The sequence below is a fragment of the Heptranchias perlo genome, chromosome 19 (assembly GCF_035084215.1).
Source record: "Heptranchias perlo isolate sHepPer1 chromosome 19, sHepPer1.hap1, whole genome shotgun sequence".
Lineage (NCBI taxonomy): Eukaryota > Metazoa > Chordata > Chondrichthyes > Hexanchiformes > Hexanchidae > Heptranchias > Heptranchias perlo.
This window is the reverse complement of record NC_090343.1, coordinates 30781372-30925550: the sequence shown is the minus strand read 5'-3', so window position 1 is coordinate 30925550 and position 144179 is coordinate 30781372. Positions and strand designations below refer to the sequence as shown.

Genomic DNA, 144179 nt, shown 5'->3' with positions numbered 1-144179 from the left:
AATGGCCATGGCTGATATCTGTGTGGCTGGATGACAATGCATCTTCATCCTTCTACCATCACCATTCAATACCTGCACATGTGCTGTGAAGTGTCTATGGACAGGTTTTCTCTGGCAAAGTGGTGCACCTTGCAGTTGGGCTACTTTAGACTCCCATTCACAGAAGTTGGGGAACACCATTATCTTGAGTCTTTGGCAGAAATGCAGCTGCCAGCCATCTCTCACGCTCCAGTCACTGGGAAAACATGCACAAGAAGCATTAGATTAGGTAGCAGAACACATCAGACACACGGGAGGGAGGCACTGGGGTGGCATACGCTAGACCTGCAGATCCTATTTTGGGAAATAAAAATATGATGGCTTTTCAAAAGAAATAGTCTGGTACTTGTCAAATCTGTAGATGACAGCACTTTTGTTGAGGGAAGAGTGAAGATGCAAGGAGGACTGTCATACAAAGGGTCTGAGGTGTAATTACGTGAAGTGCTCCTGAATCAGATCCTAATAAACCGTTGTGTCAGCTGGCAAATGTCGAGTTAGCAACAACATCCTCAGTCTTGTATATGCCCTCGCTCACAGAAGTCTCAGGGCCTTTCTCCCTGAGAGCAATATGTTTTTTCTATGTGGCACAAAAAAGTTGTACAGTATACAGCAAGCCACGATGATGCATGACATTTTGGCTAGTCTGTATTGTAGGAAACCTCCAGATCTGTCAAAGCTTCCAAAACGCTGCTTCACCATGTCTTTAGTATGGCTGCTGATAGATCTTGTTAATGCATGGACCTAATTATATTTATGTTCAGCAGATGCATGGATGCTGCTCAACTATCAACCAGGCTTGTCGTGAGCAGCCTTGGTTTCCAAGGAGCCAAACTTGCACTTTTTTCCCACCAGGGTTAAGCAATGCATAAAATAAAGGTATTATGACTGCTGTCAGAACAGAGAGCATTCACTTGAATGATACTGTGCAGATTGTTACAGACTAGTATTGATCTAATAGAAGTCCTTGCAGTCTTGAAGGTTCCACTATTTTAAGCAAGAACACACGGCTACATGTGTGCAAATGACAACTGGGCTATCTAGGCAAAATCCAGGGCCCTCTCCTGTTTCCGATTGCCCACTGGGAAATTTTTTTGAAGTTGTTTGCCACAGCAGTCACCTGATTTGGACTGCCGATTTGACTGTTGTCGATGGCTACTGTAACAGTTTGGAATGAATGAGCTCAAGGCAAAAAGGGTTACAGCGATCTTTTCAGCAACAGGCAATGAGGGGTGCCTGCATATCATCTTTCAATGTGTGACACAACTTGGTCACTGCCTCCCTGGTGAAGTGTAGCTTTAGTATGCATTGTTTTTTTCTGATCAGGCCAGGAGTTTTTGTTATGAGGTACAACTTTTTTGTGCATACTTGGTTGGGAGGGTAAAGGCAAGGGGGAGCAGTCCTTCTAATATGTTCATAGGTTTATCAGCATCCATGCATTCTAGCCCCATTCTTCATCAAGAAAGCCAAATAAAGAGGGATTTCTAAAGAAGCACCCATTGTTCAAAGGGCAAGGTGGCTTTCAAAAATAGAATCACCTAATCCCTCTGGGAAACTCTTCACACACAGGATGTAGAACAATGACAAAAAATCTTCAAAATGCCTTGAGAATTACTTTGTCCTCAAAATGCAGTAAGTAGTCCGAGTAACCTATGGTGGAACCATGAATACTTATACTTATATGAAGAGGTATTCTCACAAAAACCAGGGAAACGTAAGCCATCAAGGCGACAGGCCCAGAGTTAACTCATTACGAGATGATAAGAAGTGTGGCACTTCTTATCAAAGAGTATAGAAGAGCTCATTGTTAAGAAGAGACGGGAGTGCAATCGCTTTGATCATCATCATTCGGGTACTAACATGACTGAAAAGATTGACACCAAAAGGAGTGAACTCTTCTAACATGTGTCACTTAGATTGGTGAACTGAGTTGAAGTTTCTTTGAAAATCTAGACTATATAAGATGGTGTTTTGACGCTTAAGAACTAAACTGAACTGTTTTAAGTAGTCTCTGTGCAGAAGGCTGTCTCTGTAAAAGAGGTAAAGTGCATCTCAGACAGAATGAGAGCAAGAGAGAGATTACAGCAGTTAAGGCTGTATCAGTCAGATACAGCCAGATAAGTGTGTCACTTAGATGTATAAGTTTCCTTGAGATCAAGGGAGGTGAGATTTAAGCCAGCTAGTCCAGATACAGCTACCAGCAGGTAAAGTGGATTTACCCAGGAGCAGAGAATCCAAGAGGAACAGGTAGCATCTCTACTGATGGAGGTTCATTACTCTGGCATCTCAATGAAGGTTAATGCCATCATCCCAGAGGAAGGCGAGGCAACCAGTTCATCTTTGCTAGATCACCAGGACAAGGTTGTATAAGTTCTGCCAACATTGCTAACCACAAGCACGTAGACTTTAACCTATCCAATAGACCGGCTAAGGTGTTAAATTGTCAGCTATTTAAGGAGTCTAATCCTAAATTAATCTCAATTTCTATCAATTTCAGACACTGATCTCCACTGTAAATTGATAACCAGCAAACAGTTAATGCTGAATGACTGTGACACAACTGAACTGCCTTTGTAAACTCTGTTATTTATTTTGTCAATTAACCCCATCTACTAATTATTTGCATACTCAATGTTTATGTGTAAGTGCTGCTAATTATGATTTTGAGGTAAATAAACAGTTGTTAGTTCATGACTTGTTGTCTGGCTTCTTTAGCAAGAAAAGGTTAATTCATTCACTTGGCAGCTTGTGTGTACACTATTTGGAGTTTGTTAGTGTAAATGCAAATACAATCTGAACTGGTTGATGTGAGTCGAATTTAGGCCTGCACTGGGCGGTAAACCCCAGATGGTTCTTTGACGAGAAATTATGATAAATATTCTTGTCAGGGTATATATCCCATTGTTCTCGAGGACAAAAAGAAACTAATTCAAAACACACCTACAAATAGTGCAAGGGGAGTCGGTGTCTCTGTCGGCAGCAGCTCGAGCCCCGGGTGAGCAGGATGCAGCCAATTGCTGAGGCCATGCTCCACATCGTGGTGGTGGGATTCCATAAGAAGGGCTGCCAGGTGAGCGGCTGGAGTCGAGGGTTGGGAGAGTGAGAAAGGCCTTGGCTGTAAGATTAGAGGAAGGGATGGAGGTTTACGATATGCATACTGGAAAGAACAAGTTGAAGAAAAGAAACTAGCTTTGCCAATGTGATTATTGGCCGCCTCTCCGCCCATCTGTTTACTGGGTCCCTCTTACTAAGAACATAAGAAATAGGAGCAGGAGTAAGCCATAAGGCCCCTCTGGCCTGCTCCGCCATTCAATGAGATCATAGTTGATCATCTACCTCAACTCCACTTACCTGCCCTATCCCCATACCCCTTGATTCCCTTAGTGTCCAAAAATCTATCGATCTCAGTCTTTAATGTACTCATGACTCAGAATCCACAGCCCTCTGGGGTAGAGTATTCCAAAGATTCACCACCCTCTGAGTGAAGAAATTTTTCCTCATCTCAGTCCTAAATGGCTGACCCCTAACCTTGAGACTATAGGGCCGATTTTCGGATGGCTGGGCGGGGGGGGGCTCTGAAAATTGCAGAATCCCAGAGCAGGTTCAGAGCCTGGCTCCAACCCGCTCGCTTCCGAGTTCCCCAATGACTCGTTTGGGTGTGCGCGCAGCTCCCGCATGCGGGACTCCCACCGGCAATTAAAGCAGGAGGGATGATAATTTAGATAGTTATTTAGCTAGTTGAGGTACTTGACGGACCTCATTGAGTGGAGATTTTGGCAGGGGTGCAATTTTGAAGGATCCTCAGCGTGTTTCCCATGCTGTGGGAAACTCCCTGTTGGAGCAGATGTGTGGGAGATGCAAAAGATTATTTGACAGTTAGGGGGAAAACCTCATGTATTGCAGCAGGGCACTCCGTCACTTCAGACAAAGTTTTGGCTGCAACACCTTTGTCTTTCCACTCAAAATTATTAAATTATACCCTAAACTCTGCCATGCAAACACATTTACCTACTTTGCGGACCCCCTCAAACTCACACTGTCAGGATGGGGGGGCGCCATATCTGCATTCATCACTTCATCCGAGGACGAGCAATATCACCAGCCTCGTCAGGCACGCCGTCCACTTCCGCCACGTGGAGCTCCACAACACAGTGCTGAGCCACAGGCACCTGCACAAAATAGTCCTGCAACTACACATACACCCACTGTAGGGTGACCCAATGGGTGGCATGAAGTGTGGGTGTTCATGGTGAACCTCATGAAAGGGATTTATTACACAATCCAGTCAAGAATGGCCAAGACATGGCAGTAGTGGTGACAATAATAATATTTAATGTGCCATTAACAAAAATCAAATATAAATAAAAAACATGACAAACCGTGAAACACCCTTGTGCATCCCCTTTGCGCTCACAAAACCTTCGCCTTACGCTGACGAGTACTCCTACGTGGTATTTCCCCTGTGGCTGCAGCAGAGGTAGTGGCAGGTTGTTCTTGTTCATGCTCTGACAGATTAGATGCTTTGGGCCTATGCCCTCTGGGTTTTGGTGCCAGTGAGGGCCACTCCAAAGACTATTCCACCTGCACCTGTGCAGGGGCAGACTCAACCACCTGGAGAGGAGGCAGCATTGCGGGTACTGGATGAGAAGGGGGCAATGGGTGAGACGTGGGTGCGCTTTGAGTGGCATCCCCACTTCCATGTCCCCTTTCACCATTATCCCTCTCCTGGGCCAGGCCCACATCACTCCTACCACCCTGCTGGATGACAGTTTGGAGGATATGTGTGAAGCCTTGTAAAGCCAGTGCTAGTGTATCTGCCTGCCTGTTTAAGGCGGCAGAATGTTGCTCACCCTGAGTCCGAAGGGCCATTGTCAGGGCCTCAATGGACTCATTGTTGAGCCGTGCTTGAAGCTCGATGGAGGCTAGCCTTCCCTCCATCGCAGACATTCCCGCACTTACCCGCGACAGTATCTCAGAGATGCCCCCATGTCCCTGTGACAGTATCTGAGATTCCCTCCTGTACCTGTGCCACCATTCCACTCATGCAGGAGTTGGACTCTTCCATCCTCTGCGCGATTGTGGAGAGTGCATGTGGCACCTGTTTCAGCACCTCGCAAATGTGCTACTGCCCCTCAATCATTCTCCTTTTCATGGATGGCCCCCAGGGTTCAGCAACGTGTCCAGCTGAGCAGAGCCTGGAGAGGAGTGCTCCCACTGACACGGACTTTCCACAGCTGCCCCTGCCACCAGTGCCTGCTCGTGCTCACGTGTGTGGTGACTCATCATGTGCAACCCCAACTAAGTGAGAACAGGAACCCACCGAGGTGTGTGTATCTGCATTGGTGGATGGCTCGCTCAGATGTGACGGTGCCCCCTCAGAGGCCGGCAGTCCTCTGAGGAATCGCCCTCCACTGTCACAGCAGTCACTGAAGGCCCTGTAAGAGAACAGAAGGCAATATTAAGCATGATGACAGATGTTGAGGTGCTGAAGATGGCAAGGCATGTTAACATCATTTGCTATTGTGAGTGCTGAATGTTAAAGTTCTGTCACCAGCCGTTTGTCGGGTGCCAGTCTCAGCATCCCCAACGGACAGGCACTCGAGGATGTGGCTCACTTCAAGAGCCTCCTGCTCCGCGTCCGTGAGGACGACCTGATGTTGCGGCCCCCCTCCAGTGTTTGCCCTCTCCCGTGCATTCTGGGCTCTCTTCTCCTATAAGGGGAGAAAGTAGAGAAGCATGAGTGAGGGATGGTGACGTGGCCAACCGCTGAATGCATTGGTTTGGGTGAGGCTGACTGTGAAAGATGCATCAGAGGGTGAGTGTGAGACAGAGCCATGACATTGTATGAGGATTGGGTTGAGTTATAGTGGTGGGATGAGTACTGGGGAGGTGAGTAAGTGCAGATAAGTTGAGGATGAGGTTTGAGTGGGTGTGAGGAGTGATATGATAGAGTAGTGTTGGCATGTACAGAATGAGTTGTGGGGTGGAGGTGGTGATGTGGAAGACAGAGTGTAGGAGAATGAGTAAGTGTACTCACTTTGGCTGACCTAGTTAGGTCATTGAAGTGCTTCCTGCACTGTATCCATGTGCGGGAGACGTTGCTTTTGCTGGTGACCTCCTCTGCCACCTCGAGCCAGGCCTTCTTGGTGGCAGAGACAGGCCACTTCCTCCCATCCGCTGGGTAGAAAATATCCCTCCTCCTCCTCACCCCATCCAGTAAGACCTGGAGTGAGGCATCAGTAAATCTGGGAGCAGCCTTTCCCCTGGGCTGCTCCATTCTATAATTTTGGTTCTTTTCTGCAGGGGCAGCCATTGGAGGACTGCCCCTTTAAGTAGAGCTCCTCCGGGTGCGCAGTCCGCCTGCTGTGCAAGTTTCCGACGGGAAACCCGGAAGCCACGTTAAGTGACTTCAATTTACCCACGATCACGTGGGGAACGGACCAATTTCACTGGGCGGGTTACCCACGCGCCCAGTCGCCCACCCGCTGCCATCCTGCCTCCCTGGTAATATCGGGGCCGATGACTCCTAGTTCTAGACTCTCCAGCCAGGGGAAACAGCCTCTCAGCATCTACCCTGTCAAGCCCTCTAAGAACTTTATGTGTTTCAATGAGATCACCTCTCATTCTTCTAAACTCCAGTGAATATAGGCCCTTTCTACTTAATCTCCCCTCATAGGACAACCCTCTCATCCCAGGAATCAATCTAGTGAACCTTTGTTGCACTCCCCTTAGGCAAGTATATCCTTTCTTAGGTAAGAAGACCAAAACTATACAGTGTGGTCTCACAGAGCCTTATATAATTGCAGGAAGACCTCCTTACTCTTATACTCCAATTCCCTTGCAATAAAGGCTAACATACTATTTGGCTTCCTAATTGCTTGGTGTACCTGCATGTTAACTTTCTGTGATTTGAGTACAAGGACATCCAAATCCCTCTGACTACCAGCATTTCTTAGTCTCTCACCTTTTAAAAAATATTCTGCTTTTCTATTCTTCCTACCAAAGTGGATAATTTCATATTTCCCCACATTATACTCCATCTGCCACCTTCTTGCCCACTCATTTAACCTGTCAATATCCATTTGCAGCCTCTTTGCATCCTCCTCAAAGCTTACTTTCCAACCCAGCTTTGTATCATCAGCAAACTTGGATATATTACACTCGGTCCCCTCATCTAAGTCATTGATATATACTGTAAACATTTGAGGCCCAAGCACTGATCCTTGCGGCACCCCACTAGTTACAACCTGCTAACCAGAAAATGACCTGTTTATTCCTATGCTCTGTTTTCTGTCTGTTAATCAATGCTCAATCCATGCTAATATATTACATCCAATCCCATGAGCCCAAATCTTGTGTAACAACCTCTTGTGTAGTACCTTATTGAATGCATTTTGAAAATCCAAATATACAACATCAACTGGTTCCCTCTTATCTACCCTGCTAATTACACCCTCAAAAACCTCTAATAGATTTATCAAAAATAATTTCCCATTCATAAAACTCTGTTGACTCCACCTAATCATTTTATGATTTTCTAAGTGCCCTGTTACTACGTCCTTAATAATAGATTCTAGCATTTTCCCTACTACTAATGTCAGGCTAACTGGCCTACAGTTCCCTGTTTTCTCTCTCCCTCCTTTCTTGAATGGCAGGGTTACATTTGCTATCTTCCAATCCACGGGGACCGTTCTAGAATCTAGAGAATTCTGGAAGTTCAAAACCAATGCATCCACTATCTCTGCAGCCACCTCTTTTAAAACCCTAGGATGTAGGCCATCAGGTCCAAGGGATTTATTGGCTTTTAGTCCCATTAATTTCTCCAGTACTTTTTCTTTACTAATCTTAATTACTTTAAGTACCTCACTCTCATTAGACCTTTGGTTCCCCACTATTTCCGGTATGTTTTTCGTGTCTTTTACTGTGAAGACTGATACAAAATATCTGTTTGACGTCTTTGCCATTTCCTTATTCCCCATTATAATTTTTCCTGTCTCTGCCTCTAAGGGACCCACATTTACTTTTGCTAATCTCTTATTTTACATACTTGTAGAAGCTCTTACAATCTGTTTTTATATTTCTTGCTAGTTTACGGTCATTCTATTTTCTCCCCCTTTATCAATTGCTTTGTCATCCTTTGCTGATTTCTAAAACCCTCCCAATCCTCAGATTTACTACTCTTTTGGCAACATTGTAAGTCTCTTCTTTTAATCTAATACTATCCTTAACTTCTCTAGTTAGCCACGATTGGATCACTTTTCCCACAGATTTTTTATTCGATAAGGGAATGTATATTCGTTGAAAATTATCGATTATTTCTTTAAACATTTGCCATTGCTTATCTACCGTCATATCTTCTAATCTAATTTCATAATCTGTCTTAGCCAACTCGCTCCTCATACCTACGTAATTGGCTTTGTTTAAATTTAAGACCCTAGTTTTGGACTTAACTACATCACTCTCAAACTCAATATGAAATTCTATCATATTATGATCACTCCTCCCCAGAGGATCCTTAACTATAAGATTACTAATTAACCATGTCTCATTATCCAATACTAGATCTAAAATAGCCTGTTCCCTGGTTGGCTCCTCGACATATTGTCCTAGAAAATTATTTCAAATGCATTCCATGAACTCGTCCTCCAAACTACTTTCACCAATTCAGTTTACCTAGTCTATGTGAAGATTAAAGACCCCCACAATTATTGCATTACCCTTGTCACATGCTCCTCTAATTTCCTGATTTATACTTTATCCAACACTATAACTACTGTTGGGGGTTATAACCCAGTGTTTTCTGCCCCTTGTTATTTCTTAGCTCCACCCATACTGATTCTAAATCCTGATTATCCCACTAATGTCTTTTTCTCATCCTTTATTATCAGGCTACCCCCCCACCCCTTTTCAATTTTGCCTATCTTTTCTAAAAGTCAAGTATCCTGGAATATTTAGTCCCCAACCTTGGTCACCCTGCAGCCACATCTCAGTAATGGCTACTTGATCAAACCCATTTATCTCTATTTGTGCCATTAATTCATCGATCTTGTTATGAAGGTTTGGAATGCTTTATACTCTTTTCTTTGACCTTACTTCTTTATAATAAAAGATAGCTATGGACAAGAAAATAAAACTCGATGTCCATGTGCGAAGGTCCTATTGTAACACACTGGCTTGGTTAGACATGTATAGCTGTGTCTCACCTGTCGAAAGGGTCACCAACTGCCACTGCTATTTAATGTTTCTCACTTAAGCATATTACAATTTCACCTGAGAATATCGTATCGTACTGTTATACAGTCAGCTATTTGCTAACATTATTTTTCTTTTAAAGTTGGAGACATCGGATTGCCTGGGAACTTTTTACACCAGTTGCAGTTATACTACAGTGCAAAGCCAACGTCATTTGGAACTACCATCTCAAGGTGATCTCGCGGTGCTTGCGAGAATGCAATGTGTTGTCAAAAGCAGCTCTTGTGTTGATGCAACATGAAAATCACGTCACATCAAAACAGGAACCACAATATCATTAAACAGTGTAATACCAAATTATGTTAGGAGTGCTCTTTAGAGACAGATGGCGCTATGGATCCATATGTTAATGAGTAGCTAATTTAAATCGTTTTCATTTCCGTGACCAAGCACAGACCAGGGGAGTTTAACTTACTTATAATTACAAATTTTTAAGTTAATTTTTAACATTAAAATACCATAGGGTCTCTTAAGGATATGGCTTCCCACTGGACTGAAGTTATATTGTTAACTAAAACCACTGTGGAATGATCACCTGGTGGGTGTCTCCTACCACATGATTTTAGTGCACTCGGAAGTCAGACTGGGATTGGACATTCAAATCATACTGCCATTTTCACTTTGATTTGCATCCAGGTCCACTTTGCATCAACACAGACGTATCAGTATAACTATAGCCCAAGGACACGTGAGGCATCAGGAGGACTCCTGATGGCCAGCTTTGCATATGGCTGCCTCAGAATGTGTGTAGAGCCCCAGTACGCAAACACCAAGTGTCACTACGTGCTGAGTTTCTACCTGTCCAACACACTAAGAAGGCTGGGTCTGGCCACACTGGCCGAGCAGACGCAGGATGTCCCATTCAGCTGGACTGAACCCCACCACCTATCCCAGGTGGAGAAGTACCTGAGGAGGAACCCCTTCAACCACAAGACCGTCAGATGGTGATCAACACGGCATGTTCTGAGATTCCTGCAAGGAAAGGAAAGGGTAGATCCGATCGGGCAGTTCCCCGACCAAATGCTTGTCACCAGAACTGACCAACAGGCACCAGGATGTATCCTGGATGGTGGTGAGAAGGGCCCTCCCAGTGCGATCCTTCCACCACGCACGGAATCTCAGCACCACCGAGAGTTGCCCTCGAGGCTACGGTGAGGGGGAGACTGTCGTCCACCTGATGGACTGCCCCTTCGCGCAGAGGATGTGGAGGGAGATGTGTTGGTATCTGTCCCGGTTCATCCCCAATAGTTTGGTAACACAGGACTGTGCTCTACGGACTGTTCCCCAGGACGCACACTGAGATTGATATCAACTGTGGCTGGAAGGCCATCAACTTGGTGAAAGGGGCTCTTTGGAACGCCCAAAACCTGCAGGTCTTCCAGCTGAAGGAGTTGTCCATGACCGAGTGTTGCCGACTGGCACACTCCAAGGTCCAGGAGTACGTGCTGCGAGATGCACTGAAGCGAGGTGCGACCTACGCAAAGGCTCAATGGGGAAAGGCCACCGTGTATGGCCATCCCACCTTGTATTGAACAGCATGTGTTGTAAGATATATACTGTGTTTAAATTGTAATATTGGAATCGTATTGTGTACAATCCGTGTTGTATTGTTTTGAATTGTATTGCATTGGATTTGTGCTTTCTTTAAATTTTATGAAATAAAGTATATTTTGAAATATAAAAAGACAGGCTGCCACAAGACAGGCTGCCATAGAATAACCAGCTGCTACACAATGAACAACAGACAACATCTGGATCAGAGACTTGACTTGTCCCTTAGAAGTGAGGACTACCAAAGTATGAAGCTTTGTTATCCATAACAACTGTGTGATCATTTTTACAGTACTGTAATTGCAAATGATCAGGTTTCCATTCCATTGATAACTTCTTGCCAAACGGATAAAAGAATAGAGTGGTTAAGTGAATAAAATTACTTGGTAAAATCATTATTCATTTATCCATTTTAATTCCAATCAATATGATTCACAGATGAGTTTGATATGCAGTATTAATGGAAACTCTTATAATTGTATTTTCCTTAGGTGACTGTCCCACAAATAGCATAAAACTCTGATATAAATTTTCATTAGAATAAACTGAAATAATCATTTTTTCATTTTTACAATATTGCATACTGTCCTTAATATAAGGACAATCAAATCATACTGCAAGTCAAGAAATATTAGCAAAAAGAACATTTTGTGCAGCCAGAGGAAACCTGCATTGCCACACAAAATTCATTTTACTGCCAGACTTTGATTCTCGAGTCCACTATCGCATCCTTTGGAAACTTTTCAGCAGCACAAATCTTTATAGTAAGTTCGAATCATAGACTGGTTAAAGCACAGAAGGAAGCCATTCGGCCCATCGAGCCCGTGCCGGCTCTTTGTAAGAGCAATCGAGTTAGTCCCATTCCCCCGCCCTTTCCCTGTAGCCCTGCAAATTTTTTCCCTTCAAGTATTTATCCAATTGCTTTTTGAAAGCCACGATTGAATCTGCTTCCACCACCCTTTCAGGCAGCGCATTCCAGACCATAACTACAAGCTGCGTAAAAAAGTTTCTCCTCATGTCACCTTTGGTTCTTTTGCCAATCAATCTATGTCCTCTGGTTCTTGATCCTTCCACCAATGGGAATAGTTTCTCTTTATTTACTTTATCTAAACCCTTCATGATTTTGAACACTTCTATCAAATCTGCTCTTAACCTTCTCTGTTCCAAGGAGAACAACCCCAGCTTCTCAAGTCTATCCATGTAACTGAAATCCCTCATTCCTGGAAACATTCTAGTAAATCTTTTCTGCACCCTCTCTAAGGACTTCACATCCTTTCTAAAGTTCGATGTCCAGAATTGGACATATTACCCCAGCTGTGGCCGAACCAGTGTTTTATAAAGGTTCAACACAACTTCCTTGTTTTTGTACTCTATGCCTCTATTTATAAAGCTCAGGATCCCGTATGCTTTTTAACCTCTCAACCTGTCCTGCCACCTTCAAAGATTTGTGCACATATACCCCCAGATCTCTCTGTTCCTGCATCCCCTTTAGAATTGCACCATTTAGATTATATTGCCTCTCCTCATTCTTCCTTCCAAAATGTATCACTTTGCACTTCTCTGTGTTAAATTTCATCTGCCATGTGTCCACCCATGTGTCTTCCTCACTGCTTACTACACTTCCAAGTTTTGTGCACTCTGCAGATTTTGAAATTGTGCCATGTACATCCAAGTCCAAGTCATTAATACATATCAAAAAAAGCAGTGGTCCTTGTATCGACCCCTGGGAAACACCACTATACACCTTCCTCCAGTCTGAAAAGCAGCCGTTCACCACTACTTTCTGTTTCCTGTCACGTAGCCAATTTCGTATCCATGCTGCCACTGCCCCTTTTATTCCATGGGCTTCAATATCGCTGACAAGCCTATTATGTGACACTTTATCAAACGCCTTTTGAAAGTCCATGTACACAACATCAATCGCATTGGTTAAAAAACCATACAGGATCCTGGGCTTTATAAATAGATGGTAGCCATGATGTGGAGATGCCGGTGATGGACTGGGGTTGACAATTGTAAACAATTTTACAACACCAAGTTATAGTCCAACAAATTTATTTTAAATTCCACAAGCTTTTGGAATTTAAAATAAATTTGTTGGACTATAACTTGGTGTTATAAAATTGTTTACAATTTATAAATAGAGGCATAGAGTACAAAAGCAAGGAAGTTATGATGAACCTTTATAAAACACTGCTTTGGTCACAACTGGAGTATTGTGTCTAGTTCTGGGCACTGTACTTTAGGAAGGATGTGAAGGCTTTAGAGAGGTTGCAAGAAGATTTACTAGAATGATTCCAGGGATGAGGGACTTCAGTTATGTGGATAGACTGGAAAAGCTGGGGTTGTTCTCCTTGGAACAGAGAAGGTTGAGAGGAGATTTGATGGAGGTGTTCAAAATCATGAGGGGTCTAGACAGAGTAGATAGAGAGAAACTGTTCCCATTGACAGAAGGATCGAGAATCAGAGGCCACAGGTTTAACGTAATTGGCAAAAGAACCAAAGGCGACATGATGAAAAGCTTTTTTACTCAGCAAGTGGATATGATCTCGAATGCACTGCCTGAAAGGGTGGTGGAGGCAGATTCAACCGTGGCTTTCAGAAGGGATTGGATAAGTACTTGAAGGGAAAAAATTTGCAGGACTACGGGGAAAGGGCGGGGGAGTGGGACTAGCTGGATTGCTCTTGCAGAGATCCGGCATGGGCTCGACAGGCCGAATGGCCTCCTTCTGTGCTGTATCCATTCTATGATTCTATGATTCTATTGCCCTCATCAACCCTCTCTGTTACCTCATCAAAAAACTCAATCAATTTAGTTAAACACGATTTGCCTTTAATAAATCCATGCAAGCTTTCCTTTATTAATCCACACTTGTCCAAGTGACTATTAATTTTGTCTCAGATTATCGTTTCTAAAAGCTTCACCACCACCAAGTTTAAATAACTTTTGTAGTTGCTGGGTTTATCCTTACACCCTTTTGAACAAGGGTTTAATATTTGTAATTCTCCATCCTCTGGCACCACCCCCATATCTAAGGAGGATTGGAAGATTATGGCCAGCACCTCTTCAATTTCCACCCTTACTTCCCTCAGCAATCTAGGATGCATCCCATCCGGACTGGGTGACTTATCTAATTTAAGTACAGCCAGCCTTTCTAGTACCTCCTCTTTATCAATTTTTAGCCCATCCAGTATCGCAACTACCTCCTCTTTTATGTGATTTTGACAGAATCTTCTTTCTTGGTAAAGACAGATGCAAAGTACTCATTTAGTACCTTGGCCATGCCCTCTGCCTCCATGCCTATATCTCCTTTTTGGTCCTTAATTGGCCCCACCCCTCCTTTTACTACCTGTTTACTATTTATACGCCTGTAGAAGATTTTTGGATTCCCTTTTATGTTGGCTGCCAGTCTATTCTCATACTCTCTCTTCGCCCTCTTATTTCCTTTTTCACTTCTCATTTGTACTTTCTACATTCAGCCTGGTTCTCACTTGTATTATCAACCTGACATCTGTCATACACGCCCTTTTTCCGCTTCATTTTACTCTCCATCTCTTTTGTCATCCAGGGAGCTCTGGGTTTGGTTGCCCTACCTTTCCCCCTCGTGGGAATGTACCTAGACTGTACCCGAACCATCTCTTCTTTAAAGGCCACCCATTGTTCGATTACAGTTTTGCCTGCCAATCTTTGATTCCAATTGTGTCTGTTCTGTATGTTGGGGTACATAATATTGCAACAATCAAGTCATGGAACTAGTCAATCTCTTACACCTCATTGGTTAAGTCTTTAAGTCTAAGTACTTTTTGCCTTTCTAATTAGTTATTTTCTAAATTTGTTATTTACCAATTATATTTAACCCTAATTTCAATTTTGTCCACAATCATATTCCACCCAAAACAAAATTCTACACAATCACATTCGAACAAAAACTAATTCTCTGAGATACTGTTCACATGACAGTTCCTCACCCTCTCCACTATATACACCGAAAAATAAAATTGATCACATAACAGCATAACCATAACCTTGCCTCCAACATCTTCCCCCTTCCATAACCAGCAGGTTCCAACCCACCAGGTTCTGATCATCTTTCCATCACCAGTTGATTTCCCATTTTCAAGTGTCCAGTGAAAGAGCCCCAGTGTAAACAAACAAAACGCACACTTGCAGGAGACCATCATTAGCCCATTTGCTTGGGAGAAAAAAAGAAATTGAAATGAATTAAGGGGAAAGACAGACCTATATAAAAAAAATAAAAGTGAAAGTGCAAGAGAGAAACAGAAGTGAGAAGGAGAGAGCAAAGGAGAGGAATTGCAATAACCAGAGAGAAAATACAGAAATTATTTGCAGGTATTTAAATGGAACAGTGTTAGATAAAGTTATGTTGTACAAAATTTATGTCTAATATTCTGTTTTGATTAATAAATTTAATGCTTTTGGTCTATTCTTAGGCAGTTTTTTAATGACCACTGGGCTGAAAAGAAGCTGATTTCAGTAGTTCTACAACCTTGAAATGGAGATAAATAATTTCTTTCACACACACACACATATACACATTTACATCGTTGGAAAGGGACCATGAGACAGACTCTTAAAGGGGAGAAAGGAGAGGGAAAGACCTTCTTGGAACCTGTTAGGGAAGCTAAGAGAAAGAGAAACACCTTGTCGAGCAGGAAAGGTGCAAAATAGGGATAAAATCCAGTTGCGAGGGGCAACTTTGATTCTGCTGGGACAGGGAGGATCATTTGCAGTCACGGTATAGAGGGCCCATGGTAGAAAACAATGCATCCTCCAACTCACCGTAAAGAATGCCATGGGAGATCCATTAGTTTTTTTTAAAATTGTAACTTTAACACTTCTTGAATAGCGTATACTGGTATTTCACATGGTGTTACTTTTACATCTTGGATTTATATGCAAAAGCAAGAAATTTCTAAGAGATTTTACATAGGATTCAATTAGCCTTTTCCCATTAAAGCATTTAAGGAAGGGCAGATTAAGTTTTTTGATAATAGCTGTACATCATAAACATAACTCCATAATCACAACAGTTCACTGCAATAACATCAGGAACATAGAACAGGAGTAGGCCGATCAGCCCATTGAGCCTATTCCACCATTCAATTAGATCATGGGTAATCTGTACCTCAATTCTATTTACCCGCATTTGTTTTATATCCTTTCATATCCTTACCCAACAAAAATCTAGCGATCTCAGTCTTGAAAATTACAATTGACCCAACCCGCAGCCTTTTGGGGAGGGAGTTCCAGATTTCCACTACCCTTTGTGTGAAAAAATGCTTCCTGATTTCACTCCTAAATGGCCCAGCTCTAATTTTAAGATTATGCCCTCTTGTTCTGGATTTCCTCACCAGAGGAAATAGTTTCTCTGTATCTACCCTATTGAATCCCTTTATCATTTTAAACATCTTGATTAGATCACGTCTCAACCTTCTGAACTCAAGGGAATACAAGCCAAGTTCATGCAACCTTTCCTCATAATTTTCACTGCCAAATAAATTTCACAATATTTAACTCCTTCACAAATCTAAGGATAAATTCACTGATTCCACACTCCCTTCGGGAAGCCGTTCTCAGAGAGTGTGGGGGTGGAGATAGGATTATAACACTGTAACACCACCTCTTTGACCTACATTCTCTTCAAGTGTGACTCCTGCTATGAGCACAAGATTGCGAAGTTTACACAATAGTGGAATTTGACAGTAAATATTTCCTTATTTATAGTAATATTAAGTGTTATTTATTCCGTAGGTTTATTTGTTCATCTACATTTATAAATTTCTTCTTTCCTTTGTCTGTCTCACACTTGACAGCAAACTACATTTGTAAACAGGCATTATTACCTTTCTGTCTGAAAGCTGTACACTGGTTCTGATCCTTAAGATGTTTTCCCCACAAAACAGGAATTCACCTATAATCAGCTGTAGTTTCTGATCATTGGGTTTCCTACCAAGCACTTGGCGCTCTTTTTCTACCTAACAGTATGAACAGTTTTATCCTTATTGAGTAACTTTATATAACTTCAGTTGCCTTTCCCCATACTTTCTCAGCTTTCTGAAGTATGAGGTCTGGCTCTCGCAGACTTTTAGTATATTTGACTTGAAGGCAGATACAATTTTACAACCATGTGGGACTAAATAAAAGATCTTGTGCCTGAGAGTGCAAACAGAAAGGATATTGTCTAATACATTTCTGAACTGCGTTGCTGTTCCCATGACTACAAAGAAGTCTTTTCAAAGTATAAGACTATTTGTCACAATATAGTTTTATCACAAAATTTATCATTTTGCTATCATGTTAGAATTCAAAACACATGGCACAGATTTCTTCTCCACTTTTAGCACTAATACTTACTTATAATTGCAGACTTTGAGAATAAAGCAGAGTGGAGAGTATTTAAATAGGAACTAGCAATTGTAAGTGAAAAAATAGTTTCAAATTAATAATCATTTTAAATAGCTTCCAACTGATGGATTCCAGGTTTCAATGCCCATTGCACTAATATAATCTTTTATCTATTTTTCCTTGTTCAGTCATCTCTCCCCCCTCCCCACATCCTTGCCCCTCGGAGTTTATTTTACTCTGTGTGTAAAATTAAAGAAACTTATTTTTAACTAAACTCAATTTATTACAGTTTAATTTTTTAAAAACTCCTTTACTTTACTTCTGTGCTGTTACCATTCTATGATTCTATGATTCTATTCTAGGTAGCAAGCTATTTGTGCTGAAGACACTGTCTTATGTTGAGCCTGGTTCCATGGGTACCAGCTATCTTTGGAACCTAACCCTAGTGCCAATTCTTCATTTTTGAGCCTAGTGAGTGAGTGTGAAAAATGTATTTTTTGTCTACATTCAATTTTTAACTTGTATTTTATATTGCTAGACACAGCATGTAAAGGGGTTAAATACCAAACCACACAAATACATTTCTACTGAAATCCATCAACTAAATCCGGACAGTTTGACTGAGTTCGAGGTGTGAGTTTGTTATGGCCCACACAATGATTATCTGAAGCTAATCAGTGCAGGAGCCTGTTATTCGTAATCCCAAACATTTTATGGTCAGTGGTTAGATGCACTGCATTATGTGATACTATGCTATATAGTGTAAGAAATTTGATCCTGGCATTGTACTGGGTTAACTGATCTCAGCTGGGCAGTATTAGAATTGATTTCAGTGCCCTTCAGCTAGAAAGGTAAAAAAAATCAGTGTTCCTACTCCTGATTACCATCCAGTGACTCCTACTGGAAAATGTGCATGTGTGGACTTCAGGTAATGACATATAGGACTCGTTTGTAATAGCATGTAACAGTTGAATAGCATGTCAACACTGTCTACACTCACACATAAAGAATGGTTATTTGTGCAAGGAATGATGGTGAAAACTTAACTCAGTCTAAAGGTAAGCAGAAAAATTTGGAAAAGCTTGGTAAAGTTGCAACTAAGGAGATGTCATCGCAAAGGTACTTTTATAACTTTTCTGTTTTATAGAAAAATAAGACATTTTAGTATTTTTTTTCAGAAGTTTTCTTTTTTAAATGACTTTATTTAGTCACAGCAAGATTTGGTGCATCTAAGTCTAACAACACTAAGTTAGGTAGCACAGTAAATATTGTAGATGGGAGCAGAAAGTTGCAAAGGGACTTTGATGGATTAAGTGAGTGGGCAAAACTGTGGCAGATGGAGTTCATTGTGGGGAGGTGCGAGGGCATCCACTTTGGAACTAAGCAAGATAGATCAGAATATTTTCTAAATGGTGAGAAGCTAGGAACTGTGGAGGAGCAGATAGATTTAGAGCTCCATGTACAGAAATCATTAAAAACCCGTGGACAGGTACAAAAAATTATTAAAATGGCTAATGGCCTTTATTGCAAGGGGGCTGGAATACAAAGGGGCGGAAGTTATGCTACAGTTGTATAAAGCTCTGGTTAGACCGCATTTAGAGTACTGCATTCAGTTCTGAGCGCTGCACCTCAGGAAGGATATATTGGTCTTGGAGGGGGCGCAGCAGAGATTCACCAGAATGATACCGGAGCCAAAAGGGTTAAATTATGAGGATAGGTTGCATTAACTAGGGTTGTATTCCTCGAGTATAGAAGATTAAGGGATGATCTAATGAGGTGTTTAACATGATTAAAGGATTTGATAGGGTAAATAGAAAGAAACTATTCCCTTTGGTGCGGGAGTCCAGAACAAAGGGACATAACCTTAAAATTAGAGCTATGCCATTCAGGGGTGATGTCAGGATGCACTTCTTCACATGAAGAGTAGTGGAAATCTGGAAATCTCTTCCCCCAAAAAACTGTTGAGGTTAGGTCAATTGAAAATTTCAAAATCAAGATTGATAGATTTTTGTTAGACAAGGGTATCAAGGGTTACGGAACTAAGGCGGGTAGATGGAGTTAAGGTACAGGTCAGCCATGATCTAATTGAATGACACAAAAGGCTTCAGGGGCTGAATGGCCTACTCCTGTTCCTAGATTTGTTCATTTAGCATTGATATTTTGTTACATTTTGCTCTCTGTGTGAGGCTTTGTTGCTGTGGAGTGTGTTTTTTTGTTTTTTTGGCAATACTTCCCTATCTTATTATTGCTTACCACTGCAGTTTGACTTGCAACAAACAAAATGTTTAAGGAGCTCCTTTGGCCGTTCTGATAGAGCTGTGTGTTCTCGATGAGGAACTAAATTAATGAGGGAACAACAAATGCAGGTGCAATGCCATCTGAGGTGTTATATCCACATCCATCCTAGGATTCACATTCATAGACCATGCCACACCTTTTTCATGCAACTTTCTTAACTTTTACAAATATTTTATATAATTCCACATTCTACCCACCATTTGTTAAAAGACATCTTTTCCAGCCTCGCCTTTAATTCTTTAAAATTTCTACCCTCTTGTTACCACCTTGCCGACCAGAGAAACAATCTGTCAATTTTATTACCCCTGTGCTCGCTGACCTACATTGGCTCCTGGTCCAGCAACGCCTCGATTTTAAAATTCTCATCCTTGTTTTCAAATCCCTCCATGGCCTCACCCCTTCCTATCTCTGTAACCTCCTCCAGCCCTACAACCCTCCAAGATGTCTGTGTTCCTCCAATTCTGACCTCTTGTGCATCCCCGATTTTCTTCGCTCCACTATTGGCGGCCATGCCTTCACCTGTCTAGGCCCTAAGCTCTGGAATTCCCTCCCTAAACCTCTCCGCCTCTTATCCTCACTCTCCTCCTTTAAGACGCTCCTTAAAACCTACCTCTTTGACCAAGCTTTTGGTCACTTGTCCTAATATCTCTTTATGAGGCTCAGTGTCAAATTTTGGTTGCTAATGCTCCTGTGAAGCACCTTGGGACTTTTTACTACATTAAAGGTGTAACTGCAAGTTGTTGTTGTTTGAGGAAGAAATGTTGGCCAGAATACCAGGAGTGCAGCGGTTCAAGAAGGCAGCTCACCACCACCTTCTCAAGGGCAATTGTAAACAATTTTACAACACCAAGTTATAGTCCAGCAATTTTATTTTAAATTCACAAGCTTTCGGAGGCTACCTCCTTCCTCAGGTGAACGATGTGAAAAACAAGGGCAATTAGGGATGGGCAATAAATGCTGGCCTCGCCAGTGACACCCACATCCCATGAATGAATAAAAAAAAAGAAACCCAAGCTCTTGTTTGAATAGTTGCATGGAATCTTTTATGACCTTATGAACAGACAGATGGGACCTTGATTTAATATCTCAATTGAAAGACAGCACCTGACAATGCAGTACTCCCTCAGCACTGCACTGAAGTGTCAGCCTAGACTACTGCCCTGAAATTACTTTCTTTCTTTCTCTGGGGGTTCTGGTGATCTCCAGTTGAAGTTATGGTGGAGGACTGGGAGAACCCCAGTGGAATTTTGAGACCTAGGTTGTCAAGTCTTGGAGTAGATACAGGGTTCAGTAACTGCCTTGATTGCATTGCAAAGAGGTTGCGAGTCTCTCAATTTCCAGCTCTGTTGAAGAGTCTACAGCTAAAATGTTAACCTATGCCACTTTTCAGATGCTGACAGATGCTGTGTATTTCCAGCATTTTCTGTATTTTTTGCATCGCCTTAGCAACATTCCTCCCTCATCCAACATTGCCAAAAATAAATTAATTGATCATTCCATTTGTGAGATTATGTAGCTTTTTTGCCTACATAATAGCAATCACTGCACTTCAAAGTAATACATTACTTTTGAAATGGTTTGGGCATTTCTGAGAGATGTGATGAAGAGATATAGAAATCTAAGACTTTCTTTATCGTGCTACATGGTATAAGCAGTAAGTTGCCTGCGGAGTAGCAAGTGGTGCATTGCATTTAAAAAAGATCATTAACTTCTAGACCAAGTGCTTATGATGATAAACTGTTTTAGTCTTACATGCTTTATAGTGTGAGGAAAATTAATGAATAGCAAAATTAAGTGCTTATGATAATAAATATTTTAGCTGTACAGCTGTGTTTTGCATTTTATTTAAAGGGTCATGTTGACATGAAACGTAAGCAGTCTTCATTACACCAATGGACCAAAGTGAACCTAAAATCACATGGAAAAAGAAACAACTTTCATTTATGTAGCACCTTCCTTATTCTCAGGATGTCCTAATGTGCTTCACAGCCAATTAATTACTTTTTGGAGTACGCCCAATTTGTGCAGAACAAAGTCCCACAAACAACAAATGAGATTAATGACTAGTTAATCAGTTTTGGTGGTGTTGGTTGAGTGATGAATATTGCAAAAAAGTGCAATAGGCAGGCAGGCCACAGTTTAACATCTCATCCAAAAACAAACTCTTTTCATGTGAGTTGGTAGGTTGTTTGCCCCAGGCTGGAGAAGATACACAATCTTCTCCAGCACCAGGACAAAGAGCAATCTAGAGTAAAAATAGTTAATTGGAGGAGGATCAATTTCAGTGGGTTGAGAATGGATCTGGCCCGAGTAAATTGGATTCAAAGGTTGGCAGGCAAAACTGTAATTGAACAATAGATGGCCTTTAAAGAAGAGATGGGTACAGTCTAGATACATTCCCACAAGGGGGAAAGGTAGGACAACCAAAGCCAGACCTCCCTGGATGACGAAAGAGATAGAGAGCAAGATGAAGCAGATAAAGGTGGCGTATGACAGATGTCAGGTTGTTAATACATGTGAGAACTAGGCTGAGTATAGGAAGTTCAGAGGGGAAGTAAAAAAGGAAATAAGAGGGGCAAAGAGAGAGTATGAGAATAGACTGGCAGCTAACATAAAAGGGAAACCAAAAGTCTTCTGTAGGTATATAAATAGTAAACGGGTAGTAAGAGGAGGGGTGGGGCTGAGTAGGGACCAAAAAGGAGATATACGCGTGGAGGCAGAGGGCATGGCAGAGGTACTAAATGAGTACATTGCATCCATTTTTACCAAGGAAGAAGATACGGCCAAAGACCAAAGCCACAATAAAAGAGGAGGTAGCTGAGATACTGTATAGGATAAAAATTGATAAAGAGGAGGTACCAGAAAGGCAGGTTGTACTTAAAATAGATAAATCGCCTGGTCCAGATGGGATGCATCCTAGGTTGCTGAGGGAAGTAAGGGTGGAAATTGCAGAGGTGCTGGCCATAATCTTCCAATCCTCCTTAGATATGGGAGTGGTGCCAGAGGACTGGAGAATTAAAAATGTTACACCCTTTTTCAAAAGAGAGTGTAAGAATAAACCCAGCAACTACAGGCCAGTCAGTTTAAACTTGATGGTGGGGAAACTTTTAGAAATGTGACAAAATTAATCGTCACTTGGACAAGTGTGGATTAGTAAGGGAAAGCGAGCACAGATTTGTTAAAGGCAAATCATGTTTGACTAATTTGATTGAGTTTTTTGATAAGGTAACAGAGAGGGTTGATGAGGGCAATACGGTTGATGTTGTGTATATGGACTTCCAAAAGGCGTTGGATGAAGTGCCTCATAATAAGCTTATCAATAAAATTGAAGCCCACGGAATAACAGGGGCAGTGGCAACATGGAAATTGTCTAAGTAATAGGAAACAGAAGGTAGTGGTGAACGGCTGCTTTTCAGACTGGAGGAAGGTATGCAGTGGTGTTCCCCTGGTGTTGGTACTAGGATCACTGCTTTCCTTGATGTATATTAATGACTTGGACTTGGGTGTACAGGGCACAATTTCAAAATTTGCAGATGACACAAAACTTGGAAGTGTAGTAGACAGTGAGGAGGATAATGATAGACTTCAAGAGGACATAGACAGTCTGGTAGAACGGGCGGACATGTGGCAGATGAAATTTAACGCGGGGAAGTGTGAAGTCATACATTTTGATAGGAAGAATGAGGAGAGGCAGTATAAACTGAAGGGTACAACTCTAAAGGGGGTACAGGATCAGAGGGACCTGGGGGTTTCTAGACACAGGTCAGTGAAGGTGGCAAGACAGGTTGAGAAAGCGGTTAAGAAATCATATTGGATCCTGGGCTTTATAAATAGAGGCATAGAGTACAAAAGCAAGGCTGTTAAGTTGAACCTTTATAAAACACTGATTCAGCCACAATTGGATTATTGTGTCCAATTCTGGGCACCACACTTTAGGAAGAATTTGAAGGCCTTAGAGAGGTTGCAGAAAATATTTACTAGAATGATTCCAGGGATGAGGGACCTCAGTTACGTGGATAGACTGGAAAAGCTGGGATTGTTCTCCTTCGAGCAGAAAAGGTTGAGAGGAAATTTGATAAAGGTGTTCAAAATAATGAAGGGTCTAGAAAAAGTAAATGAAGAAAAACTGCTCCCACTGGCGGAAGGGTCGCAAACCAGAGAACACAAGTTCAAGGTGATTGGCAAAAGAACCAAAGGTGACATGAGGACAAACTTTTTTACGCAGCGAGTGGTTAGGACCTGGAATACACTGCCTGAAAGGGTGGTCAATTGTAAACAATTTTACAACACCAAGTTATAGTCCAACGATTTTATTTGAAATCTACAAGCTTTCGGAGGCTTCCTCCTTCCTCAGGTAACACATTTACCTGAGGAAGGAGGAAGCCTCCGAAAGCTTGTAGATTTCAAATAAAATCGTTGGATTATAACTTGGTGTTGTAAGATTGTTTACAATTGTCAACCCCAGTCCATCACCGGCATCTCCACAGAAAGGGTGGTGGAAGCAGGGTCAATTGTGGCTTTCAAAAAGGAATTCGATAGGTACCCGAAGGAGAAAAATTTGCAGGGCTACGGGGAAAAAGCAGGGGAGCAGGACTAGCTGGATTGCTCTTGCAGAGAGCCGGCGCAGGCTTGATGGGCCGAATGGCCTCCTTCTGTGCCGTAACCATTCTATGATTCTATGATTCTATTGTATCTGGAATGTAAAAAGGTCTCTTCAAAGTCATTATTCCTAAACAAATACAGTTTAATTGCAAAACAAGTAGAACTCACTTAACATGGATTGCTGGTTTTGTCCTGAAATCTTTCAGAATACGATAAAGTGCTTATTAAGTGCAAATGGGCTGGAGTGTCATATCTCAGGTTTGGGGGAAGGGATGTTCAGGAAACTATTGCATTAATTTCATAAACTTGACTCAATTATGGAAGGCAGATTTCATTTTCCTATATGCCAGTTTTAACAAAAGATGTAAGAGGTAAACTCTGGCCAACAAGCATCCTTGTATTTTAATTTCTGTGGAAACTGGACTGCATTATGCAATTATAAGAGATAGATATTTCTGGTTTCCTTTCTTCTGGAAATAGAAGTAAGACTTGAACTCTATAACCTGGTTATCCTGGCAGGGGGTTTAACCATGTCCGGGCAGAGTTAGATCATGAGCTGGTTCTATCTTCTACCACTGTACCACAGCTCATTTAGATATGGTTTTGTGAAGCTCCATAAGCCCTTCGGAATAGCCACGTATAGGAGTTACACTGCAGACACTATTCCAGGTGTAGTATTAGCAGCAGACTAAGCTCAATGTCATGTTATTTAAAATCATTTTTGTGTCTGAGGAGAGAGTAGGGGGGGGGGATAAAAGATTGGATAAGGCCTATTATTGGGCGCGAGTAGCGCAGTCTGCTATTAACCCACGCCCGATGGCTCCTACGCAGGCAGCACATGAACTTCGAGCTGCCTGCTAATTAGTGTGATAGCTTTGTACAGCCAGTGTTACCCACGCTGCTGAGAGACTGCACGGAGAATGAGGAAGCCCGAAATGGGGTATGCTCGGTGCACGTCATTGGCAGCCTGCACCTCTTAAAGATGCAGGTGCACATTTTAAATGGCACATGCACAGTCCACTGGGAGGAGGGAAAGATGGTTGGAAGGATGGCGGGATCGGTGTGAGAGCGGGTCCCACGCTTCTCCAATGATGAACTGGACGCCCTGGTGGAGGGGGTGGATGAAAGGAGGGCCAACTTGTACCCGTAGGGTGGCAGGAGACCCTACAGACTCCAGCTCTGCAGGCAGTGGGAGGCTTGGCCCAGGAAGTGAACGCCAGGAGCATTGTACCATGCACGTAGGTCCATTACTGAAAGAAGTTCAACGATTTGACATGAGTGGTCAAGCTGAGTGAATGCAAGTGTCAAGAGGCACATCCTACCAACTGGACCACTGCTCCATGCATCACAAACCCCATCACCCACCCACCAACAAACACTGCCCATCCACATGTAATGCTGCATTCGACATGCTACTTTTCACCCACACATAGTACCACACTTTCAGGCCACACAAACACCACTTACAGGTCACACACACTGGCAGCTATTTGACTATGACAGGCACATCACCAAGACATATTGCAGGATACTCACTGACACACTGCCCTCTGTCTTGCAGGAGAAGGTGGCGCATAACAGCCGACAGCAGGAGAGACCTGAGAGAGGACAGGCATGCCTACACGTCCTCACCCCTTTGGAAGAGACTGTACTTCAGATCATTGGGCGGGCCGTCGCTGCAGCTGTAACCACATGCCGCACTGGAGGTCCCAATGAAGGGGATCTCTGCATATCTAATGCTCCTTCTCATTCCCACATCTCTCTCCTCCCATGATCTTTTCTGACTCACGTGCTGCAGATGCTGTCGGCACGCATGTCCTATTTGCTCCTCTCCCCGCTCCACAACTCAACCTGTTGCCCTTTGTCATTGCAGATACCCAAGAACGTGTGGAGGCACTGTCTGAGGAGGAGAAGGAGGAGGAGGAAGGGGACACTGAAGGCACACTGTCTCTCAATCTGACACTTGCATCCACCAGCTCAGAGACATGATACTGCGCGTCCTTTAGAGGCTAGGTAAGAGGAGGGATCTGCATGTGATGAGACAACGAGCATAAGGGAGCCGGGGCAAGCGGAACAGATACTATAGGTGCCAGCTCGCCGGAGGGTGAGGTCGCACAATGGTTCTGTCGCAGAAGAGTCAGATGAGGAGTTTGATGGGCCAGGCTACAGAAGACGGCTGATGGGCGGACACCACCAAATGCTTGGGGCACTGGAAAGCTTGCCAGAAAACCTGCGCACAATGGCAAGGGGCATGGAGGAGTCAAGCTCCAACTTGGTATAGGGCTTTGCGCAGAGCTTGGAGCCCATCCTTTCCAACATGGAATGGGTAGTCACCTCCATCAGCGCACCTGTGGAACCTACCATGATACAGAGCCTGATGGCCAATGTTGCAGCTTTCATTGCAGCACAAACCAATGTCATCAAAGGTCTGTAAGCTATGGTTGTTGCTCAGACTGCTGCAATGGAAGCTCAGACTACTGTAATTGAAGCTCAGACTGCTGCAATGGAAGCTCAGACTGTTGCTATCATGGCTCTGGGGACCACTGTAGAACGGGACTTCCAGGGTGTTACTGCACTCCAGCAATCTGTTTTCCAGCTGATCACCAGGATTGCTGAGGCGCTGCCCCGGAAGAGCGGCAGTGACACCATGGCAGTTGGACCTGCTGTCCTCTCTCCGGACGACAGCATTCCTTCTCCCACCCCTGCCACTCCACCAGTGCCTTTGTTGGGGTCTACCAGCCAGGCAGGCCAGACTGACACAATCCATACTGAGGTGGTGAAGTCTGAAGCTGGGTCCTCCTGGCCCAGAGCTGCTCGATGTCATCCTCCCAGGCCATCTGTACGCTCCTCTGTTGAAGGCCAGCAGCCTCCCACCACCTATACTCCAGCCACTTGGGATGCACCTCATAGGAGTACTAGGATAGGTAAAGGCATATAAACAATAGGCACTAAGGCAATGCGCAAGGGTGAATAGTTCTGTTCTGTTTCAATAATTTTATTTGTTAATTGATAAATGTGGCTTTGAATTTGCATTTGGTGGTGGTTTTTATTTGTGCAATGAGCTGAGGGGGAAACCAATGTTTAATCAGATGGAGGGTGATTTGATGGTCATGTGGGAGCGGACAGGTGGGGAATGTAGGACTGTTGGTGAGGTCGGGGATGTAGTTGACATTATTGAAAGCGGGCACAGATCAGGCAAGCACGCAGAACCCTTGCAGACAGGGCATGTGTTCTCTGTTGCACACTTGCGTCTCCCTCCACTTCCTCCTCCGGCTCCTCCCCCTCCTCCTCCTCCTCCTCCACAGCCGCCTCCTCCTCAGCCTCTTCCTCCTCCTCCTCCTCCACCTCTGGCTCAGGGACTTCTCCGATCATCAGTGGCAAGGGCTGGTCCCTAATGATGGCGATGTTGTGCAGCATGCAGCATACCACCACGAATCTGCCCACCCGCTCAGCAGATTACTGGAGGGCTCCTCCAGAATGGTCCAGGCAGCGGAAGCATTCTTTCAGGAGGCCTACGGTGTGCTCCATGACATTGCAGCATGGCTGTCATTGTAGGCCTGCTCTGCACGTGTGCGTGGGTTCCGAACCACAGTCGTAAGCCACGGCGTGAGGGGATAGCCCTTGTTGCCCAGTAGCCAGCCATTGACTTGCCAAACCAGGTGAAAGATAGCTGGCACGTTGGATTGCTGCATAACAAAAGTATTGTGACTGCTTCCAGGGTAGCGGGCATCGACCTCCATGATCCCATGCATGTGGTCGCACACCAGCTGCACGTTCAGGGAGTGGAAGCCCTTTCGGTTGACGAAGATGGCCAAGTTGATATGTGGGGCATGCAGGGCAATGTGCGTTCAGTCAATAGCACCCTGCACCAGGGTGAAGCCAGCAATACAAACAAACCCCCGTGCTCACTCATTCTGCTTGTCTCTGTCAAGAGGGAAGGTAGTGAACCTGTTCCTCATCTTGTACAGTGTCTATGACCTCCCTTATTCAGCAGTGCACTGCATGCTGCAAGATGTTGCACGTGTCGCCAGCAGAGGCCTGAAATGATCCTGAGCTGTAGAAGGTCAGCGCCACGGTTACCTTCACAGCCACAGGCAATGCTGTCCTTGCCCTGCTCTCAAGCTGCAGTTGTGGCCACAGCAGGTGACAGATCTCTGTCATGGCCTCCTTGGTGAACCTCTGCCATCGGATGCAATGCTCCTCGCTCATGTTGAGGTAAGTGAATTGGTCCTGGAAGTCCATCATTGGACATGGCCTCCTGCTCAGAGGCCTGTGCCTCCTCCTCCTCCCCCCTCTCCTCACAGCTTGACCAGCAGTGCGTGGCCTCTCTGCATGCTCCCAGTCATGCTCAATGCTCAGCTGGAGCCCTAGCAGACAGCCCATGGTTGCCAGGAATGTTGTTCAACCATGGTTGTAACTTTCCAAACCATAAAGCAGTCCCTGCCAAACCACTTTCAAATGTACTCTAGCAACTCTCTGTAACTTTAAGGACCTTCCAAAACACTTCCTATTTCACCAGCAGCCAGAAGCAATAATCCAGCAACTAACTTGCAACACCTGCATGGTCCCATTAAATAGCGCTGTTTAATGGGACATGTTAGGGTGTGCGTGGTTAAGACTGTGCATTGAGATGAGCAGTAAGGTCCAAAATAGTATCCATCACTTTAAATCAGCGTTGCACACTGATTGTATGCATTTTCTCCTTACTTTACATGCAGCCAGCGTTCGGTATTTGCGCATGCGCTAATAACTATACGCAGATGGCGTCCGGCGCACATCAAGCCGGAAACGTACGTGCACAACCAAGACGCCATCTTGGCACTTCAGAAGTCCGTGTAGCACTGAAACAACGGGTGCTACAAGGTTAGTTTATAAGTTATTAGTTTATAACCTACATTAGTTTATAACCTACACCACTGTCTGACTGAGTCTTTATTTTTCCACTGTACAAGGCCTAGGAGATCACAAGAGGGCTCATGTCATTTTCCCGGTGAGCTCCTGTTCGGTCACGAGGCAAAGCCACATTACCATATATTGTGTAAAATATGGTTCATAGGGAATGAAAGCTCAGTTATGGGAGCAGTTTGTGGTGAACAGCACAAAACTTTTATACTACAGGAAGCCTCCATGTAACAACTGACAATATCAGGAGAGTGAGTTGATCTGCAGTGTCAACCTGTATTTAACAGGCAACTAAGACACTATTTAGAAGGCCCACTATTACATCACATGCTTTACAGACCAGCAGTATTAGTATGAGAGGGAGCAGCAGTTCTTCTGTCTGTTGTGATTTCCTGAAGTGCAGGATACAATTAACCAAACCCACATGGCACTTAGGGCATCGAATGAATGAACTTGCATTTAGATAGCACATTTCACGACCTCAGGATGTCCCAAAGCGATTTACAGCCAATGAAGTACTACTGAAGTGTAATCACTGTTGTAATGTAGGAAATGCGGCAGCCAATTTGCGCACAGCAAGGTCCCAAAAACAGCAATGAGATAATGACCAGATAATCAGTTTTGGTAATGTTGGTTGAGGGATAAATAGTGGCCACATCACCACAGAAAAATTCCCCTGCTCTTCTTCGAAATAGTGCTATGGGATATTTTACGTCCACCTGAAAGGGCAGACAGGGCCTCGGTTTAATATCTCATCCTAAAGACGGCATCTCCGACAATGCAGCAGTCCCTCAATACTGCACTGAAGTGCCCGCCTAAATTTTATGCGCAAGTCTCAGTAGTGGGACTTGAACCCACAAACTACATGAACAGAAAGGGTGTCCAATCACTCAATGTGCTGATGATCTATGTCTGGTGTCTGCACATAGATTAATTTCTGAATTTTCTGCCCCATGCTTATATGGCTCCTGCTGGAGGAACTCTCATCCTTGTCCCACCAGCATTATTGAAATTATCAGATCCCAGGATAGGGTCAGCCTCCTCTGACTTTGGCATGCATAAGTCCCACCATGCCACACTTAAGCCATCGCATCAGGGACCCAAAAATCTCCAGGCCATGGTGTTTGTACTGCCCGACATATTCATATGATTTCTGTTTGCCTTTCAGATGCTTATAGTACTTGATGAAATCAAATTCTTTGCATCTCGTACTCATTTAGTAACAAATTGCTTAGTGGGTACAAAGTTATTCATTATGCATTATTTCTCCAACAAAACACAAGGAAAATAGGAACAGGAGTAGGCCATTGAGCCCCTCGAGCCTGTTCTGCCATCGTAGCTGATTGGTACCGCAACTCCATTACCTGTTTTTGATCCATGTCCTTTGATACCCTTATCTAACAAAAATCTATCAATCACAGTCTTGAAAATTTCAATTGACCCAGCATCCACAGCCTTTTGGGATAGAGAGTACCAGATTTCCAGTACCCTTTACGTGAAAAAGTGCTTCCTGATTTCACTCGTGAATGGATGCTGGTAATTTTAAGAGTGTGCCCCATTGTTCTGGATTCCCCCACCAGAGGAAATTGTCTCTCTGTATCTACCCTATCGAATCCTTTTGTCATTTGAAACACCTAAATTAGATCACCCCTTAAACCTTCTATAATCAAGGTAATACAAGCCAAGTTAATGCAACTGGTCCTCAGAATTTAACCCCAGTATCATTCCGGCGAATATGCGCTGTACCACTTCCAAGGGCAATATATCCTTCCCGAGGTGCAGTGACCAGAATTCCTAACATATACTGCCCATCATTTGACTCCTGATGGGGTTGATGGTTACCTATGTATAGATGTCAGTACTGCTTTAAAGAAAACAGAGGTTGCATTTAGGCAAACACACTTAATTTAGGCTTGCTTTGGACAAAAATCCATTGTAAAACAAATGTTTGTTGCACTGAGTTTATACCAAAGTCACTATTAACTCAGAATTCACAAAGTTTTATATTGCAAGCCAGTGTCACAAAACAGGAAAAAAAACACAACCTTGGCCTGAAGTGCCTTGTCCTCCCACACAGCTGTCTGGCTTTGAGTGAGTGATACTTATTTCTTATAAATCCTCTTTACAATATTTGAACATTACCACCTTATAAGTTTTTACAATTTGACATTTTGATATTTAAAGGAAAACAAAACATAATTAGGCTCGTAGTAGGGAAGAAGATCATTATCCAATCCTGTGCTGATAGCAGCAGAACGCTCACAATGAAAGGTGTGGAAGATATGGGTTTCTGCTCTATTTCTGTCCTTCCAAGGTTCATTGTTGCCCTCATATCACCTTACATTAGTTGTTTTCTTGATGTAATGAAACTTCTTTCTCACCTCCTGCAATGTAGGTGAGGTAGTGGAGACTAACTGATCCATTCTGCACCTGTTTTCAAGCCCATCTGTGACAGGCCAGAGAGAGCAGAAAAGCTGCCCAGGATTGCATCCACCCATTACTCTGTAGACCTTTCTGTAAAATGGGCTTAAGGAAACAGCTGCTCTGTCTTTCTGAATCTTCCCTGTTTCCACTGTGCATAGCTAGCTACCTGTATGACTTCTGCCAGTACTTAAAGCTCTAGAGTGGCTCATCAAGTCATTTGATTAGTGTTGACATTATTGCAGGTACTTCAGGTTGGACCTTTTTCTGGTTTAAGTAACCACAAACTCTTGCTCCTTAAGTGCACCAAAGGAAAACAGTTATGAGTCTTCAGTTTCATTCCTGGTCATTTAAAAATGAAAAAAGATGAAAATTTTACTCCATGCATTGCAACAGTAGAAAACAACCTCAGTGTGATTTCGATAATAAACTTAAAAATTGGAATATGGCTTATGGGCACTTTCCAAATATCTGGTTCTGGTGGTCATGGGTTTGGCAGACATGGATCTGGCGGGCATGAGTCTGGCAGGCATGGGTCTGGTGGGCATGGGTTTGGCAGACATGGGTCTGGTGGGCATGGGTTTGGTGGGCATGGGTCTGGCAGACATGGGTCTGGCAGGCATGGGTCTGGTGGGCATGGGTTTGGCAGACATGGGTCTGGTGGGCATGGGTTTGGCGGGCATGGGTCTGGCGGGCATGGGTCTGGCTGGCATGGGTTTGGAGGGCACCGGTCTCGCAGGCACAGTAAGCCAATGAACACTGCTGAGTGGCAGGATGACAGATATGCAAAATATATCATATTATTTAGTGGCTTAATTTCTCCCTCTCTCCTCCAATTTGGGTGCTAATGCTACTTCTCTCTCCATGGTGCATGTATATGTCAGACTTATCTGTGAACAAGGCTGTTTTATTCCTCTTGAAAAGTGCCTTTGTTTACCACTACAGGCTGCAGTCCATGTAAGGATACAAATCTGACAAATGTTTATTATTACAAATCTAACAAATGTTTATTAATTTATCTGAAATGTAGAGTAAGGAGCTGTATATTCTTCTCCTGCATAGGTGTGGGACCAGTTACTGTAGTAAGAGCTAGCAATCCCCAGACTATTGAAATTAGGATTTGCAATACAAATGGTATTGTGGATGCACAGGGGTAAAAGTGATCTAATTTTTTGGCAATTCAGACCATTCAGGCTAGATTTTCCTTGCTGACACAATCATTGGCAAACATGTGGCAGGGGGACTTTCTATCCACCTGAGATGGTCATCCCATCGAATTTTCCATGGCAGGTTACATTTGAAAATTTTCAGTGGGTTCCTGACAGTATTACCACCTACACTTGGGAAATGGTCTCTACTGTAGGAGTCGACGCATACAGCAGCCAGAAGGGCAAGGCAGCATCCAACAATACACCCATGTTGCTGCTTTTAATGAACATCCTGTAATGAAGCATCACAGAAATGGCAATCGATCTTCCCTCTATTAACTTCAACCCTGTTGTGGCCATTTAAATTTCTTTATGTGCACTGCATCGTTGAGCAACACTGAATGCCTGTCTTACACAGAGTTCCTAACATCCAGCCTTACTGAGGCAGCAATGATGGAAAATGTGATCACTGCCCCCTTTCACTGCCCATACTTGAGTAGGGGTGTCCCCGCCTGCCTGAAGACCACCCAAAATTGGAGACTAAAACCAAGGAGAATCCTGCCCAATGCTAATGAACCTTCTTGGTCAAGCAAATACAACAGACTTTGTCTTCTGTAGAGGTTAGGTTCTAATTTTAGCCTATAAACCTTATGCAGTCAACTCTGCACATAATGACCAGCAACTTAACATACTTTTTATTCATACTCAATGGGTGCTTGGTAAATGTGGAAATACCTCAGAGTAAGCCAGAATTCTTGTACAATTGGGGGTAAATTTAACCTAGCTCACTGGGCAGGAAAATGGTGGGTTCCAGCCATGCAGACAAGGGTGTGCAGCATGTTTTATACCCTGCACGCTTGGTTGGGGTGTAAAATAGTCGGCCGACCCAATCCTGTCAGCTTCCCACTGGCAGGATAGGTTAAAATCACCCCTTGGTCAGAACAATTTATAACACAATTGCAAAATGATATAAGGTAGGAGAAAAAAGAACTGTACTTTCAGTGACCTTCACTAGAAGTGATAAACTTTGTAAAGTTCAACGTTTAAAACAATTGATAATTAGTTACAGTTTATTAAAAAGTTAAAAGTATTAAAAATAATAGTTAAATAGTTGGTAAAAAAACAGCAGATCTTTATTTATCAATTACACAAAGATAGAAAAGAAACACTTGCATTTCATGACCTCAGGATATAAAAAGATTTACTAGGATGATACCGGGACTTGATGGTTTGACTTATAGGGAGAGGTTAGACAGACTGGGACTTTTTTCCCTGGAGAGTAGGAGGTTAAGGGGTGATCTTATAGAAGTCTATAAAATAATGAGGGGCATAGATAAGGTAGATAGTCAAAATCTTTTCCCAAAGGTAGGGGAGTCTATAACGAGGGGGCATAGATTTAAGGTGAGAGGGGAGAGATACAAAAGGGTCCAGAGGGGCAATTTTTTCACTCAAAGGGTGGTGAGTGTCTGGAACGAGCTGCCAGAGGCAGTAGTAGAGGCGGGTACAATTTTGTCTTTTAAAAAGCATTTGGACAGTTACATGGGTAAGATGGGTATAGAGGGATATGGGCCAAGTGCAGGAAATTGGGACTAGCTTAGTGGTATAAACTGGGCGACATGGACATGTTGGGCCGAAGGGCCTGTTTCCATGTTGTAACTTCTATGATTCTATGATTCTATGATACCAAAGCGCTTTAGAGCTAATGAAGTACTTTTTGAAGTGTAGTAACTGTTGTAGTATAGGAAATGTGGCAGCCAATTTGCGCACAGCAAGGCCCCACAAACAGCAATGTGATAATGACCAGATGATCTGTTTTAGTGATGTGGGTTGAGGGATAAATATTAACTCTGATATTATGGCTATATCTTCCTTTTTTAAATGATAGTCATAAATGAAGTTGTTCAATGTGTAAAATGTTGAGAGGTCTCCAATCTCTTTTGTTTTCACCAACCTACAAGTTTCTTCACGATACTTTTCAACATTTCCATGTGTTGTTGGTGGTAACAGAGTAGACTCCTCATCTTTATCATTGTCTTCTGTTTCAGATTGACAGATGTTAACATCAGTCACAGGTTCAGTGTACTCAGCAGTGTTGCCGATTTCAGCTAGCTGCTTTTATTCCTCTGGGGTGATTCCCAAATGTGGCTAGATATTGTCCACCGCAGCAGTAACTGGAAGGAAGAGCAGTTGCCGACCAAGATATATCAGTCAGTGTATCAGGTCTTTTATACGTGATGCTGTGCTTGTGTTGGTACTGATATGGACAGCCATTGTGGACTATTTCAGTGCCATGAGCAAGTAACATTCATTTTGCAAAAGTACATGTCCTTAACATCTCTTTTTCCTGCTGGGGCCATTGTCTCATCACTGCTCCCATCGTTTTCCTTATTTTGGCAAAGGTATAGATTGTATAAGGGTTGAAAGTTCAGATTCTTGTGTTATGTCTTGGCATTTCTTTGTCAAGTTATGCTTCAGTAATGATTTCTGACTAAGGATCTCTATGTGCACGATTAATCAACCTTTTGTCTTTACAATGCAGTATTATTTCAGCATTTTCTGTTGTGCTTTCTCTTTCAGCTACATATGTAGTGCAGTTTGAATTTAATATTCTGGCAGCAACTCCTAAGAACCATGGGGGAAAAAAATTGGATGGGGCCTATTATTGGGCGGGGATAGCGCGATCCGCTATTACCCCGCACCCAATGGCCCCTGCGCAGGCAGGACGAGACTTTCATCAGGCCTTAAGACTTACCTGCAAACAGCGTTCCGAATCAGCATTAAACGAGGATTCGGTGTAATTCACACTATCCACCAGCAGGGGGAGCTCCAATCTCTTAAAGGCAGGCTGACTCTCAAAAACCTCTTAAAGATAGCTAGTACCTGTTGTTTGCTGAAAATAAGTCTGCTGTCTGCACGGAGTCTGAACAGAGAACAGACATCGCACATGCAAAACACAGATGCAGCTTCCGTCCCTATGTTTACAAACTGATGAGTTATGTTAAAACATTGAATAAAGGTTGCACACTACTAAATCCCACATCATCCAATCTGCATGCCAGAACTCACCAATCTGCCGATCTGAGTTTGCACCAGGCCTGCGAGAGCGCGTGCACCAAGGTTCTCTGCTGATGCACTAGAGGCCTTGGTGCAAGAGGTGGACAGAAGGAGGGACATCCTATATCATATATGGGGGGGACGGGGCAAGAGATCCTCCAGACATATGCCCAAAAGGCAGTGGGAGGTAGCGGGGGATGAAGTCAATGCCAGGAGCACAGAATCATGAACATGGATGCAGTGCAGCAAGAGGTTCAGTGCTTTGACATGAGTGGTCAAGGTGAGTGAGGTCAACTGTCAAGTGACATCTCCTACCAACTACACCACTAGCCGCATCCACTGCTCCACGCACTACACCCCCCATCATCCACATACCAACAAACTCTTTCCATCAGTACTCAACTCTTCCAATCAGATGCTTCCTCTCACCCTTACATATTACCACTGTTTCAAGCTGCCCACCCACAACTCACAGGCCACACACACTGGCAGCTATTCAACATGACAGGCAGACACACGTCCCACCTTCTTGTCGGAGAAGGTGGCGCATATCAGGAGTGGCAGTGGCATTTAGCCCCATGAGCCTGTTCTACCATTCAATGAGATCATGGTGGATCTGTGACCTAACTCCATATACCCACCTTAGCCCCATATCCCTTAATACTCTTGGTTTACATAAATCTATCAATCTCAGATTTAGAATTCACAATTGAGCTAGCATCAACTGCCGTTTGCAGAAGAGCGTTCCAAACTTCTTCCACTCTTTGCGCGTAGAAGCATTTCCTAACTTCACTCCTGCTGTCCTGGCTCTAAATTTTAGGCTATGTCCCCTAATCCTAGTATTCAAGTATAGGAGACCTCCAAAAACAGTTACAAATGTCTCAGCAGCCAGAAGCAATAATCCAGCCACTAACCTGTAAATCCTACATGGTCTCGTTAAATAATGCTGCTGTCGGTCCTCCAGGCATTCTAAGACACGTTAAGGTGGTCAGGGTTAAGACTGTGTGTTGAGTTGAGCGTTAAGTGCCAAAATGGTGTCTATCACTTTACTGATTGCATCCATTTTCTCCTCACTTTACATGTTTCTGGCGTTTGGTGTTTACGCATGCACTAACTCCTATACTAAGATGGCATCCGGCACATGTCATGCTGGAAACGTACGTGTGCAGCCAAGACACCATCTTGGATGTTGGCGAGGCCGCATAGCACCGAAACAACGGGCGCTACACGGCCCTATTTAGCGTACCATGAGTCTACACTGCTGCTGGAACAGTTGTCAACTTTATATTAACAGCAGTCAATGGTAAAAGAATTGAATGTTTCGGCTTCGGTTTTAAATGTAACAGCACCTTTTGTTGCCCGCTGTGATCCTAGTACAGTTGAATAAGCTGACATTTGTAAGAGTTATTGGGAAAGTACAATAGTCCTTTGACAATACATTATCACCTTCATAAAACCTTTTTGTCCAAATCACAAAATAATTAGATGGTGGACAGAAATTTGACTTGTGCCCAAAATGGGTTGCGGGTGCCAAATGGGTGCCCTGCTGCAGCTTGCCAGTCAGGGAGGCAGACTCCCATGCCAGGGAGTGGGGAAAGCGATGAGGGCAGGAGTTTTTTTGTAGCCCAGGAGGACCATCACCTGGGCCCATGAAAATAAAACTTTAAAGTTTCCTGGGCCTTTTCTGGGTTACCTCCAGCAGTCACTTTAAGGACCCCTGGTTAGGCCGCTTATCACCTGGCACAGTGCATGCACTGCTCATTTGCACCTGAATTTTGCAATTAGAGTCCTATAATCAATGAAGGTCCTGATTTATTTATTTAGTGAGCGTTACACCTGTTTCAGGTGGGCCAGCTGCTCGCTCATTTACAGGCCCGCCTGAATATGGCCGAAGTGCCTCCTTGATTTTCAACTGCTGGCCACCCGTTTTTCAGGCACAAAACGGACAGCCATGAGTTGGATTTCTCCCTATGAATTAATTGTCCACCTACATAGAGTTTAACCTATAAACATGGTCTGGTTCATGAGATGCAAGTGACATTTACAATGAGCTATCCACATTCATTTCAGATATATGGTTGAAGGCAATGATTCATTAAAAGTGGGCCGATAGTCGGCAGGAATGTTTGTATTATCGAGATGCTAATCTTTTACATGTATTTACTAATTCAGGGGAAAACAGTACAGAATCAATGATCTATATCAAAACTTAAGAAAAGGTGAATAAAATATGAGCATAAAGAAAATAAAACAAATCAAACGTGTAATGTGAGAGGCAAATGGTGTACAGCACATCTTGTAGTGCCCATTGATTGCAGAAGGGTTAGGTTTGGTTAGGTATAGATCTCTGAAATTAACTAGAAAAGAAAATCTGTTCCTTTTACAGTACTATTGATTGCAGATCACAAACAGTATTAAGCAGCATACAGACATAACACTGTATTTTATCCCGCATTAGAATTACACAGAAATGTTATGGTGCAGTGTTGTTGAAGAGTTTGGAAAAAGGGGATTTGCATTAGTCTGCAGCCGGTGAACTTAAATTACTAAGGCCCATTACCAATAAGCATTCACATCCCCAACCTTGGTGAATCCTGTCAACTTTATGTTTGGTTTGCAGCCGGATGCCTGAGACCCGTGCATCGGGAGCTGAAGCTACAAACATGGGCCTTAACATAATAAAAAAGCAGTCTTTGTAAGGCAATTGCTAGTTGGTAATTTAGTGTGAAAGCACTCCAGAACTGCACTGCAATTGCTTAACAAATATTCATTTAGTGCTGCTAACTGCTAATCAGCTGGCTGCTGAATAAAATAGATTGCAAGCATAATGACACCCAGAACTGTGCTTAGCATTACTAGGCACTTATGCAAATAGCACAAACATTTCTCCCTCAACTAAAGGATGTCCCAGAGCATGGTACATTGGCGAGGCCATGCAGACGCTGCGACAACGGATGTACGGACACCGCGCAACAATCGCCAAACAGGAGGGTTCCCTCCCAGTCGGGGAACACTTCAGCAGTCATGGACATTCATCCACCGACCTTCGGGTAAGCGTACTCCAAGGCGGCCTTCGAGACACACGACAACGCAAAATCGTCGAGCAGAAATTGATAGCCAAGTTCTGCACCCATGAGGACGGCCTCAACCGGGATCTTGGGTTCATGTCACGCTACACGTTACCCCACCAGCGAACAAATGTTATCTGTTTTTAATATAACGGGTCAGTTGCTGTCTTTTCTATGTTTCTACCTCTCTATCTCTGTTTTTTTTTTGTTTGTTGTTTTTTTTGGTGATTTGTATATTCTGAGACCTTGCAGGTAACACCTGTCTGTCTGCACACTGATTGCCTTGGCAACGGGCAGTTGAAAAAACTGTCTGTAATCACCAAGCATTGTTCTGTGAATTATAAATGCGATTTCATTTCGAGGATTTCATTTCCACATCGTTCACCTGAGGAAGGAGAAAGCCTCCGAAAGCTTGTGAATTTAAAATAAAATTGCTGGACTATAACTTGGTGTTGTAAAATTGTTTACAAACCTCAACTAAACACAGTGGGACCAATAATGGGGTCCTGATAAGCACTGCCAGGATAGCCATTCATCAGGCATTGTATGCGCTGCGCCTCACAGAGTCAGTTAATGTGAAAAATTTTGGTTGTGCTCCTGGCACTTATAGTATAGCAGGCTGGGAGTAACATGGAGGTCCGAGACTGGATTATTGGGTACCAGCAGCTATTAAAGGGATATTGATTGCCTTTAAAGCTGCAACACTATTTGGGAGTAAAAACTGCTCTTGGACATAATAAAGACACTGTTTGATTGGCATGTGTAAGCCAAGCATCAGGAATGCCAAAAATAAAGTGTGGGTCTATTTGGAGGAGAGATCCATCCAGGGGGAAATGCTACAACTTACTCACAGACCTCCCTTAAAATGCCCATTTGAAGCAGGCACTGAATGATTGGAGTGCTGTTCAGGTGCTCCGGCTACACCGAGGGGTTTTGCCTTAATTAGAATAAATTATGGCATCTTAATAAGCCTTGCACACAGTCAGTTTGCTTAAAGTGCTTGCATTCTTTTGCCTTGTGAAATCAGTTGCTGAACAGTCTTCAGTAGACTATCACCCAGAGTTATTCTCACTCACCCGAGTATCAGCCATATTGACAGATTTCTATTGTCCTTTTGGCAATAGCATGCTGAAAATCTTGGCAAAACACCAGTTTCAAAGTGGCATAACAGTATGATAGAGGAACAAATAAAGCTGAAACATGCTGAGAGACAATGTAGGTTGTTTGTGTTGGAGTCACTCATTTCCAGAGGATAAGTTAGTCCCTATTTTATAGCTGTTGTTGTAGCTTTACAGTCTTCCCTTGGAGAATAGTGTGAAGTGGTGGAAGGATTTGCAGGCTGATTAACAGTGTGACAGGCCATGGCTGTAACCATCTTTATACCAGTCAATAGGATGGTTAGTGCTATACAGCAGGAGGGTCTTATGGGCTCCCATAACTCATAAGCTGAGAGGGGTTCACCCACAGCCACCGGACACAAGTTTCCCCGTTGGATGTCAACCCAGAACTCAGAGCCGAGCCCACTCCACTCGCTGGGACTGTCTGGAGTGAGGGTTTGAACCCTGCAGTTTCTGAGTCAGAGGCAGGAATATTACCACTAAGCCAAAAGCTCTCTCCATTTTATGGTTGCCACTACAGTAAAAACCTTATTAGTCAGCCATATCACTGCATAAGCTGCTCTGCTGTATTTGGGGGTCATAAAACTGCATGAATTTGCAATAAGACTAAATATATCAATACTTGACCCATGAGTTGGGCAACGATATGGTAGAGTTTATGAATTTGCACTCCCGGTGCAGAGCTTCCCATTCTGAGAATACATGTCGTGAGTTTGGGCACAGAGAGCAGCGAGCGGCACAGGATTTTCATTCCAATCCTGCAGGGCCTGAATTCCCTGTTATGTGCTCCCAACAAGCAAAGTTCTCCACTAAGATTGCAAATCCATTAAATCTATCCTTATACACCCCCCAAAAATGGCAAAATATAACAATTCACAGACCCTGTTTTCTACTCTTGTGCCACCAGTGCAGATTGACTGTGCTGAAAGAAGGGAAATTTGAACGCTGCACAAAACAAGTTATTTTCTCCCTTGGCACATTGCAGAGCAAGTTAAAAATCAAATTTTATTGCTATGCCAGGTTTTCAAAGCTTTGCACTCATGTAGTTTGGGCATTGGTACAGCAGTATGCACAAATTAGAGGGATCAAACAGAAAACAATTGATTTGTTCATTGGATAGGAACAATAAAATCACTTTTGCGCTCCCCCACCCCACCCCCATTTTCTGCTTATATTGTAAGCATAGCATTAACTATGGGATGAAGTCTCAAAAAATGTCTTGTGCCATATGGAGGGAAGTGAGACAGGCACGGAATACCAACTTTCTCACCCCCAGGAATGCAGATCAATGACACGAGTTTGATGTTCAGTCTGCAACTAAACCAACCGTCCTTAAAGGGCCTCTGGAGGCCGCTGACGAAAACAGAGGTCAATTTTTTGTGACTTGTGTGCAGCCAGGAGAAGCAGGATTGCTGTTTGTGGTTCCACAACAATACTGTGAGCTGCTGCTGGGTCACGCTCACTCCCTCGCTTCCGTACACCTCGCCCTGCTTCCCTTCACCTCGCCTGCTCCCGTTCACCTCGCCCTGCTCTTGTTCACTTCGCTCTACTCCCTTCACCTCGCTCTACTCCCCTTCACCTCGCTCTACTCCCTTCACCTCACCCTACTCCCCTTCCCCTCGCTCTACTCCCCTTCACCTCGCCCTACTCCCTTCACCTCGCTCTACTCCCTTTACCTCACCCTACTCCCTTCACCTCACCCTACTCCCCTTCCCCTCGCTCTACTCCCCTTCACCTCGCCCTACTCCCTTCACCTCGCCCTACTCCCTTCACCTCGCTCTACTCCCCTTCACCTCGCTCTACTCCCCTTCACCTCGCCCTACTCCCTTCACCTCGCTCTACTCCCCTTCACCTCGCTCTACTCCCTTCACCTCACCCTACTCCCCTTCCCCTCGCTCTACTCCCCTTCACCTCGCTCTACTCCCCTTCACCTCGCTCTACTCCCCTTCACCTCACCCTACTCCCCTTCCCCTCGCTCTACTCCCCTTCACCTCGCCCTACTCCCCTTCACCTCGCCCTACTCCCCTTCACCTCGCTCTACTCCCCTTCACCTCGCCCTACTCCCCTTCACCTCGCTCTACTCCCCTTCACCTCGCCCTACTCCCCTTCACCTCGCCCTACTCCCCTTCCCCTCGCTCTACTCCCCTTCACCTCGCCCTACTCCCCTTCCCCTCGCTCTACTCCCCTTCACCTCGCCCTACTCCCCTTCACCTCGCCCTACTCCCTTCACCTCACCCTACTCCCCTTCACCTCGCCCTACTCCCCTTCCCCTCGCTCTACTCCCCTTCACCTCGCCCTACTCCCCTTCACCTCACCCTACTCCCCTTCACCTCACCCTGCTCCCCTTCCCCTCGCTCTACTCCCCTTCACCTCGCCTTACTCCCCTTCACCTCACCCTACTCCCCTTCACCTCGCTCTACTCCCCTTCACCTCGCTCTACTCCCCTTCACCTCGCCCTACTCCCCTTCCCCTCGCTCTACTCCCCTTCACCTCGCCCTACTCCCCTTCCCCTCGCTCTACTCCCCTTCACCTCGCCCTACTCCCCTTCACCTCGCCCTACTCCCTTCACCTCGCTCTACTCCCTTCACCTCACCCTGCTCCCCTTCCCCTCGCTCTACTCCCCTTCACCTCGCCTTACTCCCCTTCACCTCACCCTACTCCCCTTCACCTCGCTCTACTCCCCTTCACCTCGCCCTACTCCCCTTCCCCTCGCTCTACTCCCCTTCACCTCGCCCTACTCCCCTTCCCCTCGCTCTACTCCCCTTCACCTCGCCCTACTCCCCTTCACCTCGCCCTACTCCCCTTCCCCTCGCTCTACTCCCCTTCACCTCGCCCTACTCCCCTTCCCCTCGCTCTACTCCCCTTCACCTCGCCCTACTCCCCTTCACCTCGCCCTACTCCCTTCACCTCACCCTACTCCCCTTCACCTCGCCCTACTCCCCTTCCCCTCGCTCTACTCCCCTTCACCTCGCCCTACTCCCCTTCACCTCACCCTACTCCCCTTCACCTCACCCTGCTCCCCTTCCCCTCGCTCTACTCCCCTTCACCTCGCCTTACTCCCCTTCACCTCACCCTGCTCCCCTTCCCCTCGCTCTACTCCCCTTCACCTCGCTCTACTCCCCTTCACCTCACCCTACTCCCCTTCACCTCGCTCTACTCCCCTTCACCTCGCTCTACTCCCCTTCACCTCGCCTTACTCCCCTTCACCTCACCCTACTCCCCTTCCCCTCGCTCTACTCCCCTTCACCTCGCCTTACTCCCCTTCACCTCACCCTACTCCCCTTCACCTCACCCTACTCCCCTTCCCCTCGCTCTACTCCCCTTCACCTCGCCTTACTCCCCTTCACCTCACTCTACTCCCTTCACCTCGCCTGCTCCCGTTCACCTCGCCCTACTCCCCTTCACCTCGCTCTACTCCCCTTCACCTCACCCTACTCCCCTTCACCTCGCCCTGCTTCCCTTCACCTCGCCTGCTCCCGTTCACCTCGCCCTACTCCCCTTCACCTCGCTCTACTCCCCTTCACCTCGCTCTACTCCCCTTCACCTCGCTCTACTCCCCTTCACCTCGCCTTACTCCCCTTCACCTCGCTCTACTCCCCTTCACCTCGCTCTACTCCCCTTCACCTCGCTCTACTCCCCTTCACCTCGCCTTACTCCCCTTCACCTCGCTCTACTCCCCTTCACCTCGCCTTACTCCCCTTCACCTCGCTCTACTCCCTTCACCTCGCTCTACTCCCCTTCACCTCGCTCTACTCCCCTTCACCTCGCTCTACTCCCCTTCACCTCGCTCTACTCCCCTTCACCTCGCTCTACTCCCCTTCACCTCACCCTACTCCCCTTCACCTCGCCCTGCACCCCTTCACCTCGCTCTACTCCCTTCACCTCGCCCTACTCCCTTCACCTCGCTCTACTCCCCTTCACCTCGCTCTACTCCCTTCACCTCGCCCTACTCCCCTTCACCTCGCTCTACTCCCCTTCACCTCGCTCTACTCCCCTTCACCTCACCCTACTCCCTTCACCTCGCTCTGCTCCCCTTCACCTCACTCTACTCCCCTTCACCTCGCCCTACTCCCCTTCACCTCGCTCTACTCCCCTTCACCTCGCTCTACTCCCCTTCACCTCGCTCTACTCCCCTTCACCTCACCCTACTCCCCTTCACCTCGCTCTACTCCCCTTCACCTCGCCCTACTCCCCTTCACCTCACCCTACTCCCCTTCACCTCGCTCTACTCCCCTTCACCTCGCTCTACTCCCCTTCACCTCGCTCTACTCCCCTTCACCTCGCCCTACTCCCCTTCACCTCGCTCTACTCCCCTTCACCTCACCCTACTCCCCTTCACCTCACCCTACTCCCCTTCACCTCGCTCTACTCCCCTTCACCTCGCTCTACTCCCCTTCACCTCACCCTACTCCCCTTCACCTCACCCTACTCCCCTTCACCTCGCTCTACTCCCCTTCACCTCGCTCTACTCCCCTTCACCTCGCCCTACTCCCCTTCACCTCACCCTACTCCCCTTCACCTCGCTCTACTCCCCTTCACCTCGCTCTACTCCCCTTCACCTCGCTCTACTCCCCTTCACCTCACCCTACTCCCCTTCACCTCGCTCTACTCCCCTTCACCTCGCTCTACTCCCTTCACCTCGCCCTACTCCCTTCACCTCCCTCTACTCCCTTCACCTCGCCTTACTCCCCTTCACCTCGCCCTACTCCCCTTCACCTCGCTCTACTCCCCTTCACCTCGCCTTACTCCCCTTCACCTCGCTCTACTCCCCTTCACCTCGCCTTACTCCCCTTCACCTCGCCCTACTCCCTTCACCTCCCTCTACTCCCTTCACCTCGCCTTACTCCCCTTCACCTCGCTCTACTCCCCTTCACCTCGCCTTACTCCCCTTCACCTCGCCTTACTCCCCTTCACCTCGCTCTACTCCCCTTCACCTCGCTCTACTCCCCTTCACCTCGCCTTACTCCCCTTCACCTCGCCTTACTCCCCTTCACCTCGCTCTACTCCCCTTCACCTCGCTCTACTCCCCTTCACCTCGCTCTACTCCCCTTCACCTCGCTCTACTCCCCTTCACCTCGCTCTACTCCCCTTCACCTCGCTCTACTCCCCTTCACCTCGCTCTACTCCCCTTCACCTCGCTCTACTCCCCTTCACCTCGCTCTACTCCCCTTCACCTCGCCCTACTCCCCTTCACCTCGCCTTACTCCCCTTCACCTCGCCTTACTCCCCTTCACCTCGCTCTACTCCCCTTCACCTCGCTCTACTCCCTTCACCTCGCCTTACTCCCCTTCACCTCGCCTTACTCCCCTTCACCTCGCTCTACTCCCCTTCACCTCGCTCTACTCCCTTCACCTCGCCCTACTCCCCTTCACCTCGCTCTACTCCCTTCACCTCGCCCTACTCCCCTTCACCTCGCTCTACTCCCTTCACCTCGCTCTACTCCCTTCACCTCACCCTACTCCCCTTCACCTCGCCCTACTCCCCTTCACCTCGCTCTACTCCCTTCACCTCGCTCTACTCCCTTCACCTCGCTCTACTCCCCTTCACCTCACCCTACTCCCCTTCACCTCGCTCTACTCCCTTCACCTCGCTCTACTCCCTTCACCTCGCCTTACTCCCCTTCACCTCGCTCTACTCCCCTTCACCTCGCCTTACTCCCCTTCACCTCGCTCTACTCCCCTTCACCTCACCCTGCTCCCCTTCACCTCACCCTGCTCCCCTTCACCTCGCCCTACTCACTTCACCTCGCCCTACTCCCCTTCACCTCGCTCTACTCCCTTCACCTCGCTCTACTCCCCTTCACCTCGCCTTACTCCCCTTCACCTCGCTCTACTCCCCTTCACCTCGCCCTACTCCCTTCACCTCGCTCTACTCCCCTTCACCTCGCTCTACTCCCCTTCACCTCGCCTTACTCCCCTTCACCTCGCTCTACTCCCCTTCACCTCGCTCTACTCCCCTTCACCTCGCTCTACTCCCCTTCACCTCACCCTGCTCCCCTTCACCTCGCCTTACTCCCCTTCACCTCGCTCTACTCCCCTTCACCTCACCCTACTCCCTTCACCTCGCCTTACTCCCCTTCACCTCGCTCAACTCCCCTTCACCTCACCCTGCTCCCCTTCACCTCACCCTGCTCCCCTTCACCTCGCCCTACTCACTTCACCTCGCCTTACTCCCCTTCACCTCGCTCTACTCCCCTTCACCTCGCCTTACTCCCCTTCACCTCGCTCTACTCCCCTTCACCTCGCCTTACTCCCCTTCACCTCGCCTTACTCCCCTTCACCTCGCCTTACTCCCCTTCACCTCGCTCTACTCCCCTTCACCTCGCCTTACTCCCCTTCACCTCGCTCTACTCCCCTTCACCTCACCCTGCTCCCCTTCACCTCGCCTTACTCCCCTTCACCTCGCCTTACTCCCCTTCACCTCGCTCTACTCCCCTTCACCTCGCCTTACTCCCCTTCACCTCGCTCTACTCCCCTTCAACTCGCCCTACTCCCCTTCACCTCGCCTTACTCCCCTTCACCTCGCTCTACTCCCCTTCACCTCGCTCTACTCCCCTTCACCTCGCCTTACTCCCCTTCACCTCGCTCTACTCCCCTTCACCTCGCTCTACTCCCCTTCACCTCGCTCTACTCCCCTTCACCTCGCCTTACTCCCCTTCAACTCGCCCTACTCCCCTTCACCTCGCCTTACTCCCCTTCACCTCGCTCTACTCCCCTTCACCTCGCTCTACTCCCCTTCACCTCGCCTTACTCCCCTTCACCTCGCCTTACTCCCCTTCACCTCGCTCTACTCCCCTTCACCTCGCTCTACTCCCCTTCACCTCGCCTTACTCCCCTTCACCTCGCTCTACTCCCCTTCACCTCACCCTGCTCCCCTTCACCTCACCCTGCTCCCCTTCACCTCGCCCTACTCACTTCACCTCGCCTTACTCCCCTTCACCTCGCTCTACTCCCTTCACCTCGCCTTACTCCCCTTCACCTCACCCTGCTCCCCTTCACCTCGCCTTACTCCCCTTCACCTCGCCCTACTCCCTTCACCTCGCTCTACTCCCTTCACCTCGCCCTACTCCCCTTCACCTCGCTCTACTCCCTTCACCTCGCCCTACTCCCCTTCACCTCGCCCTACTCCCCTTCACCTCACCCTACTCCCCTTCACCTCACCCTACTCCCCTTCACCTCACCCTACTCCCCTTCACCTCACCCTGCTCCTGTTCACCTCGCCCTACTCCCCTTCACCTCGCTCTACTCCCTTCACCTCACCCTACTCCCCTTCACCTCGCTCTACTCCCCTTCACCTCACCCTACTCCCCTTCACCTCGCTCTACTCCCCTTCACCTCACCCTACTCCCCTTCACCTCGCTCTACTCCCCTTCACCTCGCTCTACTCCCCTTCACCTCGCTCTACTCCCTTCACCTCGCCCTACTCCCTTCACCTCCCTCTACTCCCTTCACCTCGCCTTACTCCCCTTCACCTCGCCCTACTCCCCTTCACCTCGCTCTACTCCCCTTCACCTCGCCTTACTCCCCTTCACCTCGCTCTACTCCCCTTCACCTCGCCTTACTCCCCTTCACCTCGCCCTACTCCCTTCACCTCCCTCTACTCCCTTCACCTCGCCTTACTCCCCTTCACCTCGCTCTACTCCCCTTCACCTCGCTCTACTCCCTTCACCTCGCCTTACTCCCCTTCACCTCGCTCTACTCCCCTTCACCTCGCCTTACTCCCCTTCACCTCGCTCTACTCCCCTTCACCTCGCTCTACTCCCCTTCACCTCGCTCTACTCCCCTTCACCTTGCCCTACTCCCCTTCACCTCGCTCTACTCCCCTTCACCTCGCCCTACTCCCCTTCACCTCACCCTACTCCCCTTCACCTCGCTCTACTCCCCTTCACCTCGCCCTACTCCCCTTCACCTCGCTCTACTCCCTTCACCTCGCCTTACTCCCCTTCACCTCGCTCTACTCCCCTTCACCTCGCTCTACTCCCTTCACCTCGCCCTACTCCCCTTCACCTCGCTCTACTCCCGTTCACCTCGCCTTACTCCCCTTCACCTCGCCCTACTCCCTTCACCTCACCCTACTCCCCTTCACCTCGCTCTACTCCCCTTCACCTCACCCTACTCCCCTTCACCTCGCTCTACTCCCTTCACCTCGCCTTACTCCCCTTCACCTCGCTCTACTCCCCTTCACCTCGCCTTACTCCCCTTCACCTCGCTCTACTCCCCTTCACCTCACCCTGCTCCCCTTCACCTCGCCCTACTCACTTCACCTCGCCCTACTCCCCTTCACCTCGCTCTACTCCCCTTCACCTCGCCTTACTCCCCTTCACCTCGCTCTACTCCCCTTCACCTCACCCTGCTCCCCTTCACCTCGCTCTACTCCCCTTCACCTCGCTCTACTCCCCTTCACCTCGCCCTACTCCCCTTCACCTCACTCTACTCCCCTTCACCTCACCCTACTCCCCTTCACCTCACCCTGCTCCTGTTCACCTCGCCCTACTCCCCTTCACCTCACCCTACTCCCCTTCACCTCGCCCTACTCCCCTTCACCTCGCCCTACTCCCCTTCACCTCGCCCTACTCACTTCACCTCACCCTACTCCCCTTCACCTCGCTCTACTCCCTTCACCTCGCTCTACTCCCCTTCACCTCGCTCTACTCCCCTTCACCTCGCCCTACTCCCCTTCACCTCGCCCTACTCACTTCACCTCACCCTACTCCCTTCACCTCGCCCTACTCCCCTTCACCTCACTCTACTCCCCTTCACCTCGCTGTACTCCCCTTCACCTCGCCTTACTCCCCTTCACCTCGCTCTACTCCCCTTCACCTCGCCCTACTCCCTTCACCTCGCTCTACTCCCCTTCACCTCGCCTTACTCCCCTTCACCTCGCTCTACTCCCCTTCACCTCGCTCTACTCCCCTTCACCTCACCCTGCTCCCCTTCACCTCGCCTTACTCCCCTTCACCTCGCCCTACTCCCTTCACCTCGCTCTACTCCCCTTCACCTCGCTCTACTCCCCTTCACCTCGCTCTACTCCCCTTCACCTCACCCTGCTCCCCTTCACCTCGCCTTACTCCCCTTCACCTCGCCCTACTCCCCTTCACCTCGCCCTACTCCCCTTCACCTCGCTCTACTCCCCTTCACCTCACCCTGCTCCCCTTCACCTCGCCTTACTCCCCTTCACCTCGCCCTACTCCCCTTCACCTCGCTCTACTCCCCTTCACCTCGCTCTACTCCCTTCACCTCGCCTTACTCCCCTTCACCTCGCTCAACTCCCCTTCACCTCACCCTGCTCCCCTTCACCTCACCCTGCTCCCCTTCACCTCGCCCTACTCCCCTTCACCTCGCCTTACTCCCCTTCACCTCGCTCTACTCCCCTTCACCTCGCCTTACTCCCCTTCACCTCGCTCTACTCCCCTTCACCTCGCCTTACTCCCCTTCACCTCGCCTTACTCCCCTTCACCTCGCCTTACTCCCCTTCACCTCGCTCTACTCCCCTTCACCTCGCCTTACTCCCCTTCACCTCGCTCTACTCCCCTTCACCTCACCCTGCTCCCCTTCACCTCGCCTTACTCCCCTTCACCTCGCCCTACTCCCTTCACCTCGCTCTACTCCCCTTCACCTCGCCCTACTCCCCTTCACCTCGCCTTACTCCCCTTCACCTCGCTCTACTCCCCTTCACCTCGCTCTACTCGCCTTCACCTCGCCTTACTCCCCTTCACCTCGCTCTACTCCCCTTCACCTCGCTCTACTCCCCTTCACCTCGCTCTACTCCCCTTCACCTCGCTCTACTCCCCTTCACCTCACCCTGCTCCCCTTCACCTCACCCTGCTCCCCTTCACCTCGCCCTACTCACTTCACCTCGCCTTACTCCCCTTCACCTCGCTCTACTCCCTTCACCTCGCCTTACTCCCCTTCACCTCGCCCTACTCCCTTCACCTCGCTCTACTCCCCTTCACCTCGCCTTACTCCCCTTCACCTCGCCTTACTCCCCTTCACCTCGCTCTACTCCCTTCACCTCGCCCTACTCCCCTTCACCTCGCCTTACTCCCCTTCACATCGCCTTACTCCCCTTCACCTCGCCTTACTCCCCTTCACCTCGCTCTACTCCCCTTCACCTCGCCTTACTCCCCTTCACCTCGCCTTACTCCCCTTCACCTCGCTCTACTCCCCTTCACCTCACCCTACTCCCTTCACCTCGCTCTACTCCCTTCACCTCGCTCTACTCCCTTCACCTCGCTCTACTCCCCTTCACCTCGCCCTACTCCCCTTCACCTCGCCTTACTCCCCTTCACCTCGCTCTACTCCCCTTCACCTCGCCCTACTCCCCTTCACCTCGCTCTACTCCCTTCACCTCGCCCTACTCCCTTCACCTCACTCTACTCCCCTTCACCTCGCCCTACTCCCCTTCACCTCGCTCTACTCCCTTCACCTCGCCCTACTCCCCTTCACCTCGCTCTACTCCCTTCACCTCGCCCTACTCCCTTCACCTCGCTCTACTCCCTTCACCTCGCTCTACTCCCTTCACCTCGCTCTACTCCCTTCACCTCGCCCTACTCCCCTTCACCTCGCTCTACTCCCCTTCACCTCGCTCTACTCCCTTCACCTCGCCCTACTCCCCTTCACCTCACTCTACTCCCCTTCACCTCGCTCTACTCCCCTTCACCTCGCCTTACTCCCCTTCACCTCGCCTTACTCCCCTTCACCTCACGCTACTCCCCTTCACCTCGCCCTACTCCCTTCACCTCGCTCTACTCCCTTCACCTCACTCTACTCCCCTTCACCTCGCTCTACTCCCCTTCACCTCGCCTTACTCCCCTTCACCTCGCCTTACTCCCCTTCACCTCGCCCTACTCCCTTCACCTCGCTCTACTCCCTTCACCTCACTCTACTCCCTTCACCTCGCTCTACTCCCTTCACCTCGCTCTACTCCCCTTCACCTCGCCCTACTCCCTTCACCTCGCCCTACTCCCCTTCACCTCGCCCTACTCCCCTTCACCTCGCCTTACTCCCCTTCACCTCGCTCTACTCCCCTTCACCTCGCCTTACTCCCCTTCACCTCGCTCTACTCCCCTTCACCTCGCCTTACTCCCCTTCACCTCGCTCTACTCCCCTTCACCTCGCCTTACTCCCTTCACCTCACCCTACTCCCTTCACCTCACCCTACTCCCTTCACCTCACCCTACTCCCCTTCACCTCGCCTTACTCCCTTCACCTCACCCTACTCCCTTCACCTCACCCTACTCCCTTCTCCTCGCCCTACTCCCTTCACCTCGCTCTACTCCCCTTCACCTCACCCTACTCCCTTCACCTCACCCTACTCCCTTCACCTCACCCTACTCCCTTCACCTCACTCTACTCCCCTTCACCTCGCCTTACTCCCCTTCACCTCGCTCTACTCCCCTTCACCTCGCCTTACTCCCCTTCACCTCGCCCTACTCCCTTCACCTCACCCTACTCCCCTTCACCTCACCCTACTCCCTTCACCTCGCTCTACTCCCTTTCACCTCGCTCTACTCCCTTCACCTCGCTCTACTCCCTTTCACCTCGCTCTACTCCCCTTCACCTCGCCCTACTCCCTTCACCTCACCCTACTCCCTTCACCTCGCCCTACTCCCCTTCACCTCGCCCTACTCCCCTTCACCTCGCCCTACTCCCTTCACCTCGCCCTACTCCCCTTCACCTCGCCCTACTCCCTTCACCTCGCCCTACTCCCCTTCACCTCGCCCTACTCCCCTTCACCTCGCTCTACTCCCTTTCACCTCGCTCTACTCCCCTTCACCTCGCCCTACTCCCTTCACCTCGCCCTACTCCCCTTCACCTCGCCCTACTCCCCTTCACCTCGCCCTACTCCCTTCACCTCGCCCTACTCCCCTTCACCTCGCCCTACTCCCTTCACCTCGCCCTACTCCCCTTCACCTCGCCCTACTCCCCTTCACCTCGCTCTACTCCCTTTCACCTCGCCCTACTCCCCTTCACCTCGCCTTACTCCCCTTCACCTCACCCTACTCCCCTTCACCTCGCTCTACTCCTTTCACCTCGCCCTACTCCCCTTCACCTCGCCCTACTCCCCTTCACCTCGCCTTACTCCCCTTCACCTCGCCCTACTCCCTTCACCTCGCCTTACTCCCCTTCACCTCACCCTACTCCCCTTCACCTCGCTCTACTCCTTTCACCTCGCCCTACTCCCCTTCACCTCGCCCTACTCCCCTTCACCTCGCCTTACTCCCCTTCACCTCGCCCTACTCCCCTTCACCTCGCCTTACTCCCCTTCACCTCGCTCTACTCCCCTTCACCTCGCTCTACTCCCCTTCACCTCGCCTTACTCCCCTTCACCTCGCTCTACTCCCCTTCACCTCGCTCTACTCCCCTTCACCTCGCTCTACTCCCCTTCACCTCACCCTGCTCCCCTTCACCTCGCCCTACTCACTTCACCTCGCCTTACTCCCCTTCACCTCGCTCTACTCCCTTCACCTCGCCTTACTCCCCTTCACCTCACCCTGCTCCCCTTCACCTCGCCTTACTCCCCTTCACCTCGCCCTACTCCCTTCACCTCGCTCTACTCCCCTTCACCTCGCCTTACTCCCCTTCACCTCGCCTTACTCCCCTTCACCTCGCTCTACTCCCTTCACCTCGCCCTACTCCCCTTCACCTCGCCTTACTCCCCTTCACATCGCCTTACTCCCCTTCACCTCGCCTTACTCCCCTTCACCTCGCTCTACTCCCCTTCACCTCACCCTACTCCCTTCACCTCGCTCTACTCCCTTCACCTCGCTCTACTCCCTTCACCTCGCTCTACTCCCTTCACCTCGCTCTACTCCCCTTCACCTCGCCCTACTCCCCTTCACCTCGCCTTACTCCCCTTCACCTCGCTCTACTCCCCTTCACCTCGCCCTACTCCCCTTCACCTCGCCTTACTCCCCTTCACCTCGCTCTACTCCCTTCACCTCGCCCTACTCCCTTCACCTCGCCCTACTCCCTTCACCTCGCTCTACTCCCTTCACCTCGCTCTACTCCCCTTCACCTCGCTCTACTCCCCTTCACCTCGCCCTACTCCCCTTCACCTCGCTCTACTCCCTTCACCTCGCCCTACTCCCTTCACCTCGCTCTACTCCCCTTCACCTCGCCCTACTCCCTTCACCTCGCCCTACTCCCCTTCACCTCACCCTACTCCCTTCACCTCGCTCTACTCCCCTTCACCTCGCCTTACTCCCCTTCACCTCGCTCTACTCCCCTTCACCTCGCTCTACTCCCCTTCACCTCGCCTTACTCCCCTTCACCTCGCTCTACTCCCCTTCACCTCGCCTTACTCCCCTTCACCTCGCCCTACTCCCCTTCACCTCGCCTTACTCCCCTTCACCTCGCTCTACTCCCCTTCACCTCGCTCTACTCCCCTTCACCTCGCCTTACTCCCCTTCACCTCGCTCTACTCCCCTTCACCTCGCCTTACTCCCCTTCACCTCGCCCTACTCCCCTTCACCTCGCCTTACTCCCCTTCACCTCGCTCTACTCCCCTTCACCTCGCTCTACTCCCTTCACCTCGCCCTACTCCCTTCACCTCGCTCTACTCCCTTCACCTCGCTCTACTCCCTTCACCTCGCCCTACTCCCTTCACCTCGCCCTACTCCCCTTCACCTCGCTCTACTCCCCTTCACCTCGCTCTACTCCCTTCACCTCGCCCTACTCCCCTTCACCTCACTCTACTCCCCTTCACCTCGCTCTACTCCCCTTCACCTCGCCTTACTCCCCTTCACCTCACCCTACTCCCCTTCACCTCGCCCTACTCCCTTCACCTCGCTCTACTCCCTTCACCTCACTCTACTCCCTTCACCTCGCTCTACTCCCTTCACCTCGCTCTACTCCCCTTCACCTCGCCTTACTCCCCTTCACCTCGCTCTACTCCCTTCACCTCGCTCTACTCCCTTCACCTCGCTCTACTCCCCTTCACCTCGCTCTACTCCCCTTCACCTCGCCTTACTCCCCTTCACCTCGCTCTACTCCCCTTCACCTCGCCTTACTCCCCTTCACCTCGCTCTACTCCCCTTCACCTCGCCTTACTCCCCTTCACCTCGCTCTACTCCCCTTCACCTCGCCCTGCTCCCCTTCACCTCGCTCTACTCCCCTTCACCTCGCCCTACTCCCTTCACCTCGCTCTACTCCCCTTCACCTCGCTCTACTCCCTTCACCTCGCTCTACTCCCCTTCACCTCACTCTACTCCCTTCACCTCACTCTACTCCCCTTCACCTCGCTCTACTCCCCTTCACCTCACTCTACTCCCTTCACCTCACTCTACTCCCCTTCACCTCGCTCTACTCCCCTTCACCTCGCTCTACTCCCCTTCACCTCGCCTTACTCCCCTTCACCTCGCTCTACTCCCCTTCACCTCGCCTTACTCCCCTTCACCTCGCTCTACTCCCCTTCACCTCGCCTTACTCCCCTTCACCTCGCTCTACTCCCCTTCACCTCGCCCTGCTCCCCTTCACCTCGCTCTACTCCCCTTCACCTCGCCCTACTCCCTTCACCTCGCTCTACTCCCCTTCACCTCGCTCTACTCCCTTCACCTCACCCTACTCCCTTCACCTCACCCTACTCCCTTCACCTCACTCTACTCCCCTTCACCTCGCCTTACTCCCCTTCACCTCGCTCTACTCCCCTTCACCTCGCCTTACTCCCCTTCACCTCGCTCTACTCCCTTCACCTCGCTCTACTCCCCTTCACCTCACCCTACTCCCTTTCACCTCACCCTACTCCCCTTCACCTCACCCTACTCCCTTCACCTCGCCCTACTCCCTTCACCTCGCTCTACTCCCCTTCACCTCACCCTACTCCCTTCACCTCGCTCTACTCCCTTCACCTCGCTCTACTCCCTTTCACCTCACCCTACTCCCCTTCACCTCACCCTACTCCCTTCACCTCGCCCTACTCCCTTCACCTCGCTCTACTCCCCTTCACCTCGCTCTACTCCCCTTCACCTCGCTCTACTCCCCTTCACCTCGCCTTACTCCCCTTCACCTCGCCTTACTCCCCTTCACCTCACCCTACTCCCCTTCACCTCGCCCTACTCCCTTCACCTCGCTCTACTCCCTTTCACCTCGCTCTACTCCCTTCACCTCGCTCTACTCCCTTTCACCTCGCTCTACTCCCCTTCACCTCGCCCTACTCCCTTCACCTCACCCTACTCCCTTCACCTCGCCCTACTCCCCTTCACCTCGCCCTACTCCCCTTCACCTCGCCCTACTCCCTTCACCTCGCCCTACTCCCCTTCACCTCGCCCTACTCCCTTCACCTCGCCCTACTCCCCTTCACCTCGCCCTACTCCCCTTCACCTCGCTCTACTCCCTTTCACCTCGCTCTACTCCCCTTCACCTCGCCCTACTCCCTTCACCTCGCCCTACTCCCCTTCACCTCGCCCTACTCCCCTTCACCTCGCCCTACTCCCTTCACCTCGCCCTACTCCCCTTCACCTCGCCCTACTCCCTTCACCTCGCCCTACTCCCCTTCACCTCGCCCTACTCCCCTTCACCTCGCTCTACTCCCTTTCACCTCGCCCTACTCCCCTTCACCTCGCCTTACTCCCCTTCACCTCACCCTACTCCCCTTCACCTCGCTCTACTCCTTTCACCTCGCCCTACTCCCCTTCACCTCGCCCTACTCCCCTTCACCTCGCCCTACTCCCCTTCACCTCGCCCTACTCCCCTTCACCTCGCCCTACTCCCTTCACCTCACTCTACTCCCTTCACCTCGCTCTACTCCCCTTCACCTCGCCCTACTCCCCTTCACCTCGCCTTACTCCCCTTCACCTCGCCCTACTCCCTTTCACCTCGCCCTACTCCTTTCACCTCGCTCTACTCCCCTTCACCTCGCCCTACTCCCCTTCACCTCGCCCTACTCCCCTTCACCTCGCCCTACTCCCCTTCACCTCGCCCTACTCCCTTTCACCTCGCCCTACTCCTGTTCACCTCGCTCTACTCCCTTCACCTCGCCCTACTCCCCTTCACCTCGCCCTACTCCCCTTCACCTCGCCCTACTCCCCTTCACCTCGCCCTACTCCCTTTCACCTCGCTCTACTCCCTTCACCTCCCTCTACTCCCTTCACCTCGCTCTACTCCCCTTCACCTCGCTCTACTCCCCTTCACCTCGCCTTACTCCCCTTCACCTCGCCCTACTCCCCTTCACCTCGCTCTACTCCCCTTCACCTCGCTCTACTCCCTTCACCTCGCCTTACTCCCCTTCACCTCGCCCTACTCCCCTTCACCTCGCCCTACTCCCTTTCACCTCGCTCTACTCCCTTCACCTCCCTCTACTCCCTTCACCTCGCTCTACTCCCCTTCACCTCGCTCTACTCCCCTTCACCTCGCCTTACTCCCCTTCACCTCGCCCTACTCCCCTTCACCTCGCTCTACTCCCCTTCACCTCGCTCTACTCCCTTCACCTCGCCCTACTCCCCTTCACCTCGCCCTACTCCCTTCACCTCACCCTACTCCCTTCACCTCGCCCTACTCCCTTTCACCTCGCCCTACTCCTGTTCACCTCGCCCTACTCCCTTCACCTCACCCTACTCACTTCACCTCGCCTTACTCCCCTTCACCTCGCTCTACTCCCTTCACCTCGCCTTACTCCCCTTCACCTCACCCTGCTCCCCTTCACCTCGCCCTACTCCCTTCACCTCGCTCTACTCCCCTTCACCTCGCCCTACTCCCCTTCACCTCGCCTTACTCCCCTTCACCTCGCTCTACTCCCCTTCACCTCGCTCTACTCGCCTTCACCTCGCCTTACTCCCCTTCACCTCGCTCTACTCCTTTCACCTCGCCCTACTCCCCTTCACCTCGCCCTACTCCCCTTCACCTCGCCCTACTCCCCTTCACCTCGCCCTACTCCCCTTCACCTCGCCCTACTCCCTTCACCTCACTCTACTCCCTTCACCTCGCTCTACTCCCCTTCACCTCGCCCTACTCCCCTTCACCTCGCCTTACTCCCCTTCACCTCGCCCTACTCCCTTTCACCTCGCCCTACTCCTTTCACCTCGCTCTACTCCCCTTCACCTCGCCCTACTCCCCTTCACCTCGCCCTACTCCCCTTCACCTCGCCCTACTCCCCTTCACCTCGCCCTACTCCCTTTCACCTCGCCCTACTCCTGTTCACCTCGCTCTACTCCCTTCACCTCGCCCTACTCCCCTTCACCTCGCCCTACTCCCCTTCACCTCGCCCTACTCCCCTTCACCTCGCCCTACTCCCTTCACCTCACCCTACTCCCTTCACCTCGCCCTACTCCCTTTCACCTCGCCCTACTCCTGTTCACCTCGCCCTACTCCCTTCACCTCACCCTACACCCCTTCACCTCGCTCTACTCCCTTCACCTCGCTCTACTCCCCTTCACCTCGCTCTACTCCCCTTCACCTCGCCTTACTCCCCTTCACCTCGCTCTACTCCCCTTCACCTCGCTCTACTCCCTTCACCTCGCCCTACTCCCCTTCACCTCGCCCTACTCCCTTCACCTCACCCTACTCCCTTCACCTCGCCCTACTCCCTTTCACCTCGCCCTACTCCTGTTCACCTCGCCCTACTCCCTTCACCTCACCCTACTCCCTTCACCTCGCTCTACTCCCTTCACCTCGCTCTACTCCCCTTCACCTCGCCTTACTCCCCTTCACCTCGCCCTACTCCCCTTCACCTCGCTCTACTCCCTTCACCTCGCTCTACTCCCCTTCACCTCGCTCTACTCCCCTTCACCTCGCCTTACTCCCCTTCACCTCGCCCTACTCCCCTTCACCTCGCTCTACTCCCTTCACCTCGCTCTACTCCCTTCACCTCACTCTACTCCCCTTCACCTCACTCTACTCCCTTCACCTCGCTCTACTCCCTTCACCTCACTCTACTCCCCTTCACCTCGCTCTACTCCCCTTCACCTCCCTCTACTCCCTTCACCTCGCTCTACTCCCCTTCACCTCGCCCTACTCCCCTTCACCTCGCTCTACTCCCCTTCACCTCGCTCTACTCCCCTTCACCTCGCTCTACTCCCCTTCACCTCGCCCTACTCCCCTTCACCTCACCCTACTCCCTTCACCTCGCCCTACTTCCCTTCACCTCGCCCTACTCCCTTCACCTCGCCCTACTTCCCTTCACCTCGCTCTACTCCCCTTCACCTCGCCTTACTCCCCTTCACCTCGCTCTACTCCCCTTCACCTCGCTCTACTCCCCTTCACCTCGCCTTACTCCCCTTCACCTCGCCCTACTCCCCTTCACCTCGCTCTACTCCCCTTCACCTCGCTCTACTCCCTTCACCTCGCCCTACTCCCTTCACCTCGCCCTACTTCCCTTCACCTCGCCCTACTCCCTTCACCTCGCCCTACTTCCCTTCACCTCGCCCTACTCCCCTTCACCTCGCTCTACTCCCCTTCACCTCGCCCTACTCCCCTTCACCTCGCTCTACTCCCTTCACCTCGCCCTACTCCCCTTCACCTCGCTCTACTCCCTTCACCTCGCCCTACTTCCCTTCACCTCGCCCTACTCCCTTCACCTCGCCCTACTTCCCTTCACCTCGCCCTACTCCCCTTCACCTCGCTCTACTCCCCTTCACCTCGCCCTACTCCCCTTCACCTCGCCCTACTCCCCTTCACCTCGCTCTACTCCCCTTCACCTCGCTCTACTCCCCTTCACCTCGCTCTACTCCCCTTCACCTCGCCCTACTCCCCTTCACCTCGCTCTACTCCCTTCACCTCGCCCTACTCCCTTCACCTCGCCCTACTTCCCTTCACCTCGCCCTACTCCCTTCACCTCGCCCTACTCCCTTCACCTCGCCCTACTTCCCTTCACCTCGCCCTACTCCCCTTCACCTCGCTCTACTCCCCTTCACCTCGCTCTACTCCCTTCACCTCACCCTGCTCCTGTTCACCTCGCTCTACTCCCCTTCACCTCGCTCTACTCCCTTCACCTCACCCTGCTCCTGTTCACCTCGCTCTACTCCCTTCACCTCGCTCTGCTCCCCTTCACCTCACCCTGCACCCGTTCTTTAGGGTAGAGGGCAAGAGCCATTAAATGACAAAAGGGATGATGATGCAAGGCAAGGAGGGTGGTAATGGGACAAGTTAAGAAACAAAAGGTCGGCCTAGAGGAGCTGTAAATGGCAACAGGGATGGTCAATAAATGCTGGCCTTGCCAGGGATGCCCACATCCCATGAACGAATAAAAAAACCCAGCAGAACCATAACCAGCAAATAAATAAATGGATGGGAGCAGTGTTTATAACCCTCCTTGCCTTGCACCATCAGCCCTTTTGTCATTTAATCACTCTTGCCCTCTACCCCATCATAGACCTTCCCTTTTGTTCTTTCCTCCCCTCTCCTCTCCCTGGCTCTGTACTTGCTTAAAGACTTTAACTCTTTAACATCTTCCAGTTCTGACGAAAGGTCTTTGACCTGAAACATTAACTCTGTATCTTTCTCCACAGATGCTGCCTGACTTGCTGAGCTTCTCCAGCATTTTCGGTTTTTATTTCAGATTTCCAGCATCCGCAGTATTTTGCTTTTGAAAAATATACATAAGATAATTAGCTTTGAATTGGTGAACGACAAACGGAGACAGCCCGTCCAGGAAACAAAGATCAGTCAAATACAGGGAAGTCACACGTCACTCTAAACAGGACACAGTTTGACGGGAGCTTTGATCGGAGAAAACTCACACCTAATTGAGGTGAACAAAGACACAAAATCTTTGTAAGAAAATAGCTGTTTCAAAGCCAGTTGTCTTTAAGTGGCATTTGAATGGCAGACAGAGACGAATCAATCTATATGTGTTAAATAAGTTTCGGTAGGCATGTCCAGAGCATGAGGAAAGCGTAGCATAAAGGAACCACACTTTGGCTGCGTCAGTGGTGCAGTCTGAAGAGCTTGTGCCTCGGCTTGACTGTATCCTGCTTATCACATTGTAAATTGGAAATAAAGGCAAGACAAGAAACAAGGAATGAGTCTGCCTATTATTTTACCTGACGGATTTAACTCCATTGAACTTCATTTAACTTCATACCCCAAAGCTGACCATAAAAAGCACTTGCCCTGACTTAGCTGAATGTGTCATGGAATTTCAGAGCCTTATTGTGTAAAATCATCCGCTTAAATATCGGCACACCTGCCATTTTGTTAAAGGGGCCCTAAAAATCAATTAATAAAAGGTTAGTTAACCCCTTTTGTGAAAAGATATAGTCCATAGCAATTATTTGATCGGGGGAACCCAGAGGACTGGAAAATAACTTCTAAAGATGATAGGAAGAAAATTACGCTTTTCATTAGGAATGTCTGAAGTAATAGGACTTTCAAAGTCAGCTTTTTCAAAGGTAATAAGAGCATAGGCAGTCTTTTATGAGAAGCTAGGCTAGTTTAGGTCACACTTAAGAAACTGATTCTTTAGCTGGCAGCTTCAGTGAGGTTTCTCAGTCTTGACAATGTCATAATTGATTACTCTCATTACTGTAAAGGCCCTGTAAACAACTGCATTTGAATGCTTTTACAGTATTGCTCAGCAAGGATCTAAAAAGTCTATTGCAGACAGTACTTCAATAAACATTACCAAATGTTCCTTGTGAAAATTCCTTATGTAGATGCAAGTGGTATTTTACAGAGAGTGATACGATAGCAGTTTATTATGAACCGAGATAGATTGTGTAATCAGACAGTCTAGAACTGAACTCCATAAAGGTTAATTGAATGGTTTGCTTTATCAGTTTTATCTCATGTATCTGTTATGTTCAGGTGCAAACAAATGACTTAAGTTGAAGATTTAATGCAATAATATTGACAGTAATAATAGGTAGCCTTCCACCCACATTGTTTCTAAATATAAATCATGTTTGTGTAATACATTATTCTTTGATAATAACTTATTAATTTCACATAATTTGACTAAATGCTTAGAGGATAAAAATGCCATACATTTAAAAGCCTTCATATTCTGCATTATTTGTGGAGATACTCCAGGATAAGTTGTCCAATCGGGACTCCAATTGGGCATTTGTCAGACTATCCACTATTAGCACCCGTCCAATTGTTCATGCACTAACCCAGGCCAGGCCAATTCCATTTACATTATATGGGCTAACTCCTGACCTATACTGGGACTAGCACAGGGAGCTTGCTGAGGAGGGGGGAGTACTGGAAATCACATGTAAGAATCCCTTAAAGAGATGATGGATAAAATGAAATAGATGTTGCCACTTAAGGGTGTGTAGCTACGTATGTGGAGAAAATTGTAGATTTGGATAAAGGCTTCTGATATTTTTATTACACAGTTCAGCCTTTACAAAGATTATTTTAATAAGAAAACCAATGCCTGCACAATTAATGTGGGCAACTGAGTCTTTGGTCAAGGGTTGGAGTGATGCAATGCTCAAATCCCCCTGTTTGATAGCTGGCAACATGGAGGCGATGCTGAGTGAGATGCTGGCAAGGAGGGGCCTCTTTGCTATTCCAGGACACCCTCCCCACAGGACAGCATTGGAGCATACCTGAATGAGGTGGAGGCAGAGAATTTGAGGGTAAGGCTGAACATTACTGCCACTGGCAGTGCCAGACCAATGGTGCATCCCTGGTGATTTGGAGTATCTATTGTTCAATATCTGTGCCATTGTGCTTCATGGCATGTTGTGCACACATGTATGGGAATAATGTGCTTGAGACAAAGGGCAAAATTTTCCTTTTAATTTCCACCACCTTAGCAGCAATAATGAGTGAGTGAGAATGGAAACCGTGTGGGGTTCTTTTATACCAAATCCCCACCCACTTCAATATGCGTAGCGATTTTCCAATGTCTGGCCACTGGATCAGGTGGTAATGACTGTGTCGCTTCATATGTCATATTTTCTGCCATTACCATTTTAGTAATGTTATTTTTATCTGTACACAACAGGCATCCATGTAAAGCATTAAAAAGTTTCAATGGCCCAGCAATCAGTGAGATCAATCAACAGCCCCACAGCAACAGATTTTTGCATAATTATCAAAGACACTAACATATTTTAATTCTGGGAGGCTGTTGGGTCCTTCAATTTGTTGCAAGTATCCAAGTCCTGCTTAGCAGCCATTTCCCACCCCGCACCCTTGGTGGCGAGCTCTCAATCAGAGGAAGGAATATTGTTGGGAACCTGCCAAAAGTATTCAAATGAGGCTGATCCCAGAAAATCTGCCGGAATCAGTCAGGTGAACATTGATCATCTCCCCTCACACTATCCGCCCCCCACACACCTCCCCTCAGCCCTCCATTATTCCGCCGGTGATTATGTCAGAGAAGATCTGGTCTAAAGAATGGCTACACAGTCCTGCTAACTCATTGGTGCATACAAAAAGGGCTGGTATGAAGTGGTGAAACACTTCAACCCAAATTAGAAACATGTATTAAAATTCATAATTGGGCATCATTACTCCAGTTACTCTAATCATTTAGCCAGACTGGATTCAGACATTTTCTTTAAATCCAAAATCTTAAAAACAAAAATACAAAAGCCATGCCAGTTCTGTTTATTACACAGGTCACAGAAATACTTGTGACTTTTCAATCCCAAACAAATTTAACATTTATTTGAATGATGTTTCCAAAGAGATTTGTTCAAACAAGTTTTCAAAATTGTTTACTCATGATCTTGTAATTTAACTTAAGACATTGAGATCTTGGTCTTCCAATCAATAAAATGTATTCATTTGAGCACTGACATTCTTACTGTTAGAATATGCCCAACATATAAGAAAATGATCTACCCTCATTTAGCAAATTATATGCAGCTGGAAATGTTACAAACAATCATAGTATGTGAATCTATTGCTAAAACATCACTTAATTTCCCTTTAGTGTCATGTTAACCTCTTGCAGCCAGTGACTTTACACCTGATTTTCCTCTGTCAGTTCATTAGAATAACTTCAGGTGTAAATTTGGACAGATTTAAAGAAAAGATTCGTGGTGGGCACAGAATATTCTGCGTAAGTCCAATTTAAAGGGATTGGGACAATTAAAGGTGAATGTCACAACAGGGAGACAAAAATTCAGAAAGTTTTTGGAAAGCTTCAGAAGGCATCTCAAGCCTCAGAAGGCATCTCATCACATTTGCCAAGCCTGAAAGGCCAGGGAAGTGAGAAGAGACAGGCAAGAATGAAGGGAAAGGGAACCCTATGTGCAGACATTAGTGTGCAGGCAAGTGACAGGACAGCCCAACACTGACCCACTGTTTGATGGCTGCTAAACTCAAGTTGAGGTACTTGTGAAAAGGGTGGATCTCCACATCATTCAACAATGCCATCCCCATAGGTCAGCATTCCAGCTTGCCTGTAAGAAGGTGCAGCAAAATTTCATACCACTGGTGACATTACTGTCACTGCATAGTAACTGTAGGTGTTCTTATAGCAGATGGCACAACTCTGCTTTGTCCCTCTATTGACCCAGAACTAACCAAACAGTTCCCCACTGTAGCTGCCAAGTGTGCGTGCTACAGCCTGCAGAAATGATTGGTGACATCTTCACAGGTGTGACCAATAAAGCAATGCTTGCTGTTTATCATCTTTGCAGTGCCACTGAAAACATGACATACTGTGATTAGGGTGTTTCTGAGGAAGCATCCAACAGACATTCACATATCTTAGTGATGCTATTGGGAGTCTTCCTTTCCAAAGAAGATCCTCCACTAGCATTATGTCTGACAAAAAAGACCATTGCGCCAATGCTTGCTGACACAGATATGTGGGTACCAGGGAGTGGGCACAAAGCATCTTTTGTGCAGCTTGACATGCCTGGTAAACCCCATAGATCCTACTTTTCCAGACATATCCAAAAGGGGCTTCTCACTGGGAAACCCATTGGTGCCAGCAACACATCTCAGGGGAAAAAAATTAATAATTTGCAGAGTCATGAGAACCTAAGTTAACAGTTAAAAAATGTATTTTCCTTTGATTTCTGTGTTCTTTGAACAACTTGCTGTATATGTCTGTCTAGCAACCCTGAATACCCATTTACAATGGCTGCTCTTCATGCCAGGCATTCTGCATTGCAGAACAGGGAAAACTGGGGTGGAGGCCTGACATGCTCCCCAATTTGAATTCAAATGAAACGCTGACCCATTTGAAACAAGCATTTCCAACACTGCTGATCCCATCCACTGGAAAAAATGGTTGAGACACAAACCCATCGCGTGTCTGGCAAAGCATTTGCCCACCATAACTTTGGCGGGGGTTCGTCAGAAACTCCTGATAGATACATAAATGGGGTTTCCACTGATCTTTCATCCCACTGACCCAAGTAATACCAGAAAACTGGAATAACACAGGTGGAAAATCCTGTCTGGCAACTCTTGTACTGTGAATATTAATATTTATCTATTCATGCGTCTTTTTTATTTCCCTTCTCAAAATAATTACAGGGCATCTCTTTTACTTGCTTAGTTGAATAACAAGATGGGCATTATGCTCTGGTGGCATCATCCGAGAGGATCCCACTGGAGTGCACGTGGTTTCCATTAGTTTTGTCAGTGTGCTCAATCCGTTCTCAGACCAATTGCATAACTTTGGGTTATTACTCTCCAATGGATGAGTTTCTAAATGTAAAAAAAACATTGGAGCAATGTGAGGGAAGAACAGTCCTTCGATATGGTCTCCAGTACAGGAACAAATCTAGTCATATTATAAATTATTTTAAACTCAAATTTTAATCTCAATTCAACTCAAGGAATTGATATGATTATTTTATTTGTATATTTAGTTTTCAGTATAGCGTATTATACAATAAAACACCAATTCATTATGGCATTTCAATCATTGAAAACATAATGCCAATGGCCAATTTTCATTATCCCATAGAGAAGAGAGATCCACTTTGTTTCCACAGTTTATATTGTACTAAATCAAGTCTTAGAGCGATGAAGTAGATTTTGATTTTGTGTGATAGTGTAAAATGGGTGATAGCGTGTCAACAACCCATTTTACATCTTTCTCAATTTTTATTTCCATTGATTTTAATGGAAATAAAAATCAGGAGAGGTGTAAAACGGGCTGCCAACTTGCTATCACCCATTTTACACAATTTCACAAAGTCAATATCTACTCCAGTGAGTTTATTTGGAGCCATACAGGTCCCATGTTTAGGCCCCAGTCTGTGCTGAGTTAACTGATCTTGGTTGCAGCAGCAGTAAAGACACTACAATTGGCTTCAGCGACTCTGGATTAGGGAGACGGAAATAAGCAAGGGTTCTCACCCTGACCTAATGATCTCTGCTGAAAGTGGCCAGGTGAGACTTGAGCTGGCTGTGATGCTTCCTGCCATTAAATAAGATGCCAGGAATTGCATTGGGGCCCTTCCCGATTGCCTGCCATAACTTTGGCAAAGGATCGTCAGAAACCTGATAGATGCATAAACGGGGTTTCCGATGATCTTCCTTGAAGTTACAAAAGCTGATCGTGAGAACCCCTGAGGAAATTCCCAGCATAACTGTCAAATTTCACATATGAGAAACGGAGAAGATACTGAAGGGCATCCAAGAAAATGTATCACTAATGCCAGTAGTTTAGTATCAGGTATTTTAGTGAGACATTTGTCTTTTTCATTAATCTGTTTTATCTTTCCATAGACTGGGATAAATCTCTGGGTTCTAACTCTCAATGTAACCTCCTAAGAATATCTTTCATAGGGGTGACTTTGTGATCCACCGGGGAGTTGCGCTCACTGGGAGCAGCATCCCAGAAATTGCGGTTGTGCAGCTTGTAATTTTCTATTATGGACTGTGTACCCACAATTTTTTGAGATGTGCTCCCTACAAGCATCACTCCCTGCTGTGAGCTCCAGGTCATGGAATCGTCCTTAGTGTCTCATCGCTCTCCTGGGTGCTCTGCAGCCTTATGGTTTAAACATTGATTTTTGTAATTTCAGTCCTCTGCTATATCTCCCATTTACTTTACAGCAGTGGGTGGGTCTGTTGGCATCAGATTGAGGGGAGGAAGTTTGGTGCTTCAGATACAGACTCTTCATCAGAATACAGCTGTGGTGGTGGGTGTGGCGGAGGGGAGGAGCGGGCGGTGGCGGTGGGGGGAGCGGTGTCTGCACTACGTGTATTATCTCATTCTTTTCTATTTTTGGGATAGGTGGATCTACTGTTTCCAGCGTTTTTTTTCATTTCAGATCTCCTGCAACTTTTGTCCATTTTTTTGCAGGGGTGCAGGTGAAAGAATTGCCTCCTCTCTCCTTATTGAATTTGGAGCACCTGCTCTCCACCATCCCTGGCCACCAGAATTTTGGCCCCTTAACCTATCTTCCCCTTTCAGACGCTGATTTACTAGCCATTGAATTTCCAGCATTTCCTGTTTTTATACTTGGGCTTATTGTTGATTTCAAGGATCAAATTCTTTTATTGAATTTAATGAATATCATAACATTTTTACAAGGATCAATTGAAAAGTTTAGTTTCATATAACAGAGGCTTGTGTCAACAACGTTTATAATAGAGGTTTCTTCTGACTTCTATTTCCAGTGAAATCATAAACATCTCATTTCATTATGGCTTTTACAATTTAGCAAGAAACAGCAGACACAGAAAGCATTCTTGTCATGCTTATGATGTTGCTAATACACAGTGACTAGAGGGAATATTTCCCCATGATTTGCAAACCGCACTGTCACTTCATTGCCGATCTTGACATTTATTTTTCTGTTGTACAATGGGCCATTCAGCCAAGTCAACTTACTTCATCCTGTTCTCATAACATTACATACTGTCTTGTGAACAGTGATGGATTGTTTAAGATATTTAAAAATTGTATCATATGCAGATTTTGGTACAAGTTCAATTTGTATAAATATATCTATGGGAAGAATATCAAACAATGGCTCCTAAGATTAATAGTCTCTGATATTACAACCTCTGACTTAACACATAATTATCCAGTTGTGAGTAAATACACTGTCTGGTTTTTGTCAGCTGGAAAACTGAGGGCTGTATTTTCCACTGCCATACTGTCCAAAATCAGGCGGTATATTGGCACAAAATGGAAAGAAATGGACATGGAGGCTTACCACTGAAACTCTGCCATGCCCCTGGTGCCAGGGATCAGTTGCCTCTTGACTACCCCGCTGCATTTAAATGACAGTGGGCAGGTTGGGCTCAGGAACCCGGCCAATTTCCCTGCCTCCCGCCTTTACTACTGCCAACCTCAGGAATCGCCAGGAGAAGGGTGGCAGTAGACGCTGGGATAGTGGCGAAGTTCTGAATGAAGGCCTTGTTGGAGGGAGAGGACCCAATAGTGAGCACTATTCCCTCTCTTCTGCCCCCTTTTTTTAGGTGTCAGCTCAATCCGAGGTGGAGTCTGGGTGGGAGGTGAAAATCCTACCCTAACCCTCCTATGGTGGCGAATCAGCTCTGGAGCAAAATCCAGCCAGTTGGGCAGGAATTAGGGTTTTGGGTGAATTTCCTATACTACGAAACCTTTTGTCCTGTGGTCAAAATGAGTGCAGGAATCTTTCTACACAATTAACCTATAATTAGTGAATGAATCCTGTTCACTCTAGACCTGACCTGATTGTGCAGTACTACTGTATTTCTTCATGCACAGATCAAATGAAGCAATATTTATAAAAGGGCATTGACTTCAATATAGAATGGAAAAAGATTTGTTACAATCATAATTGTACATTTCTATCCATTACAAAAACAAGTGCGGTGATAACCTGACTTGCAGGCATTAAGACATTTTAGACAGTTACACAATGGAAAATGCTTTCATTCATCACCTAGGAGGGAATGCAATAAATTCTGATATATAAGTACGTAGAAACATGAGAAGATGGGAACGAGAAAAGGCCATTCAGCCCATCGAAGTTCATCCTTCAATATTTTAGCTCTCCCGTTTAATGGTATTTTGAATAATCCCAATATTTTTGCTTCTGTTTGCATTGGATGGTAGGTTTTCAAATATTTTTCTTGGCCACAATTCACTGAGCTCGGTATGGGTTGCAAATTGGAGCAGCTGGCAGTATAACTTGGACCTAGTTCATTGGACCTTTGTTTGAGGATAGTGCAGCACTCCCTCAGTTACAGCACTGGAGTGTCAGCCTAGATTTTGTGCTCAAATCTCTGGAGTGGAACCCATCTTCTTCTGATTCAGAGGCAAGAATGCTACCACTGAGCCACGACTGAGAGCTTTTGATCTTGTGTGGCTCTCATTGTTCCGATGCTCCTTGTCTGTGCCCAGGTTTCTGATAGAAGTCACGAAGCAGGTGTAGGGGAGGATACATCCTGTCTCCAAGGAGCCAACCTGACACTCGCTGGTCTGGTTCGAAGACAGTGGGGATTGAGGACTGGCACAGTATAAAGTTGTCATGACTACTTCCAGGATACCGGGCACAGACCTGCATTATTCACTGCCTGTGGTCACACATCAGCTGAACATTCAAGGACGGGAATCCCTCCCTGTTATAAAACATGGCTGGTTGGTGATGGGGATAACGCAGGGCAACGTGTGCACAGTCAACATGACCTTGACCCTGGGAAATCCAGCGTTGCAAGCAAATCTGAGAGTTCTCTCCTCCTGATCAGCAGCCTCTATGGGGAAGGTGATGTATTTCTGTCTCCTTGCGAAGAGGTCATTCTGCTTGATGACCATTTGGACAGCAAACTGACTGATGTTGCTGATGTCACTTGTTGCAGCCTGGAATGAGCCTGTGGCATAGAGGTTGAGGGCCACCCTAACCTTCACAGCCTTCGGACTGGAGGGAGGTGTACACTGGTGTTCCCCAGGGGTCAGTGCTTTTCTTGATATATACTAATGACTTGGACTTGGGTGTACAGGGCACAATTTCAAAATTTGCACATGACACAAAACTTGGAAGGATAGTAAACAGTGAGGAGGATAGTGATAGACTTCAAGAGGATATAGACAGGCTGGTGGCATGGGCGGACACGTGGCAGATGAAATTTAACGCAGAAAAATGCGAAGTGATACATTTCGGTAGGAAGAACGAGAAGAGGCAATATAAACTAGAGGCACAACTCTAAAAGGGGTACAGGAACAGAGAGATCTGGGGGTATATGTGCGCAAATTGTTGAAGGTGGCAGGGCAGATTGAGAAAGCGGTTAAAAAAGCATACAGGATCCTGGGCTTTATAAATAGAAGCATAGAGTATAAAAGTATGGAAGTCATGATGAACCTTTATAAAACACTGGTTTGGCCACAACTGGGTATTGTGTCCAGTTCTGGGCACCGCATTTTCGGAAGGATGTGAAGGCCTTAGAGAGGGTGCAGAAGAGATTTGCTAGAATGATTCCAGGGATGAGGGACTTTAGTTAGGTGGATAGACTGGAGAAGCTGGGGTTGTTCTCCTTGGAACAGAGGCGGTTGCGAGGAGATTTGATAGAGGTATTCAAAATCATGAAGGGTCTAGACAGAGTAGATAGAGAGAAACTGTTCCCATTGGCGGAAGGGTCAAGGACCAGAGGGCATAGATTTAAGGTGATTGGCAAAAGAACCAAAGGTGACATGAGGAAAATCTTTTTTACACAGCGAGTGGTTAGGATCTGGAATGCACTGCCCGAGGTGGTGGTGGAGGCAGATTCAATCATGGCCTTCAAAAGGAAAAAAATTTGCAGGGCTACAGGGATAGGACGGGGGAGTGGGACTAGCTGGATTGTTCTTGCATAGAGCCGGCGCGAACTCGATGGGCCGAATGGCCTCCTCCCCTGCTGTAACCTTTCTATGATTCTATGATTCCAAATACCAACTTCCTGCATCGTAGCTAATAAGAATGCTCATTTTGTGTAAGTGCATGGACAAATTCAGGACATGAGTGTTTACAGCAAGAGCTTCCAGCCCACCAGAAGCTGTCAGGCTTCAAAAAATGGGTGGACATCCATGGTGGGCTGGATTAATCATACAACAAATGTACAAACGGTGCTGCAAGCAATTAAAAAATTTCCACTGGTGGCCATGTGATCTCCTGTTGTCCTTTGCCCGGGAGTCCGTAACAGTTACTTTGTAGAAGAAAGTCGTCTAATTAAAGATAGAAGTTAAAACCACACTTAGTAATGAAAGCAATTACCAATTCTTGTGAAATTCCTTTGAACATTGCTTTAAAATAAATGAATAATGCCTTTGTTAAGAAATTTCACAGCAATCAGTACTGATATTGCACAATGTGATTTCAACACGAAAACATAATTATTTTGATATTCTTGCTGCCCAAAGCATCAGTGTGCAAATGCACTGAATGGCCATGAATCAGGCAAAACCAGGGAGGTAGTCATGGACATATAAGGGGGTAGAAATTAGTTTAAAACCATTTTCGGGTGTAGAATGGTTGCTGGGCTTGGAGCACGCACCCTATGACATGGACGCAACTAAGGCACCAAATTGGTCCCTCTGATTAATTAAAATAAAACAGATGGGCTGCCAGTTCTACTCGGACTGTTCATTGATAGCTCACCTAATGGGGGTGGGGGGCGTCAATATTGTTGTTGACACCATTTAAAGGCAGACTGCATCTTTTCAAGGGGAGGTGTACTTTGGCTGAAGGCAACTATAACTGAAGATTGAGGACAGGAGAAGCTGCAAGGGCCCTCCATTTTTCTGACACTGCGTTGGAGGTATTGGTGGAGAGGTTGACAGGAGAAGGAACATCTTCTATCCACCAGGCTGCAGGAAGATATCAAGACAAGTTGCCAAGCATGAGTGGCCAGAGGCGGCAGAGCAGGTCGGTACCAGGAGTATCTCCCCCGCAGGACATGGCTGTAATGCAGAAAAAACGTCAATGACCTTACAAAGCTAGCTAAGGTAAGCCTCCTAACTCATAGCTCAAATTATTTTCTGCTTAGCTTTGTACTACCTGTTGCCCCAGCACTCACAACCCTTCCCTCCTCCAATTACCAGCACTCTCGTCTAATCACTGCAGCACTCTTTAAAACTTCTCACACTCCCTTCTTTCTCGCAGGGCAAGCTCGCACACAATAATACAGAGCAGGCAGCCACAGGAGGAGGGTCATGCTTCATCCACATGCTGTCCCCACTTGAAGAATAGGTTACGGACATTGTGGGCAGAAGGTGCCTGGCGAGGCTGGATGACAAGTCCTGCAGGGTTTTAAATCATCTTCCCCTTGTTCCTTCACACCCTTACACACATTGCATGACAAATTGCTGCTGCTTTCAGAAGCTACTCATCTGTCTCTGCTTACCCATGTCACTAAATGCTAAGCCTTGGTCCTTTCTTCCATTTCAGGTCCACAAGCTCCACACAGCCCTCAGGGAGCTGAAGAAGAGGGCAGAGCTGCAGAACAGGAAGCATCACTGGACCTTACATTTGCAGACACTAGTTCAAAATTAGCACTCTGCAAAAATGGCTCAAAGGCCAACACTTGCCTAAGCATCCAAAAACTTGGCCACAAAGCACCCAAGAAGCCTAAGATGACTAGCCAGAGATTTACCTAATGGAGGCGAGGATCCCTTTAAATACCACTTGTGGAAGCTGCTTGCTTCCCGCCATGATTTGCTGGGTGGGTTAAGGCTAAGGAAGTGACGTTTCAGGTGCGCATGGACACCAATTTCACCGAGGGCGCTGAGTCAGGCGCAGGAGCCTTATTAATATATTTAAATGCTGCCTGTGTTTGTTTCAGGTGGCCCCCAGGGATGCCATGGGGATCCTGGGAGAAGGTCATCATATATCCCAAGAAGCTCATAATATTTTTCAGCAGTCATCTAGCTCTCAGTATCCAGTTTAGAAAGTTGTCCCACAGACTAGTCAAGCAACAGGCTGAAATCATTTTATTCACAGAATCTAATCTATCGGCCAACATCCCAACGTATTCCGTCACATCTCTGGGCATATCCTGTCCCACTGACAGGATAGTCCCACCATGGAAGTGGGGGGGGGGGGGGAACAGTAATATATAGTCAGGTGGAAGTGGCTCTAGCAGTACTTAACATTGACTCCAGACCTAATGAAGCCTCATGGCCTCAGGTCAAACATGGTCAAGGAAGCCTCCTGCTGATTGCCACCTTCCATCCCCCTCAACTGATGAATCAGTACTCCTCCATTTGGAAGAAGATCTGAGGGAAGCAAGGGGACTGAAATACTTCAATCACCGCTATGAAGAGTGGCTTGGTAGTAGCACCCTGATCAAGCTGGCCAAGCCCTGATGAACATTGCTGCCAGACTGGGCCTGAAACAGGTGGTAAGGGAACTACATTAGGAAGTAACCTGCATAACTTCATCGCCACCAACGTACCTGTCATGGACAGATCTGGAATCATGCCTGATGCAAAACAGGATGGATGTAGTTGTTGGAGATCAGCCATTACTACACTAGGACATTAGTGTAGAAATTCTTCAGGGAAACATCCTTGATCAAACTATTTTCATCTATGCCCTTCCCTCTGTCATAAAGTCAAGAGTGGGGCTGTTTGCTGATGATTCCACCGTGTTCAGCTCCATTCACAATTCCTCCACTAATGAAGCAGCCCATGCCACCTGCAAAAGGACCTGGATAACATCTAGGCTTGGGCTGACGAGTGTCGCGTAAGTGCCAGATAATGATCATGTTGAACATGAAATCCAACTATCTCCCTTTGACCCTCAACGGCAACGCCATTGTTGAAACACTGTAAACATCTACATATAGGGGTCACCATTCATCAGAAGCTGAACTGGACCAGCCATATCAACACCATGGCTATAAGCACAAGGCAGGGACAGGGTACTCAGTGATGAATGGATCGCCTCTTAATCTCTCAAGGCTTTTCCACCATCTACAAAGTTTAAACCTGGAGTGTGATGGAATACTCACCACTCTCCTGGATTTGGTATAGCTACAATGATACTTAAGAAGCTCGACACCATCCAGGACAGAGCAGCTTGCGTACCCTTGCCACTGGACTCAATATCCACCCCATCCATCACTGTTGCGCTGGGGCTGCAGTAGGTACGATCTATAGAAGGCAATGCAGCAACTCATCAAGGTTACTTTAAGAACACTAAGAAGGACAAGAGCAGCAATATGGTGGGAACACCATCACCTCCAGGTTCTTCTCTAAGTCACATACCATCCTAACTTGGACATATATCGCCATTCCTTTATTGTCGCTGGGTCAATATCCTGGGATTCCCTACCTAATGGCATATGGCAGTAACGTCACTACAAAGACTGCAGCAATTCAAGAAGAATGTTCACCACCTCCTTGTCAAGGTTTTTAAACATTCAAATTTGGCTTTGAATTTGGCTTTGGAGGACTGAAATTTCAAACTCTCTGAAGTCAACGCTGAAGTTCAAATAAACCAGAATTTCCATCAAAAAAATATATACTTTCAGGCTTCAGATTTTGTTGTGCAATAATCTAAATTTGCAACGGCACCTCAATATTCAGTATCACTCCAAAAGATCTGCACAGAATTTATTAATTCCTTCTGCTACCTGTGGAGCTCGCTGTCTGCCAGTGAAAGTCTCTCCCTGAGAATGTAATCATTAGGGACTCTATCCATTGCAAGCAGGAGTTCAAATGCAAAGTTAGCCATCATTTGCTGAAACAGGGCTGCTGAAGTGTGTCTTAGTCTACGTGAAATCTGTGACTTGCCTTTTGGAGGCCCACAACTCTCAGCAACCATCAAGCACAAATCTATAAGATATCTGTACTTGTTATAGTTGAATCCATCTGCCTTTCTGTTATGCTGGCTGTTATACTGGAAAAAAATGAGTACTGTTAGTAAAGAATTTGTCTGGAATCTGGGCTAATGCTTGATCTGCAAAAGTAGCCTGGCAAGTTCCTTAAGAAATTATTGATGCCATGTAAGAGGCCCATTCTCAATGTTGCTGTAAAACCATTATAAAGATTAACTTGCTCAGCTCTTCAATTTCTAGTGAGAGAGGTTTTGCAGATCAGTGTACAGTAACTGCCACTATCTAAAAGCATAACACTTGGGCAGTCAAAGTATATAGGTAAGTAAAAGAGAATTGATGTATTTAAATATATTTTCACAGCTTTTATACATTAATTTGGGCTATAAGCATAAAACAAATCTGCATAATGTTTATTGTGATACTATACCATAAATCTAGTATGAATAAATCACACTCACTCACCTGACGAAGGAGAAAGCCTCTGAAAGCTTGTGATTTTCAAATAAAACAGTTGGACTATAACCTGGTGTTGTAAGATTCCTTACATAAATCTAGAAGCCATGGTATCATTGTTAACATATTGTTATCTTCTTAGGGTTTATGAGCAGGAATAGTCTGCAGTGGAAACTCAATCAGTTTGACTGCTGGGGAATAGCTCAAGCTGTCACAAACTTTGTACTATTTTCTCTATATAATTAGTATGCTTCCATGGCTTTACACCTCTCAAAGGAATCACATATCATCGTTTGGTACATTAAAGGTGTCACACTTCAAACGCGTTGTTGCTCAGTGCATGTGGGACATAAAAAAGCCATCATTGGCTCAAATAATCACTAGCAAGTTAGACATGCTGACTGGTTTAAATGCAAAGCAATCAAAAAACAGTTGCATTCATTGGACAGGAAAGCTTCCAATCAGCAAGAATCAAGCGCCACAAAATCACCCAATCAAGTTACTCATTTTTTGTTTCCAACCCAATATTCTGGAGACAGCAACTACTACAAACTAAATCGATCAAACTGTTCAAATATTTTTTTCACTATTTATGTCTGCCATTTTCTGTCCCCACTCTGGTCAATTTATACAACTAAATTAACATCACATACAGGGTTACATTTTTAACATTTCTTTCGGCCTTTTTACACTAGATATTTTTGGCTTCTGTGTTTCAGACTATTCGCTGAGATGGGCCCTATCTCCCAATATCCCAGAGATTGTTTTTATTTACCCTGGAGGTTGAATGTTTATGAGGTGCTTTGATGCAGAGTTCCAAAGCTGTGGCTACAGTTAGACAGCAAGGCCTGGACTTTCTGTTCAAGGTGTTGCACAGTGGAGACTTGACAGTGGGAATAATCAGCAGCTTCAGTATGAATTACAAATCCACTGTGGGAAGTAAGGTGAAAAAAAATCTTAATAATAAAAAACATTAATAATAAATCTTAATCTAAGAAAAAGAAGAAAGATTTTGGGGAAGGTAGAAGAAAATAGAATATTTGTATTCTAAACAAATACTAGAAATCTGTCATAGGAGATGGATCACAAAATAATTTAAATTATTGAAGACAAGAAGTTTCAGGGTGTGAAAAAAATGTTGCATCGTAAGCAAGTTTTATAAAGTTGTAGGTTAACAATATTACAAATATTATGCCTCTGGGGTGCTATAGCTTTCAGAATCAGTAAGGAATTTAACATTATTACCTCAGGTCAATTGTGCTATAAATTGCTTCATAAATTTCCAATAAATCATAAATCCAACAATGATTGGCAAATTGCTGCTGAGGGATTGTGATAACCCTCAGAAATTGCACTCCAGGTCCAGGCTACTCAAGTACAATCCCACAGGAAATCTCTCAGTTTTATTTAAGGTTCTTTAAAGAAGTGAGATGGGGCACTTCAGTTTTTCTTAAATGATAAACATTCTTGTTTTCATGTTTTGTTCCATTGACTCCTGTTTCTGTGTGTGTATGCATGTCTTGTGATAAACCTATGGGATGATTCAACATCAACGTTGTACACTAATTAAGTTCCCCCATACTGTCAGGTTATGTAACCCTTCTGAGATGGTGCTGCAATTATGTCACTTATTGTTTAAACCAAAATATTTAGAAAACAGAAATGGATAGAATAAAACACAAAGGTATTTGTCAAAACTCTTAACTGTTGAATTTGTAAAGATATCTGATGAAGATCTCATCTTAAAATATTTTGAGATATGTAGTCAGTGACTCAACTACATCTTCACACATTGACAACAATTATGTCTGAATTTACAATCCTGAAATGTGACTTGCAAGACACTTTATCCCGATTATAATGGCTCTTTAATTATGTATCAAATTACTTCAGTTGAAGAAAGAAACTCATGAAACAAATTGTATTTACATGTATTTAAGAACTACTGTTTAATTTATGGTAACTATTAAAATTAAGTATTTGGGAGAAATGCCCATTTTTAATTAAGCATTTAAATTGATGAATGGATTTTCATGTAAAGGTGTGCACCCATACATATTGGAAAACTGTTCTTACTGCTACACGCTTAACCCTGCAAGCACCATGGGGCTCGATTTTAGGGTCGGGTTTCCTGCGGGTTTCCAGCGGGGGGGCCCCGAAAATCCCGATATGCGGTCATGTGACCGGATCGCGCCGCGATCCCGACCACTTCCGGGTTCCCCGATGACGTGCGGGGCTGCGTGCGTGGCCCCCGCTGGTGGGAATCCCGCAGGCAATTAAAGCCAGCGGGGTTCCACTTGAGAGTACTTACCTTGCTTGTTGAGGTCAGTTAATGAGCTGAACCAGCTGTCAAAAGAGGAAGTGTGGGATTTTACCTGCATCGCAGAGTGTTTCACACACTGGGGGAAACAGTCTCTCTCCAACCAGGCGTGTTGCAGCCAGCAGCCTGTGGCAGGTGCCAAGGTGCACTCCACGGGGGAGAGCCCTCACCCACGCAGGAGGCCACCGCGTCACATAGGGCAACCCCTGCCCCCCACCACCCCCCGCCAAGCCAGAGGACAGACCGACACGAAACCGCAGCCCCAGTCCGAGGAACCACCCACGTACCCTGCACAACCCCTCAGACCAACACCTGCCAGATGGGTGGTGCGTGGACACCCTCGGAGGACGAACAGCATGACCAGCCCCAGCAGCCTCGCAGTCCACGCCGTCCGCCGCAGAGACGTGGAGCCCCCCAACACGGTGTGGTTGCATGCCCACCTGCACAGCAGGAGGGAGGGCTACCGCAGAGAGAGACGCATCGCAGAGGGCACTACCCTCGCCACAGGGTCCACAGACCGAGGCGCAGCTCCCCGGACCTCTCCGAGCAGCAGTGCACACGGAGGCGCAGATTCGCTCGACATGTAGTCGTGGAGATCTGCAGGCTCTTTCATGCCGAGCTGCTCCTGGCTGGCCCCAGCACCAACTGCTTACCTGTCGCTGTCAAAGTCACCACTGCCCTCCAGAACTTCTCCTCCGCATCCTTCCAGGGTGCAGCCAGCTACACCGCCGATGTCTCTCAGTCGTCTGCGCGGAAGAGCCCTGCAAATACACCTGCACCTACTCTGCAGTAACACGATGGGTGGCATCAGTGGTGGGTCCTCATAGTGATACCCAGGAGCGGGCATTATTGGACACAACAGACAGGATTCGCGGAGACATGGCAGTGGTGGTGCCAATATAATGTGTGCTGTTTGTTGCTCTGAAATTCAATATAGGTAACACCCATGGCAAACCCTCCGACACTCTTGTGCACCCCCTTAATGCTCACAAAACATTTGCCTTACGCTGCCTACTGCACATATGTGATGCATGCCCTGTGGCTGCAGCACAGGTGGTGGCAGGTTGAGTGAGGCTGGCCGTGAGGGAGATGCATGAGAGGGTGAGTATGGGATAGAGCCATGAGATTGTATGAGGATTGGGTCGCGTGTTAGTGGCAGGATGAGTACTGGCGAGGTGAGTAGGTGGCGGTAAGATGAGGATGGGGTTTGAGTGGGTATGAGGGGTGATGTGACAGAGTAGTGTTGGCGGTGCCGAAGGAGATGTGGGGTTGGGGCAGTGTTGTGGCAGATGGAGTGTAGGGGAAAGACTTTGTGTTCTCACTGTGGCTGACCTACTTAGGTCATTGCAGCGCCTCCTGCACTGTATGCAGGTGGGCGATATGTTGGTTGCGCAGGTGACCCCCTCTGCCACCTCGAGCCAGGCCTTCTTGGTGGCAGAGGCTGGCCGCTTCCTCCCGCCTGCCGGGTGGAAGATCTCTGTCTTCGCCCTCCTCCTCACCCCATCTGATGATACCTGGGGTGAGGCATCATTAAACTGGGAGCAGCCTTCCCCCCGGGCTGCTCCATGCTGTAATTTGTTCCATTGGTTGCAGCATCTGTCAGTGGAGGACTGTCCCTTTAAATAGAGCGCCTCCAGCTGACAGATCGTACTGCGCATGCGCAGCCCGCCCGACGCGCAGACCAGCAGCGCGGACCCTGGAGGAGCAGGTAATTGATTCCTATTAGTGTGTTGCCTGCTACGATCGCGCGGGCAACCCACTAATTTCACCGAGTGTGTTGACCACGCTCCCGAAACCCAACCCGCCGGAAACCCACAGGCCTGGTAAAATCGAGCACCATAGACAAGTTTACTCATTCTGAGTGTTGTTGGAATGCAGGGGCTTCTGACAAATGTATCATGTTTGGATGCATTTTTAGCACGTTAAAGATTGACCTGGGACATCTAGGGTTCATTTTCAGAATCTGGGCTTCGGTTAGCTGGAAATCACCTTTAAAGATTGTTTTCAGTCAATACTGTTCTTTTTAAAAACAATCTTGCTCCTATCTCCAAAATGGAAGAATCCAGGTAAGTGAAAGTATTAAAACTAAAAAAACTCAAGGGGAAAGTTAGAATCACACGATGAGAGTATATTTAGTCTGAAAAAAATAAATTTGAAATAAGAATCATAGAATCATAGAATCACAGAAATATACGGCCCAGAGGGAGGCCATTTGGCCCATCGTGTCTGTGCCAGCCAAAAAAGTGCTATCCAGCCTATTTCCACTTTCCAGCTCTTGGTCCACAGCCTTTTAGGTTACGACACTTCAATTGCACATCCAAATGTGCTGAGGGTTTCTGTTTCTACCACCCTTTCAGACAGTGAGTTCCAGACCCCCACCACCCTCTGGGTGAAAAAATTACTCTTGTGGCCTAACTAGTGTTTTATACAGTTCTAGCATAACCTCCCTGCTCTTATATTCTATGCCTCGGCTAATAAAGGAAAATATCCCGTATGCCGCCTTAACCACTATATCTACCTGTCCTGCTACCTTCAAGGGTCTATGGAAATGCACTCCAAGGTATCTCTGTTCCACTACACTTCTTAGTATTCTCCCATTTATTGTGTATTCCCTTGCCTTGTTTGCCCTCCCCAAATGCATTACCTCACACATCTCCGTATTGAATTCCATTTGTCACTTTCCTGCCCACCTGACCAGTCCATTGATATCTTCCTGCAGTCTACAGCTTTCTTCCTCACTATCAACCACACGGCCAATTTTTGTATCATCTGCAAACTTCTTAATCATGCCCCCTACATTTAAGTTTAAATCATTGATAAATACCACAAAAAGCAAGGGACTTAGTACTGAGCCCTATAGAACCCCACTGGAAACAGCCTTCCAGTCACAAAAACACCTGTCCATCATTACCCTTTGCTTCCTGCACTGAGCCAATTCTGGATTGAACTTGCTACTTTCCCTTTCTGATGGGCTTTTACTTTTTTGACCAGTCTGCCATGTGGGATCATGTCAAAGCCTTGCTAAAGACCATGTAGACTACATAAAACATGCTACCCTCATCAACCCTCCTTGTTATCTCCTCAAAAAAATCAATCAAGTTAGTCAGACACGACCTTCCCTAAACAAATCTGTGCTGACTGTCCTTGATTAATCTGTGCCTTTCTAAATGACAATTAATACTGTCCCTCAGAATTTTTTCCAATAATTTGCCCACCACCGAGGTTAGGCTGACTGGCCTGTAATTACTCAGTCTATCCCTTTCTCCCTTTTTAGACAACGGTACAATGTTAGCAGTCCTCCAGTCCTCCGGCATTACACCTGTAGCCAGAGAGGATTGGAAAATGATGGTCAGAGCCTCCGCTATTTCCTCCCTCTCTTAACAGCCTGGGATAATTTCATCTGGGCCTGGCGATTTATCTACTTTCAAGGATGCTAAACCCCTTAATATTTCCTCTCTTACTATGTTTATCCCATCCAATATTTCACACTCCTCCTCCTTAACTACAATCTCTGCATTGTCACCCTCTTTTCTGAAGACAGACGCAAAGTATTCATTAAGAACCATACCCACATCTTCGGCCTCCACACACAGGTGACCTTTTTGGTCTCTAATAGGCCCTACTCTTTCCTTAGTTATCCTCTTGCTCTTTATCTATGTATAAAATAATCTTTTGGTTTTCCTTGATTTTACTTACCAATATTATTGCCCTCTCTTTGCTTCCCTGATTTCCTTTTTAATTTCACCCCTGCACTTTCGATACTCCTCTAGGCTTCCTGCAGTTTTGAGCTCTTGGTATCTGACATAAGCTTCCCTTTGTTGCCTTATCTTCCCAAGAATGCTCCAGAGGGCTCTAGATTTGGGTGTCCCACCCTTTTTCTTGGAGGGAACATGTTTGCTCTATAAGAAATTATAAGAAAGGACAGAGAGGGGCATGTAGGGAAAAGAGGGGCTGCAGGGCCAGTACAGTTAAGCTGTTTAAATGTTATTTTTTTGTAAAATTGTGCTTTAGGTGTTTAGTAATTTAGAGTTGTTGGGCCAGATTTTGCTGAAGGGGGCATCTCGTGCCATTAGTTAGACTTACAATTGCATGCTTAGGTTTTTAAATTTTTTGCCCACGAAATTGCCGGAAATGTGAGCTGAAAATGGTGCAACGAGGGAAACAGGGCATCTGGGACCATGGTGAACAACGGGAAAAACAGGATATCTCCCTGACCAATGAGATTAAAAGATTGAGAAATAAACAGAGGAAGGACTGAGAGGGATGGTGAATTAGAGTGGGTGAATTCAATGTCAAATCAGGTACAAAAAGAGAAATAAAGAGGTAAAGAAGGATTGGATTAAGAGAGAGAGAGAAAAAAAGAGACAAAAAGGAAAAGTAAGAAAACATTATAAAAAATTTAAAATTTGACATTTTTAATATCTCCTAAAACAATTCACAACCTGAAGGAATGAAACTGCACACTTATAATTGTTTACTTTCTGGGCAAGAGAGGTTGATTAGCAGTCATTAACAATTGTCACTTTGGTTAAAGAGTATTTATGCTGATAATTACTAACTTTTTGTGGTGAGTTTAATGGGCAATTAATGTGCAAACGCAGCAACTTCACGAAAATCACGGGGAGGTTATGCACAAGATGCCGTTTTCGTGAAGTTAAGGGCGGAGCAGCACAAATCAGCCAGCAACTTGTGGCGATTTGTAATTCACGGGGTATCTCTTCCTCGCTACACGTTGCTGGCCCATTTGTGCATTAATAACGGTGTGTGTTGTACAGAAGCCATTATTTTTTCAGCAAAATTTAGCCCAATGTTACAGTAATAAAGCCATTCCCAATTGGGTGACATGATTACTGTAATACTAGTATCTTTTTCAACATCCTGTGCATGTAAAACCAGTGAAAGGACAAAGGCAAATGTTGGACAAAAAGAAACGTTGTGAACGCTGGAAATTTGAAATAAAAACAGAAAATGTTGGGAATGCATCAGCCTCTGAAAGAGAAAACAAATTACTTATCAGTTGTGATGAAGGGTCCCTGAAACGTTAACCTATCATTCCTTTTCAAACCTGACTGACCTGCTGTGCAGTTCCAGGATTTTTGTTTTGATTTCCAGGGTCCTCGGCAGTCTAAGGGTTAAGATCCCTTCGTTGCAAATTAATTATTGCTGAAGGCCTGTATTTTTTTTCTTGCTAGATCTTTAAAAATTTTGAATGTTTTTTACACGGCATGCAGGGCACTCCACATGTTACGGGGACCTCTCCTGGGGATGTACCTGACACCACCTAGGGTTACTGTAGCATGTCTAAAAAGTAAGGTTTCAATCTTATATGGAAGTAGAGCAAGTGAATAAAAACAGAAAATGCTGGGAAACAATCAGCAGGCCAGGTAGCATTTATACAGCGAGAAATAAGAGTTAAAGTTTCAGGTCGATGACCTTTCATCAGAACTCAGTTTTTTAAGCCATAGTGAACATTTTACCTGGATCAATTTTGTCAATTCGTTTCAATGATTTTGAAAACCTCAAAGCTTCCTCTTTTTGAATGAAAACAAGCCCAATCTCCCTAATATTTCCTCCCAGCTTAAATTCCTGATATCTGGAATCATCATAAAGCAAGGGAATGTTCTTTGGAAATCCATGATCTCAGACACTACGACACTGGCTCAATGAGAAGCAAAAAGAATGTCCGAATCAATGAGAATTATTTCTAGCAACGTTATGTATCTGGAACAGACGATAATCTTAGATTACGTCATTAAAGTAGGAACAAATGTGCCATTCATTATCCGAGGCATCAGTAAAACAAGTGGCGGGCGTGGATTCACCAGATGCTACACTCAGTGGTTGCGCTGTATGAAGCGGGATGACTCTTCAGGGAAGTCAGGTCGTCTCCCTACACGGCCAGATTGTGCCAGCGACGTCCTGCAGTCGACTTGAGCAAAATCTGTGCTACGAGCAATTTTGCAGCAAACATTGAAAATCTTGTGTATTCCGAGAGGCGGAAACCTCCACGTTAAGGTAAAATTCACACCCACTTTTTGCCTTTTCTTACATTATATTTCCCTGAGAGATATCTTTTTCTCATTAGTTTTCTTTCTAGCTCATTTCTTTATTTCTGTTTGTTTTCTTTTTTTAAAGTATTTAAGCAGCAAGGCTAAACTCATGAAGTCCCATGATACATTTAAGCATTTTCATTACATTCGATAAAGGGTGAGGAAGGAGAATAAAAAATATATATGGATAACTGACAGACAAACAAGCAGCAACAGCGAATAAAATGCATCTCAATGTTAATGAAACCTATCGTCTGATATGTATAGGAGGAGCTGATGGTACCTTGGTTATGGGTTTATTTTAATCAGCATTATTGCTGATGTGCCTGGGCTATCAGAGGGGACCCGGTCGACCTTCGCGCTACTTTCACACCTTTTCAAATCGGTAACATTCATTTCACGTTGCACATTGCAGACAATCCTGTTTAACTAGAATAAATGAGTTCTGCGACGGACTTTTCTGCGCTCATTTCAGATTGAAATCCGTTCACAGTCCCAACTGCAGCCAAACGGTGATACACTGCCTTGTACTGCAGCTGGAGTTAAGGGGGAAGGGGATATTAATCAACACCTTCATTGGTGATCTCAGAATCGTTTGACTGCAGTGAAAGAAGGAAAAGGTGAGGGCAGGTAGGGATCGTAATGGGAGCTGGATTATATGGAGTATTTGTACTTAAAACTGAGCAGTCACAAGAGCGTAGCAGAACTCTTCAAGGATCTTCAAGCTGCATGACCCTGCCGCTATCAACAATTAATATTTACCAATATATCTCAACATACTTGGGATAAAACGCTCCGTTTATATCATTCAAGCTTTTACACCACATGCATTAACTTTAAAGTGCTCGTTTATTTGTGCCTGGTCTATTTAACCAACATTACTTTTGAATATTTGCACATTACCAATAAAGACAGTCAGATTTCCCTTTGGCCCATTCTACTCATATATAAAAACTTTTTTTCGAGTTTCTCTCATCAGCTCCTAAAGATGCTGGGGGCGATTTTTGTCCCATTCCTCACAGGTTGCTCAAAAACAGGCAGTAGCAGACAGAAGGTAAACTGATTGTTCGTACTACCCCACTAACCACTGCTTTTACAGCATTTATCCTGGCAGCCAGAGGGGCAGTGAAGAGGTAGAGCTGGGTGTTGTCAGTATACATGTTGAAGCTGACCCTATGCCTTTGGATAATGTCGCCAACATGTAGATGATGAAAAGGGGGATCCGGGATAAATCCTTGAGGGCTCTGGATGTAACATTGAGGGGGCGGGAAGAGAAGCCATTGTTGGAGATGCTCTGACTATGATCGGATAGGTAAGAGCTGAACCAAGCGAGAGCAGTCCCACTGAGCTGGACAACAGAGGAGAGGCATTAGAGGAGGATGGTATGGTTGAGCATGCCAATAGCTGCAGAGAGGATGAGGAAGGGTAATGCACCACTGTCATGTCTGGATGTCATTTGTATATTTGGCTAGGGCCGTTTCGGTGCTGTGACTTGGATGGTAGCCTGATTGGAGAGATTCCAATGGAGTTGCAGGAAAAATAGCATGGATTTTGGAAACGACAACATGTTCCCGGACTTTCAAGAGAAAAGGGAGGTTGGAGATGGGATGGTAGTTTGCAAGGACAGAGGGTTCAAGGGTGTTTTTTTTTGAGGAGGAGTGATGATGTTGGTTTTGCAAGGGAGGAATATAGTATCCAAGAAGAGGGAACCATTTACAATGTCAGTTAGTATGAGGGCCAGGAAGAGAAGTTGGGTGGCCAGAAATTTAGTGGGAATGGAGTCATGGGAGCAGGAGGTGTTTCTCATGTTCAAGATGAGCTTGGAGAGGGCATATGGGGTGATGGGAAAGAAACTAGGGAGGTGTGGGTTTGGGGCTAGGGCAGGGGGAGGCTTGGGGAAGTTTGGCTTGGTGGACAAGGGGGAAGCAGCAAAGTCAGCTGAATCAATGGACTCAATCTTAGTGACCAAGAAATCTATGAGCTCCTTGCATTTGTTGTTGGATGAGAGGGTGTAAGGGACAGGGGTGAGGAGTTTAAGTAGATGGTTGGCAGTGGAGAAAAGAAGCCCGGGATTATCTTTCTCTCCAAGGTGATCCTGGAGTAGTGGGCAGTTTTGGCAGTGGGGAGTGAGGAGGCCTAATAGCGCTTGATGTGGTTCAGTCAGATATGATGATGGCTAAACCAGTTGTAATGTCAGATAGGCTCAAGTCTGCACCTCTTGGACTTGTGGGAGCAAAGATGTGGACCATACCAGGGCGTATGACCAGAAGGGGAAAGAGTAAAGGTTTTGCTAGGGACAAGGGCATCAGCGGTGAAGGTGAGGGAATGGTTGAGCTAATTGATGGCTGCACAAGTTTTGTGAATGGATAACCACAGGCTAGGCAGTTGGAAGCTTGAAAGTGCATTTGTAAGTGTTTTTTCAAGGGGCGACACAGAAGCTATGACTTGGTGATAAGGACCACACTACCACCACGGTGGTTTGGGCAGGGTCGGTGATGGAAAGTATATCCAGATGGGGAGGCTTTGGTAAGGGTCATGGTGTCGCCACCCAAGAGCCAAGTTTCAGTCAAAACCAGGACATCGATGCAATCATCCACAATAAGGATGTGAAAGGCAAGGGCCTTGTTTACAAGTGAACGGACATTCTGGATGTCAACTCCACCTGTACCTCCACTGACGGAGGTCCTAAACGCTGTCAAAATATGTCTCTCGAATGCTCAGACTGCTATTCTTGAGGCTTTGGGTTACAATCTCTAACTAGCTGTCTTCTCCAGTTTCATCATGCTGGGTGATCAAATGGAGAGAATTATTATCCAAGGATTCATTGTCTAAAGATCTTCCCCCATGTGAATCACTAAACATATTGTGTCAGTACCTAGCAGCAGAGGCGTGGAGAAGGCAAGGCAACACAGAGTTCATTCAGTCCTCCGCCCCTCCCCCGCACAAATGAAAATAGATGTTCCAGAAAGTGAACAAGGCAGGCAGCTATTGCAGTAGAAAATGTGACAAAGTCACTTTCAGATCCATCTCATGATTGAGCACAGGCAAACAGAGGGCCAATTTAATCCCATTCACCTAATTTCCTTCTATTGCTGCGGTAGCAATTAGAAGGAGCACTAGGATAGGTTTTAGTGGACACACAACATAAACTGTCACCCAGGAGAAGCACCAGGCCATAAAACAGTCACATTCACCAACTCACTGTTAGGGTATTAAATTTGGTTTCACTTTATTTCAGCATTGTACAGAGAATGTTCCTGGCATTGTGTACAGTAAGTTCATAGTAGATGAAAGGAATTGGAACAAGAGCAAAAATATGGGCATCGTGGACTGCCATATAATGAAGCCATCGTAGCTGCTTTCTGGATAATGGCCATTGATGTGCATAATAATATTTCCATTGTCATATACCACCCTAACATTAATTGAGTGTTCATATGCTATCGTATAGATGTGAGGAGCCCTGATGCCCATATGGATGCCATCTGCAGCACCTTGCACTTGAGGGGTCTCTCCCATTTGGCAAAAGCTCAGTGCTCTTTCTAGCAGATACGTCCTTTCCAAAAAAATAGTGACATTGGTGTTTTCCCTTGCAAACATAGCATTTGCCACTTGCTTGATATATATGTGAACTTAAGACTGTGTGATGTGACAGGTTTCCCCTGTGGTAGCTTAGAAGGAACTAGCAGCATAAATGCTTCATGCTGTGGTATCCTTCACTTCTATGGGATAGAACTATCCCAATTCCAGATGTTGCAGCTCACTGTACAGCAGTTAGTACAACCCCGGGACAGGTGTCTTGTGAAGTGGAGGCAGTGAAGTCAGATCTTCTCTGACATATCCAGCTATGTGTGGAGGGTATATGAATGTGGGTCCCAGGAGAGCAATGTGTGTGGCCAAAATGTCTCAACGTGTCACTGGCCCCTCAACATTTCTTCTTTTCCATCTAAATTATGCCGTGCATTTGGAAGCCCCAAAGGAATACCCAACCTCACCACTTTGTATAGTGCATTTTAAGTAACAACAACCAAGAATATTGAAGAAAAGCACTGGCATGAAAAAAGCAAAACTGTTGACTATCCAGTAAAACCAACTAATGTATGTCCTTTAAAAACGCAAAAAATAGAGGCTTCTAGCAGCAAATCAAATTATGATGTCCTTTAAAGAAACTTCCTTGAGCAGGACAGCGTCTATGCACCCATTTTATATGCACAAAGAGAATACTGTGTGTGAAACCTCGGCCAAAGTCGAGGTTTTGGTGTGGGACTGGCGTTCATCAATTTAAATATTTTAGTGAGGCTTGTACACGCTGACCTTATTTTCTCCCCTCAATTCATCTGCCATATAATGTGTCCGATTTCTGGCCTCTGCCCTTTACCTTTGTGCTGCCAGTGGGGCATCGCAAAATTGGCCCTAATATCTCTGTAAAGTGTCAATGAATCAGCTTATTTATTTGTAAGGAAAGAGGCTCTGTGACAAACTAAACCTGGTCAGCAATTCAATCAGTGAAGAAGGACACTTTTAAAATTAATTTGCTTTGATACATTCCTGTCACATCGGATACTGTTTCTGAGGCACACAACTAAAGATCGTCATGAGTTGCTGGGGAGTTGAAGCTCATTTGGGAGACATTTTCTTTTTTAATCACAGATTGCAATATTCAAGGTAATTTATTTAATTAGCCCAATAAAAAAGATGTGGAGATGCCAGTGATGGACTGGGGTTGACAATTGTAAACAATTTTACAACACCAAGTTATAGTCCAACGATTTTATTTGAAATTTACAAGCTTTCGGAGGCTTCCTCCTTCCTCAGGTAAATGTTAGGAACTCCTCGAAGCCTACGCATTTATAAATCTGTGATTTATAAATGCGTAGGCTTCGAGGAGTTCCTAACATTTACCTGAGGAAGGAGGAAGCCTCCGAAAGCTTGTAAATTTCAAATAAAATCGTTGGACTATAACTTGGTTTTGTAAAATTGTTTACAATAAAAAAGAATCATAGTCTGCTTCTTCAAACGTTCCAGGAAATCATGCAATGTAATAATATGTAAAGCATTTAATTGCTGGAATTTTTTATTATTAAAGTAACTGTAGCAATGATGATGGATATATTCAGATATGATAGATTACAATGTTATACAAGAAATTAAAATAGACAATGTGACAAAATCTGTATCTTACATAGCACCATTGCATTGTGCCTGAACATTGTTATACTAGAGTTTTCTGTTAATTACTGGTACAAATTCAAATATAAAATCTTTGATTTTAACAGAACCTGATTACCCTTTGAATTTGCTGTGTGATATTAAATTTGGGAGTACATGCAGCAAAGGAATCTTGTGACCAGTGTTCTCAGCACAAATTCTGTCACCTTGTTATTAATAAATCAAAAACTGCAATTCTTATTTTAATTACATTTAAAGACATGGGGAACATAAAAGTTGCATAGATCTGTATTTTACAAGTGCGTGCCCTACATTTGCTGAAATATAATTTGGATGCATAAGGAGTAAACAGACATAAACATTTGATGGTCACCTTCTCTCCTTTGCATTCAGTACAATGTTCTGTATGGAAATCAACCAATTTTAATACATTTATTCTTCAAGATGGATTGGGTCACAGGACTTTGTGGTTTATGTTCATAAGCACTAGTTAGTTGGTGAGTGAGTGCGGGTTGTATAGGGGTGATTTCCAACTTGTGTTTCTGGTGGGGAACCTCACCCGTTGAGAGTGCACATCGGAAATTCAGTTGTTCACTAGGCATCATATTCTGATCATTTTGTTTGAAAAATCATGTATAGCGCATGCTAGAATTTTCAAATTGTTGTCCAAGTGGCTGAGTCCCCCAATGGGAAGCACAAAGTCAGAAAATGATCCCTTAAACTTAGAGCTGTACAGGAACAGAGTTTTCTTTCTATAATAGCAATTTTAAGTGACAACAACCAAGAATATTGAAGAAAAACATTGGCATGAAAAATGTTATAATCCACCACATATTTATGCATTATGAAACAGTAGAGTCGAAAGGCGCATGTCAAATTAACCTTCAGCAAAACTTTTGAATATCCCATACCATCAGCGGGAATTCGCATGTAGTGGACAACTTATCAGAAAATGATGGATGCAGTGCACCAGGATTTGCCACTTGCTGTATGTATGGCCTCACCATGGCATAGGATCTCAGAAAATATTGCCCTCCGATTACCTGCAAACCCAGGGAAACTTTAGTCTCCTGGGCCAACCATTTTTTTTTATATAAGTTCACCTGGCATTCTATGATGTTGAAACAAATTCTAAAATACAGCAATAAATCCATTCACAGTTTTATTGCTGTACTATTATCCTCATGCTGCTAAAGTAATATAAAATATAAACATTTTAATTCTGCTTTCCCCCATTTACTCTTCTTCCCCATTCTCTCTGTTCTTTTTTTATTATTTTAATACTTTACCTTATTCTCATCTAGTATCCTTTATTTACCTTTTATTTAGTGCCTCATAGCTCCCACTGTTCATTTTCAAGACAGAAAACACATAGAAATAAAATGCCCACTGTTCGGCTGACAGCCAACTCCAATGGCTGTTTTGCTGGCTGATCAAGGCATCATTGATGAAACCTAATCAATGTCTAACAGGATTTTTGAACATCAAGTACTTGGCAACTATTACTGAATGAGTTGTCTCAGTAGCCACCTGATCTTGCCCGGCTGAGATAACATGGACACAGCACAGTAGAGATTAAATATTACCATAGAAATAAATTAATTAATGAAAAAATCATGGTGAATGTTCCCACCATTTTCCAATTATGCACTCCTGGCAGGTGAGATTCCTTGCTGGAAGCGTGCTTTTGTAAAATTTACCCTTGTAAGTTCATCAATCCTTTGCCAAAAATCATCCATAAAGTAAAGCCAAATTGCCAATCACTACTCATGGACATCAAGTTCATTGTAAAAGACATCCAAACAAAATATATTTAGAACATAAGAACGTAGGAATAAGAAAGCAGCCTCTTAAGCTCCATCCATCATCCAAGATCTTCATTTCTCATTTGACTGGTGGACTCTATAATAGAATGGAAAATAGAGACATGATTAAAACATGAGGCAACAGCCAAATCTTTTTAATCAGCTCAAAAGTCCCCTAGTTTACACCAAAGCTTACTCAAACACACAATATAGATATTAGCTGGATGCATCAAGTCAAAGAATTTTCCACTTCGTTGCCCTTAAGAGGTTCATTGTTTTTATATGAAATTAGCCTATAAGTAAACTTTACGTTTTCCTATACATTGGCTGAGTCAATTTGCATTTGTGGTAAAAGTAAAGAACTAATTTATTTTGACCTAAACGTGCACAGTAGTTTTGGAGACTGCTCTGTTTCAGGCAATTTTGGGGGCTTAAAATTGTTTTTCACTACGTACAAATGTTCCAATACTTGCAGAGAATGTTGGGACTTGCTCTTCTACTTTAATGTTGTCTTTATTTCATGTTTCACTTTAAATTGTAAAAGAATTCAAGAATAAATCATGTATATTACATTAGGTGAGTTACTATATAAATCATGCAATTATGTAACAGCATTACAATCTCTTCTGTATTCGCAAGGGCAAGAACATGATTAAAATTCTTATATGTTTTTGTTTGGATATAATGTACAACAAAAACATTGGTCTTTTATATATTGGCTGTGGTCCCAAAATTCTATTATGCTTATAGTTGGAACATTGGCTTTGTCAGTTGTGGCAAATCTTACCTGTCAGATACATTCTCACTTGCCCTTGTTCTCCTGAGGCTAGTATATAATTAATAAGACATTTCAGCTTCGGGGCCTTATTTTTGATATCCTGCTTTGGTTATTACCCTCTTAAAGTTTGATTTCTGAAGTATTTCCTCCTTCCCCTATCCCGGAGCCCTCAATTATCTTCCAAGTGCATGATATTTTGTTTTTCTGCTAACAACAAACAATGATATAAACACCTGAATTAATGAGCAGGGCCACACATACATGGTGATCTCCCAGCAGGACTGAAGTTGGTTGCAGGGATAGATATAAAGCCATAGCTCTAGGGATTTTCTCCCACATCCATTTTCATTGAACAGAATCTAGGTCTGCTTAAAACCTGTTGCCTACAGGTGCCTCAGGGAATGAACCTGTGGGTATTCACCTTCCCCTAACTTGGCATAGGATTTTGCATCTGTTTTGGAATGACTGTTTTACATCCATACAAAAAATGTCATTGGTATATTTACATCTTCTATGTTTTAGTCAAAAATCTTTCATTGCATGTATTGCAAAAGCTGATCATCTGCCAGATCATACTTTTATCTGAACAATAGGAAGGTGGCAAATCTTTTCTCCAGGTATTAATCAATTGTAGTAATAATGCCTTTACTTCTAGTGACACTTCAGCCCTGATTTTTCTGCTTGGCACCTAAAATTCCATATTTCCAGCTCATGGTTTGCCAAACCAATAAAATTAATGGGCTGAGGGTTCAGAATTTCCAGACTTGTATTTCTGCCCTGTGCCAGGAGCACTGAAGAGGAAAAACCCCAGGCTACCTCCATTCATGCTATGGATGTAAAGTGCTCAATAATTCTGTGTGCCACTCTGAATTGTAATACACTTGTTGGCATCTCCCAGTCACCTCTTAATGCTATGTTTTATACTGTAGAACTACTAGTTAGAAGCAGTCTGGGAGCAGCAATTTTGTCCCAGTGTTAGCTGGATTGAGACGCATCTCCAGCCAGAGATGCAAGCCTGACCCTGGTTGATCTTCCATGGAAAGATAACCATTGGGAAACTAACAATGTAGCTCTATTCACCATTATTGTATCACTCAGGTGTGCATACCACATATAATTTTTATCTTCATTTTAAATGTTTTGAAAGAGTGAATATACAAAACTTTTAAAACCAAATGATGCATTTTTAGATGTGAAAATGATAGCTTAGGTCCCTCACAGTGAATTGAATGAGTGCCGAATACACCAACCTCAATGTAGCCTTGCAGACCTTTTAGACAAAACCATTGAACCATGCTGTGTCTCATCAATAACATGTTTAACCCAAACATTACATTTCTTGTCAAACCAGTAGGGTAGGTTAGGTGTAGCAGAAACTCCAATTCATACAGATGAAAATTCCAGCAGTTTTATACTTCTGAAGTCCAAGAATAATGAATTAGCTTTTGAAAATATTACAGTTCTGTGTTGCAGATTTATTTTGACTATGTAGGAATGTAACTCTAGCAACTCAATTTATTCAAAACACGCGACAATCATTCCTCTTGTTACATTTAAATCATTTCTCGACTTGCTGTTCATTACGTGGCCCAATTATGCAGTCACTGTATCATTAAAATTGTTGTGGATTAGTGTTTGAGCTTTTTCAAAACTAAGTAGGGACTATTCACAGTGGATATCATTTAAGCACAAATCTGAGCCCCTGGCCTAGAGATTCATTTGCACAGTCCCCATTTTTCAGGTGAAAAACAGGTATTGAAGGGCTCAATATGGCATGCAGCATAGGGACATAGGAACATGAGTAGGCCATTTAGCCCCTTGAGCCTGTACCACCATTCAATGAGATCATGGCTGATCCGTGACCTAACTCCATATACCCGCCTTAGTCCCATATCCCTTAATACCTTTGATTAACAAAAATCTATCAATCTCAGATTTAAAATTAACGATTGAGCATCAACTGCCATTTGCAGGAGAGACTTCCAAATTTCTATCGCCCTTTACATGTAGAAGTGTTTCCTAACTTCACTCCTGAAAGTCCTGGCTCTAATTTTTAGGCTATGCCCCCAAGTCCTAAACTCCCCAACCAGCAGAAATAGTTTCTCTCTACCTCCCCTATCAGTTCCCCTTAATATCTTGAAAACTTCGATCAAATCACCCCTTAATCTTCTAAATTCCAGAGAATATAACTCTAGTTTGTGTAATCTCTTCTCATAACTTAACCCTTGGAGTCCAGGTATCATTCTAGTAAATCTACGCTGCACAAGGCCAATATATCCTTCCTAAGGTACAGTGCCCAGAAATGAACACAGTACTCCAGGTGTGGTCTAACCAGGGCTTTGTAAAGCTGTAGCACAACTTCTACCCCCTTATAGCCTAGTCCTCTTAGATATAAAGGCCAGCATTCCATTAGCCTTTTTGATTATTTTCTGTACCTGTCCATGACATTTTAATGATCTATGTACATGGACTCCTAAGTCTCTTTGGACCCCCACTGTTTCGAGCTTTTCACCATTTAGAAAGTACTCTGATCTATCCTTTTTAGGTCCAAAGTGGATGACTTCACACTTGCCTACATTGAAATCCATTTGTTACAGTTTTGCCCATTCACTTAATCTATTAATATCTCTCTGTAATTTTATGCTTCCATCTACACTGCTTACAGTGCTGCCTATCTTTGTGTCATTGGCAAACTTGGATATGTGGCTCCCTTTCCCGTCATCTAATCGTCGTTAATAAATACAGAGAATACTTTAGGCCCCAACACAGATCCCTGTGGGACACCATTAGTTACATCCTGCCAATTTGAGTACCTGTCCATTATCCCTACTCTCTGTCTCCTGCCGTTCAGCCCATTTCCGAACCAGGTCAATAATTTGCCCTCAATTTCATGAGCTTCAACTAGTTAACAGTCTGTTATGAGGGACTTTATCGAATGCCTTCTAGAAGTCCATATAAACAACATCCATAGACATTCCCCTGTCCACTACTTTAGTCACCGCTTCAAAAAAATACAATCAGGTTTGTTAGGCATGACCTATCCTTTACAAATCCATGCTGGCTGTCTCTGATCAGCTGAAAATTTTCAAGGTGTTCCGTCACTCTATCCTTAATTATAGGCTCTAGTAACTTCCCAACAACAGATGTTAGGCTAACTGATCTATAATCCCCTGGCTTCCTGCTCTCACCTTTCTTAAATAGCAGAGTTTTTTTTAATTCATTCATGGGATGTGGGCAATGCTGGCAGGGCCAGTATTTATTGCCCATCCCTAATTGCCCTTGAGAAGGTGGTGGTGAGCCACCTTCTTGAACAACTGAGTGGCTTGCTAGGCCATTTCAGAGGGCGATTGAGAATCAACCACATTGCTGTGGGTCTGGAGTCACATATAGGCCAGACCGGGTAAGGACAGCAGATTTCCTTCCCTAAAGGACATTAGTGAACCAGATGGGTTTTTACGACAATCCAGTAGTTTCATGGCCACCATTACTGATACTAGTTTTTTTATATTCCAGATTTTTAATTAATTAATTGAATTTAAATTCCCCAGCTGCTGTGGTGGGATTTGAACTCATGACTCTGGAATATTAGTCCAGGCCTCTGGATTACTAGTCCAGTAACATAACCACTATGCTACTATACTGTACCTGACATGTACATTTTTCCAATCTAAAGGAACGGTTCCTGAATCGAGAGAACTTTGGAAGATTACACTTGGGGTTCTGCAATGTTCTCACCTACTTCCTTTAAAACCCTGGGATGGAAACCATCTGGTCCTGGGGATTTGTCACTCTTTAGTGCCATTATTTTCTTCATTACTATTAATTTGCTTATTTTAATTATGGTGAGTCCACGTCCCTGATTCAAAATTAGTTTCTTTGGGGTGTCCGGCATGCTATCCTCTTCCTCTATTGTAAATACTTAAGCAAAGTAATTAATTATTTAACATGTCTGCTATTTCCCTATTTTCATTTACAATATCACCTTTATCAGTTTTTAAGGAGTCCACATTGATCTTGACCACCCTCTTTTTCCTAATATAATTGTAAAATTTTTTTGTGTTGACTTTGATATCCCTTGCAAGTTTCTTTTCATACTCCTTTTTTCTAGCGCTTACTATCGCTTTTGTCATCCTTTGCTGTTCTTTGTATCTCTCCCAGTCGCCAGGATCTGAGCTATTTTTTGAACGCGGCGCTCATTCCGTGCCAGGAGTGTGCTGCATGACATATTGTTTAGGCCACCCTGTAGTCATTAAATGGACGCCTGCCTGAAACTTTCATTACGCTCCCATAGGAAATGGGCCTAACACCTGTTACAGGCCCCTTTACGAAATTGGTTCGCGACTGACCACAACTTGTGCCACGGATGGAATCGCAGGAGGCAGCTGCCTAAAAGGTAAGTAAAACATTTTTCAATTACCTGAATGTCGAGCCATGAGGAACAGGAGTGCTCCTCCTGTCTCAACAGTATAACTGGCACCCATTGTCGGCCATCACTTGCTTGCCTTCCAATTGCCTCCCACAAGGACTCACCTGTTGCCCTCTGCCGACATCCCAGAGGCTAATCCTGCCTCCTCCACCCCGCAACTGCCAAGTTGCCTCCAGGGCTGCGACTGGTGACCGCAGCTAATCCAGGTCTATACAATGAGGCCGGTGGAATAATTTCCCATGGTCACCTGCCTCTATAGGTGTATGCAGCGTGCACTATACACGGATCACGCCCCAACTTTATTTTAACAACCACTTGCTAATGGTACTGAACTGCAGCAGTGTGTGGGGAAATACCTGAAGAGTGACTGGCACCAGTCAATACCTTCAGAAGAGAAGGGGATAAAAAGTTTATTTCACAAATGACTGCATTCATGGTGCTAACTCTATTGAGTTCAAGCTTATTCAGCATGGTATGGATTAAAACCCTATGTAGGGAGGACATTTCACACCTCTTGGGTTTTGACATGGAGTATAAGTCCAATACTGTGTCAGGCCAGGTTTAAAAGTGTTGGAACTTTATAAACTTAAGAAGTGTTTCTAAAAATGTTTCTAAATATAAAGAACTCCCAGCCAAGGGTTTGTCTGAGAACTGATTGCCCTGCTACAAAAACTCACCTTTTTTCCACATGATTCAATCACTGGTTTAAAGGTCCAAATGAGAGTCGGCAGCAATACACCTCCCTTTCCATGGCATCTCTCAAAGGCCACGGGGAGACACGTTCAGGAGAAGTTAAAATGGTTTGTGTAACTCAATACGCAAAGTGTTAACTGCATTAAGTGCTTTAAATACCTAAATTGACCCTTTAAATATCGACCCATTGGGGATTTCTCAGAGCTGGGACGCTCCAAAAACAGACTATTTTCACTGCTCACCCCGCCCCCAACCCACCCTATTTTTGGGGTTAAAATTTACCCCCAATTCTTTGCCAGACTGCAACCCAACTCCATGGCCTATACTGGGCAGTCCAGTAACTGGGATTGTTGAGGAAGAGGGAAATTCACTAAATAAGCTTTGGCTTGTTATTGGGAGGCTTGAGGTTCTGAGAAATGCAGCAAAGTATAAAATTCTCCAAACTTACTGTTGATTTCATTGGGGTCAGTGGTGAGCTGCCATCAGCTTTTCTAATGGGTGCAGCAGTTCTACTCTGCACCTGCTGCTGAACGGTATTTGCGAGTAACTTTCCGGGCTTGTCACCTTGTTCAAAATACAATGCTCTGGTGAATTGGAGTAGCTTCTCTGCACCAAGCCCATGCACCACATTCCCCCAATTAATACAAACTAACAGGAGAAATTAAGATAACTAACTGGTAGTACCATAGACAGTTTACCGTATAGTTAGAATTTTGTTTTCTGGTTACCATAGCCCGATGTCAGAGTTCACTGGGAAAATTACATAGAATGTACAGCACAGTAAAAGGCCATTCGGCCCAACAGGTCCAAGCGGTGTTTATGCTGCACACGAGCCTCCTCCCTCCCTACTACCTTATCAGCATATCCCTCCATTGCTTGTGTTTGTCATGTGTTTATCCAGCTTCCCCTTAAATTCATCTACGCTAGTCGCCTCAATTACTTCTTGTGGTAGCGAGTTCCACATTCTAACCACTCTCTGGGTAAAGAAGTTTCTCCTGAATTCCCTAATAGATTCATTAGTGACTATCTTATATTTATGGCCACTAGTTCTGGTCTCCCCCACAAGTACGTCTACCCTATCAAAATCTTTCATAACCTTAAAGGCCTCTATCAGGTCACCCCTCAGTCTTCTCTTTACTAGAGAAAAGAGCACCAGCCTGCTCAATCTCTGCTGATAGGTATAACCTCTCAGTTCTGTTATCATCCTTGTAAATCTTTTTTGCACCTTCTCCAGTGCCTCCATATCCTTTATATAATATGAAAGACCAGAACTGTTCACAATACTCCAAGTGTGGTCTAACCAAGGTTCTATACAAGTTTAACATAAAGGGGTCGATTTTAGGATGGCCGAGCGGGTGCATTCGTGGCGGGGGGGGCTCTGAAAATTGGGGATTCCCGGGGCGGGTCCGGAGCCCAGCTCCAACCCGCCCACTTCCAGGTTCCCCAATGACGGGCTTAAATCCGGGAGTAGCCCGCGCATGTGGGACTCACGCCGATCCCACTTAAGGCAATTAATTTGATAGTTCAGGTCGTTAGGAGACCTGATTTGAAGGATATTTTAGGAGGGGTTAGATTTTCAGGTCAACTTAGTGTGTTTCCCGTACTAGTGGCAGCTGCAAAGGTCCATTTGACAGGTGGTGGGGGGTGGGGGAGACCCTCACTCATTGCAGGAGGCCACTCTGTCACTTTGGACAAAGTTTGACCTCCCCCACCCTCCTTCTAACACAAAAAATCACAAACTTGCAACCTCAACTCCGGTGTGCAGACACCTTGCAGACCCCCTCAAACGTATATCTTCCGGATGGGGACCGCCATAGCTGCAGTCATGACCTCCTCGGAGGACGAACAGCCTTGCCGGCCACGCTGTCCACCTCTGACACATAGAGCTCCACAACACAGTCCTGTGACGCATCCACCTGCCCAGCAGGAGGGAGGGCAACCGCAGAGAGAGATGCATCGCAGAAGGCACTACCCTCGCCACAAGGTCTACAGACCGAGGCTCAGCTTCATGGACCTCTCTGAGGAGCAGTGCACACAGAGGCTCAGAGTCACTCGACATGCAGTCGTGGACATCTGCAGCCTCCTTGATGCCGAGCTGCTCCTGGCTGGCCTGAGCACCATCTTCTTACCTGTCGCTGTCAAAGTCACCACTGCCCTCAACAACTTCTCCTCCGGATCATTCCAGTGTGCCACCGGGGACATTGCCGGCATCTCTCAGCCGTCTGCACAAAAGAGCCCTGCAAATACACCTGCACCTACTCTTCAGTGACACAATGGGTGGCATCAGATGTGGGTCTTCATGGTGATCCTCAGGAAAGGGCATTATTGCACAAACCAGACAAGATTTGCCAAAGACGTGGCGGTAGTGGTGATAACAAATTGTTATTTTTTTTGCAAAACAAACAAAAGTAAATCAAAAACATGACATTTTGCCTTACGCCCTTGTGCATCCCCTTTGTGCTCACAAATCCTTTGCCTTACGTTTACAGGAACCCCTACATGATGCTACCCCTGTGGCTTCAGCAGAGATAGTGGCAGGTTGCTCTTGTCCATGCTCTGACCGATGAGTTGCTTTGTGCGGACGCCCTCTGGGTTTCGGTGCTGATGAGGGCCCCTCCAAAGACTGCTCCACCTGCACCTGTGCAGGGGCAGACTCGGCCAGCTGGAGAGGGGGCAGCATTGCGGGTACTGGTTGAGAGGGGGGTAACGGATGAGACGTGGGAGCGCTTTGAGTGGCATCCCCACTTCCATGTCCCCTTTCACCATCATCCCTCTCCTGGCCCAGGCCCACATCACTCCTTTCACCCTGCTGGACAACAGTTTGGAGGACTTATGTGAAGCCTTGGAAGGCCAGTTGTAAGGTATCTGTCAGCCTGTTTAAGGTGGCAGAATTTTGTTCACCCTGAATCCGAACGGCCGTTTTTAGGGCCTGAATGGACTCATTGTTGAGCTGTGCCTGAAGCTCGATGGAGGCTAGCCTTTCCTCCATCGCAGACATTCCTGCACCTATCCGCGACACTATCTCAGAGATGCCTTCACGTCCCTGTGACAGTATCTCGGAGATACCCTCCTGTACCTGTACCCGCACCTACCCGTGACACTATCTCAGAGATGCCTTCATGTCCCTGTGACAGTATCTCTGGGATACCCTGCTGTACCTGTGCAGGAGTTGGACTCCTTCATCCTCTGCGCGATTGTGGAGAGTGCGCGTGGCAACTGTTCCAGTACCTCGGCAATGTGCTGCTGGCTCTTGGTGACTCTCCTTTTCATGGCTGGCCCCCAGGGTTCAGCATCTGGGTCCAGCTGAGCAAAGCCTGGAGAAGAGTGCTCCCACCGACGTGGACTCTCCACGGCTGCCCCTGCCACCAGGGTCTGTTCGTGCTCACATGTGCGTGGTGACTCACCATGTGCAAGCCCAACTAAGTGAGGATGGGGACCCACTGAGGTGTGTTATCTGCGCTGGTGGATGGCTGACTCAGATGTGACGATGCGCCCTCAGAGGCCGGCAGGTCCTCTGAGGAATCGCCCTCCGCAGTCACGGAGGTCGCAGATGGCCCTGCAAGAGAATAGAAAGCAAGATTAAGCATGTGGACAGATGTTGAGGTGCTGCAGATGCCAAATGATGCTAAGATCATTCGCTATCATGAATGCTGAATGTTAGATTTCTGTCACCAGCCGCTTGTGCACTCCCAGTCTTGCGTCCGCCACGGACAGGAAGTCCAGCGTCCGGCTTACTTCCAATGCCTGCTGCTCTGTGTCTGTTAAGACCAGCTGGTGTGGCGGGCCCCCTCCGGTCCTTGCCCTCTCCCGGGCATTCTGGCATCTCTTCTCCTATCAAGGCAAAACACAGAGGTGTGATTGAGTGATGGTTGCATAGTGAGCCGCTGCATGCATTGGTGTGGATGGGGTTGAGCGTGAGGGAGATGCATGGGAGGGTGTGTGTGAGACATAGCCATGAGATTGTATGAGGATTGGGTTGCGTGGTAGTGTTCGAATGGGAACTGGGGCGGTGAGTAAGTGCAGGCAAGGTGAGGATGATGATTGAGTGGATGTGAGGAGTGATGCGAGAGCGTTGTGGTGGCAGTGCAGAAGGGGTTGTGTGGTGGTGGAGGTGATGTGGAAGACGGAGTGTGGGGGAATGCGTAAGTATACTCACTTTGGCTGACCTGGTTAGGTCATTAAAGCGCTTCCTGCACTGGACCCAGGTTCTGCACACATTGTCGCTGCTGCTGACCTTCTCGGCCAGCTCCAGCCAGGCCTTCTTGGTGGCAGGGGGAGGGCACCTCCTCCCATCCGATGGGAACAGAATTTCCCTCCTCCTCCTCACCCCTTCGAGCAGCACCTGGAGTGAGGAGTCAGAGAACCTTGGAGCAGCCTTGCCTCTGGCCTGCTCCATACTCCAAAATTGGTTGTTTGCTGCGGGTGGAGCATTGGATGACTGCTCCTTTAAATAGGGCTCCTCCTGCTGACAGCCTGTGATGCGGGTGCGCAGTGTGCTCTTTGCGCAGGTCTGGAACGGGAAACCCGGAAGCACGCAAAAGTACATTCAATTAGGCTGCAATCGTGTGCGGAGCACCCCGAATTCACTGGGCACGTTGCCCAGTCGACCCCCCGCTGCCAACCCGCCTCCCTCCTAATATCGGTCCCATATTCTCTGCTTTTCAATTCTATCACTCTAGAAATGAACTCCATTGCTTCGTTTGCTTTTTAAAATGTCCTTATTAACCTGCAGCGCTACTTTTAATGATTTGTGTATCAGTACCTCCAGATCCCTCTGCTCCTCTGCCCCATTTAGACTCTTATCATCCAGGCAGTATGTAGCCCCCTTATTCTTCCTATCAAAATGTAATACCTCACACTTCTCTAAATTGAAATTAATTTGCCAATTACGCACCCATTCTGCAAGTTTATTAATGTCTTCCTGTATTTTGTCGCAGTCCTCCTATACTCCCAATTTGGTGTCATTCACAAATTTTGAAATTGTACTTCTGATTCCCGAGTCCAAATCATTTATGTAAATGATGAACAACAGTGATACCAGCACTGATCCTTGTGGAATACCACTTCCCACCTTTTGCCAGTCTGAGTAACTACCTTTAACCCCTGGTCTCTCTTTTCTGTTTTGTGGCCAGCTTGCTATCCCTTCTGCTACTTGTCCCCTAACTCCACATACTCTGACCTTAGTCATGAGTCTACCATGCGGTACCTTATCAAAGGCCTTATCCAAATATATTACATTACCCTTGCCTACCTATCTGCTACTTTTTTAAAGAATTCAATAAATTTAGTCAAGCATGACCTTCCCTTTTGAAATCCGTGGTGACTATTCTATTTTCGGTTTCTAGATGTTTTTCTATTTTATCCTTGAGTAAGGATTCCATTATCTTTCCTACCACCAAAGTTAAGCTAATTGGTCTGTCGTTCCCTGGACTGGTTTTCTCTCCCTTTTTAAATATAAGAATCACATTTGCTGTCTGCCAGACCTTTGGCACTATTCCCTTTTCCAATGATTTTTTTATATATGTAATAATGTCTCTGCTATCTCTTCCCTAACTTCTTTTAATATGCGGGGATGCAATCCATCCGGACCAAGGGTTTTATCCTCTCTAAGTTTGATTAGTCTATCAATTATCTCCCCCATTTCTATCTTAAATGTCTTTGTATCTATTTTGATCTCCTCTTCTAATGTTATGCCCACCATGTTAGTCTCCCTGGTAAATACTGAGGCAAAGTAATTATTTAATATTTCTGCCATTTCACTGTCATTATTTGTGAGTTTATTGTGTGTATCCTTTAGTGGCCCTATCCCTAAACTGATTTTTCTTTTGTTATTTATGTGTCGTACAATACCTCACTTTTTATATTCCTTGATAATTTAATTTTTTAGTTTGTCTTTGCCTTCCTTATTGTTCTTTTTAACTTCTTTCCTAACCTTTTCATATTCCCTTTTGTCATCCTCTCCTTTGTTGTCTATGTGCTTAGTATGTACCTTTTTCTTAAGTTTCAATTTTGCCCTTATTTCTTTATTCATCCATGGCGTATAATTACTGGCTGGTTTGTTCTTGCTTTTTAGTGGGATATATTTCTCCTGGACTCCACTGATCACTGTTTTAAATGTTCCCCATTGATGTTCTATTTCTTTGTTTATCAGTAATTTTTTTTCAGTTTATTTTCCCTAGTTCCATTGCCATCCCCTGAAAATCAACTTTTGTCCAATTTATTACTTTGGTCTTTGGCTTACTTAGAATCATAGAATGGTTACAGCACAGACGGAGGCCATTTGGCCCATTGAGCCCGTGCCGGCTCTTTGTAAGAGCAATCCTGTTAGTCCCATTCCCCTGCTTATTCCTCGTAGAACTGCAAATTTTTTTCCTTCAAGTATTTATCCAATTCCTTTTGAAAACCATGATTGAATTTGCTTCTGCCACCCATTCAAGCAGCTCATTCCAGATCATAAATTCTCGCTGGGTAAAAAAGTTTCTCCTCATGTCGCCTTTGGTTCTTTTGCCAATCACCTTAAATTGTGTCCTTTGGTTCTCGTCCCTTCCACCAATGGGAACAGTTTCTCTTTATTTACTTTATCTAAACCCTTCATGATTTTCAACACTTCTATCATATCTCCTCTTAAACTTCTCTATTCTAAGGAGAACAACCCCAGCTTCTCCAGTCTATCCATGTAACTGAAGTCCCTCATTCCTGGAACCATTCTAGTAAATCTTTCCTGTACCCTCGCTAAAGCCTTCTTATCCTTCCTAAAGTGCGGTGCCCAGAACTGGACACAATACTCCAGCTGTGGCCAAACCAGTGTTTTATAAAGGTTCAACATAACTTCTTTGCTTTTGTACTCTATGCCTCTATTTATAAAGCCCAGGATCCTGTATGCATTTTTAACCACTTTCTCAACCTGTCCTGCCACCGTCAAAGATTTGTGCATATATACCCCAGGTCTCTCTGTTCCTGCACCCACTTTAGAATTGTACCATTTAGTTTATATTGCCTCTCCTCATTCTTTCTGCCAAAATGTATTACTTCGCATTTCTCTTGCCTCTCCTCATTCTTTCTGCCAAAATGTATTACTTCGCATTTCTCTGTGTTAAATTTCATCTGCCATGTTTCCACCCTTTCCACCAGCCTGTCTATGTCCTCTTGAAGTCTATTACTATCCTCCTCACTGTTACTACACTTCTTTTGTGTCATTTGCAAATTTTGAAATTGTGCCCTGTACACCTAAGTCCAAGTCATTAATATATGTCAAAAAAAGCAGTGGTCCTACTACCGACCCCCAGAGAACACCACTGTATCCCTTCCTCCAGTCTCAACCGTTCACCACTACTTTCTGTTTCCTGTCACTTAGCCAATTTCATGTCCATGCTGCTACTGCCCCTTTTATTCCATGGGCTTCAATTTTGCTGATAAGCCTATTAGCAAAATTATTGTCCAAACTTATGTCCTTCTCAATCGTTATCTTAAACCTTATTATGTTGTGATTGCTGTTGTCTAGTTGTTCCCCTAAGCTTACTTCTCTTATCTGTTCTGATTCATTTCCATAGATCCAGCAGTGCTTCCTCTCTTGTTGGGCTTTTTACATACTGGGTAAGAAAGGAGTCCTGCACACATGGTTAAAAACTCTACTCCCTGTATTACTTTACCTACCTCTTCTTGCCAGTTTATTTGAGGATAGTTAAAATCTCCCATGATTATTATTCTGAATCCTTTACTCATTTCACATATTTGCTTACATATTTCTTCCTCCACCTCCTTTCCACTATTAGGTGATCTATAGTATACCCCTATTAGCATGATTGATCCCTTCTTATCTTTTATTTCAATCCATATAGTTTCTGTGTCTATCATTCTGTTAGTAAGGTCCCTTTTTTTTCTACTGCCATTATGTTATCTCTAATTAGTACAGTTACTCCACCCCTTCTTCTTTCCCTGTCCTTTCTGATTATGTTATAATCTGCAATATTTAGTTGCCAGTCCTGTTCTTTACAAAGCCATGTTTCAGTTATTCCTACTACATCTGGTTGCACGCTACGGATTATTGCCACCAATGGACACTGTACATTGCTGTACAGGCAGTCTAATTCATCTTTAATAGTTGTTCCTTTTACTTTATTTTTAACGTCCTCTTATACTTCTGTTTTATAACTGTATTTGTTCCTTGACCGTTTATGTTATCTTTATTCCTTACTCTGGTCCATTAAATTGGACAAGCAATTGGAGTAAGAACCTTTGGCTTTGAGCCTTTTACTTGATATCTATTTTTGATTCACAAAATCCCATGGGTCCATATAAATGATGTAGCAGAGAATTCTAATCTATTCCATTTGTGGAAACAACTTTGAAAAACACATTTTGGGCACATCTGTTACAGTTTTGTAAAGAGAGGGCAACAGTAGAAACAAATTGAAATATTATGGAAACTTTTGATATTGGAAAGTTGTTTACATTTAATTTAAAAGCAAAATACTACGGATGCTGGAAATCTGAAATAAAAACAGAAAATGCTGGAGAAACTCAGCAAGTCAGGCAGCATCTGTGGAGAAAGAAATTTAATTTAGCTGTGTGGGTTTGATTGCATGTTTTTTTTTATTCGTTCATGGGATGTGGGCGTCGCTGGCGAGGCCGGCATTTATTGTCCATCTCTAATTGCCCTTGAGAAGGTGGTGGTGAGCCGCCTTCTTGATCCGCTGCAGTCCGTGTGGTGAAGATTCTCCCACAGTGCTGTTAGGAAGGGAGTTTCAGGATTTTGACCCAGCGAGGATGAAGGAATGGCGATATATTTCCAAGTCGGGATGGTGTGTGACTTGGAGGGGAACGTGCAGGTGGTGTTGTTCCCATGTACCTGCTGCCCTTGTCCTTCTAGGTGGTAGAGGTCGCGGGTTTGGGAGGTGTTGTCGAAGAAGCTTTGGCGAGTTGCTGCAGTGCATCCTGTGGATGGTACACACTGCAGCCACAGTGCGCCGCTGGTGAAGGGTGTGAATGTTTGGGGTGGTGGATGGGGTACCAATCAAGCGGGCTGCTTTGTCCTGGATGGTGTCGAGCTTCTTGAGTGTTGTTGGAGCTACACTCTTTCAGGCAAGTGGAAAATATTCCATCACACTCCTGACTTGTGCCTTGTAGATGGTGGAAAGTGGTCAGGAGGTGAGTCACTCACCACAGAATGCCCAGCCTCTGACCTGCTTTTGTAGCCACAGTGTTTATGTGGCTGGTCCAGTTAAGTTTCTGGTCAATGGTGACCCCCAGGATGTTGATGGTGGGGGATTCGGCGATGGTAATGCCGTTGAATGTCAAAGGGAGGTGGTTAGACTCTCTCTTGTTGGAGATGGTCATTGTCTGGTGCGACGTACTCCACAAGTTTTTTTGAAAAATACACAATTTTGTTGAAATCACAGTGTGATATTAGTAACTAACATTAATGGATTGGTATGAAAGTTCTCTGTCGCTATTTTAACAAATATATAAACCCTTTTATTTTATATAGATTAAAGTAGCAGACAGAGGGATGCAATAGGAACTCATTAACAAATTTGTTAATAATATTGCATTGTGCAATTCCAATCTATATGAGGACTATCATGCGTTTAGTATCTTTTATAAATATTTTCTTCATATGTTATGGAGGAAGAACGAAGCGTTATGTTGCATGGCATCACACACATATGCTTTTAAGAAACTTATTGTTAACACAGGTTGTAACAAATTAATATAATTAACAATATTTCAAAGACTTTAGTAGTGAAGTGGCTAGCCACAAAATGGAAATCCATGGAATGGAAAACTATAAAAAAGCTGCAAAATCTGCTGGGTCGTGTAAATCTTACTGTGTGTACATCTGATTCCTAAGAATACTAATACACTTGGGGTGCAAATGTGGCTATTTCTTAATTATCTTAAAGAAAATCAGTTTTCCAACACATCAGTAGTGATAATTTTTTCCCTTTGTGCATTTTTTGCTCATAAAATTTAGCTGTGAGAAATTAAAGACTTTCCAATTTGCAGGATGTAATATTACCATTAAGCACACCCCATGTAGTTATAGCAGAATTAGATGCAAAGTAAACCTCGTGCTACTCTGCAGCAGCTTCAAGTTCAGAGAGCACCTCATATTACACCAGTGCCACATTTGGCATTCTCACAGCACTAATGCTATGGTCATTGAGTGAGATTGCCAGTTTAATGGTTTGGGCATATGATCACCAGGAATTGAGTTGTGATTACTGAAACTCATTTCACAAAGGGGACTTTCATCCCATCATTCTCATCATTTGAATCCAGGTTCCAGAGTTCAAAGGCCAGTATGGTGAACCAAACTGTTAATCAGCGAATTCTTCCAATATTTCAGACTTTTGTCCAAGAGAAGAGTGTGAAGATATGAAAACAACATCCGGGAAACCAGTGGTAGCAGTTTCCATATCTCTTCTACTGCTCATTTATAGATAGTAATCTCTTCTGTTTGACACTGTGAATTACAAGCAGCATTTAATGCAGTCCCAGCCCAACGGCCCCAGAACCACTACATACAGGACGCCAGCAGTGCCAATGGGCCTACAAGGTGATCTCACACCTCAGTGCAAGTTCACCCAATTTAATTACTTTGGTGGTTCTTCCAGTTCAGAATGCATTATGTGTTAGAAGGGTGCTGAGGTTGCAGTCGCAGGTTAACAGGCACTAACAGCTGTTAAAGGCCCGATTGAACAAATGACAATAGTAATGCTGGCACATTGTTTGGTTTAGATGTGTAATGCTGAAGAATTTAGATCAGACTTGCAATTGCAGTCCTATCCAAAAATGGGAAATGATAGGTGAAGGATGATATTGTTCCCATGACTATTTGACAACGAATAAAGTAAACAATGGACTATGTGTAAACTAGGCAAGGCAATATCAATTTTTTTTAAGGATAAGGATAGTCTACTGCACCACAGACTCTTTCTCTACACCAATGAAGAAATGTAACCAGGCTATCAGTCCTCTTCAAGATCATGACAGGACCATCACTACAAAAATTTCAAGTTCTTAAGCCAGACCATGATATTTACAGCAGGAAAACAAGAAACTGCTGTAAGTACCTCTTAACACATTCTGGAGGTGAAATTCACCTTGGGCGGTAGTGTAAAATGTGCAATAGTGAATTGGCCGCTTGTTTTACACTCTGCCTGATTCTCTTTCCCATTGAAAATCGGAAGTGTAAAACAGGTGGCCGATTTGCCATCACCTGTTTTCTACTACTGCCTGAGCTGAATTTCACCCCCTTGGTGTCAGTGTCCTCTATTACTCAAATCAAAATGTCTGCATGGAGTATGAGTGGAGGTAGCTTTACACATCACAAGGCTTATTTTCCTCTCATATGCACCTAGGGAATGCTCAATTTCTTGGCGCAAAGGTGGGAACAAATGGGCCAGAGATTTGAGATGCCAGATCTCCACTCATTCATGCTGCCTAAGGATTTCTGGGGTTTAATGGGCTGAAAATGGGCTGGGCTCCATTACAGGCATACGGTCCACCTCATCTGATTCTCCTCTATGCACTTAGTTTACATGCTCAAATGTAAAATAGGAAAATATGCCTCGGATAGTTCCCAGTGGAAGCTAAGCAAGCCCTTATCCGTTTAAATAGATAATTAAATTGTCCAGGATTTGAAAAAAAAATTATTTTCCATCTGCTTTATATATACAATGACATACTAAGTGTGTATATGACTCTTCATCTGAGAAATTAGTATATATTCTTCAGAGATTCAAACCATATTAGAATAATTGGTTACTTTTAAAATATGCAACTTTCTTTTGCAGATGGGAAATACTAGTGACGACACTATCATCTTTCTATCATCTATATCAGAGGAGGAAGATATTCTTTTTGGAATAGTTTATTCCATATGTGGTAAGGGCCGGTTAATAACAAAATAAGCTACATTGGACATTTTGATATACTCTGTTAAAGTTATTATTATGAGTTTTAAATGGTTAGAATAGGAAGGGACATCAATAGATTACTAAATTACTGAATTCCAAATGACCTTTGCAATGCAAAATAATTAAGAAAAATAGCACTTAGCCTTGTTTCCAATGTAAATAATTAATTTCAAGCATTTGGACAGACATCTCACTGAATATGAACTTACCTCAGCACTTTGCAGGATTTTTTTTGCAGGAAATTTAAAAGAATAATATCCAGTTAATAACATTACAATGTTCAAAATAATAATGAGAAAAATTTGTATAGAATTCTTTATAAAAACAATTATATAATAATTTGTACATCCCAATGCTGTGGAACCACGCTTTCTGGTGTGAAGTATAATGAATCTGTGCAGAACCCATTAGTGGATGGAAACATACAGAATTAATCACACATTAATCACTATTTTCTTTGAAAAATTTCTTTCCATCCTGATTCTTTTCTATAGTTAAAAAACTTTGATGCGATGATGTAAACAATACTTTCAATTAGTTATATAAACTTCCACAAGAATTTGAATTTTTTTGTAGAAACCCCCTTGTTTAATTTGAAATGTACAAATCATTGCAGTTAAGCCTCTTACATTTAATGTAGGATTTATCATCCCCCCAAAATTTGGACTTTAAAATACTTATGATACCCACTGCTTGTTTCAAATCTAACTGTGCTTTTACGAAACAATTTTGATTTTAGCATTTTTGGATAATTACGAGAAGCAAAATGGAATATTTCCTAATGCAATAAGTAAATTTGTGTTAAAATAATTTGATAATTTACCGTGAACTACGAAAACATTCAACTGATGTCTTTTTTAAAGCAAAGTTGGCTTCACTTAATTTTTGTAACACTGTAGCCACTACAGGTGTACTTCATGCACAGTTACACTGTTATTTTTGCACACCCTTATATCTTTTAAACCTACAAATAACTTGATATTTTTGGATGAACACTCAATAGGTTTGTGTGTCTTTCCTCTATCTGTGATTTTAATACAGACATTAACCATTTATTTAAAACAAGTTAATGCCTCTGCTACGATAGCGAACAGAGGAACACCACATGAGCATGTTAAATGTTTGATCACCAATATTGCCAACACTAATTTCTAAGCTCCAATTGCTTTATATTTCTGCTTAAAATTGGTGGAAAAGCTGAGTAAATTAAAATACTCTAGTAAATAAATCTTTGTTTGGTGGTAGACATAGATTAAATCTTGATATGGGCATTTGCAACCTTGTAGTACTCTTATTATATAAGGTCACTCATAATGTTTTGCTCAACTTCTGTTAACAGGTCATCATAGCAAAGTGAACATGATGTAAGGTGGTCCAAAAGTTACATGCAAATTAAATTATAGCAAGGCTTGAGCTATTCTGTGTCACTTAAGCTGCTGCTTCAGTATAATGACTGGAGAGGATAGCCAAAATTACTAGTATATTTGTACACTGATTAATCATGTCATAGCTTCTCTACAATTTTTAGTATTTTGAATGATATCTTATGAATTAAATGGGGGTAATTTTGACTTAGAATCATAGAATCATTACAGCACGGAAGGAGGCCATTCGGCCGGCTCTTTGTAAGAGCAATCCAGTTAGTCCCATTCCCCTGCTCTTTCCCCGTAGCCCTGCAAATTTTTTATCTACAAATATTTATCCAATTCCTTTTGAAAGCCACAATTGAGTCTGCTTCCACCACCCTTTCAGACAGCGAATTCCAGATCATAACTACTCGCTACATAAAAAAGTTTTTCCTCACGTCTCCTTTGGTTCTTTTGCCAATCCCTTAAATCTGCATCCTTTGGTTCTCAACCCTTCCACCAACTTAGTGGAAAATGGATGATAACAAATCGTCAGCCCATTTTACATCTCTCCCAATTTTTATTTCCATTGACTTCAATGGAATTATGAAATGATTAAAAAACATCGAATAGTAAACTGGAATTGGTTTTTTCACGAACAACAACAACAACTTGCATTTATATAGTGCCTTTAATGTCGCAAAATGTCCCAAAACACTTCAGAGGACCATCATCGAGCAAAATTTGACACCTAGCCACATAAGGAGGTAGTACGACAGGTGACCAAAAGCTTGGTCAAAGAGGTACGTTTTAAGGAGCGTCTTAAAGGAGGAGAGAGAGCTGGAGAGGTTTAGGGAGGGAATTTCAGAGCTTAGGGCATAGGCAGCGGAAGGCATGGCCGCCAATGGTGGAGCAATTAAAATCAAGGATATGCAAGAGGCAAGAATTGGAGGAGCACAGAGATCTCGGAAGGTTGTAGGGCTGGAGATGGTTACAGAGATAGGGATGGGCGAGGCCGTGGAGGATTTGAAAACAAGGAGAATTTTAAAATCAAGGTGTTCCTGGACCGGGAGCCAATGTAGGTCAGCGAACACAAAAGTGATGGAAAAATGGAACTTGGAGTGAGTTAGGATATGGACAGCAGAGTTTTGTATGAACTCAAGTTGCTGGACGGTGGAAGATGGGAGGCCAGCCAGGAGAACATTGGAATAGTCCAGTCCAGAGGTAACAAAGGCATGGATGAGGGTTTCAGCAGCAGATGAGCTGAAGCAAGGGCAGAGACGGGCGATGTTACGGAGGTGGAAGTAGGTGGTCTTGGTGATGGAGCGGATACATGGTCGGATGCTCATCTCAGCATCAAATAGGGCGTTAAGGTTGAGAACGGTCTGGTTCAGCCTCAGACAGTGGCCAGAGAGAGGGATGAAGTTGGTGGCTAGGGAAGGAAATAGAACAGCAGTGGGAAATATTTAAAACGGTGATCAATAGAGTTCAGGAGAAACATATTCCTCTAAAAAAACAAGAACACACTATCCAATAATGAAACACAATGGATGAATAAAGAGATAAGGATAAAATTGAAACTAAAGAAAAAGGTAAACTCTAAGTGTATAGACAATAAAGGGGAAGATGACAAAAGGGAATATGAAGAGGTTAGGAGGGTGTCAAAAAAACAATTATGAAAGCAAAGAGGAACTATGAAATTAAATTATCAAGAAATATAAAAAGAAATAGCAAAGTATTCTACAGACACATTAATAACAAAAGAAAAACTAGGATAGGGATAGGGCCACTAAGGAATGCATAATATAAACTCACAGGTAATGACAGTGATAAACTAATCAAAATTAGAGAGGATAAAACCCCTAGGCCAGAGGGATTGTATCCGCACATAATTAAAAGAAGTTAGGGAAGAGATAGCAGAGGCACTATTACATATGTATAAAAATTCATTAATAAAGGGAATAGTGCCAGAGGACTGGCAGACAGCGAATATTATTCCTACATTTTAAAAGGGAAATAGAACAAGTCCAGGGAACTATAGACCACTTAGCTTGACGTCGGTGGTAGGAAAGATAATGGAATCTTTATTCAAAGATGCAATAGAAAACCATTTAGAAAACAAAAATATAGTAAAGGGTAGTCAGCACAGATTTCAGAAGGGAAAGTTATGCTTGACCAACCTTATTGAATTCTTTGAAGAAGTAAGAGAAAGAGTAGACAAGAGTAATGCAAAAGATGAAATATATTTGGATTTTCAAAAGGTCTTCGATAAGGTACCACATTGTAAACTCATGACTAAGGTCAGAGCATGTGGAGTCAGGGGTCAAGTAGCAGAATGGATAGCAAGCTGGCTACAAAACAAAAAAGAGAGTCGGGGTTAAAGGTAGCTACTCATACTGGCAAAAGGTGGGAAGTGGTGTTCCACAGGGATTAGTGCTGGGACCACTGTTGTTCACTATTTACATTAACGATTTGAACTCGGGAATCAGAGGTACAATTTCAAAAATTTGCGGATGACATGAAATTGGGGGGTGTAGTTAATACAAAGGAAGAATGCATCAAAATGAAAGAAGACATTAATAAATTTGCAGAATGGGTGTGTAAATGGCAAATGAATTTCAGTATAGGTAAGTGTGAGGTGATGCATTTTGGTAGGAAGTATAAGGAGGGCACATATAGCTTGGATAATAAGAGTCTAAATGTGGTAGAGGATTTTGGGGTACAAATACACAAATCACTAAAAGTAATGACGCAGGTTAATAAGGCCATAAAAAAGGCAAACCAAGCACTGGGGTTCAAGTCATGGATTCTGAGGGTCAATTCAGCGATGCCTCACTCTGTGTGTACGTCCACACATCGAAGATCATGCACGCTGAATTGACCTGTAGATCTGAGTGCCAGATTCACGAGGTGTCGTATCCAATACTGTAAGAATTTTTCTGCTTTTTTGGAGGTGTTGCCAGGAACATTTGAAAGCCTAATTGGACCCCTTAATTTAATTCAATCTTATATAAATTGATCCTGTGCTGAAGTCACCGATTTATTAAAATGGGCTGTGCTGTGATTTGGTTCTCTGGCTTTTAGAAATTTCCTTTTTAAAGGTATGTTTGACTTTTATTGCATCCAAAGTTATGTTTGTTTTAGCTGTTTGGATATTTGCATCCACGTTGCTCTTGGTGCATAATTTCCTGCTGTTTTATTTTTGCCTCCATTCCTTACATCAGGCCCAGGAATACTTCTGCACCCAGCCTCAGTTCCAATACCTCCCAGATTTTTTTTACTTTTAGTTGCCAGATCACGAGAAACCAGCACTATTTGAATTCACACCTTGTCTCGTTCTACATCCCTGCTCCAGGCTTTGTGATCTTGCAGAATGAGCAGAGTATCTGTAAGAAAGGGAAGAAAAAAGGGAAAAGTCTCAGTAAAAGAGAGAATTAAAAGTGAAGGAGATTGACATGGAAGTAAAAGGGAGAGAAACAGAAGTGAACGGGAGAAAGAGAGAGAAGTGAAGGGAAAGAAAAGTGAAAGAGTCAGAACTAAAGGGAGAGAGATGGATGCAGAATTGAAAAGGAAGAGAAAATGAAATGCAGGGAAAGGGAGAGAAGTGAGTAGCAAAGAATGAACCAGAGTGAAGAGGAAAGAAATAAAAGTTAATAGGAGAGACAGAGAAAGAAGCGCAAGAGGAAAGTTAGAGAAAAAACAGGAATAAGGAAGAAAAGGGAGAATTACAGTGTAAGCTTTGCATTTTTTTTGCAGAATCCCTCGTGCCTGTATCAATATTTGTGATGTTTGTAAAGCAATGATAATTTTTTGGTAGGGTCTGGCCAAAAACACTTGGCATGATGTGGCCTGGCCTGAAAAAGCATGAAACCCGTGCTTTAAGCTGTTAATACTGTTCCCTATCTGTAACTTTTGCTTCTGGCCACTTTGGACTTTTGTTCATTCAAGGTTAGAACATAAGAACATAAAAAATAGGAGCAGGAGTAGACCAGACGGCCCCTCGAGCCTGCTGCGCCATTCAATAAGATCGTGGCTGATCTTCTACCTCAACTTCACTTTCCCACCCTATCCCCATATCCCTTGATTCCCTTAGTGTCCAAAAATCTATCGATCTCAGTCTTGAACACATTCAACGACTGAGCATTCCCAGCCCTCTGGGGTAGAGAATTCCAAAGATTCACAACCCTCTGAGTGAAGAAATTTTTCTTCATCTCGGTCCTAAATGGCCAACCCCTTATCTTGAGACCACGTCCCCTAGTTCTAGACTCTCCAGCTAGGGGAAACAACCTCTCAGCATCTACCCTGTCAAGCCCTCTAGGAATTTTATATGTTTCAATGAGAGCACCTTCATTCTTCTAAACTCCAGAGAATATTCTACTCAGTCTCTCCTCATAGGTCGACCCTCTCATCCCAGGAATCAATCTAGTGAACCTTCGTAGCATCCCCTCTAAGGCAAGTATATCCTTCTTTAGTTAAGGGTCCAAAACTGTACACAGTACCCAAGGTGTGGTCTCACAGAGCCCTATATAATTGCAGCAATCCCTCCTTACTCTTATACTCCAACCCCCTTGCAATAAAGGCTAACATACCATTTGCCTTCCTAATTGCTTACTGTACCTGTTTCTTTCTGTGATTCGTGTATAAGGTCACCCAAATCCTTCTGAATACCAATATTTCTTAGTCTCTCACCTTTTAAAAAATATTCTGCTTTTCTATTCTTTCTACCAAAGTGGATAATTTCACATTTCCCCACATTATACTCCATCTGCCATCTTCTTGCCCACTCACTTAACCTGTCTATGTCCCTTTGCAGCATCTTTGTGTCCTCCTCACAGCTTACTTTCCCACCTAGCTTTGTATCATCAGCAAACTTAGACACATTACACTAGGTCCCCTTATCTAAGTCGTTGATATGTATTGTAAACAGCTGAGGCCCAAGCACTTTTGCGGCACCCCACTAGTTACAACCTGCCAACTCGAAAACGACCTGTTTATTCCTACTCACTGTTTTCTGTCCATTAACCAATCCTCAATCCATGCTAATATATTACCCCTAATCTCATGATCCCTTATCTTGTGTAACAACCTCTTGTTTGGCATCTTATCGAATGCCTTTTGAAAATCCAAATATACTCCATCCACTGGTTCCCCCTTATCTACCATGCTAGTTACACCCTCAAAAAACTCGAATAGATTTGTCGTACACGATTTCCCTTTCATAAAACCCTGTTGACTCTGCCAAATCATGTTATCTAAGATTTTCTATGTGCCCTGTTATTATGTCCTTAATAATAGATTCTAGCATTTTCCCTACTACTAATGTCAGACTAACTGGCCTACAGTTCCCTGTTTTCTCTCTCCCTCCTTTCTTGAATGGCAGGGTTACATTTGCTACCTTCCAATCCACGGGGATCATTCTGGAATCTAGGGAATTCTGGAAGTTCAAAACCAATGCATCCACTATCTCTGCAGCCACCCCTATTAAAACCCTAGGATGTAGGCCATCAGGTCCAGGAGATTTGTCGGCTTTTAGTCCCATTAATTTCTCCAGTACTTTTTCTCTACTAAACTTAATTACTTTAGGTTCCTCACTCTCATTAAATCCTTGGTTCCCCACTATTTCCGATATGTTTTTTGTGTCTTCTATTGTGAAGACAGCTACAAAATATTTATTTAACGTCTCTGCCATTTCCTTATTCCCCATTATAATTTCTCCTGTTTCTGCCTCTAAAGGACCCATGATCGATGAAATGGAAACACTGGAAAGATATAAAAGGACTGTAGAAGTACAAAGATCTTTCATATGCTCTGAAATGTTTATCTGTAAGTTGCATCAATCCAATCCCTGCCAAACTAATGCGTGGCTATGCAACATCGTCATAGTGCTTTGTGTCTAGTCTCTGGTGGTCTGGTCATTGAGTGGGATTATCTCATCAACAACAACTTGCATTTACCATCTCTGGTAATATGCTTAGTGTGTATGCAGTCCCCATTGACATAGAACGGAAGTTGAGTTTCATGATAGAAATGCAGACAAACCTCAATACTGCAGTGGTAGATGTGTATCTCTTTGGGCCAGAATTTGCAGTTAAAATAATGGCGCTTGCAGTTATTTATGCGCAAATGCTACAGTAACTTCAGGCGAGGGCACAAGTATCCAAAAGTTGCTGGCCAAGTTGCACTGCTTCACCATTAGCTTCATGAAAACGGCATCTCGCTGTCTGCCTCACCATCGAAATGCATCGAACGGCATGAAGTTGCTGTATTTACGCGGTAGATATGAACTAAACGCACCATAGAAAGTTAAGTCAAGTCATTTCAAGTCTAAGTACCCTTTTAACAACGTGATAAGTATTAATTACTTCTAATCAACATCTCTGGCACTGAAAATTAACTGTTACAAGTGTCGAGTCTCATTCCTTCAGGTATTAATTGTTGTTGGAGATTATAAAAATGTAAAATGCAAAATTAAAAAAAAAATGTTGCTTTTCCTCTCTTTTCTTTCTCTCTTAATTGAATCTTTCTTTTCCTCTCTTTATTTCTCTTTCTGTACCTGATTTGACATTGAATTCACCCACTCTAATTTACACTTTGTTCTCAGTCCTTGTCCTGTTTACTTCATAATCCTTCAATCTAACTGGTTAAGGAGATACACGGTCGCTTGCCCTGTTTCACTTGCTTCGATGTCATCAGCTTGCACTTTTAGCAACTTGCCACGCCAAAAATGTAAAAACCTAAACATTCAAGGGGAAGTCTGACTAATGGCAGACAACGTTAGATGCTGTGCCACAGCAAAATATGGCCCATTATGTATCTAAATACATTACAACAGTAACTACACTTCTAAAGTACTTCATAGGCTGTGAAGCACTTTGGGACGTCCTGAAGTCATGAAAGGCGCTGTATAAATGCAAGTTTTTCTTTCTAGTGGTTTTTTGGTATATGTTCAAGTCTTTCGTATGTTAGAGAATCTCATTTTTCCAGGTCACTGGTGTCTCACTATTTCAAATTTGGATCTAATGAAACCCAATTTTGGATACTTCAGGATAAATTTTTCTAAACAGTTAGGCCTGATTATTGGGCATAAAGTGAGTAGAGCCCATTGGAAAAAAATGGGTCAAGATCCTTCACTTCAGATTTCTTCCCATTTAGCATCCAAACCAATTCTCTGGATTGCTTTTGTACTGCTGCAATTTTTTCAGTTAATTATATTAAAATTATGCCCCAGTAATGTTTTTTAGATTTCTACACAATTTCCTGATATTTACACTGAGCATTTATCTGTCTGTATAAGATGGACACTCAGAGCGTACTGTTTACTGAAGTGTATTTTAAGAAATTTGCTGAGGTAAGTCAACAATAATAAAATATTTGCTATAAGTGGACAAAAAAGTCAACTCTGCCAAACATCTGTAAGCCACTGAAACTGTATAGCTGTATAATATTGTCAGTGCTTTATGTACTTTCAATATCTCAATACTATTCTGCCTGCTGGACAAGATAGCCCTTAACCGATAACAGCAATACCATGCTGGTGAAGATCCCAAAGAGTACTAGCCTCTGACCCCATTCAAATAGTGCACCCTAGACATTACTGGGGGGGAAAGAGTATTAAGGGTGTGGGGAACAGCAAAGTTGGAGGCATCCTGCGAGCTAATTGTTAGTGTAATAATGTACAAATACGAACGTACGAATTAAGAGCAGGAGTAGGCCATTCAGCCCCTCAAGCCTGCTCTGCCATTTGATAAGATCATGGCTGATTTGATTGTGACCTCAACCCTACTTTCCCATCTACCTACTATAACCTTTGACTCCCTTGTTAATCAGGAATCTATCTAACTCTGCCTTTAAAATATTCAATGACCCTGCCTCCACCGTTCTCTGGGGGAGGGGGTTTCACAGACTCACGACCCTCTGAGAGAAAAAATTTCTCCTCATCTCCGTTTTAAATGGGAGACCCCTTATTTTTAAACTGTGGCCCCTAGTTCTAGTCTCTCCCACAAGGGGAAACATCCTCTCAGCATCTACCCCTTCAAATCCCCTCAGGATCCTACATGTTTCAATAAGATTACCTCTCATTCTTCTAAACTCCAATGTATACAGGCACAACTTGTCCAACCTTTCCTCATAAGATAACCCCCTCATCCCAGGAATCGATCGAGTGAACTTTCTTTGAACCGTCCCTAAAGCAATTATGTCCTTTCTTAAATAAGGAGACCAAAACTGCACACAGTATTCTAGATGTGCATGTCTTGTTACATTATTTTTAAGAAAGAAAAAACTTGCATTTGTATAGTCCTGTTCATGTCTGCAGGATCCCCAAAGTACCTTATGACCTAATAAACTGCCTTTGAAGTGTAGTCACTATTGTTTTGTAGGAAAATGCAGCAACCATTTTGTGTGCTGTAAGGTCCCACAAGCAGCAATGAGATAAATGACCAGATAATCTGTTTTGGTGCTATTAGTTGAGGGATAAATGTTGGCCAGGACACCAGGAGAACTCTCCCGTTCTTCTTCAAAAAGTATCATGGGATTTTTTACATCCATTTGAGCAAGCAAGTAGGTCCTCAGTTCAACGTCTCATCTGTAAGGCAGTCCTCCAACAATGTAGCACTCCCTCAGTAATGCACTGGAGTGTAAACCTAGATTATGGGCTCAAGTACTGGATTGGGGATTAAACCAACACTGTCTAACTCAGGTAGAAATGCTACCACTGAGCCAAGGCTGACACTTTACTGAGTAACTGCTACACAGATGCATTCTGAACTTGAATAATGTCACTAAAGGGTATCATGCTGCAATGTGGTTCACTGATATGTGGATATATTAACATTTTGTCCTTTTTCCCCACAGAAATGGAAGAACAAAGTGATGGCAAAACCAGTGTCACTGAGTGAGCCCACACGTCACAGCATTCCAGAATCTCAATCACCACTTCTACCATTTCCAGCACAGCTACATACAGTCCTGAGGATCTAGATAGTGAGGCTGAGGAGGAAGCACAGGGTGAGTTGGCTTCCTGAGGCCAGGCACCTATTGGCTGAAAACCCAGCAGGGTAATTGACTTCGCTGCAGCAACTAAGGATTTGGACCTCACAGGGTGTACTACAATCATCTACATGAGTAACATTGTGCAAATGTGCTTAGTATTTGAGGAACTGTAGTCTGCCATAGAACACCTGGCAATTCCTATGGCATCTTCAGCACAGTCCCCAGTGGTGCAGGTAATCAGCACAGTGGGAGAATCAATATAGCTCACTGTTGCTAAAGATGCCTTAGGCTCTAACTTTAAAGATGCATTCTTTGCCAGCTTCATCATGATTGGAAGTCAGATAGGTGCAAACTTAAGCCAGCATAAAACAGCTGCCCAAAGTTTCACTCTTGGACAGATCAGTGGACATGTTGAAGGAATGTTTGGCAGCAGAGGCATACCTGTTGTAGTCATGAACTGGGTGGCTGGCTCTGAAGACAACACCATATCCAGGCTATTAAGTATACCTCTGCAAATGACAGTGTCTGCCAGAACTAGACGGCCACAACAGCACCAGATGTGGCTGACTCAAATGCAAGGCCATCAAAGTGCACACCACATGGAGGTCTAGTGCCACCATAACACCAGCAGACTGGTAGTGAAACTCTACTGCCAGACAGCATATTTATTCCTTCTGATATGGAAGCATAGAGGGGAAGTAGCTAGTTAGACATCTCACTTTGCAAACAAACCACAAGAAAGTACTGTAACACGTCATATGCATTTTGTAACTGCATTCACAAAATACACAATGGGTGAAATGAATGCACTGCAGTTGATTTGTAATTGAGCTAATTATTTATATGTCATTAGCTAAAATAAAGCAGCAGCACAGCAAAACAAGGGAATTGATGGTTTATGAGGAACTATACAGAAGGGTTCAGGAGACGGTGACGCGGGAAGATTATGTGTTGTAGATTTTTAAAAATGGAGCAGCTCTGGGACTTATTGGAAGTTATCGTGGATTAGTGCCTGGTGCACTAGTCTATCTCGCTACACTGGTGGTTCAGCAGCTAATTCTTTGTTGTCACTTTTCTCTTCTGTTTTACCATGGCTTTGGTCTTCTGTTGTTCTCCCTCCATATAAGGTCTCTCTGGAGGGTAAAGTTATATAATATACAGCAGATGAGGATTATGCTGTAACCCCCAATTGGTTAAGATATCTGAAGTGCTGCTTCAAGATCTCAATGGCATGAAAATCATTCTGATTGTAGCATGAGTCTTTGCTTTTGCCTGTGGTTGGCGCAAGGATATCATGACCCATTCTTCCACCCTTCAAATTAGAGTGGCACAGTTGATTGCTATAAAAGGAAGGGATTGTAGGTGGTCTGAGGAAGCAGGCATTCACCTGTACTATGCTATTGCTGGTGGCTGCACACAAGCTGCGCATTGATGGAATAAAAGCCCTATTGGTCCATATAGGACATTCGACTACACACAAAGGCCTGAATGATAATATAAGTGCAAACATTGACTCTCTGGAATCTTGGGAAATGAGCAGACCTGTAGAAATGTGCAGCCCTCTCATGCTGGTATTACTGGTCAGGTAAAAAATACCACGTCATCAGAGCAACGTGTAGAATCTAAAACAGATTTAATTACAGGTTGAATAATGCATAGAGGCAGTGAGTCACAGCAACTTACTAAGAATACAATAATTTAAAAAAACAATGAAGGGATTTAAAAGACCCTTTTTGGAACATCTTTCTTATTCAGCATGATGAATGACAGGACCTTCACAAGGCAATGTTGCGTATGGCTGATGCAAATTCCCAGTATACTCATGGAATTCAGATCTCCAGTCAGAACTAAAGACATGAGTATCCTGTACAGTGACTTAAGTCATGGTAATTCTTTCATGTTTCAAGCAGTCCTTGGAACTCAGCTCTCACACCTTGGTCAGGTGGTGTGTTAATGTATAGTTATAATGTCTTCCTGCAAACATTTCCTTTGGTTTATCAATCAGAGAAATTCAGTTTGTCTACTCCACAGTTTGTTAATCTGCAGAAACATTTCAAAGTCTGTTCTTGTTATTTTACAGCAATTGATGCCAAATTTAGTCTGATTGGCATAAGCTGAAGCTAACATATACAATACCCATTGTCCTTCAAAGGGACACTAGTTTGATTAAGTTGGGTTTAAAGTCTAATGCGGCTTAGCCCAGACATCCCGTCTACAGTCCTGATTGTTGAACTTTGGTAAGGGAAGATAAGTTTCATTTTAATTCTAGATATTTTGAAAATGATCTGAGATACACAATTTACCCATTTGTCACAGGTTAAAAAGCCTGCTTTTGTCACAATTTCTTAAATTTATATTTAATCACTTAGTTGCCTATATAAATGTAAAACAAAAGTGGAAAATTACTAATATGCAATTTTATGATTAAGAATGCTTTTTGAATCAAGGAGAAGGAGAATCCAGAAGAGAGAGAATTAAAAAAATTGAATGGAAGGGCTGGAATAAAAATGTAATTTATTTATAGTGGGTTTGCTATTAGGATTGTTTATTTTTTAATTGGAGGAGGATACCGAACGACACTGTTGCACAAGCATAAACGTTGAATGACCATCACTCTCAAAGCGCCTGCGTGCAGGTTTGCGGTAGGTATTCTCGGCGACATTCACTGCCCTTACCCGTCAACACTTACTCATTGCCATAGGTCTGGTGGTGCCATATGATGTCTAGGTTGTGTGACAACTGAGGAATCTGCACATAGAGTGGATTATAGTGAAAGTGTCTCAGTGAGAGGACCAGTAGGCATGGATGCAGCAAGTTGTGAAGAGCATGGGCTAGAAGTCCATAGACTGAACCATTTACGGCCAAGGTGACCACAGCCTAGCACCAAGGCTCTGCTACAGCACTGGGCAGATGACAGGTAGTAATCCTGCAACACCGCTGTAGACTGGATACTCAGTCCAGTTATTGGTCGTGGCCCTCCTAGATTTATGGCCAACGCAGGCTCATGAGGTCAATCTCCCCAGGTTAAATTTTACTCCCAGACTAGGGAGTGTTGGCAAGATCCATTTACCCTTCACCTTATATCATAGAATATCATAGAAAGGTTACAGCATGAAAGAAGGCCATTCGACCCATCAAGTCCGCGCCGGCTCTATGCAAGAGCAATCCAGCTAGTCCCATTCCCCCGCCCTGCAAATATTATTCTTTCAAGTACTTATCCAATTCCCTTTTGAAGGCCATGATTGAATCTGCCTCCATCCCCCCCTCGTGCAGTGCATTCCAGATCTTAACCACTCGCTGTGTAAAAAAGTTTTTCCTCATGTCACCTTTAGTTCTTTTGCCAATCATCTTAAAAATCTATGTCCTGCAGTCCTTGATTCTTCTGCCAATGGGAACAGTTTCTATCTATCTGCTCTGTCTAGACCCTTCATGATTTTGAATCCCCTCCTTTCCAAGGAGAACAACCCCAGCTTCTCCCGTCTAGCCACGTAACTAAAGTCCCTCATCCCTGGAATCATTCTAGTGCTGAAAATATTTCATTGCCAGGACTATGTAAGACTGAGTTCACCCCCACTACTCCTAGTTAGGCATGCAGAGGAGCCTATCCCCTCACTCATGCATTGCCTTCACTTAATTTAATATTATTGTGATGGAAGAGATGATTAGGAGTATGTTATGCCTGCCACCTCTTTTACCTATGTGAACACTTCAAAACCATAAACCATGATATTGAATCCACACATACGAATGAAATGATGCTGATATTCCCAAGTGGCAATTGTGTCTGGGAATTTTTTTTAAACCAAGTATTGAATTTTCAAATCAAAGTTGGTTCTGAACCTCTGGTACAATTTTAATAAATTAATATTTCACAGCATGCTTTTGGTCTCAAGGTATGATTCAGGATAATTGAATTCTAAAAGGGGTACAGGAACAGAGAGATTTGAGGGTATAAGTGCACAAATCGTTGAAGGTGGCAGGGCAGGTTGAGAAAGCAGTTAAAAAAGCATACGGGATCCTGGGCTTTATAAATAGAGGAAGTCATGACGGACCTTTATAAAACACTGGTTTGGCCACAACTGGAGTATTGCGTCCAGTTCTGGGCACCGTGCTTTAGGAAAGAAGTGAAGGCCTTAGAGAGGGTGCAGAAGAGATTTACGAGAATGATTCCAGGGACAAGGGACTTTAGTTACGTGGATAGACTGGAGAAGCTGGGGTTGTTCTCCTTGAAACAGAGAAGGTTGAGAGGAGATTTGTTAGAGGTATTCAAAATCATGAAGGTCTAGACAGAATAGATAGAGAGAAACTTTTCCCATTGGCGGAAGGGTCAAGAACCAGAGGACATAGATTTAAGGTGACTGGCAAAAGAACCAAAGGTGACAGGAGGAAAACTTTTTTTTACACAGCGAGTGGTTAGGATCTGGAATGCACTGCCTGAGTGGGTAGTGGAGGCAGATTCAATCGCGGCTTTCAAAAGGGAACTGGATAAGTACTTGAAAGGAAAAAATTTGCAGGGCTACGGGGATAGGGGAGTGGGACTAGCTGGACTGCTCTTGCATAGAGCCGGCACGGACTTGATGGGCCGAATGGCCTCCTTCTGCGCTGTAACCTTTCTATGATATTCATAGCTACCGCCTGGTGGGAACAGGGCTGTAGTTGGCCAAAAATATCAGTTTGCCACTTACTGCGCCGTTCCTGCTCCCAGTATGGCAGTCACCATTTTCATTGGAGCCTTCACATGGGTGGCCCAGATGTTTGCCTGTTTCAGATGGGAGCCTTTGTAAGGTGCTAATCAGGATCCTATGATGTACATAGGAACCAAGAACAATTTTGAGGTTCCAATGGGGTAACATGCTCCCCCATTGGTCCCAGGTGTTAAAGGGACTACTGCAGGCCACTTGGAAGACAGCCCAAGTGATTGCTCCTCCTGGCCCCCAAAAATCTTCCGATCCAGTGAACATTCCCCACCGTGATTGCCTCCCTCTTTTAAGATACAACTTCCGACTCAGTTTTGCAGAGGTCCTGTTTCTTTAGGTGGACGGAATAGATTCCATGGCACCACTGGAAGAAGAGCAGTGGGTTTCCTAGGGTCCTGGCCATTATTCATCCCTCAACCAACACCACCAAAACAGAGTGACTGGTCATTTATCTCATTTGGCTGTCATGTTTGCCTACAACAGTGACTGCAAGTAAAAAGTATTGAATTGGTTGCAAATCACTTTGGGATGTCCTGAGGATCTGAAAGGCACTCTATAAATGCATGTTCTTTGTTTCTAATTCTGACAGCATTGAATATAGAGGTTCCATTATTATATTAAAACAGAAGACTACAGATGCTGGAAATCTGAAATAGAAACAGAAACTGCTGAAAACATTCCAGTCAAGCAGCATCTGTTGAGGGAACAGATGATTTAACGTTTCAGGCGTGGACTGTTCATAAAAATTGTGTGTATGAAGAGTCCACACCTGAAACGTTAAATGAACTGTTCTCTCAGCAGGTGCTACCTGACGTGCTGAGTGTTTCCAGCATTTTCTATTTTTCATTCATCACTATATGCACTGTCAGGATCCATTATGAAATTTACAACGGAGGAAAAAAGCTTTCTTCCCTCCTAGCAGTCTTAGTTGTAATTACTTTGAATCAGAGTTCCATTCTCCCTAGGAAGAGATGATTACAAGGACCAGCAGTGTTAATTGGATCTGCCGGCCCTACGTCTTTCTATACAGACATAGGGTGAAAGACTGCTATCAGTATTATAATGAAGGTCTTAAATGTTAATTCAATGGGAATCCTAGTGATAAAGCCATACCTAGTATTCTGTGACCTAGCTGAAGTATCCTCTCATACAGTTTATGTCAATACATTTGATTAATTGCTCAAAGATAAAGATTGTCCTAACACTTTGAAAACTGTAGGTTACTAGGAAAATCCAAGGAACTGTTAAGGTGTATTGCACTCAACCAATTAACTGAAACATTTGCAAGGAATAAGAAAGAAAACTCTGAAGGATTGCAGTTTATATACTATTGATTACTTCACAGTTATTATAATAAATGTGTTATGTTGTCTTATTAGTATGTATTTTCAGTCTTCTGAAATCTATTAGCTATATTTAAGAAATGAAAGCTGTTTTCTTTACAAATTGAAATTTTAATTGAATAGTACCTATTATAAATAAGCCTGGATGAGATGAAAAACAATTATTTATTTTCTTACAAAACTATTTTCATAGAGTTCAATCAATTTAGTAATATTTACATATGAAAGGAGATGTAATGAAGTGGGATGGGACAGTCAAAATTGATGAAAGTAAAGTATTATTTCTTGCCTTTGGTGTTAATTGAATTGTACTCATTTCAGTATGTTTTACATTGTGGTAGGGTATTTTTGACACTTGACAAGAGTTTTATCTAAACAAAAAAACTGATGGTGAAAGTGTTATAACTGGCACCGTGAATGTGAACCAAACACCCTGATTAAGTTATGCCATTAATTGACAGGTTAACAATTCCAACTTTCAATCAAGGATTTATCTCCCACCTCTCAAGAATATACAATGGAATGGAAAGCCCAGGAGAATCGAAATTGATATTTTTTTTAATTTTAGTACGGTTTCTGAAGGTTCAAATTAATAGTGCAAAATGACCTTAAATAATCATGCTTCAATAAATGCTGAAGACACATACACACTTACTTCATTTGGAAAGGGAAAAATAATTGTATTTGTAATATTTCAAGTTTTCTTTTTCTTCTTTCTTTGATCTCCCTGCATTTACATTAACCACCTCTGAGAGACCAAGAAGGATACTCTCACAAAATCAAAAGCAAAATACTGCGGATGCTGGAAATCTGAAATAAAATCAAAATATGCTGGAGAAGCTCAGCAAGTCAGGCAGCATCTGTGGACAAAGAAACAGAGTTAACGTTTCAGGGCAAAGACCTTTCATCAGACACTCACCCTGGCTTCGGCCTATGCCACTGTTGCCAGTTGTTAGATGGTGATTACCCCTCCCTTCTGGGGGAGATAGCCAAAGTCAGAAAGTTCACCATGTGAGTAATAATGGATACAAATACATGTCCTACCATTCTGTGATGCAGGACAGCAGAACTACTGAACCGGCTTGACACACTTCCCCTCAAACTCTTTCAATATTGTTCCATGATTTAGTGGCAACAGATATTCTTTCCTGTTGCTCCCTCATTGTCTTTTCCTCCCCTGAGATTCAGCCCCCCATCACATAGTGTTTATCTGGTGGACAAACCAAGAATTACCACAATTCACACATTGCACATAACTGAGTTCAAATATCAGTCAGGTTGGATTTCAAACTTTTGCCTTATAAATGAAAGTCTACGCTTTCACTAGCAGTCGAGGCTTTTGAAATTTATATTTGTTAAGAAAAATTTGATTTATGGACAATTATGGTTTTAAAAGGTTTAAAAATAAATATCTTTGCTTGGAATTATGCATGTATGAAGAAGAGATATTCCTACTGCAAAATGCTTTTAACATTAACTGTAGAAAATTAATGATTGTGTTTTCACAGGTATTTTATCAGTGGTTGGGAACAGTATTCTCTTATTTGTAGCATTCAGGAAAAGACACACGCTTAAACCTGCAGAATATTTCATTGTAAACTTAGCCATCAGTGACCTTGCAATGATATTAACTCTATTACCACTGGCCATACCATCATGTTTTGCAAACAGGTAATTAAAACACACAAATGAAGCCTTACCGATTTTCACGAGCATTTCAAGAATTGTAGTCATGGACGATGTAAGGAATTAGGTCAGAAAAAATTGCTAGTCCAGATTTGTCCAGTTCAATTAAACTTTACCTCAGTTCCACATATATAATACAAAATTCTCCAACATGGTATGTTATGGAGGAATAGGCAATTCTAACTCAAGCCTAGTCATTTCACAAAATTATGTTAGTAATCTAATGTTAGCCCTGATGTAATCACACCATAATAAAGGATACATCACTAAACACAGTTGAGATTTGGACTTTTCATCAAGGAAAAAAGTTTACACCAATAGTAATTTGAAGTATGAACCTGGGGAGCTTGTTACATTGCATATGCTACACCTAAGCATCAATCGAGGAATCTGCAACTGTTACCCGAGGGGCGTATTGGATCTGTTTTCAGGAAAAGTAATATCTTTATCGAGAAGCCTCCAGCATTCATAAGGAAAAACCAAACCTTAAGGGAAAGTATCCCCAGATGAGCCTGAATTAAAAAGTCATCTGTAAAGAAAAGATTTATTTTTTTCAATGCATGAAGGGAGGTTATGTGGAGAATCAGATAATGTTTAGAGCTATAGTATGAGTTACATGCCTTGGTGTATTACACTGAGATTAATCTAAATGGTTGTGTTTTAGCAGTGTTTAAGATAATAGTTGTAAACAATTTTACAACACCAAGTTATAGTCCAGCAATTTTATTTTAAATTCACAAGCTTTCGGAGGCTTCCTCCTTCCTCAGGTAAATGTTCAGCCTGAACATTTACCTGAGGAAGGAGGAAGCCTCCGAAAGCTTGTGAATTTAAAATAAAATTGCTGGACTATAACTTGGTGTTGTAAAATTGTTTACAATTGTCAACCCCAGTCCATCACCGGCATCTCCACATCATAAGATAATAGTAGCAGTGAGTATAAGAATGGAACAAAATTGGCCCTGGATTTGGGTACTGGCCAGTTCTGATTGGTGGGGTGTGACAAATATTGTTCCCCAAGGATCTGTACTGGAGCCTCAGCTTTTCAAAATATATGTTAATGATTTGGATGAAGGATTAGAGAGTTGTGAATCCAAGTTTGCAGATGACACTAAGTTAGGAGGCATAGCAAATTGTGTGGCTGGGAGCAGGAGGTTACAAGGGACATAGACAAACTAAGTGAATGGGTAAAACTATGGCAGATGCGGGAAAGTGTGAAGTCATCTACTTTGGATCCAAGAAAGACAAATCGGAATTATTTCTTAATGGGGAAAGATTAGGAGCTGTGGAGCAAAGGGATTTAGGTACCCATGTATACAAATCACTGAAAGCTAATGCATAGGTACAAAAAGCAATCAAAAGGCAAAGCAATGTTGGCATTTATCTCAAGGGGGTTAGAATACAAAAGTGAGGAAGTGATGCTTCAGTTGGATAAAGCCTTGGTCAGTTCCCATCTAGAGTACTGCGTTAAGTTTTGGGCACCTCACCTCAGGAAAAATATTGGCCTTGGAGAGGGTGCAACGCAGATTCATCAGAATGATACTGGGGCTTAAAGAGTTAAATTATGAGGACAAATTGCATAAAGTTGGTTTGTATCCCCTTGGGTTTATAAGATTGAGGGGTGATCTAATCAAGGTGTTTAAAATTTTAAAGGGATTTGATAGGGTCGATACAGAGAAACTGTTTCCTCTGATGGGGGAATCCAGAACAAGAGGGCATAATCTTAAAATTAGAACTAGGACTGTTTGGAGTGAAATCAGAAAGCATTTTTTCCAAAATCTGGAACTCCCACCCTCAAAAGGCTGTGGGTGCTGGGTCAATTGAAATTATTAAGACTGAGAGTGACAGATTTTTGTTTGGTAAGGGTATCAAGGGATATGGAGAAAAGGTAGGTAAATTCAGTTGTACAGATCAGCCATGATCTATTAGAATGGCAGAGCAGGTTTGAGGGGCTGAATGGCCGATTCCTGTTCCTGTGTACTGAATAGACCAGGCTGACTGAACCAAAGCCCTGTTTATCCATTTCTGACTGTAAAGGCCTTGCCTAAACAACAGTTTTCAGCATGTTGAAAAATTAATCAGAGTTTGAATAAAATGCTTTTGAGGATAATTTTGAAAATAGTTTTTTATTTTGCTTATGTTTTTAAAGTGAAACTCAGAATAAATCCTAACCCTCCTGTAAATTGAAAGGATTCATATTGCTTTTGCTTGTGGCTGGCTGTGAAATATTACCGATTCTGGAAACTGTGTGTAAGTTATTTCTGTGTGACTCCATTGTAGACTTCAGTTTGGAAAATATGTCAAGATGCTTCACATGAGTTTGAAGGAAAATAAAACAAATGTTGAGCCAAAGAAGAATGAATTAGATGGGGTGATGAAAAGCTGGTCAAAGAGGTGGGTTTTAAGGAATGTTTTAAAGGAAGAGAGGAAACGGAAGAGGCAGAGGGATTTGGGAAGTAAATTCCAGAGAGTGGGACCTGGGTAGATGAAGCTACAATGGGAAGGGAGGGGTGGATGCACAAGAGGCCAAAGCCAGAGGAACAGAGCATTCATGGGGGCGAAGGGGCTGTTGTAGAGCTGGAGGAAGTTATAGAGATAGGGAGGGGTAAAGCCATGAAAGGATTTAAGCATAAGGATGATCATTTTAAATTTGAAGTTTTGGGAAACTGGGAGAAATGGCTTGTTCATACTTGGTCAATATTTTATGATTTTTTTATTACTGTCATACAATTGCCACTGTATCATTCTGGTAAATATTTTTATACTATTTTGCAAACATCCTATAGCTCATTTTCAAGAGATAAGAAAAGAACTGAGCATTGCAAAATTGTGCTATAGGAGCCAATTCACAAAGTTATCTGATGAAAAATTATTTATTTATACATTTTCCACAAAGTGATTTTTCTGAAACACTCCATATGTGGCTACTTGTGGAAATTTAAAAAAAAAATCTGTATATAAGTGGATGAGTAAGAGAGATGTGAATTGGGCTACAACTAAACTTATTAAAGTGAAGTATAGCTGTAGGAAAGAAATGACAATGGAATGGAGGCAAGGCAAAATACTGAGTGACATCAGTTTACAGAAATGCTTAACAACAGTTAAGATGCAAGTGAAAAGCACACACAGGAGCAGGAAAACTGTATCAATATATTTTGGCTCTGAATAGCAAATAATATCTTCTAGTACAAACATATGCTTCAGGGCTTCATGTTAAGGATCAATTGTCAAGTTGAGTTCAACATTTTTGACATATTGTGAAAGCAGCACAATGCATCTCCATCTTGAGATCAGACAAACAGATGCGAGAAGGAAATTTGACAACTCTAAGATTTGAAAAATTAGCATATATATTTCAGCAGTGTGAAGCATTTAAATAAGTCCAGTCAACTTTTATCCAGCATTGAAGTACAGTAGACCTACTTTAACTTTTGTCTACATACTCTTACAAAATGACTAACAGAGTGATCTCTCTTCCAGGTGGTTGTTTAGTCAAGGGTGGTGCATCTATTATGCATTCTGTGGTGTGTTGTTTGGTATCTGCAGCCTTACTAATCTGACAATGTTGAGCATTGTCTGCTGTATGAAGGTCTGTTACCCTGCATATGGTAGGTTCTAAAATCTTGTGTTATAGTAGTTGGACAGTTTTACAATGCATGTTGAATTTCAAATGTAACTTAGGGAATATTTGCAATAATACAGCAATCCTAGATTGCTTCATCTACATAGAATTACATAGAATTTACAGCACAGAAACAAGCCATTCGGCCCAACTGGCCTATGCTGGTTTTACGCTCCATAAGAGCCTCCTCCCACCTTACTTCATCTAACCCTATCAGCATATCCTTCTATTCCTTTCTCCCTCCTGTACATAGCATAGACATAGACATAGAAAATAGAAGCAAGAGTAGGTCATTCAACATGATCATGGCTGATCCCCTATCTTAGTTTGCCCTTAAATGCATCTATATTCTGTAGTTTTTTTCCAGCTCCTCTACAACATCTGCTGTGCAAGTGTGTGACAACATAAATCACACAAGAATGCCAATATTTTGGTACCAATTGGACAGTCAAGCTCAAAAAGGCTGTAGCATTAGTGTAAATGGTTAAAATGTCATATCAATCCAACAAACTTTTCTAATTTTGTGCATTATTCAAACAGAATTAAGAAAATTATAAGGAATTAAGAAAACTAACCAGTGTTTTACTCAAGATAAGAATGGCCCAGAAATTGCTGCAAAAATAATGGCGAGTTCACGGCACCTGCCATTATTAGTGCATAAAAACCCCAGCAATTTGTGGTGAGGCAGAGATACGCATGAATTCCAATTCGCCACAAATTGCTTGACGATTTCCACTGCTCCGCCGTTAGCCTCACCGAAACCGAAAGAATTACCATCTCGCCACGAGCCTCCCCATTGTGTGTTATGAAATTGCGGGATTTGCACCGTTAATACGAATTAATCTCGCCACAGCCATTTAGGGCTGGTAATTCATGTCATTAGGATCCTGTTAATGACGTGATTTATGGTCCTGACATGCCACTCATCCTTGGAGGCCCAGAAAGAGAACAATGAAACTGTGGAGTCTCATTCCCGCAGGTAGCAAATTCTTTCCCTCTCTATTTTTTTCCGTATCTAATTTGATTCTAATTCACTCTATTTCCTCGTTTCTTTCTCAATCCTTAAATTTCATTGGTTTAGGAGATAGACAATTGGACCCAATGCTCATGAGGTCCCAATTGCCCCGTTATCAAATCGCATTTCCAGAAATTTGTGCTCAAAAATAATACAATCTGAAGGTTGAGGTAAGAACTCCAATTCACTTGAGATGGACCGCTCCAGCAATTTCTGGGCCAATGTTACAGCCTGCAGCTAGATGGAAGGCAAAAATTAATTCATTTCATCACACTACCCTAGATGAATACATTTACAAAAATCAAGAAATACAGCAGACAGTAATGCAGCCAATTATTTGCATGACCGGCAATGCAATTTTTTTTTTAAGTGCTCCTGATAATTTGTCCTTGAGATTCTGTGATTTACAAAATAGTGGTTTTGAAATATTGCATAAGTAAAATTAATTAAATTAAAAATTCCTTTGGTGGAACTATCTTGAGGGGCTGAATGGCCTACTCCTGTTCTTTTGTTCCCTTCTCAGAATTTGAATATCCCCCACCCGGGCAGCTAGGCAGTTGAAATGGAGTGGGCCCACTCCATTACGATTTTAAAATACTTGATTTTTAAGGCGTATGAGGTGCCAGCTTGAGTCAGGCGGGAGCCTCATACATTTATGCAAATCTGGGTCCTATTATGCCAATGGGACCCTGGCGCCATCTTAACCTGGAAGAGAGCAGGGTGTCTGCAGTGGCATCCCCAGCAGCTACAACCTGGTCTAACAGCCAAAGAGGCCTTTACAGGAAAGTTTAAAACTTCCTTTGTGGGATCAGGAGGAGTAGGATTTTGCCAGGTCCTTCATATAGATTGGTGCCTCATTACTGAACATAGGAACCCAATGCAATTTTGGATTTCCACTGGGCTGAGTGCACCCTGCCCAGTGGAATAGTACATGGAGTGGCCTAACCAGTAATTCTTAAAAGGGAATGTTGGAGGCTGCTCCATAAATGGAAATGGTAACTTTTTTGAATGATCCTGTCTGCTGCCAGTCCCTCTGCACCCAGCACGCACCCCCCCCCCCCCCCACTCATTGCTTGCCTGCCCTTGCTCCAAACACATGGCCACCTTATTGAAGGTATTTTTTTTCCAAAAATATACTTTATTCATAAAATTTGTAGCAATACATAAAATACAGTTGTCATATCACATTCCAAACGTACACAATACAGATTATACAGTTTGCAGGTTACATCAAGTACAGTTCAATGAACACATTGTACATAATTACAGTTCATGACACTCTGGAGTGTCTCATTGCATTATACTCAATACAGATTACTGATTACAGATTCATTACAGGTACATTACAGATTCATTACAGCAATTTGAATTTTACATTCTGCCCGTGGGTGGGGTTTCCCTGATTGTAGTCCCTCTGTATACAATGGCGGGAGGGCTCTAAATGGTTGCCTTTCCCCACAGAGCCTTTGCGGCGGCTGCACCTAGCTTCAGTGCACATTTTCTTTCAAAAAATTGAAGGCATGCAACGAGGCGGACCATGAAAATTGGTCGGGCCTCTCAACAGTGCCCATCACCCAATGTCCACCTGAACTGTAAATCAGCCTCATTGTGATGGTTGTGGGGGTGGGTGGAAGAATTGTGGTGTTGCTTGTAGATTAGAACAGGCCAGGGCTGAAATTTGGTAATGATAAATATTCAGAAGTTTTATTTTTTTGGGGGATGATGGAACATTGATGTAAAACATTCCCTCAGGAAATTAAATAGGTGGGATACAGTCCATAATTGAGTAGATTGCATGGGGTCTGTGAAAGGATTGGGTTTTGATGGGCCATTCCATGCTCCTTAGTGTTCTTGTGCATCATGTTGTATTGGAACTTCTGGTTTGATTATAATCAAGTATTTTTACATTTATATTCTATGACAGGCAACAGATTTACTTCAGAACATGCATGTCTCCTGATCGCCTGTGCTTGGGCATATGCTTCTACATTTGCCATTTCTCCTCTGGCAAATTGGGGTCATTATGGACCAGAGCCTTATGGGACTGCCTGCTGCATAGATTGGAGAGCACCAAATACAGAATCCAATGCAATGTCCTACATCCTTGCACTCTTTGTGTTTTGCTACATCTTCCCCTGTGGTATGATCACTACATCATACACTCTCATCCTGTTAACTGTAAAAGGATCAAGAAGAGCAGTGCAAAAGCATGTGTCCCCACAAACAAACTCAAGCAATGCTCACAATTTAATTGTAAAGGTAAGTCTGCAAATATCAAAAAGTAAATTACAGTTCAAAAATAAACTAGCAGATATGGTATTAATGTCCTTGGAATAATGTTTTAGTTTACTGTCCAAAGATACTCCAAGACCAGAATTTTCCATTTTGTACAGACTTGACATAAACCAAGACATTGGCTGTTTGATACATATTAATGCTGATTTGTTTGCTGATTTGAACAATCCATATTTACAGAATTGCTCTACAAAACATGAACCAAAACAGCTTCATTCACAGAAACTAAAAATATAATTCTTTCTTAAAGGATAATCAGATGATTTTTTTTCTAACGTTCCATTGGTTATGAAGGTATTTTTCTATTAATACCTTCGGCAAATTGAGGATATCCTCACAAAACTACTTAATATATAATGGGGTGAGACAGTAAATTGACATGGTACATTTATCATCTAGGTTCATTCAGGACCTGTTGCATTTAAAAAAACAACTAAAATCAGAGTTTAATAAAACATTATTAAAAGGTATTATTTTACCTTTGTCCCTATTCAGATACCACCAGAGTCTACAATGTGGAGGAAGCATTACTATTTATTTTGTGTAAATAGCAGGCCTATAAAATATATTCTTTTGTAAGTATAATCAATAAGAAGAATCTGTGGTCACATGGTAAGTTGTAAATCAATCAACAGCTTGATTAGTTTGCTTAAGGATCAGACTGCATTCTCCTGTCCTCAGGAAAACCTGAACTCCGTCACATTCAATATTGCTTGAATTATAAATTATTTAATTGTAGATTTTTACAATATTTCATTCCAATTTTGTATTTTACTATGATTTGGCACCACCACAGCTGAACCTTGGCTGATTTCAGACTCCTCCCTCCAACCAAGGAACACTGAAGCCAATTGTAGAGTGGAGCAGCTCGGGAAGATCAAAGGGTAAAACCCAGAGCCTTCCTGATCTGTATGGCTCAGCACGACACCCCACACTGCATAATACCACTGAGCCATCAGGGCATAAAATAACCATTTCTGTTGGCCAACCAGCATCACACTTTGTTCATTATAATGACTACAGCAATAAAGTTTTACTTTGGTTGTTAAATACCACAGCACAAGGTTTGGTTTTGTTATCGAATAGTCAGCCAATATAGTTTACATGCTCAATCCATCACCCAACAGTTGTACATTTGAGCTTCAGAGCTGCCAGATACTGTTATCTGCCAGACACCTGTGATAAGTTTTGCCACTTTGGCCACCTCACAAATAGGGTCTCCCATAATGCAACATTTTATCTAAGGCAAAAAAGAAAATTGGCATTGAAAATCCTGTTGGCAGCAAGCATGCCTCCTCTTGGCTGAAAATGGAGCAAAATTAATTAATTTCTATGTCCTCCCTATTTTTTCCCGACATTAATTGCTTGCCATCAAATATCCTCCCCCAACCTGGCAGAAATAAATTTGGGTCATGAACACGCACTTGTGCTGCTGCATGGCATCCAGCTGGAGGCTTAATTCACACAGGGTAAGTTGGATGATGTCAGTTTCCTCTTTGCCAGACAGAATTCTTTGCCTTTGCTCCATCTTCTATTTAACAGCCTTGCAGGCAACCGATAAAAACCACCGGACTTACATAGACACATTGTGTAACAAACTCCATGGAGCTCAAACTCACAGGCTTCTTGTTGTGTCTCAAGCACTTAACTGTACAATCAACCAGACTAAGATGAACTGTGCTGGCTGTGAAATTATGAAGACATATGTTGTTCTTTAATGGACTCCCAGCTTTTACATAGTGAGATGATACAGAAAGCAAAATATTCTGATGATAAAATGGAAACAAATGTGAAAAAGTACCTTAAAATAAAAGGAAAAAACTGCAAATGCTGGAAATCGGATACAAAAATAGCGAATTCTGGAAATACAGAGCAGGTCAGTCAGCATCTGTAAAGAGAAAAAACAGGTTATAACATTTTGGGTGTGAACAACTTGGCTAGAAATTCGTAGCCTCTAGTGACATAAAGTCGACATTATGTGGACGTGTAGGGGAGTAATTAGGGGCAGGACCAGGTTGAGCTCAGAATCTCTGTTTTCTGTCCTTTTGCAGAATTCTGATGGGAGATCAGATGGGTGCTTCTTACATCTGCCCCACCCCCACCCCCACGGTGCTCCCATCTAAAGAGGAAGTGTGACTAGCAGGATACTATCACCCATCAGAAATCCCATCGACTCTGCCCCCTTTTCCCCCACTGCAGGCAAAGTTCCCTTTCTTGCATTATGTACTGGTGGGAATGCATCCCACATAACTGGTTTCTGAACAACAATCAAAGAGCAATCAATTGCCATTCAGAGGTCTGCAAATGTCAATTTGCTCAGCTTACAAAAAAAAAATCAAGATCTTCAACCAGAATGCCCTGCCTTCTCATGAAGTGCAAGGTGCCTCCCCCAAAAATTCCTTGCTTCCCCCATAGGGCACATAATGGCATGGGTGCCCACTCCCTTTATGCCAGTGAACCTGTTCTGGGGATTTGGGATGAGGTCAGTGCTAGAACAGACTGGCATTACGTACTGGTGGAAATGCATCCCACATAACTGGTTTCTGAACAACAATCAAAGAGCAATCAATTGCCATTCAGAGGTCTGCAAATGTCAACGTCTTGCCCCATCACATGACTGACATCACAGTGGCCTGACAGCACCATTGAGACCCTTGTCTTCTTCATTCTACTCTTGTTTTTGCTTCACACTGTCATGGTAAGGGACACAGGATTCATTTATGGGAGAGACCGAAGATGCTGAACTCATAAGAAAACTGGTGCAGATCCAAAATTTGTAACACTTCTATTACAAGGAAATGAGAGTATGAAGCTTTATTTCAACACTCTAAACTGATGCTGACAATTGGCTGTCTCTGCTGCTTTTTTTTTAATGCTGCCTATACGCTTTTCCTCTGTAAAGACAAAGGAGAAGAATCCTCTCTGTTAACTTTAACAAAAGTAAAAAAGTTAATAGTCTTAAGATGATAGTGTAGTATCTTCTTCCCAACATCACTGCAGGAAATATATTCAAAAAGGAGGATTTAGGTAAAAAGGTGTCAAAAGCAATTTACTGCCATATCTGAAAATATAAAATTAGAAATGAATGAATGTTAAACAAAGCCATAATTTTTGTGATTATAGATTCATTGATCGGAGAATAATTTTAGTGCATGTTCCATCTGTGACCAGAATGTACTCAGCCATAATGAAGCCTATCATTCATCCTCCACATAAAATATGAATTCAGATATTATCATTGTTACTTTTTTGTGTTTTCTTTACTCTTCTTATGGAAAATATTTTTGGCGCTATTCCATGGAGTAGATTATCATCTTTGTTGCCAATTGTTAAGCATCATCTGAGCAGAGTGCAGAATGGAAAATCTGGCGGGTTCTATTACCAGCATGTAATCCTCCCTGACAGATTTTTCTTTCTACGTGATACTTAACACCCAGGCATTAAATGCAAAATCCACCCTCACCATGTTTCAGACTATTCTTATAGGTGAGCACTATTATATAAGAAATATTGTAATGTATCAGTTCCTTGCTTTTTCTCACCATCTAAGGAAGCTATCTGGCTTGACTATCATTGAAGGCTTAAGACAGACTATGGTTCGAACAAGATGGCTTGATAAATACCTTTAAAAAAGTGACCAGGATCAGATTTAAATTACAGTTATTTTTTTTTAAATTGACAAAAGTCTGTAACAATTGTACCAAATTAAGTTGGGAGAAGATTTCTATGAATGAAGCTGGTTGTGTACCGTGACCAAGTTAAAGAAGCCAATACCAAGCTAAATCTTAGACAGAAATGCTTCATTTTTGTCACAATCATTACTACTGCAAACTAAAATAATGTGACCATTCTCTTTTCATTATTTTACAGTTGAGTGTTGCTGTGTGCATTGGATTCTTAACAGCATGGACACCGTATGCTATTGCAGCAATGTGGGCAGCACTTGGGAACGCTGACAAGGTTCCACCACTAGTGTTTGCTCTGTCAGCAACATTTGCAAAATCATCCACATTGTATAATCCTGTCATCCATCTGCTGTTCAAACCAAACTTTCGAAAGTTTCTAAGCAAAGACATGGCACATTTATTCAATCTGTGCAGATGGCAGCGTGAGCCCTGCAGATGGCAGCGTGAGCCCTGCAGATGGCAGCGTGAGCCCTGCAGCCGTGGACCAGTCATTACTTTAAAATCAGTTTGTGATCAGACCACTTTGAATTCTTCCAAACTTCCAAATGGATTTGTGGATATGGATGTTGCCTACAACGTATGCACAGATACATTTGAATATTTCAATAACTATCCAAAAACTCAGAGTTCAGGAGGATCCACATCAAAAGCCAGTACTGATATTTCAAGTGATAGTACAGCACCTGGACCCATGAAAAGAACTACACTTGTGATGCTAACTGGAAGCATGACATCTTCAATTGAAAGTATTGAGGTTGCAATAGACACTGCCCACGAAGCTCACAAAGGATCGAATATAACTATATCATAAAATTGTGTTACATCATGTATCACGGTGAACCATGAAAGCTTTGTGCAGATCCACGTAGGGTGACAAAATAGAATATTAATTATGGCGAAGATGTATAAGATATTTATGAAAGTCAAGAGATGGTATAAATTGTTATGTCAGAAAGTTTGCAATTTTTAGTACTACTTTAGTTCTGTATATTTGGAATAACTTTATACAGTAATGTATTGACACATCACATGAAATTTCTCTGACCGATATTTTAACCATTCAAAACATATAGGATTTATGAATGTGTTGTTGTGTTTGTATGTTATTATCACATAGCATAGTTTCACCCCATGTATGTAGAAATATGATGAAACACTCCATGATCATTGTCCCTAAAAAGAAATTCACTTACACATCATGTTGGGTTCCTTTCTTGCAATGAGTGTGCTTGAATTATCACGAGTTAAATTGAATTAAGGTAAAATACACATTCCTTAACATGGGTATTGCTTTCATGGAGCTCAGCTCTTCTACCTTGTATTTTAATGGGGAAAAAGGTCATATTAAGCAATCATATACAAACAGTAGCAAAACACCAACAAGGTGTTTCAGTTTCAATCCTTCAGTGTGTGTGTCATCACATTCCAATGACATTGAACACATTAACCATAGACATCTGTTATGATAACTGCTGTTGAGATACAAACCTTTTCATGTAATCTCTATGAACTTTACTACACATTATAGACACTCACCTTGTGTAATGTATCCAGTTCTGGTCACCAAGACACAAGGGAATCATTCATTGAAGGCGGTGAAAAGAAGAGCCACAAGGTCAATCCCTAGTCTTAGAGATTGGGTTATGAGGAAACAATGATAAAACCTGGGCTCTTCTGCCTTGAAAGGAGGCACCTGGAAGATGACCATATAGAGCTATATAAGATCATAAGAGGTACGAAAAAGATAAATTCATAAAATTATCTTAATCTATATCGCGAGAGTGGAACAGAGAGTTACAGGTTCACCACCAGTGGGGTGGTCTGCACTCTTAGTGTTGACTTGCCTTTTTTTTCCACCAGAATCCCGGGCCACAAGAGCCTGCTCCACTTTGCCAGATTTTCATGTTCCTCCTCTCCAACGTAACTAACCTGCTTTAACTATTCACACACTCTCTGGGTCTCATATATCTCTATTTTTCTAATTTCTCTAATCATGCCTCCTTTGGTCTCATGCTACAATCACTTCTGTCAGTTAACCATCTCCTTTTCTCCACCAAATCACTTTACAGCTTATCTTTTTCTTTTCTTGTGTACATGTTTCTCCCCCTCCCCAGTCCCTTGCTCTATTCTTTCTGATAAGCTGTTCATCTGTAATGTTTTTTGGTTCTGATGAAGGGTAATGCCTGAAAAGTTGACTTGTCACTTCTCTCCATGGATGCTGTGTCTAACTAGCTGTTTGTTTCTGTTTCACTCACACATTGTACTGCTTACTGCTCATTGACAATCTCCTAATACCTGCTGTTCACTTAGCGATGGCCCAAAGCCACACTCATCAGTTGTCTAATGCCCAGTGACTATCAATGTTTGATGGCTTATAGTATCATCACTGAGAATAACATTCCTGAATTGAAAATCGAGGGTACTGTTCAGTAAATGAGAATTTAGCATTCAAATCAGCTATGATCAAATATCAATTTGATGTAAGGCTAACGGCAATCTTTGAATTCAAGAATAAGAATGAGCTTGTGCACAAATAGTCAATTAGCATCACAGTACGGAAAGTAGAGTTCACTGAGAACACATACAGATGGGGAATGTGATATTGCTTTGAATATCTAATTTTGAAACCTATTTTACATTGCAAATTATTTTCCTCCTGATTCATTATTCATCCAAAACAAATTAATTCATTCTGGTAATGCTGCCTGCTGAGTTATTATGTTTGGTGTTTATGTGATTCCCACACTCACCTGTAAATAGGTGTCAGAAATTTGAGTTGGTTGCTCCAAATGACATAACCATGTTAAACTTCAATAACTGGTTATCAATTTGCTGAAAAAATGGCCTTTGGGACCAGTTTTTAGCTAAAGAGAGATCAATTTTTATTAATGTAGGCCCAGCTCTAAGATGTACAATGGCAGTACAGACACTGAGCAAGGACATGATCCTCCTGATGACTGTCAAGTTACCAGATCAACACCTGACTCCTTCAGCCTTAATCAATAGTTGCTTTCTGCTGGTCCATGTACTGTACTGGTGCTGCCAACTCCTAATAGGTGGGGCTTGAGCAGCCAGGAGCAACACCAAAATAAACTTGCCGGGTTTGCTCAAATCGCTTAATGGGAAGATTTTTTTTGCTAGGTTCTTCTGGTAACTGACCTTAATAAATCTGGCAAATTTACATTGGAGTTGCCATCAGCTGTGCAAGACCCTTGAATCAGGAGCCAGTGGTGCTAACACAAGCCTGGCACAACATAAAGGCACCTGATCTTGTGTGTTTTGAACAGGGCAATTAATTGTGAGAGAGGTATACTGCCAGTCAGTATTGTAGTGCTGAGGGTTTGATGGACAAAGGAATACATCATTGGCCTACACACATTGTAGAATACAAGAACAAGCATTTCAACTTCTCTGTTACTTTATGTTAAATAAAGGAACATTTATTTTCTCCGTTTGACTTGATGAATGGTTGTGGTTCTTGATCACAGAAATCATCATGCCAGTGAATGAAGCCTATTTGTTTTACTTTGGAATGTGCTTGCTATAGAAATAGCAATCTGACATTCCCATAAGGCACTGAAATCTATGGGTTATTGGCTTCATTATATTCCATGCAGGCTTTTTCCCATTAGCTTTCATTTCTGTTACTTTTTAATGTGCTATTTTCCCATTTGTAACATGGTTAAAATGTCTTGAAATGCCTCTTCCTTTTGTATCTTTAACTGATTTTTGCATCTTTTAATGGTCTAATTGAAAAGGAGGGAGATTGCAATAATATCAAACTTGGCCATGTGATACAAGAGTAAACTTCTTGTGAGCAGTGCTGTTAGAAAGTGGACACATACTACTATTGTAGTGTGGAATTGTACTGCTGTTACAGTGTGGAATCATACTGCTGTAAAATAGTACCAAATTTTTGTTGGTGGCTGGAAGGACCGCTCCAGATTAATCATTTCTTTGAGATTCATTTTAGAAAAATATGAATAGAAAAGGGTATGGAATGCTGACTTATATGAAGCATTTGCATAGCCTCAGGTTTATCTTGCATACAGGCCTAAGCGGCCATTCTCAATGAGACACCAGTGGGTTTCATCTTGACTGTAATAAAAATATTGCAAATTTTCCCCTTTTTATTTTGCTCTATTTACCATGGACTCCAATGTTTCTCCATTCTGATAGCCTAGAGTTCTGCAGATCTCTTGTTCTTGTATAGTGATATCTTTCTATAGATTATACTGAAATTACCTTGGAGACATACTATAACGATACATGTGTAGAGAGAATATGGAATATTTTGTGGAACATGGTTATTCCTGTGGTGCTGGGAAGATGGAGATTTCATCTATGGAAACCACATGGCTGAGAATTGCATAATATGAGATGTAAGGGTAGATTATTCTTCTGGTGTTTTTGATCAAATTATCTTCATAGTTTAGGTAGAAATTTTGCATAACTTCCCCTCAGGAAATAAAACAAATGTGGTGGAGTACATGATAAATTGTACATGGTCTGGGAATAGCTTTCATAAGCTGAATGTCCAAATACTTACTAAGCTCTGCTTAAACCAGATACAGATATAATAAACAAATCCTCAAACCAAAACTTATTACTGTAACCTTAGATCTTTTGTTTCTAGTGGACATTGAAATCTCTTTTAATGAACAAAACTACTTTCTAATCCAGCCAGTAACTGTTTTACCTCAGATTTGATTTTAAAGCCATTACAGACCCACCCATGGAGCTGACTGCTATAGCAGTTAGTGCTAGTTTCATTCAACATATCATCCACTCACCAGGAGCATATTTAAAGTCAGGCTGCGGTCATATTGGGAGATTCTATAATGTTTTTTTAAAATCAAGCGCCAGATATGGAAAGCTCTAATTTGCCACCTTCTTCCATTGTTTCAGACCTTCCAATCTCTAAGTGATAAATGGACCAACCACTTAAAACACCCATGCATAAACCAAGGTGTTATAAATGGCTTACACTTTCTTACCTGAAGAACACAGAAAAGTAAAAAATGCATGGCGTAAGAAAAGTTCTTTCAGCCAATCAAGCCATTCCTTCTACCAGTCATACAGAGTCTATGCTATTGTAGACCCTACCCCAATTATTTAAATTCCTAAGGGAAGGTCCTGTAAAATTTCTCCCTGATCCTAGAGATAACTGAATGAACCTTGTCTGTATCTAACTGCCCTTACTGATCCATTATGATAACTGGCTGATTGATTTCCACGGAAGGTAATACCATGGTCCCAGGAACACAGGAACCATTGGATTCAGAGAGGTCCAGGGAGTTGAGCCTCGGTCTGTGGACCCTGTGGCGAGGGTAGTGCCCTCTGCGACACATCTCTCTCTGCGGTTGCCCTCCCTCCTGCTGTGCAGGTGGATGTGTCACAGCACTGTGTTGTGGAGCTCCACGTGTCAAAGGTGGACGGCGTGGCCGGCGAGGTTTGATCACTACCAATTCCAATCCTAACCAAAGTTAATTTTTTTTAAAGAATTAATTCATCATGACAACATTAACTGCTTCTGTAAAGCATCTGATTCACATTATCTTTGTCTTATTATCAGGCCTTTTGAAAAATTCTCAAGGTTCTGGTAGATCGAATCGGGCCAGGACCTACTCCGTTAATGGTAGGGCGTTGGGGAGAGTTATAGAACAAAGAGATCTAGGAGTACAGGTTCATAACTCCTTGAAAGTGGAGTCACAGGTGGATAGGGTGGTGAAGAAGGCATTCAACATGCTTGGTTTCATTGGTCAGAACATTGAATGCAGGAGTTGGGATGTCTTGTTGAAGTTGTACAAGACATTAGTAAGGCCACACTTGGAATACTGTGTACAGTTCTGGTCACCCTATTATAGAAAGGATATTATTAAACTAGAAAGAGTGCAGAAAAGATTTACTAGGATGCTACCGGGACTTGATGGTTTGACTTATAGGGAGAGGTTGGATAGACTGAGACTTTTTTCCCTGGAGAGTAGGAGGTTTAGGGGTGATCTTATAGAAGTCTATAAAATAATGAGGGGCATAGATAAGGTAGATAGTCAAAATCTTTTCCCAAAGGTAGGGGAGTCTATAATGAGGGGGCATAGATTTAAGGTGAGAGGGGAGAGATACAAAAGGGTCCAGAGGGGCAATTTTTTCACTCAAAGGGTGGTGAGTGTCTGGAACGAGCTGCCAGAGGCAGTAGTAGAGGCGGGTACAATTTTGTCTTTTAAAAAGCATTTGGACAGTTACATGGGTAAGATGGGTATAGAGGGATATGGGCCAAGTGCAGGCAATTGGGACTAGCTTAGTGGTATAAACTGGGCGACATGGAGATGTTGGGCCGAAGGGCCTGTTTCCATGTTGTAAACTTCTATGATTCTATGATAATTAGGTGAATTTGTCATTCATAGTGCTTTTTTAACCTTTGGGATCTAATTGTGAATCTAGCCTATAATAATGAGTTGAAGCTCTATACTTGCACTGTACTTCCTTTCCTGCTTAAGTGTTATTTCAGTCTTGTCTATTGCATTGAAATTGATATGGCATGTCGTATGACTTTTGAAGAACTGTATTGATTTTTAAGAGGATAACAAGAGTGCACAAACTTACGACAATTGCAAAAAGAATTAAAGGGGACATTACAAAAGAATTCTTTACACAGAGGATGGCTAGAATTTGAAATCTCTTCCACAAACCACTGTTGAAGCAGAGTCTATAAATTCTTTTAAAAAAGGAATTAAACAGATTAATAATAAACAGTATCTGTGGCCCAAGCTAGAACACAATGGCACTTCACTTTTCACCTCTTTCTCCTCTCTATCTCTCCTTACACAAAGAAAATATTCAGCCAAATATAAGAGCGGACAGCAGCCTTCATCAGCCTCATGTCTATGGAAGGAGCTGCTTAGTGAATTTTAAGAGTGAGTTATGAGCTTCCGAGGACTTTTATCCTATCTTTAACAAAGCAAATTAAATGTTACATGTGTATTGTCATAGCAACCAGTAGTACAAAACCAGTAATACTTTTGTAATCTATAAATACTGTAATATAATTTACGTACTTACAAGTTGGTCCTGAGCTCTCTTCATCGGAGTAGGAGAAAACTGTAATCTGCAGCCAGTGACAAGAGCACCTCAAATCATTAATCAGCAACAGTTCAAATAGATACAAATTCATAAATACATATATATATAAACATACATATAGTGAAAAGGATGAGATATTGTTGTACACGCCACATAGCATTATTGACAAAGGGAAACAGAGTTGATAGTTAACGAGGGGACCGCAGGTGCAAGGCAGAAATTGTGCCAGCTGCCTGCTCCCCTGTGGTGCTTTCTCCTGTAATGTTAGCTGCTCCTGCTTTCCAACTGAGAATGCCAAAACATTACAACCATGTTGAGAAGTCATTTGGGCATATAGCCACTGTTCTTCAGATGAAGAATGGTTGTTTATCCGAACTGCAGTCTACTACCAAATCAGGGAGCAGCATCAATGGAAACGGCAATGACTCCTGGTGTAATTTAGAGGATAGAAACCACTGATTATCTTTTACAGACAAACATCAACGAGGGATTTCTAGATCTGTGGGCATAGTAGTGTAGTAGGTATGGTACTGGACTAGCAACCCAGAGGTTCAAGTCTGACTGTGGCAAGTTATGAACCTGAATTAATCTACTAATTTGTGGGCTAATACCAGAAAACTGACCACAAAAGCTGTTGGATTATTGAAAAACTCAGTCTTTAATTAATCTCCTTCAGGTCGGGAAAGTTGCTTGGGCTGACCGACATTTGACTCCAGTCCCACATTGCCAATGTGCAGCATTGCCAATGTCGCCCAGATCCCCAAAACAAACGAATCCCACTCAGTGATCAACCAGAGATACTAAGCTCAGCAGCAGTTCTGTGCCAACATGAATACTTACAAAAGTGGCTTCAACTCAGGCATGTGGAAGCAATGTAACTGGTACTGTGTTAGTTTCACAAACATGCAGCATAAAGTTTATGGGGCTGAAATTCCCCAGGTGGGTAACTCCAGTGGAACCCCTGACACCCAGTTTTGCCGTGTCTCTGCCATTTCTGGGTGCGACCTCATTAACTTGTAAGGGACAGAACTTTCTAAGCTGGGAGTTCCCATTCCTACTCCTCCATCAAAACCTGGTGTTTGTATGTCAGCTGGTGTGCTGAGTGAGTGGAGGCGTCCCAGCCTCCACAGCATACATGGACCAGTTTTAAATAAATGTCATAGATTTAGTCCCTTGCAAAGTGGGGGGTGGGGGGGAATGGTGGTTGGTTGGGAGATGACGGGTGGAGGCTGAGGTTTCTGTCATTATGGGACAGGCAAGCACCAGAGATGTGCCTGATGTGGCACTTGTGCCTGCATGCCCCATGTTAATGAGGTGCACTCCCACAGCCGCTGCCAACTGCGACAGGTCAGTGTTGGAGTGCACTATCGGGCACATT

The 144179-nt window shown here is 44.1% G+C and overlaps 1 protein-coding gene across 1 annotated transcript; it reads left to right on the top strand.

The window, feature by feature from the left end:
* The first annotated feature begins 31930 nt into the window (after positions 1-31930).
* Positions 31931-136532, top strand: LOC137335349 (opsin-5-like). The gene is made up of 5 exons (XM_068000683.1): positions 31931-32173; positions 124904-125091; positions 128584-128711; positions 131665-131999; positions 135906-136532. The coding sequence occupies exons 1-5, from the start codon at positions 31931-31933 to the stop codon at positions 136530-136532; spliced, it is 1521 nt and encodes a 506-aa protein (XP_067856784.1).
* Positions 136533-144179: the final 7647 nt, after the last annotated feature.

Coding starts and splice junctions, on each gene's coding strand:
- LOC137335349 (XM_068000683.1), top strand. CDS start 31,931: ATGGATCTGGCGGGCATGAGTCTGGCAGGCATGGGTCTGGTGGGCATG. Junction 125,092..128,583: donor CCATCATGTTTTGCAAACAG/GTAATTAAAACA, acceptor TCTCTCTTCCAG/GTGGTTGTTTAGTCAAGGGT. Junction 132,000..135,905: donor CTCACAATTTAATTGTAAAG/GTAAGTCTGCAA, acceptor ATTATTTTACAG/TTGAGTGTTGCTGTGTGCAT.